The 144,179-nt window shown below is 43.5% G+C and overlaps 2 protein-coding genes across 4 annotated transcripts; both read left to right on the forward strand.

The window, feature by feature from the left end:
• The first annotated feature begins 1,122 nt into the window (after window positions 1-1,122).
• LOC128300578 (uncharacterized) lies at window positions 1,123-88,594 on the forward strand. Of its 3 annotated transcripts, none has more exons than XM_053036693.1 (8): window positions 1,123-1,224; window positions 14,378-14,947; window positions 75,126-75,331; window positions 77,021-77,156; window positions 77,971-78,104; window positions 85,922-86,044; window positions 86,131-86,335; window positions 86,472-88,594. In XM_053036693.1, exons 2-8 carry the CDS (start codon window positions 14,848-14,850, stop codon window positions 86,672-86,674), a joined length of 1,107 nt encoding a protein of 368 aa, XP_052892653.1. In that variant the 5' UTR covers window positions 1,123-1,224; window positions 14,378-14,847; the 3' UTR covers window positions 86,675-88,594. The 3 variants fall into 3 exon arrangements, with proteins under 3 accessions (XP_052892653.1, XP_052892651.1, XP_052892652.1); XM_053036691.1 differs by lacking the exon at window positions 1,123-1,224 and adding an exon at window positions 1,309-1,439 and having other exon boundaries at window positions 13,694-14,947; XM_053036692.1 differs by lacking the exon at window positions 1,123-1,224 and adding an exon at window positions 1,840-1,951 and having other exon boundaries at window positions 13,694-14,947.
• Window positions 88,595-124,898: 36,304 nt separating this feature from the next.
• Window positions 124,899-125,573, forward strand: LOC128304632 (low molecular weight phosphotyrosine protein phosphatase 1-like). Its single transcript, XM_053041839.1, has 3 exons — window positions 124,899-124,923; window positions 124,983-125,332; window positions 125,404-125,573. Exons 1-3 carry the CDS (start codon window positions 124,899-124,901, stop codon window positions 125,530-125,532), a joined length of 504 nt encoding a protein of 167 aa, XP_052897799.1. The 3' UTR covers window positions 125,533-125,573.
• The last annotated feature ends 18,606 nt before the right edge of the window (window positions 125,574-144,179 follow it).

The raw sequence follows: 144,179 nt of genomic DNA on the forward strand, positions 1-144,179 counted from the left end.
ATTGTATAAACCAGCACCAACCCATTTTTCACTTACAGGGTAAATACAAAATAATCCCGAAGCTTGTGGGCCATGAGTTTTTAGACAAATCAAATTGGATAAACAGCAAAGACATATTTGTGTTGCAAACTTCCACGATGATTATTCATATAGATTCATGAATATAAAATGGGTGATATAAAACTATACTAAAAACATGCTTGCAGGCTCTCCATGCTATATCTGCGAGGCTGGTGCATATACTAATACTTCTTTATGAGATTAGGATTGCAAACATCTCAGCTGTGCTTAATCAAGCTGTGTGTCATTCTTTCCCTCTTAAACCATTAGAATTTTGGAACGAAAAACAATTTTGCTGTGTAGTCTAGATCTAGTCGGGGCTCCCCGTGCCACTCAGTCCGCAGCGTGCTTTGTTTTTCACACAAAACATATTTCTAATAAATATCTTAAATAAATATGTTCTGGGGCTTTTCCAGTTGTTTGTCTAGTTTTACTCAGTTTAAAGAATATTTGGTAAAATGTTTTGAAAAATCTTTTAAACCGAAATATTGAACCTTTGAGGAGAATGAAGATAGTTAAAGAACATGTGCATACTTGTAAATGTGTTATCAAAAGATCTGAAAAAAGTTCTGAAAATTCTTTTAGTGTTTTGGGAAGTATTCGTCTAACGATTTGTTGTACAGGGTTTCGAATCATATAAGCGGAGCGTAGTAGTAACAAATCAGTTTCTGTAACTCGGTTGAAAGAATAACAACTTAGTACAATTGGTAGTATAACTTAGAATAATAAGTAGTTTTGCACATTTCCCCCACACGATTCAAATATTCCCTCATACGATACGGAGCCGTGTACAAACAATCTACGGAACCTGATTCTTCTTAGTCACAAAAGCGTCACCTAGCGTCAACCAGACGCAAACATTCGTGGTTCGTGTCTCGGCTACTCGTTTTCCCTCGGAAATCTGAATCCGTTTCATCCTGTCAACCCCTTATGCAGGACCACCCCAAGGGAAACAGTTCGGAAAAGCTTGTTCGTGCCAGCTTCGTGCCGGCTTCGGCTGCCACTCGCGAGCACGCGCCCGAGCTCGAAGTTTTCCACCGGCAGTTGCAATCGGGCATCCGTGGAAACCGGTAGCATCCGTCGCGGGTTGTGCTCGCACTTCCGGTTGTACCGTGGATTTGTTTACAAAAGAAATCGCAAAAAAGTGCGCTGATTGAGTGATTGGTTAGTTGCACGATAAGTAGCAGATGCGGAAGAGGCATAATCCTTGAAATGGGGAATTATTCTAAAAAAAATAATCTTATCCAGTTAGCGAGTGATCGACCAGTAACTGCATTGCTGGCAGCAAAATAAAACAGTTCAGTTGTCATCCTGCTCAGCTGCAAGTGCAAAAGGATGTGCTGCACAGTGCGGCCAGTGAAACCAGATCGAATGAAATGGTAAATGTGAAACTTTCATACCCTCCGCTGCACTCGGGCCAAGCGGATCGGGGTTGAACGGGTGCAGTAGGTGGAGTTCGGGTATGCAGCAGGAACGGGGTTCCGGACCTACCACCCGGCCAGAACCGGCCAGCAAGCGACTGGGGACGGAACGACCGTCCGGCATACCACAAAATCGTTAGTTGTGCGACAGCGGTCATAATTAATCATTATTATTGCCCGTGTTGGGTACCATTGCCGCGTGTACACCACATCGACAAACACACGGAGCGATGGTGAAAGTGTGAATTAAACTCCTGTTTTATGTTTGCGCTTCATGTGCTTTTGCTGACTTATTTCGTGCACGACACATTCAGCACACTGTGGAGAGTAAGGTAAAAAAAAAAACAAATGGAAACCCAGCGTGTCCTTCGATGCGCTTTGGACGGAAGGAAACCCGGCACCGGAAAATAGGCGGCTCCGGCCTTTTCCTTTTTGCTGACGGTTCGACGGGGAGCAAGAAGGCTAGAGCGGTAAAGTACTAATAATGAAAGAGACAAGCGAAGCAAATGAAAAGCTAACAGCCTTGGACGGGAAAATGGGATAATTGATGAGCTCAATGAGAAAGTTTAACGGATTGTGCTTTATCTCTCTACAGATTTTTCCTCCCTTCCCCTCCACCCCCCGGAGTGAGTAGAATCGTGGTCTAATTTCAGGGACATTTATTATGTTTGTCCCTTTAGTTTTGGTAGTGTTAATTACCCGCTCCTTAAATCACGCCCAATAAAATCCGTTTCACGCGACTACTGAGTGCGGATGTTTGTCAATCGCCATAGAAACATGCGTAATGCGATCATCAGAAAAACGGGCTCCTTTGTTTAACCAAGTGGAAAACCCTGTTTTGCAGTTTGCATTTTCTAACGAGTACGCCCGTCGGAAAATGGAATGAACTACAACGGAAGCTGACCTCAGTTTGTTAGCGGGGTAGTTCCTTTGATGCACTAGCATAAATTAAAATGGAAAGGTAAAAAAAAAATAGAACAAACTCACAATAACAAACTATAAAAAATGCTGTTCTCTGCTGTGTGTTAGAAAAAACGCAGAATAGAACGATAATGAATGGCAACTGTGCAGACTCGAAACACGGAAAAGTAGTCAAATGCTGCTATTTTGATGATACGTCACACTCTTTAAGCGCTGACTGATGAGGGGAACACATTTCTTCCACAGCTTGTCCACAGTTTTGTGAAAAGATTTCCTGTTTTGTTTTTTTGCTCCACTTACCTTAAACTCATCGTTTTGTGTCACAAAAAAGGGTTGTTGTTATGTCAGTTGTATGTTTTCTTTTTGTTCCCCTTCCTGCTTGTCCAGTGTCTGTTGTTATTTTGATATTTTCTTTACTGTCCACACTCGTTATACACTTTCTTTCATTCGTTCTTTTACGCTTTTTACAAGCTTTTACATTTACAAAAAAGCCCGATCGTCTTACTTTATTCTGGTTTTCCCTGTGTTTTTTTGTTACCCAATATGAAAAACGTTCTTGTTTTTTGTAAACTATACTTTCTACCTCAGCGTTCATTTCATTAGGTCACAAACGACCGGCTTATTTTCTTCTTCTCCATTCTGGCTGACGCTTTTCACTACAGGCAAAAGTTTACTTTTCTATCGAGCTATCTCGTTAGGGAGACTCATACTGTCGCCGGCGGCTAGCCAAGCCACTGACCGGTTCACAGTTCCCGTGATCATTTTCCGTCCTTTCTACTGGTTTTTCCTTCGTATATTTTTTTTGTTGTTGTAAATCCTTTCACTCCTGCGGCGAGTTTTGGCGTCTGTCCGTTTTTTCTCCTCTTTTCCATCTTTTAGCGTAAAAGGTTGCATTGTCGTTTTTTTATGGCCGTGTGTTTGCATCTCTGTTTACAATTTTGGATTTCCTTTTCGGTATTCTTTTTATCGCTGGTAAAGGTGTTTGGGATTTTTTAATCATTTCGTTCGTTAAAGGCGACTTCTGGGTTATTTTTTTTTTGTTGTTTTGTTCTCTCGAACTCCCACAAACTGACACGACTGTGTGGCTTTGTTTGAATTTCGGTCGCATAGCCGGAGTCAGCGGGTGGTTTTAATTAAATTTTTTAAAATATGCTAAAAATGTCCAGCTATTTGATAGATATTTGTGTGACTCCTGGAAAGAAGGGGTATGGTTTTGTTTTTAAACTTCGCAGAATGATTATGTTTTTAATTTGCATCAATACCAGGAAGGAATCATTCTATTACCTCCCTGCATTGGCTTGTAGGGCTATTAATTCACATACTGATGTAATAATTTCCCTGGTTGCCTTATAAAGTAAGCCCAATATTATTGGCCTCGTATGATCAATCAACCAAACCGAGTGAATCCTTCCAGCAAGCACATAATTGGCCTCGACTACCAAAGGCGGGTCAGCCGGTTCATCTCATTTTACGCCCATGTCCTTCTCGCTAGGGTTTCCGAAGCCGCCCCAGTGGGACAAGGCTTCATTCTACCAAGCTACCGAGAAGAGCGCTGAAACAGTTGAAGCTGATCTGAACTGGGTTTTCACATCACTTCACGTTTTCGGCGTGAATAATTAACCTTTTTGCCATCGGTGTTGCACCGGCACCGGCTGCACCCGTTCCCAGTGTGTACACCCGAATCAGGCTGTGAAGCGTTTGTCTTTTCGCTTCCCATGCCTATTCCTTTTCGAAAATAGGGGATGGATTACACCATCCAGCACGACCCACCAGCGGGCCAAGTGTTATAATCGGTGTCGAACGTCCACTCGGTTGTCAATTTTGATGTTATGCTTATGAAATGATGTTGCCACCTGTCGGGACCAGAACTGGGTTCCCGCTTTGCCCGTTCCTCTGACCATCCTCCGCTTCAAAGGCGCTTCGCTACCGATGAAGTCCTGCTTTCATCTTTGTAAATCACGAAGGGACTAATCTAATTTTCCTAGAGCAAATAAAAGAAATGGCTCATGAATTATTTACCAAAAAACACACAAACACACACAACGAGGGTCGAACGAGAGGAGCAAAGGGTTCGGTTGTGCTCGCATTTGCCCCAAATCACCCAAATCATGCTGCTGTCCACCGGTTGTCAATGTCAATGGGTTGGTTTGCGGACCCCGAAAGAGGGACCATCGAAAACGGTCCATTACACGTAACCCGGCACTCGCTTTACGATGGTACGGTAATTTTCGACCTCGGTGACGACAACGGTGGACGGTCTGAGCGGCTGGCGTGCCGTGATCCTATAAGCGAATGTTATTAGCCAAGCATCAGAATCGTCTACTTCCCAACAAACAATTCGAACTGGTTCGAGGCTCGAACAGGTCCGGTTCGAGCGTCGTTCGAGCCATTGTTCGAGCTCGCAAGGAAGACGCGTTCGAGCCTTTTCGATGAAAATCGAGCGGGACGTTTTACGAAAGCGCCATCTATTGTGCATTGCAGTAAACAATATTTAGGAAAAGATTTATAGATGCAAAATATTTGTAAAAATAATATTTATTTTATTATATGATGCTACCTACAACATAAAAGTATCTTTAGCATTTGGTCTGCTATTATTAAATTATTCGCTGCTCCATATATTGTGGTATTAATCTCCGATGTAGATATATGTGGTATTGTATCTTATGAATCCGCTATCCGGTCACCCTTCTTTGAACCATAATGCACTTGAACCATAATGGCGCACAGCTGAAGAAAACAACAAAACCATCGTTGCGCGTTGTCTGGAAAAATATGTCCTTAATTAATGGGCAAGTTGTAACGAATGTTGATATCACCCACCGTATCTTGTTTCTGGCCGCGTAGCAATGTCCTTCCAATACATTCGTCATATAATTGTTACGATGAAGATGAATCTAATATTACGGATCTTGTACACCGAACCAGTCGCACGGCTTCTTTTGGATTCCATGTTGCACCTATTAGCGGAAGATCCAAACAGAACACTGTTCTCAAAGAAACAACATTGGCACAAGTATTGTACGACATGCACACGTTATTTACTTACCAGAGTATTCAGAAACACCACAGATTGAATATATTAACACCAATGAAAGATTGTTGCAAAGATTTAACTAAAAGGATTACTTAAAGCAGAGGAGATGCTCTTTAATCACAGGACAGGCTTTGTTTACATTTCTATTTCATTCAATCTGTCAAAGCGGTAATCACCGCAGACAAAATGCAAACAAGCCATGGAAAAAGATGAAGAAGAACAATAGATCGCACCACTTCGATCTTTTCGTGCGGGAGGAAATCAAAGACGCAAACCTTCGACGCACATTTAGCCAAGATTCGGAACCAATCTTGCTGATTTAGCTGCGCGCAGAACCAAACGACGCTTGATTCGACCAAAAAGGCTCGGACAACGCTTAAAAACTTCGTCAAATTGTTTGTTGGGTTGCGAGTACGGTACGATTGCCATCTTAATGGTGCCGTGAGCACGTCCGGCCAAATCTGGGGGTGGCTTTTTTCTCGGTTCGGTGCGTTCGCGTCCTTTCGCGTCGATATGTGCAGTAATTGTGATAATTGGACCACATTTCGGTACCATTAGCGGCCCGTTCGGTTTGTGTTGTGCAATGTCCCAAAAACAGCGGAGTTGTTGTGCGGAGTTGTGGCTAGAAGAAGAAAACACGGGATGGGATCGATATAATGTTGGGTTAAGATGCTGATGAAGCACACTAAAGATGGGAATTAGCCCCCTCCGTTTTGCACTGCACTTGATTAGAAAGTAACGATTATCGGACCATTATCATTGATTTAATTGCTGGCGGTATTGGGGTTTCGGTGTAGGATTGTACGATCATCTTGCGGCATGAGAACGATCCTCTCGTTGGTTAATGTCTCGAAAGCCTGCTGCGAATTCGATGCAGCTTTCACTCCCTTCAAATCAACAACTTAACGTAGGCGCTAAAATGAATGCAGTCCCGTACCTCACCTTCACCGAAACAACCCACTTTAGCAAGGGTTGATTATCCTCATGAAATATTAGTACCATAAACTCCCACTGCTCCCCATAGACACCGCAAGAACCTGGCCAGCCAGGCCAGGCCCAGGACAAGAAACTACTCAATTATGTGCGCTCAGCTACGGCTAGTTAGGCTCGCTCGCCCGGCGACGTTGCGTGTAGCTCCATTTTCGTTCCGAAGGCACCCCCCAAAGCGCCTAACTGGCTTGCGGTTTTTCCACCCTCCCCGGCCATTCCAGGCCGTTTCGAGCGAATAATTCTTTAATTTTCCTATTACTTATTTATGCTCGAAATTACTTTCCCCCACGGTGGAAAGGGGGGCCACGAAGAATGCTTTGCTATCTTTGTGATGACCAGTGTATTCCCTGCGGTCCTTGGTGAGGTGTTCCACTGCTGTGTCGTTTGAGGTGTTTTTCCACGCTGTCTTTCTTTGCTCACTGCTGCATCTTACCTTGGCGCAAAGGGAAAGTTAAAGAAGTTTCGTGGTTTCCATACTTGAGCAAGGAGGGAAGCTGAACTTCATTTGGAATGCTATCCGGTTTGGTTTCAAGTAGTGGCCCTCCAGGCACATTCGACTGTTCTTGGAGCGTTTATTCCAGAGCGGTTATTGTTCGGGAAGTATACATACCGGGAACAGAAGCTCGAGAAACTGGCGGTTATTAGGCAACCAGGGTGTTATCTGTTTCATCCGCAACGGATTTACAAATGGGGGAGCCTTAAGGAAGGGAAAGCCATGCCCATTGTGTTTTTAGTTGGCGGAAAGAAAGCGAAATTCTATTCTGGGCGAGGAATGTTTTGAAATATCTCAAGTATTACGGGGAATTTTTCACAGCAAAACAGCCACACAAAGAGAGCCATGTTTGATTTGGTTTTTCTATCTTCTTATGAAGCCTTTACTGTAGAAGACTCTTAATTATTTAACAAACGCTCCAAATTTTACACAAAAATTGTACGCCTTTGAATCTACTTAATCAAGAGAATTAAATCATTTGAGAAATTACACAGAGGACAAAACAATGACATACACCAAATGCCGTACACTAGCGTCAAACCGTTCGACCGACTTGACTCAACCCCGGACAACTCATTTCATCGATGTTTAATCAAAACTTTTCCCCTTACGGCACACATTTACATCTCCTGATGTCTGATTATCCGTACGGAACGTGAACAGATGTTCCAAAACTAACAAAATTCAATTAACGCACTTGACCAAACTTTGCCGGCGTGGGTTGTGCGTGCAATGCTCGGGTCCACTTAGCCCGTTTTCCCATTGGTTTAGCGATTCAGTAGTCGTGTGCGGTCAGCGGTTTAGTTTTTTTCCTCCTCCCCCCCACTTCTCGTTATCCTTTCTTTTCTTCCAATCCCGATCGGCAGACGCTGTTGGTGAACTTTATCGTTTTCGATTGATGCCTGAAGGGATGGAAGTGTGGATGTTTCTGTGCGTCAGTAGCTCAGTTCGTATGTATTGCCGGAATTCAGCAACATGGTAGCAGTTTTTTGTTCGAATTAAGACAAGTGAAGCATCTGATCCACTTTGGTGCTCTGCTACAAAGAAGGACGATTTTCATTTGTGCGTGAAAAGAAGCTTTTTTGTGTAAACATCACCAAACGCTGATAACAGTTGTCGAGCTTGGCACAGGGCTGAAACGCTGATAAAGCTAGCTAAGTGCGCTTGATTTAATTAGAATGATAGGAATTCACTGTGCACTAAGCAAAATTTAAAATGTAAGACCGATTACAAGGAGAACGCCTGGAATATTTTAAAACAATTGGAAACATTGCAAAACCTTGACAGGAGATTTCTTCAGGGACAAACATGCAAAAGTTGACCAAAAAAGGCTCTCTTCCGGCCGCCTGTATTTCAATGTTTGATTTATAACCAGAGGAGAATAATGTACAATTTTTCAATTATTAAAATAAAATTACGGTGGAATGATAAACGCCTGTTTCCACCTACGTTCGAATCTCGTGCCGCTTGCTTCGATTCGCATGCCATTTCGTTCGGATGCGCGCAGCTACGTTCGAAGCGTGTGCTGCTACGATTGAATTTTTGACATGTCAGGCTGTTTGCTAAAATACACTTAAAATTTTCTTACGCTGTTGCCAGTTGGAAATCGTAAAATACAAAATTTTAAAATTTCAAAGTTAATTATCCCCTTCTCTTTAGTTGTTTGGCATTAGAAGAATTTGATAAAAACTATGATTGAAACTATGGAAATTTCTAGCTGTCAAATTTTCCAAAAAGGAATTGTCAACGTGATGGCATGCGAATCGAAGCAAGCGGCACGAGATTCGCACGTAGGTGGAAACGGTTGTAATTTCCGCTAATTGGAAGCATTAAATACAATAAATAATAAGATATAAAATAAGTAAACAAAATTAAGAAGATAAAGCAAATCAATTCACTAACCTTCACCCGGAAGTCGTTGCGTTGAGTAAAAAGTGATTTGACAGTTCTTGCTCGAAGCTCATTGATTGTGGACCGCCGTGCAAGTGAACCACAATCGAGCATTGGAATCTTTTATTCAAATGCTCATTCCACTGGTTTCATCACACATGATCGAGTAAGTTAGACTTGGTAGTTGCTCAGTGGCTCCGGCCGAATCTCCAAAGGGCCCAAAACAATGTTGTGCAACTTGCAGCAGGTAGTGTATTTCTCGTTCACCACTGTACCACATATGATCATTCTCCCCAATGGCCCGACATATGTGTTGTTTTGCGAAATTGTGCTGCCTCTTCTCACTTTGCCAGTTTTGGGGAATAGAAGCAAAAAAAAAAGCAGAACACAGAATGGAAAACGGAGTACCTTTATTGTAAAATTCTATCTCGATGCTCCATCTTCGTCCTTACGTAAATGTGACATTATGGATAGGATTTTGAGAAGCACGGAGAAGAAAGCTCATGTCTCCCTGCTTCACACCACATCCACCAGGAAAGCGTTCCAGCATGAGACGCAGGTTGTAGCTTTGTAGCTTTTGCGGAAGTTTGTGGAAGTTCTCCGTGCCGAAAGTAAACAGGCCTTGCCATTCGCCCGGGGTTTGCCCTTTGTGCAAACGAACTGTGTACGAGAGTCACAAACCTGAACTTTGTCGAACTACCGGACGGTCAAACAATCCGACGCCTGCCACCAAGGGATATTATCAAACAAAGCCGACAGCAACGGCACAACACGGCCCGGGAAGCGACGAAAGGCGACGCCATCCCGTGGGGCTTCTTGTTTGCATGCTGGCAATCTTCACCAAGCGAAGGACATCAACAAGATGTGAAGGTTCGAATGTGGAAAGTGAACCGGTGGGTAAGGATTATTTACATAGTGCCGGTTCCGTGCGGCAGGAGGGCATCCCTTGGCGAGGATATTCCTGTGCTGGCGGCAACACTTCAGGAATTGATGTATCCTTTGCTTAACCCCGTACGAGTATCGTTTACTTGCGGAGGGTAGGTAGAAGAAATATTGCGGAAGCTTTCCATCAGTGGAAAATGTCTGCCTCGCCTTCTGGTTAGCGTCTTGCTACGGTAAACCACATACCGACCGAGTGCCAGCGGTAGCAACCCCACAAGAACTGCCGAATGATGCGAAATCTGATTATTCAAATGACACTGACACGATGCTGTCTCACGGTTTTGCCAAACCTGCGGAGCAAACGTCTCGGTCTGCTCAGCTGACAATCGACACTTTGCTGTGCTGTGAAGGTGTCACTCAAGTCTGGCCGTAGGATAGCGGCAAAAGCGCGGGAAAAAAGAAGAAGTCGAAATCGTAAATTCTGATTTTCCGATGACATTGACACTAAGCGACTTGCGCTCCCAGAGCTGTGTGTAAAACGTAACCCACATGTTCAGCCAAGCAACTGGCTTCGGCGGAACTGGTGTTATAAGCAGTATTTTCTTACACAAGCGAAAAACGGACCAAAGAAAACCGTGCCGCACGTGAATGGTGTGTTTGTACGTGAAAGATGATATAAATTACATTTAATCCCTCGCAGCATGACACACGCCATACTAAAGCACCCCCACTGTAGCTGACATGCTGCTGTCATCGAGGCGATGTGTGTGTGTGTGTGTGTGTGTGTGTGCGTGTATATCAAACACGAGATGACATGAATGAGAAGCGATCATGCATTACGAAGCGATTCAATAAGACGCGAATGCTGTACAAATGCATTTGTGATATGGTTTTGCATAATTTTGAAATGTAAAAATGGCACCTGGCAATGGTACTCCATTTCAGATGGGTCGAAGACCGCACCGTTGTGGCTGATTGTGGCAGGCTATTTCTTGCGTTAAGCTAGCAGTTGTGGAATGCTGTAAATGTATGTAGTAGTATTTATTTATTTTCAGTGATCTGAATACTTGAAATTTAATTCTAACAAATAAAATTTATTAATAAGACAAGGAAAAGCTGAGAACAATTTAATCATGAATTATTATCTTTAGTAGGCTGTGAGTGAACCTTATTCAACTCTCTTGAGAATGGCATCACATCTAGTAGGCACCGTCAATAAATAACCCCATAATTATGCAATGTTGTAACAATCTTAAGGTCGATGAACTGAACAACTTGGTCTCGTTTACGCATTCATATCATTTCCGCAAATCATTTCACTGGTATCTAGATTTCAAAACTGTGCTTCAAACTCCAGAATAGAACAACGTATACGCCCAACGTCTGTGTAGGATACAGGTCGAGTAATATAGAGCAATTTGACAAGTAACCAAAAGTTCGTTACACGTGATTTGACGTTTGGACGCCCTTTTCCATTCAAATGTTTTGTGTGTAGGTTGTGTTGATTAAGCGGGCCGGTCATAGCAACAAGATTTTTATTGTTTTAGATTTGGTTGGAAATTTGTGTCGCTGTTTTTCGATTTTAGTCCGGAATAAGATCTGCAGATCTTATTGGCGATTGGTGTTAGGTATGATTGGTGTTCAAGGCAGGTGAAAAGGCAGAGAATCGGATTTAGAAATGCGATCATTTGGCAACGAGTAGGTGAGGCTCTTCACATATGAGGAAGAGAATGAGGCTCATCATATCTCCCGGTTCACAGTACGGCGTGAAAGTCCGGTACCGTGTGATCAACCCTTGGTTTCAGAACACTAATAGGTGATGACCACACACCACTTTATAAAACCATCAACACTTTTCTGTTTTAACTAAAGGCATTCAAAACGAAAAAAAACTTTAACGACCAAGCTAATTTTGAAACTTCGCGATATAGTAAACAAGTAGGCTAGAAGCAAGGAAGCTTACACGAGCGACTAAACGTCAAATGAAATTAAAAATGGCGAACCTCTATCTTAGCTATTACTCGACCTCTATCCTACACAGACCTTGGTATACGCCTGCAAGAGCAAGGGCATGGCTTGAACTGCGTTTACACGCACAAATTTTACTCAAACCAAGCCTCAACTCAAGCCAAATATCTGTCAGGTAAAGCACAAGCCAAATTTATTTTAAAAAAATTATTATTTTTTGAGCTTTATAATAGCACAATAATACATGTTGAAATCCTTGCAATTGAGTTCAAACATTGCTTATGGAATTTATAAATATTTTATGGAAATATCTATTTTGAAATTTTTAAAAAGTAAAAGTAAAAAAGTAAAAGTAAAAGTTTAAAATTTCTTCTATTTCTAGAGGAATCCTCGTCAAAACAAAAATCCTTTCTACAAGCATACACTTAATGCACTCATCCGTTTGGCGTACACGTGACCCATCAACTGTGACGATTTACTGCAACCAAAACTAACGCACGAATTACTTTGGAGTGATTGTTATCCAGTTTTGTTCCACTGCAGTTCCAACGCTGAGTGCTGCACTTTGCAAATGTTTTCCTAAGGGGTGCTAAGGGCTCCCTTAGCAAAGGGAGCGTGAGATATGTTGAAAAAATCTCCTTTTTTGCAACACAATAAATATAAATTCGAGTTTACCGATCAGTAGCTTTTGATCACTGGTGACTGCATCAGTTTGAGGGTAATAAAATTAAATAAGCAGAATCTGTTTCGATCGATCGATTGCTGAAAGTTCCATAATTATAAACTTATCAAACAACAACACTCATTTCGCATATCAAAAGTGAACAAGCGCAAAACATACTACCTCCCCATTCTAAAGCACTTCAACAAGCGCCTAATAAGCATCCGTGCAGTGTTCCGTTTCGTAGCATTCGGAATAAAAAGTTACAAAAAGCAAAACTGCATCCAACAAGTTTTAATTGCACTAGATTACGAGCGGGATTTGCATGTAACAGGTGAATACTTTGGCGAACACGATATACGCGTGCGAACCATATCGAAGTTACCAAAGTTACCTTTCGGTAATCCAACAGCGGCAAAGGAAAGCGAAAAAAAAAACGACATTATAATAATCGTAATGCGGGAAGCATCATCCACCGACAACATTCGAGTGGCTTCATTAATCACTGCAGCTTATAGGTAAGGGAGCACCCCCGAAACAACGCACGGGGACGATCCCGGTCCTGCAATTCCCTTAACTCTTTCATTGGTCAGCATGGTCCCAGGTCCTGGTGGCTCGGAGAGTAGATAACACGGCAGGATATATTTATTTATCGTGCACCAGCACTTTGCACTTTTACGCTCACAAACACACTTTTCCTCTGATCATCCTCGGCGTATCACTTTCCGTACGGAGCGAAACGGGCACGGTTGTTGTTTATATTCAATTTGGAGCGCTGAATTAAAGCAGACTGCAATTAGTGTGCAGTCGTGCCCGTGAGGGTGAGCTTGTGATGCAGTGGCGTTAGGATGCGGCTAGGCTAGCACCGGCGTATGGATGGATCACGTTAAATTGACTTGATGTTTGCGCCGTGTTGCGAGTCAACGAGCCAGATGCTGGAGAAACGGCGGATAGGAGGTCAGATTGGGCTGGCGGACTCGGTCAAATCCCTCGGCGCAATACGATAACGAGCCCGCGTGTAGTGCAGCGTGTGCTACGGGGTTTACAAAGTGCATAAGCAGCACAAAAGGGGAGATGCGACGAGGCAACAGACAGACGCAACATCCAATCATTAACCTTTAGCATCCTTCCCAGCATCGTTGGCATGTTGGGGCACTCTTCTTCTAGTTGGGGGTTCTAGCAGCACAGCATATCCGATCGAACCAAGGATCGTCACTCTTCCCACCCAACGATTCGAGCTTGTTTTATTGCTCGTTAATTAATTTGCTCACAGCAAACCTGTCCCGCCCATCCGTCCACAAAGCCTCGCTGCCAGCCCGGTTAATATTCTTCGTGTCTCATATTTTTTTCCGTGTCTCATCCCGCGACAGATCGCCCCTGTTCAGGGTTCAAAGTTCGGCCGGGATCAAACGTGCGTGAGTGTGCTAAAAGAAGCAATAAAACTGGCAAGTGGAAAGTCCATAACGAAGCGCACGTCTCGACAACCGATTTTTGCTCGCACGATTCAATTCGACCATAAAGGGAGCAACTTTTACTCCACCCCACCCGTCGCTGGTGAGTTCAACAAAGCAAGAATAAAAATAAAAACGAAAAATACAGAACGTGCGCTATGGCCGGGAACGGGTTTCGACCGTTGAACATACCGAAAATGAAAAACGTGGGATAGTGTAAATAATTAAAAACGATAAATGACAATTTGAAAATAATTACGTGCTGCATTACGTGGATGCAACCGGGTTCAAAGTGCTTCAGTGTGTGTTTGTGTGTGTGTCTGTGAACAAATTTGGAGTGTGGTTTAAAAGCTTAACTCGTGCAACAACGCATAAACGGTGGTAAATACTGTCCCGGTCGGAATCATCAAACAGTGGCTGGTGGAGCAGAAACGAAACACACAAAAAAAACCACACATATACGCACGAACAGATACTGCTTTGTACACGTGTATTAAACCATTAATCAACCGTAAATCTTTTACTACCACCAAATGTGGCAAGTGCATACGATCGATGGAAGTGTGGCAAAGGGTACAATTAAAAAATAATCTGTTAATGCAGAGCAAATATTTCGGGGGTTGATAAAATCATCATCATTACAAAAAAGGAAATATAATGAAGTGTTTCTGGATGTTATGAAAAGTGAAGCAAACAAAAGAGATGTGAGTAAAAAGTTGTTTGCAAAACCCAATAAAGCGTATAAGAAAACAAAAAAAAAAGGAGTGAAAAAAGTGAAACATACACAAAGGTGCCACAGAATATCAGAAAGCTAGTTAAACAATACCAAAGCAGTGCAGCAAAAAAAAAAATAAAACCAAAAAATGAATACAAAACACATCAAATAGTGTGCAAAAAGTGAAAAATAAGTGCAAGTGTATTAAACGTGAACAAAACAGAAGAGAAACCAACGAAACAAAGAAAAAATAAGCACATCAACGAAGGCACGCCAAAATTTACATCGAAAGGATTGCATCAACCCGGCACGTCAGGCGGTGCGCATTCGGCCGAACCTGATTGGTGGAGGCGCAAAAATGGATTCTCGGAAGCCCACAGGAAAACGCTCCACCGAGCGTTTTCTGCTGATTCGTGCGGGATCGATATTTTTAATCGGGATCATCATTTTCGTACCAGGTAGGTTGCATGAGTTAATGTGTGTGCTGCAAAAAAAAAAACGGCGGTATGTGGGGGGGCTGGAGTTCAGCCTACAGGCTGTAAATAAGCTTCAACTTTTGTTGTTACTGGCCTTCCGAGAGTTTCTGCCTGATGAGAAGATGCGGGAGCAGCATAATGATTAGTTGAAAGGATTGTTTTTGATGACGAGAGTGGCAGGGACGATTGGGGCAAGGAAAAAACTCGCTCTTCAAATGCAAATGAAAACTGACAGGTTGATAATGGATAACCATGTGTGCTGTGCTGTGGTTTGTTTTTCAATTAGCACATCCACCTTCCGAATGCTTCGAATATTTAAGTAATGGAGTGAATTATATTGGCTCTTGGAAAGCAATCAATGCAATGTTTCGATCTGGTATCCAGTAAAGCAATCTCCAATTACGGCCGAGCCGAGCAGTAAGTTCATTCTCGCTATCTTGTTAATAATTACGGTAAAACAATCAAAGCCTCATAAAATGGTAATCTTCTGCAGAACCCTCGGTCAGGTCAGGTTTCGATTTTGTTGAACATAAATTATTCCACCCTTCACTGCCGATCGCCGGGTTTTTGAGCCGGAGTGGGTCATCTTTGCTCGGAGCGTAACGAAGGTTTGCCTTCCGTAGACGTTTTAAATGATTTGCTTTCGTTTACATTCCGGATTGGCCGAGAACGAGCCACACCTCAGCGGGCAGGGTGGCAGGTAGACGAGACCTAGCTACAACAGGTATCTTGTCGTTCCGCACTAGAGAGTGAAAGAATCTGCCACGCTTCCTTGTTTTCCTGCCTTGCCGGTATGCTTTCCCAACCACCCCCGAACGGCCCCGTTAACAGACGTGAGGGATAACCGAGATAAGACACCGTCCAGCTGGCTGGTAGCAAGAATTCAAACATTCCTCCGCCAACCGCAATCCGGGGAAGGAAAACCCCTCACCCCCCGGGAAACTCCAGTCCAGCCATACTTACCACTTCATGGGGTGAAAGATTAGGATGAAGAAACGTGAGCCAGACACGATTCACAAGGACTGCTTCATTTTTCCTCTGCGAATGAAAAGCCAGGCAAAAGTCACGGAGTGTTTTAGAAGCAACCAGCAGCAGGGGGAATGCCGCAATCGTCTAGCGCAGGTCAAGGAATAACATCAGACAGCATCCTGGCAGCAAGAAAATCTGAATCAGTTTCCACCGACGGGTTTGCGTTGAACATGAGAAACAATCTCGTCTCGTCAAACCCAGCCGCTCTTGCCCATCCACCGTAGACGGTTCTGTGTGTAAATCAAATGTAAATAAAATTTTCAAAAGGATTCTGTTTGTTTCAAGTTTTATTTACTTTGCCAATTTCCCACTAGAGCCTGTGCGGTGGGGTAGAATCGTTGGCTGGTGGCAACACGGATGGAATGTTATTGCACAAATAGGAATGTTGTTCCGCTTGGGCGAGAGTTCGATTGCGACGGCAATTTTATAGCGTAGGGATATGGTTTCCTTCGTCTCGCATGGCATGGCGTGGCCAAACAGTTGCATTCATTCAGCTACTTGAATGCTTCTAATCAGGGTTGGGTTTGAAATGTTCATGTATTAAAGAAGTGAGTTTTCTAAGCACCAGAAAAAATCAATAACACTCACCTTAGCGTATTAGTTGTATGCTTTATGTGGATTGGACTAGTCCACTGTCAATCTCTAGCAGTATTGCAAAACGATTGCGTGAATATTTTGCTAGAAAACAGTTACAGAGTTACTTCAAGTTTTAACAGCCTAGAAAATTATTTTAATTAAAGTTAAAATTATTTTAAAATATTTTATTGATAATGACTTCCTTTTTTCCCAATAAAAAAAATAGTTACGACCGTGAATTTGATAATGAATTTGTACAGCCTTAAAGTATGCAATAGCCAAAGAAAAAAAAAGTTTCTATGGACAAAATGAACATTGTTTGCCTACCTTCAGGCGTTTATCTCAACCAGAAAAATATGATCATCAAAGCAAACCAATCTACGCACTTATACGATTTTTTTTAATTTCATTGTTTGTTCGATCTATTAAACTTAATTACCGTAATGGTGTTTGTACGCCTTAACGCGATACCTTTAAAAATACTCAGTAAGGAAAACATTAAGCTCCATTATTATTCATGTTTTCATCTATTGTCAAATTCCGATTACTAATTAGTGCCATGTAGCAATCAAGTTTGATGATATTAATATACGTATCATCGCTTGTTTTTCAAACCATACTTTATCAACAGTCAACTTCAACTTAAAGACATGATAAATCGCTAGCTTAGAAAACAAATCCGGCCCAAAAACCACCCACCAACAATCACGTTCTAGAATCTTCCAAGAATCGGCTTCAATCAGACGATGTTCAGCTTCAGTAAACAAGCCTACAAGAAAGCGTTTTAAACCTTCCTAATATCGCCCGGGTGGTGGTTCTCATCGTGTCCAAAAAGAGCATTATGCCGCCTTGGAAAAACTTTCCTTCAAACGAGCTGTGACGATTTTCACCCTCCAGGGCCATAACGAATTGCCAAACCAGTGACATCGCATCGTACCGAACGAGCGGCCACCATCGCTTCCTACCTTGCCATGTTCCCGGTGTACGGTAGTGTATGGCCAGCGCTGGGAAGCCTTGTTTCATTAGAGGCTTAATTTTAATCATGAACCATCAGTGGTGGTGGCCCTCGAAGCAGCTTACAGTCTTGGCTACCGTTGCGTTTTGGCCGTAGCTTTAAAGCGTCCTGCATCGCACTAACGGGTCTGCTAGAATCTGTTGCTATGTGTGCGGTTTTGTGCCGGCTTAGAACATTGCTTTAAACCAACCCCCAACCATCCAAAAGCTTACGGGGTTTGTTTTACGCTCCTGCACAGAGTAAGAAAGGATTCATTGACAGAATCACTCCGCACGCGCTCCCGGTCGCGTCTGGAGCGGAAAGTTTTCCGCAAAACACAAACGAATCGGAAAATTAAACCCATAGCTGGAAAAGCGGGAAGACACTGTGCGGAGGTTCGCTTCGCTCACATACGCCACCCGGGCCTCCCGGGTCCCCGCCCGAACCGTCCGGTGAAAGTTTGAAAGTTTTGTTGCATGAAAGCTCGCCCTCAGCTCGTTTTCCGCACCGAACACGTTTGTGGTGAACATTTCGACGCCATCCGAAAGCCTCGGAATGCGAATACGAACTACAGTGTGGCAAACCGAATTACGAATGACGGGAATCTTGTGGGTTTGGCAGACGGTTTGGAAGTTGAGCCGGTGGTTTCCCGTTGCCGCTCGGGCGAAGAAGTTGTGTTGACTGTGACTTTCGGTTTGCCTGAATTGGTTTCTGACTAACAAAAGATAGCACTGGAGTGATACATTTACACATCAGCAAATGACAATTGTAAAAGTTTCTAAACTTTTCACAGTTTGGAAAGAAATTAATAAAGACATATAAAAAATTAAGCAAACAACCAATATTAAATCCTTCATTAATCGACTACTAACCGACCTGAGACCCATTTAATGCTCATAATAGAGAAAGGAAACTTAAATAGTTCACCTCTGGTGGATAAAACAATAAACTCTACCGTCTTAAAGGATTATTTGCCACACCAACACGAAACCGACCACCCATTCATGTCAATAAGTAAACCGATTCCTTTTTATAGCAACACGCGTCACAAATAGCACCAGGAACTGACCTCGACTCTACCGCAACCCTCTATGGTTGCAATATTGCTCCGCTAGCAAACATTTGCCATTCCACCAACCCCAACTCCCAACTCACGACTCTCCGACTAATTTACGTCATAAAAACACATGTTCCGAAGGGGCGTGCAACACGGAACCCGATTGCCCTTAACGATTATCCTGAAACCCACGGCGTCCAGCGCCGCGTCGTGCTTCCTAACCTTCGCAAATCGTCCACAGTGGAGAAGGTTAAAATAAAGTGTTGTAACACGTCAAGACAAATTGAGTGGATGCGAAAGTGCACAACCACTAAGCCACCCGCATTGTGGTGCACGTCAAGATTGTGTTTTCGTTTACTATTACTTAGAGCTACATCTTTGCTTTAATTACTTCTAAAAACAAACAATCGCCATCGTTTTTTTTTTCGATAACAAAACAACTCTTAACATTCTTGAACTTTGCGCCAAAACTCCGCTTCACCACGATGCCGCATTACGGCCGGAACACTTTACCGAAGCGCCATCGATTTGTGACCGACATCGTGCCGATACGCTCCGTTTCGTGATTTTTGTCATAAACATAAAATTTTATGCTCTTCCTCCACTCCCACTCGGGCCAACGGCTACCAAACTGCGCCAAAAGTCAGGTGCAGTACGGCCATTTCACGGCACGCGCTTGCCCTTATGTTGAAGGTATCATTTGAGCGGACCGGAAATTACCAGAAACCACAACCAAAGCACCAAATGACATGAAAACATCGAAGCAACCGCCCCGAAATCCAAATCTCAGCGGACAACTCACCTTCAGCACCTGATTGTATTTTTTTTTTTGTTCTTGTACTCTTCCTTGCCAACACACGATCATGATCACGACCCCGAGTGTATCCCCTTCCCAGGCGCCAGGCAAGTGTGGATTGAACAACCCGAACGGAGGATACTTTTCCGCTTAAAACCAACCTACCGGAACTAGAGCCAACACCGGATGGTTGAGGTTTTCTGCCAGCCCTGTTCGTCCGGGCATACACCAGCGCGAAAGGAAAATGGGTGAAAATTAAAGAATATTTTCCAACCTATTTGATGCACTACGACCGGCACCGGGGTGAAGTTTGGTTTCGGGTTCCTGCAAGTCGGTTTGGATATTTAACTTTCGTTCTTTTTCTAGTCCTTTGGTTTTTTTTTTGTTGCTCAACTCATCCTCCTTTCTTTGTTTCCGGCATTTGCATCGCCGGCCACCTTGCGCCTTTGTTAATGCTGCTTCGGAGCGAATGTTCGCATCCTTGTGCGGCCGTACCCTTTTCGTAGAAATTTTATTATCTTCATTCCGCGGCGCGTGTTAAAACTTCGGACGCCGCGCAAAAGAGGCCATTTTTAATTAAATTTTCATTGTCCCAAACACATCCCGGTCGTACAAATAACTAACAATCCGCCAGAGCGGGAAGGATGGAGGAACAAAAGTCCTCGCCTAGTGGTGGTACCGATGGCGGGCAAACGACGTGGGTAACGATGGCCGAAAGCGGATGGCAAAGAATTTTCTTATCGTGCTGAACAAGCTGGCCGGGATGATCGAAGTAAAGGGAGTGGGAATGGAATGAAAAAAAGGGGACAAAAAATTTATTCACGCTCACGTCATCCGATGCACTCACGGACACTTACACGCCAATGAGCAAGCGGTTGATGAAGGTATGGAAGTCCCGAGCGAAAGAAACAGCTTGCGGTTCAGCTGAGCAGAAATAATGCAAACCGAAGTCGGATACCTGATTAATTTGGAGGTGATTGTAAATGGTGTACGACAAGGTGACCTCCACGGTGGCTAAGGCAATGAATTGTTAATTGATAACATTCTTTAAAGGATGTGTATCTTGGAGGAAAATATGTGAACTTGTTTCTTGAAACTGATTGCGACTGTTTTTGTTTTTAAGATAAAGCTGATATTTTCTGCTAAAGATTGATCTCTTACTAATCCTAACACGAACGATTGGTGTTGGCAGCGGCGGATCAAACGGTAGGCGGAGTAGGCCTCGCCCCAAAGCTTTTGTGCCGATTGTGCGATTTTTGACAATCTAACAGCAGAGTTATTTTATAGCAAAAAATTTGATTGAAAAAGTAAAAAAATGATCGTTACATTCGTTTCTATGTGATAAATTAAATGCGGAGAAGAATATCGACTCTGTGACTTAAAAGGATAAACGAAATTGCACCAGGATTTCCGAATGTATAGTACCAGGAGAGCATCCACGGAAGAGGTAGCACCTAGCACAGCAATTTTGGTCGAAAACCGCCGAAAGGTATGCAATGTTTAAACACTAGCTTTCCCGTTTTTCGTGAAAAATTTCTTCGAAAACTACCAGTTTTCGAATATATAGTACCAGGAGAGCATCTACGGAAGAGGTAGCTCCTGGTACTAGCGCCGTAAGGTATGCACTGTTTATACACTTACTTTGCAGCCAACTTGCAATGCAATGCGCCGTAAGGTATGCAAAGTTTAAATTCTAACTTTCCATACAAAACAGCTGTTTTCAGATTTCCGATACCAGGAGAGCATGTTTTTCAAGAGGTGACACCTGGTACCAGCCGAGCAAGCACAACTCACGAGCCTCCCGGTAGTTGCAATCCCAAGTTGTTGCATGTAAGATGTTGCATGCTAGATGTCGCGCAACATATGTTGCGCGACATATGTTACATGTCAGGTATTGTGCAACATATGTTGCGCAACATGTGTTGTGCAACATGTGTTGTGCAACATCCTGGTACTCGGCTGGTACCTCTTGTAAACCATGCTCTCCTGGTATCGGAAATCTGAAAACAGCTGGTTTGTATGGAAAGTTACTGTTTAAACATTGCATACCTTACGGCGAATTGCATTGCAAGTTGGTTGCAAAGTTAGTGTATAAATATTGCATACCTTACGGCGCTAGTACCAGGAGCTACCTCTTCCGTGGATGCTCTCCTGGTACTATACATTCAAAAACTGGTAGTTTTTACATTCGGAAACTGGTAGTTTTCGAAGAAATTTTTCACGACCTGAGGGAAAGTTAGTGTTTAAACATTGCATACCTTTCGGCGGTTTTCCGTGGATGCTTTCCTGGTATTGGCAATCTGAAAACAGCTGGTTTGTATGTTTGAAGTACACCTTCCTAACACCGATAATGCCGTAGCAAAATTATAGGTTCCCCTTTAAAAAATCCGCCCTGGGCCTCCAAGGGGATTGATCCTCCACTGAGCGTTGGAATTATATTGCATGAAAAGTTTCATGAAATGTTTCACGCACTAGACGATAGACAATTGGAGCATTTGTTACCGCTTATCAGGCGGTTGATGGATGGACCACGATGATGCAATTCATACACGAAAGCTACCGCAAGTAAGACACTAATTTGCAACTAGCAGCAGTAGGTATAAATGGACTTTTGAAGCTTCTATTCAAAACTATTCCGAAAGCAATTAAATGTTCGTAACGCTAAAATAAAAAAAAACCCTTTACTGTACATCAATTCGAACTTGAAACTAATTTACTAAAAACCTGAAACAGATTAGCAGACTGCTCTCATTGGACAGAAAAACAATACGCACAACTGCTGCAAGCAATCCATTTGTAAGCTTAAATTGATGGCATCTTCGATACACTCAACACACTCCAAAGCAACCCCCATTTAGCCCCCCCCTAAAGAGCCGCTCGCCATCATTATTCGGACTTAATCCTTCCGAAGCATGTGTTGAGCTGGCTGGCAGACAATGAACGGCTACCCACCGCTACGGTGGGAGTGGCCTCCCTTTTCTGGAGGGGATTTATCATAGCCATAAATTGTGTTTGATCCCTCTTAGCTTCACCGTTACGACTTACCAAAAAACCGTGCTCTGCCCTCAAAAGCCTCATCAGCATCGTCGTCTCCAAGCGGGGTCGCTCCACGCTCCTTGCCGGGTCGGGATAAAGTTGTAATTGGTTAAACAGCCCGAGTGGAGCAGCATAAGCGTTTCCTGCATTTAGCTGGCAGGAGTTGGTGGCGATGTGGCGCAAAAGGTAAAATCCCCCGAAGGCATCCGTTTTAAGAAGCTTACGCTTTTGCGCCGGGCATTGGGCACGGGAAACATGGGTGGCTCGGTGGCTAAAAGAAAACCCATTAACAATAATGAAAAACTCCCGCTGCAAGTTACGGGGCTCATTTTTGCATCCCAGGCAAGCGAGAGAATGGGGTAGTGTATTGCATTGACTGTGGGAAGTAACTGCTGCCTGCTTTTATTTACCTTGGCTAAATGGTCTCCCATTGGAGGAGGCCACCTTCCAGGTGCTAAGTTGTGTTAGAAAAAAAAAACACCAAGGAGGGTCGAACTTTCACAGTATTTTCATTTAACTTTACGATGATGGTTAAAGCTTTTTTTGGGATCGGGAGGGAGGGAGTCACGAGAGAGAAAACAAAATAACACACAGAACCACTATTCGTAAGTTAGAATTATCTCTAAATCCTTTCGTACATTCTGACCCCATTTGACTGCTACTAGAAACTGTCCAAGCAATCACGGAATTCCTTCCAGGTATTCTGCATCTCCTTCCTAATACGCCGACCGTCTATCTCAGTAGCCAATGCATTTCCATTACGGTGGGATGAAATGGTTGCAGTAATTCACAACTTCTCCATTTGTCCGATTGCGATGGAGATGGTAGACAGCAGAGATACGTCTGGTCATCCCTTGCAGCAAATAACCTTCACCCGTTTTATTTTTTTTTTGCTTCCAACGGAATGATTGCGAAACAGTTCCAGAAACAGCCTCAAATCCATGATCATCGAGATACAAGACCAAGTGCTGTGCTATTCCGGCCGAAAGTTATGACCTTCCGGGTAGTTCATCCTTACATCCTTTCCCATCCGCTTCGGCCCCGTAAGGCGAACTCCGTCGGCCAATCGGACTCGGGTGAATCGGTAAAAAACACCCCGAAGAGCAATTTGCATTATAATCACTCCGTACTACTTTTGCTGCATCCGGACCACGGGGTTTTGCAGTGCAGAAGGAAAATTGACGGAAAACTGTTCGGAAAACTGCGGGAAATACGGTAGTGGAGTGCAACTCGACGACGTGGTAGCACAAAACACAAGGTAACTGTTTTCCTGTTGCTGTTGAGGTTGATCTGCTTCTTCTCTCTCAGCCCGGGAACGCCACTGTGTGCCTGGGAAGTCAACGTCGGCGATGCGCGAATGACAGCTCAAGCTCCATCTCTTCACCTTTCTCTGCACCGCTAGATGTACCGAGTCGGAATATCTCCCGAAAACTGAAAACCCTTTTCTTCCTCCTTTCTACCGAACGGCCAAGCCATCCACGTGGAGTAGCCGCGTGTGTTTGTGTTTGTGCTTGTGTTAAGCTGCAAACCCACGTGCACAGAAGGTGAGAATGACAGCGTTTTGGCTTTTGCAAATGAAAATGCACCACCGGATTAAGTGCAACAGGCACCGACCGGGCTGGAGACCGTTGTTGCCATTGCCACCATCGTCCAAGAAAACGGTCGTACAGCCCTAGGAAGGATAAGCAACTGGATAAACGGATGATTATTGTCCCTTTCTCGAGTGGTCTCGTGCACTGAATAATGCGAACTACGGGTGAACAATATGCATGAATCCGGCTTCTAACTAAGCAATGGGCGGGCAGTGTGGCACGACCGCTCCCGTGGTTCCCGTGCGCACAAACACAAACATTGAGCATTATAAAACATGGCTGAGGGTTTTATGCAAAATCCTTGGGGCTCTTTAAAATGAAGAGGACCGGTTTAATTTGTCCTACATAAATTGACGAAGGTGACAGTGCGGCACATGGAAGGAAAGTGGACGGGTGTTTTGGGGGGAAAGACTATTTTCGTAGCCTTTGGGCAAGCTTAGCTACGAGCATAGTTTATTGAAATGAAGAAGTACAAGAAGTAGTTCTGCTACAAAAATTGTTAAAATATTATAGCAAACTAAAGAAGGATCAAACATACAATTTCAGTTGCATTAAACTTAATTCCCTTAGTGTATACTAAGCTTGACATTTTTAAAACTATTTCCGATTTACTTAAATAGGTCTTTGATTCACTTTTTCCATAATGTACAGGATAAAATTCAACTAAAATATATTCGATTAGTTCTGCTACAAAAATTGTTAAAATATTATGGCAAACTAAAGAAGGATCAAACATACAATTTCAGTTGCATTAAACTTAATTCCCTTAGTGTATACTAAGCTTGACATTTTTAAAACTATTTCCGATTTACTTAAATAGGTCTTTGATTCACTTTTTTCCATAATGTACAGGATAAAATTCTACTAAAACATATTCGATTACACGAAAAGAACTCGAATTCCCTTCATAATACCACCCATACCCGAGTTACGCGGTTCTCGACACACGCGGATTCGGAGATACGCAGATTTTTTTTAAATTGTCATTTCACACTCTTTTGTATACGGAAATCCAATTTTAAATTCTTAATGCAAAAATTTCATTACATTCAAGTATTGTAAACATTCACAGTATTTACCTGTCATTCTTAAAATAAACGCTTATGTGTTTATTGATATTTAAATATCATTTAATATTTATACATCAATTTTGAGTGGACTTCGCGGAAAAAGTATTCGATCACTTAATACGGCACATAAACGGTGTTTTAGAACAAACTCGAAATACGCTGATATTCGAGATACGCGGATTGTTCTGGAACATATCACGATCGATTTCTTATTTTCGCGTTATGAAGAAAATTAATGATAAATATTTTTACATTCACTACTTTCGCAATTGATTATTACAATTATTGAGCAATCTTATAAAAATAATTTTGAATAACCTCATAGTGAGAAATGCGTTCAAATTCAAAGTGAGAGCCTGTGTTTTCTCACTGATCTTTCAAATACAGTCTTTTCCCGAGTTATGCGAATAATGTGTGCCAGAGCGAATCGCGTAACTCGAATGTCCTTTATAATATCGTTTATATTTAGTATTCACTGATCGATTTCTTCTTTCCACGTTACAAAGCGCATTAATAATTGATATTTTTAAGGTTATTTTGACAATTAGGTTAATTAAAAATATAAGTTTAAAATATAAAAATGTAACGTAAATTTGGTAAAATTTAAAATTTGACACAAAAAAAATCAATTCCACATACAAAATTTCACAAACTATCAAAATTCGCGTAACTCGAGTGTCGCGTAGTTCGGGGAACTGACTGCAATGCCATTCATCATAAGTTACAGCATTGCACAATAAATGTCACCAGTGCAACGTTCTCGTACAGAAAACAATTTTAATAATTACTATAAATCATTGGCAACACAACCGCCGAAGAAAATGTAACAAAGGACAAATACAAGCGGGGCAGCACCGGAAATTCCACACTACCCGTTGCCAAGCGCTAGTGCGCAAACTGTGTAGCGCAATGTCGCTACAGAAATACCGTCAATCGAAAACTTAAAACAATCCTCGAGGAGCAAAACAAGAAAAAGCCAACCAAAGCGAGAACCATTTTGCGAACGCTTCGCTAAATCGCTAAAAATGTGCAAACTTTGCTTGGAATTTCGAGATGGGAACAAATTTTTGAAATGACTTTTGGTTGAGCTAGAATCGAAAAAGGAGAAGGACGCACAAACCAAAGCACAAATCAAAACGCTGGGAGAGAACTGGCAAAGAAAGGGACACCACGGTTAGAAAACGGTGGTGCTTGCTGCTTGTTGCTTGTATGATGTTTTTCGCTTTCCTTTTTGTTTAGTATTTGTTTGCTAATATTGTGTTATTTAATTAATTTTCTCATTTAGAAGTGTGGCTTACGCCTGCTTTCAACCGTCTTAAAGGGTAAGGATGGGGGGGGTTGTTATATTTACGCTTTTGTTTCGCTTTTTTTTGCATTCCTTAGCGCTCACTGTTGAACTTGGACGTCGAGTGGAAGGAAGAAAAAAAAAGAGCAAAAACCAACGCTGACAGAAAACACTTGTGACTAGAACTGAAGGTTGTTAGTTTCCTTTGGCTTTAAGTTTTAATTTGTTGTTGCTGTTGTTGTTGCTGTTGGTGCAATATTTATCATTGCCTTCGACATTTTCAACGAACATGGTTCGTGGCCTTCGTTAACAGCATTTTGCTGTGCTGTTTTAGTTTTACTACCATGAAGCACGATGGATTTTTCACTTCGCCCAGTGATTGAAGCAAAGCACGGCTCTCATGTCTCACTTTGTTGGGAGCGTGGGTTTTACGCTTGTTTTTAATTAAAATAATATTCTAATTAGATTTTTTTACCGCTCGACTTTCAAACATGTCGCTTGCTTGCAATGCAATCCTAAGCGAATAGGAAGTCCAATGGTTGCTAGATAAAATAGAACGATAGAAAACAGGACTATGTTGTACGTTGTTTTATGTAATGAAACATTTCATCCTTTTGAAATGCATTTCATAACAAAGGTTGCGTAGCGTCACATTAGCAAACGCTACTTGCTTAGTGGAAATAATTTCCAGATAAACCATTGTGCATCTTCAACAACACTGCCATGAAAATTTGCCAATGATTCGTCCAAAAGTTGTAACATTCCGTGAAAGACTGTTTAGGTCACGCAAAGGGCATGAAATAATCTTTTGCCCCAGGAAATTGCCACTAAGTCAATCCGTTAGTAACCCGCCATCGATACTTATTGACACGTTGCCTTAGCAAGTAATACCACGTGCTCTCACTAGCACATGGAGCTTACTGAAAGCAGTGCTGATGGATATTTAACCCACGTTCGGATTTACTGTACACTCATGCCACCGCTCGGCAAGCTCTTTTGCTGCAGCATCTCTGGTGGGTTGCTGTTTTCTTTCCCCCCTATAACTATAAATCGATGAATCATTTCATTTGCGCCCTCGAAACTGTATCTTTTCAGCCACATAATCGCATTAAATCGCGCCGAAAGCGGCGGTTATTATCGGAAAACCCGCCGACATCATCGTTATCCGCCGCCGTCACTAATGCGCCCGACTAACGCAAATGATTTGCGGAAAAATGTGGAATGCTGTCTTTCTGTCTCGGGCGCCGAGAATTCTACGAAACCACAAAGCTCAATCAGTCCGGTGTTTATTGCTTTGATGAAATATGAATAAATCTCGTTATACACTTTGACTAAATCAATCAATTCATCCTTTCACGGGGCCCTCGAGGCAAGGCGGCTGCCCTGTTTCGTGCCGTGTTGATTTCTTTTCCTAGCCGGGCGAGCAGAAGGGAAATCTCAGTGAATGGGAAACGATGCCGTACGCTGTGCTGGCCTTCATCGTCACGTGCACTCACGCCGGAAGCTTCGGGGCTTGCCAAAAGGACCTTTTGCGTTGCCTCGCCTTCGGAGCGATGACGGATGTGCACTGGGTCCAGGGTGTGGGCGCCAGGGTTTTGGGGAGACGCCGGGACAAAAGGTAGTACCGACATGATTCATTTGCTCGGCCTGTCTTGTATTTACATAAATATTCAATAAAGGCAACAGTAGTGGCACAGTAGTCCCCGATAAACAGCAGTGTTCCTGTGGCAGAGGCGAGGTTTGCCGCCATGGGTTCCATTAGACCGTACAAGAAAGGATGATTGAAAGATTGCATCTAAACTGAATGTGAAGCGGGAAGAGAAGAGAAGAAAAAATGTATCACATCTAGTACTGTTGTCCATTTGCGCTGAATATGAAAAGCATTGAAGTTTTCGGCAAGGATGCTACAGAAAGTGTATACTCACCACTCACTAAAGGGAAGCTTAAAATGGGCCAGGGTTCTAAGGACATAGAACATACAAAATATTGCACCAACTGGTTGTACGAATGCACAAAGCGTCATTTACTTGATAATAATATTATAAGCGAACAATATTAGCAAGTAGAAACCCCATTTTTTAAATTATATACTATTTTTATAATTGCTTGAAGTGTGACTCTATCCAGTCAAAACGCGTACTGCATAACTTATGTATTGTTAAAATAAATATGGTGCAAAATAGTTCAAAAATTAAATTAAATATATAAAAAAATGCCACTACTATAGCTTATACCAATACGTTGTTTTTTTTACTAAGAAATAACTTATAAAGTTTAAAAAGTATTTAAATAAAAATAAACCGAAATGATAATAGCATCACCACCATCAACGAGAGTCAACAACAACATAAAAGTAAAGCAAAAAACCATTTTAAATTTGCTGAACTGAAAATAACATTCAACCCCCACACATGAAACGAAACTTGGCGTCTCATCGCCCCCCCCCCCCCCCCCCCCCCCCCCCCGTGGAAGAAAATGCATAACACTAAATTGTATTGATTACATTTTCACCATCAAACATCACCGATGTGGCGCACTATAGCCTTGCCGTTTTGCTGGCAACTTCGTGCGCCCCATTACGGGCCCTGTGAAACCGCCCCAAGTTTCGGAAGCCTCACTGTTTTTCCCGTTGCATTGAGCCGAAAGTTGTTTATGTGGATAATTTATGCACCCAGCGTGCATCCTGCCTTTGCCCGTGCCTCTGTGTCTGTGTGTCTGTGTGTGTGTGATGTGAGAGTGATTCGCCTGCTAGGCATCTGAAGAAAAGCTCTCCAAAAGGGAAAATGATGGTAGGGAAGTTTTCTTGAACTAACATGACGCCCAACTAGCGGTGATGCTTTATCACCGCCCCAACGGGATTCGGGGAGCGCGGATGAAGGGCAATACGCAGGAAAAACCATTTGCAGTTTCCTGTGGCCCACCGTAGGCGAAAAGGATAATGCACAGCAAAGCAACCCCGGTACGTTCATGAATATGCTCGCACCATCCGCCTTGTATTCCAGGGCGGTTTGTGGAACCGCATTCGGCGCGAAGCTGGCGCAGGGGATGACGGCTCTCGGCACGGGTCCCCCGGCACGAATGCAGGGAAATCTTTTGTATGTGCTCACACATTCGGCGATTGCTCGCTTTTTTTTTGCCCCATGTGGGAGTGGGGGCCACACGATACATATGCAGGGCATGCCTACGATTGCTGAATTCATGATGCAGAAAATGATGCCACTGTAAGCGCTTCTGTCTGTCTGCCATTCTTTCTGCGCTCGGTCGGTGTCATCTTGCGGGGAAGGGGCGGTGAGGCAGCAGGAATGCCAGCAGCACACGTCCCCACCATTTCCAGCTGGCATGTAAATGTCCCGGAAGGGCAGAAAAGGAAGCGCATTTTTGGCGCTTACGGTCTATCGTGCACACGGAAGCAACCCGAACCATGGCTGCGGGGCGAGGTGTTGGCTGATGTTTCGGATTCCGGGGTTGCAGGTGGTGGTGCAAGTCAAAGCAAGAAATGTTTCTTTATCTGCATGTCAATTCTCACCCACTCAGGCACGCCATCTTCTTCGCTCCCTTGCCTATCGGCAAAGCAAAGCAAAACGCACAGATGAAAGGCTGATGATCTGCTTTTTCACTTTCACAAATCTTCAGAATTTTCCCCTGGCCGCTGGCAGCCAGCTTTTGAGGGTTTTTTTTTGTTTTGCTTCTATTGACTCACACTCAATTCGTCCAGCTCTTTCCACTGCTTCGGTGGGCACGTGGTGGTCGATATGAATATTTCATACACATCCCACCGTAGTACCACAAAAGTGGATCGCAAAATGGTAGATGGTGGCCCTTTTTACCTCGACAAGGGACGCTTGCGTCATACATACACACACACCACTCCGCACCCCAGTGTGAGACAGTGTGTCTTTTGACTTATCGGAATGCCCCGGATTCCATATCTAGCTCGGGCAAAATGGAAAAAAAGTCCCTCCAAAAGGAAACTCCTTCCCAAGCTGCAGTCAGTCACGTAAAGCAGATCCATGCAGAAAGCGAGCAAGGGAATAAGTAAGTTGTGCAGTTGTGTATTGCCACTGGGTACCGGTATGCAAACCCGGGAGCGCTTTGGGTTAAAGGAAAACACAACATCAAAACCCAGCAGCAACGGACAACGCATACGGAAGCAGCCTGGATCAATGCTGCTCATTTTCTCGGCAGGAGGAAAATTGATAAAGCTTGATACCGAAACGAAAAGGAGTCAACTTAAGTGTTTGATGTTTCGATGGGATTGAGGGGGGTGAGAGAGAGAAAAATGGGGAAAGAGATGTGGAATGGAATGATTTACAATCCAAATGGCTCTTCAGTATCTAGGATGTATTTTGTCTTTCAGTTTTTTTTTTGCTATTTCCTTTCGATTAGTATCGTTACTATAGACTTTTTAAAACGGAGAGAAAGTTTCACGTGACACATATTAGGGCTCATTCAATTATTACGTAACGCAAAAATAGTAAATTAAATTATTTTCGAAAAATGCCAAAAAACTGCCTGATAAATTTACCATTCTTCACAGGCTGATTTGCTAAATCGTTGCTAATATTTTGAAGCGGTTTTAGAAAATGCTTCAATCTATGTAGCCATGATACTGGTGTATCTGATCATTATTATTATTCATTCACTACATTTGTTGGTAAGTTGTTTTAGTGATTCAATTTTTGTCATTCTACTCCCAATGGAACATCAGGAATTTACAGCGTCTATAAAAAATAGCACTTTGTTCGGTCAAAAAGGATAGAATTTAATTGATAAGCATCGTGGAATACAGCACCATTAAAATCAACAATCAAAATCTGGCATGCTGAGCTTCAAACATGGCCATACTAGTACCGATCATGTCGCCGCACGTTTTAGTTGTCGAAAATTGTTCATTGAGAATAAGCTTCCGAGCACTGAATGTTATTGAATAATGATCCTAATGTAAGAGGAAAATTAAAGATCTTTGAGATAGCGTTTATCTTACATGCATCAAAAGTCAATGTTTTTGTAATTTTGAACAATAATTTAGATATATACCAGCGTATTAAAAAGTTTATATTGCATGTACTTAAACGCAAGAGGATTTTGAGTCTGATTAAAGCTCTTCAAGCTCAATACTTGTTTTACAAGTCGACGATGCTTGCTATGTGACAATGGATGGAAACTGAATCCACCACTACACACCTGAATCTAAATCTACCATCCTAGTAGGCATCGGAAGGTATCAATAGGTGGGTATCAGAAAATGCCTAGAATCTTATCCTTTAAATTTTGACAAACAGGTAAATATACATGAAATTTGTATAAAAAAAAACCCTTAAATGAGTTATTTTGTCATACATAGACTATGAAGCGGGAATCCAAGTAACATCTTATTGAATGTTACGTAACAAAAAGTAAAACCTCCCCTTCCCCTATGTAACAAATCGTAACGTTGGTAGTGATCCCCTCCTCCTTTCAGCGTTACGTAATAATTGGATGAGCCCTTACGGTAGAAATTTAGTAAGCGATTAGTGATTCAGAAAATGGCCTGCTTTGTTTACGATATTACGATATTATCAAAATCGTATTAAGTGAGTTATAAAGTTATAAAACGATAGTTATATAAGCATAATTCCTCATGTTTCAAATGTGGATAAGTTGAAACAGTGCAATAGATAGCTTATTCAATTCGAAGCGAACACTTAAATTACTAAGTAGGCTTTTTTCAATTCACCTACAACGTGCACTTTTATTGAAGACCTATCGCTTTACGCATCTATTTCACTTAAGATCGTAGATAAATCGTACGCAATACAAGACAAATCAATACCAATCATCAACTAGGGAGAAGGATAAAAAAAAACCTTTAATCTGCCTTCCAGCCCAAATCTGACCGAATCGCATCGGTACGTTCTCTATTTCCACAGCGGCTAGAGGTCCTCCGCCTTTCATCCCAGAATGTGTCTACTCAGCAACAGCAAGTCAGAAGTAGAAAAACGAACTTGTCAGTGTATCAATCCGACGTACGCATACGATCGATTTATTTTCCGTTTTTTTTTCCTCTTCTCTTTTGCAATAGCGTGCCTTCCACCACTGTCGCTCAACCTTGAATCCATGTTCCGCCATGGCTTCCGGCCGATTTTCGGTGGATTACATTCGAATTAGAACTTTGGTGAAACGAACTTCACCGTACCGGGGTGTTGTGTTGTGTGTTTCTCTCCGCCCACCCCGCTCGCCTTCCTTCCGTCAAACGTCATTTGATCCTGTTTTGAGATGTAAATTGTCCTTCCGGATGTTGTGAGTTTCACAAAACCGACCAATTTTGGGCCGGTTCTGTGAGCGTGCGTTCGGGTGAACGTTGGAAAATCAAATCAACGATAACACCCAAAAGCTACGGCTAAGCGCCGTTGTTCTCAAGTGCACACGCATCCTTTCGGGAAGACTTCTGCAGGGTGATTCGTACGGGACGAGGCAGCAGAAATGTGTGCTAAATGAAGTTGCTTTTGCCGACTCTAATTGATAGTTTTCCACCCTTCTTGTGCAAGCGGTCAGCCCGGAGCGAATCCGATGCGGAACCGGGAAACGGTCGACGACCGTCGTCCGGAATGGATTGAGCGATCTCCCCCTGTGGAGGCACCCTGTTTTTGCTCCGTAATCTGACTGCTCGTATTGATGTGCTATCGGTTCGAAAAGGACAAGGGTGCCGAATAGGGGGACACTGTACGACCGCCACCCCTTATCGGTGGTAAGGGACTGTTTGAATTGCAATGTCCGTTTCGTGTCCAATGGGCGTACACGGGTGCGTTGTTGGCTTGCGGTTGTTGAACTTCAATTGATGGTTGTTGATTCTATTGAACAGCAAAACGAACGGCCACGCGCATCCCTCCCAGGGGTTGAAAAGAAAACTGCCGTCCCCTTAGTGTCACTGGCACCGTGTGTGTGTGTGTATCTGTGTGACTTTATCAAGCAGTGCGCACACGATTGAAATCGGTCATCGTTCATCAGGTCGAAGATTGTGCGGTTCGGTTTCGGGTTGATGCTTCACAGCCAAAACATAAATTATCTGCTCTCCCTCCGCATTGGAAACCCACCCCCTCTGTGGCGATTTGGAAGGGATGGTTTTATGCTCACAATATTCGAACGTTAACACTCCGGCCTCGGCTCGGTGAAACGACCAATTGACCTCTCGTTTGTCGGGGGTGTTTTCCGGATGGTTTGTCCGTTATTTCTGTTTTTTTTTTCTTTCGCCCGTCCGTCCATCCGACCCAAAAAGGGAAAGAGCCAGATACAGTAGATAAAACTAATGACCATTCGAGCCGACGACAGATTGAATAAACAACGCCACATGGTCTCGTGCAGTTTTGGTTGATCGGGGCAAAGTGGACCCAAAATCATCGGAAAAACAAAATCAATACAAGCGTCCCGTTCTCATGGCCCGTGTCTGCCATGCTTTGTTCCCCTTTGTGCGAACGGATAATGTGATGAATTTTAATTTATTACCACACAAACTTTATGATGCCCTGGTCATGAGCAGTGTGTGTGTGTGTGTGTGTGTGTATGAGGGATTTTTTTTTTGTTGGGTTTTCTCCATCCGCTTGCGGGAAGGAGGGACATGTCATGTAAAAGCAAGCACTTTGGGAAACCCTTTCCCTAGCGGTGGAAACATTCATGACATCCTTGGTTGGTGTGTTAGAGTAAGTCGCATATTGTGTTGAAATCCATCACGGCCTACATGTGTTTTATGAGGTGTCACATTATCAGCAGGACAGGACATTTTAATGGATGTTTGGAAATGAAAATGGAAAGTTCTCGTCAATCTGGATTGCATGTTGGTGAAGTAATTGAGAGTTTAAAAAAAGAGATCAGGCTTTGGTAATGTTTTTCAATGATAAATTATTGTTAATTATTAATCTAACAATTAATTATCTTTTGTTAATTATGAATCTAACAAATCATCAACCTACCACACTTATAATATCAATTTTTTATTAATGCATTATTTTCCTCCTTTTTCAGGTGAGTTACTCAACCTCCAGCCAGATTACACAAGCAAGGCAAGGATAAACACATTTTCCATAATGATCGGTACAGAAAACTTCCAAAGTATTTTATTTCATATTGATTTAATCTTGTAACATAAAAAATCTCTACAATTATCTAATTTTGATGCATGGTTTTTAAGCTGGAAAATGATTTTTAAAGCAGAGCTGCTCCTAATCGCATACGCAAATGCCTTGCGTAATGTTGTAGGGCATTGAGGCATATAATAATTCATACGCATATAGTGGCAATGTCATATTTTACGCACTATCGATCCATGTTGGTAAATAAGCAAACCTCACACCATCCGACCAAACGAACTGCTATTTGTGTGGGATTTATTTGCGTTCGAAAGCCAATAGTGTCACTCTTGGTCCGTGATAAGGGATTTCCCAAGTAAACCGATATCCGATCACCGGAACCTTCCTTTACTGCAGACTTGTTGTTCTGCAAGTTTAACTTAAGATTTATCGTCATGAGCGAGTTATTGATTGAAAATAATGCAATACTGTCGACAAGTCCGTCTTCTCTAGCGTTCGATTGGTTGGTGGTATTGGCTCGAAAAGTTCCCTTTTCGCAAGAAAGCGCTCTTGCGAAAACCACGGAATATGATGGTGCTGGAAGAAGGAAATTCAATCGACGCTGAGCACCACTCAGAAGTCGGTTGTGAAGAGTCTTTCTGGAGAAGTGTCACTCCAATGTTGGAGTGTCTTCACTTTCGATACGAGTCGTTCAAAAGTATGGTTGTTGATTTTTGGGAAGGACGCTTTCGGAAACCAAAACAAGCAGCAGTTGAAGTAAAGCGTTAGGAAAGATTGGAAAATTGCTTAAGAGAGATTTTTTAATTTGAAAATTGGATCTCTAACAAAAATGAAACACAAAAAGAAAGAAACATGAACCAAACCTTTAAACCGTCGATACTTTAAGAAAGAAACTCAAAACAAAAAATCTCCACCAGCTGTCGCTAATAAAAAAAAAAAGTAATCCTCCCACGTCAATTGCACACTTACCGACAGATTTCCGTTTCCCGTTTCCGGTTCAGGAATTTTCTCAAAACTAAATCCATACCACTCCGCTCCGCTCCGGAGCATTTTGCAGCCCCGTAAGTCTTTCGTCCTTGTCGTAGTGTAAAAACGCCTGTAGTTTGGCATGTTATCGGCATAGTTTTCCACAACGTCAACCCATGGCATTGCAGCTTTACTTCAAACAACCACCACCACCGCCCACCATGCCCAGTTCACCTACCCCGGATTTGTCAACCGATTGGCTCGATGTTGGAGCATCGTGTCGGAATGTCAATGAAACGTGTTCGTGAACGTGCCGACAAAGCAAAATGCCACCGAGAAAGTGAGAAAGAAAAATCCGCCACCCAGCCGGGTTCCACCGGGTCGCTACAATCAGTGGCCCCATTTGTATCCTTTTAGCTTCGGAAGGATCCTTCCGCCGTACGGACGGAGCGATTGATAAGAAAGCGACGAACCAGCAAGTGTTGTCGCAGAAGCTGCCGGAATGTAGCAGGAGCCGCGATAAACCAGAAGCATCCATGGCAAATCCTTCTTGTCACAGGCGAGGGTTGCTGCCTGACCGTGCCGTGTATTCGACTGTTGCGAAACCGAAAACGTGGCACTGGTCGACCACGCCACCGGCATACGAATTCGTCTTCATTCCCACCCGGTCGGCATCGAGCCGGAAAGTGCACACAAACTGATCGACTTTCGATATTCGGGCTGTGAATGTCAATGAAATCGATGAGCAGGGGGATCAATGCACCATTTTTTTTTTCGGCTGTGCGGGGGCTTTGGTTGATTGATTTTCCAAACCAGTCGATGTAGAAAAAAAAAGCACACGATTCGGTAGCCCCTGGATAGCCCCATGGTTCCGGTGAATTATTTACTACCTGGCGTACGCGGTGTACTACGGATGGCTCATAAATAAACATGGCATGGAAATGAGCAGGAAATGATTCAATGCGATCGGGTTTGCCGTTTTAAACAATTTGTTGTATATCTTAAACCATAATCTGTACTGGGAGTTTTAAGAATTCGGGTACCTTTTGTTGGACAGGTGTATTGTTTGAGATTGAAAGATTCTTTTAAGCCACTTAACACCTCTCATCCTTTGTGTTTCCCCAATTTGAATTCGATTTGCTAATAGAAGAAATCGTTTGACAGAAGGACTCAATTCGCGATTCGTTTTTGCCATTCGAATTGCATACATTTGGGCGTTTTTATTGTCACCATGGGTTTACGCCCCAAAAGTATGCAATTCGTGCGATAATATCTCCCCGTAAGCACCTTTTAAGGCATCCTATTTCATAACGCGTTGTAAACAGCCGAGTTCCCTACTGCTACGTTGTGACCGGGCAAAAAGGTTCGCAATATTACCCTCAATTGGTGTAATCCTTTCCCGATCGGGCATTGCAACAAGTTAATCCCGGTGCCGATAAAATGAACAACCGTCTAAGCTTTCCACCAGGAAACCGGATCGCTACCAGTGACTCTCCACCGCCCTGACCCTCACCAATCCATCTTGCGGTTTTTCTTCTCACTTCACACAACGGAAAGCGACCCCTTAACCACTTGTTCCGTGCTTCCGGGCGTGCAGTACGATCGCAGCTGCTTCTTCGCTTCCACCCGGGTGTCAATGTGCAAACCGACCATTGAACCGGGTAGCCCGACACGTGGAGTAGCAAGAAACCGAGAATGGGGATTGTTTGGTTACTGGTTGGCTGGCGATTGCAGCCCGGGGAAAAGATCGAGAGTGGTGGAAATTTGCAGCGCGAAACGGAACTTTCATTCATGGCTCAACAGGGATCAAACCCTGTCGATGTCGGTTCGGCTTCCGTTGGGTCTGGAAGGAAGAGAAATTTCCTTTCCGATGGAAGCAACAATTGTGTCGGTGAGTGCTTTCTTCGTGGTTTACTTCCCCATCTGGTTCTCCTGGCCAGAGTTGTGCTCTTGTGCAGTTGTATATCAGTAGAACCGCTGTCAATAAACGGTTTGCGAACAAAATTTCTTCTAGCAGCCATGAGCTTTCTGCGGTCAGATTACAACTTACAGCTCTACTTGAAGCCTGAAATGTAAGGTGCAATTCCTTGGAGAACTCCATCCCTTGCACCATCTCTTAAATTAATGTTTTCTAAAAAATTTAGAAACGTTTCATTTACAGTTTTTCCCTTAATTCAAACTTCCAATGTTCAGAAACTCTGAAAGCCTATAGCTTTTCCTACACTTTAAAACTCATTTCTTTAGCAAACGTCACACAATTTGGATTAAACGATGTGCTAAGAAGCAGTTACCATTATTGCTAGCACACGGACACGATCCATCTTAATGCTATCGACTTAACTCATCACCAAAGCGCACCTGTTTCCGAAAAAAAAATCGATCTGTCACCTGACGGACCTGTCGAAAGGCCTGGCGGGAGTTAGCTTTCCCCTGGCCGCGATCCGATTTCAGTTTCCATTAAAAAAAAGGCGAGCAGAAACAGTCCGCACACCAGTCCCACTGTGCGTCATGTGGCGCTTTCGGGGCTTTCCGGAGGCCTTTCCTTGCGTAAGTTTATCAACCCAGCAGGGTGTCCGGCATCAATCCTGCTCGTAGAGTGTGGTTCCAACCCGTTCTTAGCTAGCCTTAGCTCTCTTTTCCACGCTTCGCTTGACTTCTGGTTACGTTCGCCAACAGATTCATTGAGTGCCTTCCATGCCTACATCGTCCTTTGCCGTCGGGAAGAATGATGTCATTGAATACCCTACCTTTGCCCGCATCGCCGTACAGGACGGACCTCACGACGGAAGGACGGTGGTGCGGTGGAACAAAAATTTAATAAATCATTTTGCCATCTTGGCAGAATGAAAATTCAGCATTATTAAATAACCGAACGCTTCGGGTGCGAGCGGTGTGCGGTAGAGCGCGCATTAATCATTTGCTGAGAATTTTATTTGAATTTCCATGGGCCCGTCCACGGTCCCCTTCACGCTCCTTCCCATTGCCGTGCGACGGCGAGGGATGATTTCTTCGCGGTTCGTTCTGATTTTCTTTTGCATACTTGCCACGCTGCTTCCATTGCACTACGGTGCAACTAACAGCCGTACGAAGCCGTTCGGGATCGGGTTCTTCAGGGCTTGTCTTTCATCAGCTCGACACTTCCGGGTGTAGCGAAATTGTTCGCCCAATGCCTGTTCTGTAGCGCTTTGCCTTGGCACGCTTAAAATGGCTTATGATTCGCTTTTCACATTCCGTGTAGCAAAAATAGAGCCGAAACGCTTTGCCCTTACGGAGCATGTGAAGCGGGAGAAGAGCGTGAAGCAACGAAAAAAAAGAAACTAGTAATGTCGACACGACAAAGGAATCTGTGTCCGCCTTGTCGTTTTGGCGTTGGCGAAGGAGTTCATATTTTCAGGCTCACAATCCCAAAACGACGAACAGCGGTCGGGATGAGATTTCCGGTGCCTAAGACAGGTTTTTCATTTTCCAACCATTTTCCACCACTACCACCGTATTACAGTTTGTTTTCTCCATCGTTTTTTTTTCGTTCTTCCCACGTGCCACATGGCTTTATCGTCGCGCACACTGCCTATTGTTTGGCACGAAGCGTCGCTTTTCAGCGCGATGAAACGGAAATAGCTGTGCAACATGAGCAAACCGGTTGGCGGACAAAAACAAACTTACTGCAAGGTCGGGGAAAATTTTTCCAGGAAATAAAAAAAAAAAACAACGCCGCAGCACAAAACTAACGAAAAGGCATCTAGTAACCAAGCGGTTGCTCTAAGCAACAAAATTATTTGTGGACAGTCTTTTTCTGTCTTCACGAGCATACGCTCTCATCCACCTACGAAAAAAAAAAAACGCCCGAGATGAAGTGATGCCGCTGGGAAAGAATTTCTACCCCGTCAGCAAAACAAAGGACTAAAAATACTCCCCGCGCTGGAATGAATCGCACGCGGCCGGGCGGTGAACGGTGCATTAAATGGATTGTTCATTTTCATAAATTTTTCGGTAGATATTAAGATTTTCCTAAGCCCGCTCATTTAACACCGCGATGCCATCAAGTAGCTCGTTTGCGGATCATGCCGATGGTTTTCGTGTGGTGGGGGGGTGGGAGTTTTTTTTTTCTCCCTCCCTGCAATCTCCGGAGGAAAAATAACGCCTTGCGGCGTGCAGTGCAATCGGAGTGTCGGTTAAGCGAGTGAAAGAAAGCAAGTACCACCGGCCCGGCGTATGAAAGTCAAGAAATTGTGCATAATTTATACCAATGATAAGGTATAGGATCAGTGGGATTACGTTCGGGGATTTCTCGTTTGATTACGTGCCGGTGCAAGGTGCTGGGATGTTGTTTTGTTTGGTTGAAAGAAGCAAGACACCATCATTGATATTTGGCAGCCATTTTTTTTTGTTTCCTCGGCGGATGCTTTGGAGCAGTGTGCCGTTCGTTGGCCACATTTTTAACCACACCGGTTCCGATGAAGAAATTGTTATTGCGGAGCAACGCGGCACGAGAGAAACCACCGCGCGATGAGCAGCACTTGACGGCGAAAGCAACACATTTTCCGGCAAAGCACGGCTACGATTTTGCTATGTTAAGACAGCTTAAACAATACTTAGCTGCTGCGCTTGACAGGCCGTTAGGAGCGTTTCCCTTTGTGCGGTAATTAAGCGAACGGGCGAGCAAATGGACGGTGAACGTGTGGGTGAAAACATTAGCAAAAATATTGACAAACCGCATTTAGGAAGGTAATTAATGAGGTTTCCGATTAAGGTGGGATGGTATTTAATGCAAAAAAAAGAACTGATAAAATAACAAGCAACTTCAAACAGAAGCACAAGCATAATTAATCCATTTGAATGGAATTCCCCTGTTAGAGCATGAGCTTACTTTCGATAACAACAAAAAATCTTTTTGTAGACTCCATTCCACGGGATTCCATTCCACTTGCGAAGCAATTTTTCCCCCGTACATGTTCATCCTCACATCGGCAACATGTCAGATTCGGTGGATAAGATTGCGATGGTTTGATTGCATTTGAATTTGAATTGAAGCCTTCCGAATCCGATGGGACGGCGCGTCAACAGATGGCATCTAGTTGGGAAGCGAAGATATATGTATGAAAAAGGGAGGACATAAACACACACACACCGCCGGTCGCGTTTATAATTTACGAACCGATTTACCCACCCCCGTTCGGGTGTCCTCCACGTGAGTGGAAAGCATCCCGCAAACCGCATGAGTCAGCAGACAAGCAAACAACCACCAAGCCAATGTGTCCCATCGAATCGATGTCCGTCAAACGCATCACGTCATGGACCGAAATGGGATGGAAATTATGATTGCGAGCGAGCGACGCCAGCGCCGAACCGCACGAATGGAAGGCGTCCTCCGAGACGCAGATGCCACTTTCACTCAGCGCTGGCGTGATGGCTTTTCTGCTGATTTCCCTCGCCGAAGGGAAAGCAAGAAAATAAAAGCCAGCCCCGAAACCAGTCGGGCATGCCCGTCAGGCTGCAGGCAGTCAACAGTTGGCATGTACAACGATTCAATTCAAGCTCCCGGGGCTCAAGGCCCCCGCTACGCCACGATTAAGATGTCTTTCTCTACCATTCTCTCCGTGTTGCGCTTTGGTTCTTTATGCTGATGGGCATCGTTATCCGCTTCTGAGGGGTGTGACGCACGTGAACGCCAGCATGAACAATCGACACACCGTTTTTTAGTGTTCCCGATTCGCATTGCCGTCACTATGCTGCGTCTCGCCAGCGGTCGCCCGATGTATTTGCATGTGCCCTCGTCTGAAGGCTTCCAAGAATTCATGAATCCTTGATCGGGTTACATGTGGGTGCGTGTGTCGCTTTGCATGGATTGTACTTACGCTTCGTTCATGGCGATGGACATTGAATGGAATAGAGATTGGGCTGCCAAAGCGTCCGATCATCGGCAGCGATACGTACGATACGAGCGAATCAACCGCTTGAGTATTTCTTTTTTCGGCTAAAAAATAGAACATTATTCCATACCAGCCATCTGAAGGGATCAGCACTTTCCTCTTCACGCATCGTAGAAAGAACGACCCCATGGACGTAGCCCGTGAAAAGAAAACCGAAGAGATTGACTTTCACTTTCACCCCAGGACACCCCAAGGTTCACTCGGCGAACGGTTGGGTGGGTCATTCCTGTGGAGACCGTAAATTGAATTCTCCTTCCTTTGGAGTGTGTTACCATACTCGTAGCTCAAAGGATGTCCGGAAATGCATTCATCAGCACAAAATGGAAGGATGTTTTGATGGCTTAGGCGTATCATTTCCTTAACTTGATTGATAAGATTACGGTTTAGGTGGGAGATGAAACGATGGCGTCGACGTTTTGGCAAATTTATGAGAACTAACTGCTATTCCTACGCTCTCCCGATTCATCTATCGAAAGCTGATCTATCGGCCAGGTTCAATAATATCTTATAAATAAATATCTTTAAACAATTATGTGTGTTTTCCTTTTTACGTCATTAAAATAATCTTTCGAGAAATCATTTCTCACGTGGATTAATCCTTTTTGGCCACTAAATAACCCCAATCCTCCGGAGAAATCAGCACACACGGGCACTCATTTCCCATCCTGTCAAGCTGAACCATTTTTTAATTTTAATTATCTCCACAAGCTGCACCATTGCGTCTCTTTACCATACAGCGCCTCGTACGCTAATGGCATGAACCTTCGTCTCCATGTCCGGTTTTTCCATTTTTTTGCGGAACGATTTACACATTCCGACACCATTAGGTGGCAAGTTTACCACAAAACCATCACCAACGGTGATACTCGTGTTCTAAATCACAGCCTTTTTTTTTGTTCTCGTCCTCCGTCGTACTGCTCCATTTTATCTGCACGCGGAAGCAAAAGCATCCCGATATTAATAATCTGCCACGGTCCACCACAAATGGCGTTGATAGCGGGGTTCAACCGCAGGCACCTTCCCGGCGGATGTGTAAGTGACATTGAAAAAACACAAAAGGTAACCTCGGCGGGAAGCGTTGACTTCGATGACACTGTCCGCGCGGTGTCCTGCTGGACTTTCAACCCATCGCCCAGTGGGGGGGGTTCTACCCTCCTGAGAAAAGTAATTTATGGTCATGCTTCTCGAATTTCCGGCAAATGCATATACACACTCCAACTCTGTGGGATGTCATGGGGGGGCAATCCGGAGGGAAAAGTGCCGGTCGTCTCGGTTGGTTAAGCTTGCGAAAGCGGAACGGATTGCGGTGTCCACACGCAGTACATACATCAACGGCACACCTTCCGTGGTAAATCATTCCCACTTGGGCCGGGTGTAAGCGAGCGTTGAAAAATGCGATAAGCATGTTTGGTTTCTGCAGATCCGCATTACCACCTTCCCGTCGTGGAATCGTCGTGCAATAGAGAGTTTCCCTCACTTTACACCAGATGTCTCCACCAGCCCATCATGGTCACTACACAAATGACAGATTCTAAACGTCAAAAACAATGTGACAGTTCGAAAGTTTGTTTATTTGACGTACATTACATAAGCGATGGATAAGCCAGTTTAAAATATCGTGTCACGTTAAATGTGATTTGTAAACTCCCGTGGGGTCAATTTAGCTTACAAAACAATACTTCCGCATGCAACAGCTTTGGTTGTGCGATTCCACCTTTCTGTTGGACGATAAAAATAAATGCAAAAGAAAAACGTCCACAAAACCTATGCAAAAAAAAAGAAAAGATACGATTCTCACACGCTCGTCCGTCCGAGAAGATTCCGCATTGTGAAACATCCGGGGACTGGGTCGTAAAACGATACGATGTAACCAGTTATGGTGTGTCTTCCTCGGTTATAGCTTGGGGACACATTCTACGCGCATTCCAGCTCACGACAGCTCACGTTCTCCCCTCAGCTTGGTGATGCAGTCTCCGTCACTTCGCAAAAGTGTCTCATACGTACACGTCGTGAGCCCTGCCAACCAGCCCCGGAAAACTGACGCCCCCATTCGCTGCGCACCATTTCCCAGCTCCCATTCGTCAGCGTTGCGGTACAAATTAGTCGCGAAACGTGCAACCGTCTCGCACACACCTGTAGCGCTGTGTGTAAAAAATGTGTAAAACCCGCAAGCAGTCTCCAGAATGTGCACGGTTCTTGGTGGGAACGGCGTTTCCCACAGGACGGCGTGTAACGAAGGATAAAGACCAGCCAGCCAACTGGTGTAATACGAGCCAATGCGACCAGCAGACGACGACCAACTGCTGTTCCTTTCGTTTGACGAACTCGACGGTGAGGACGGTCTGCTGACTGGTTGGTAATGAAAGATGATTACGCTCCCAGCTATCCGGAGGCGGACGCCAGTTCACGTCGGTGTTGTTTTGATGTTGTTGTGATAATTATAGCTTTCTAGCTGTAAATGAGTGCAATCATCGTTTCGGTGCTGGTGTCGCGCGCCTGTCGCGATGGCTGAAAGCTCAGCCCCCTTTTTCGGTATGGCGTCAGGATGTGATGACGTCCTTCCGCACTCCAACCAGCCACCATCATCCCGCAATGGTTCCTTGCGGGAACGAAAACCTGTAACCGAGGGTATGCAAAGAGAAGAGATTAAAGTAAAGGCCTCTGACGCTTGGGGACACTCTGCGGTTCTGGGATGGTGTTCAGATGATAGCTACTGTTTGAGGACATCCAACGTGTGTACCGTGTGTATAGACAGACGGGAATCTAAAAAAATCGAATGAAATGCACGATCGCATAGGAAATGTAGCAGTAGTAGTGGTATGTTAGTAACTACACACCGCACGGATCGCTCGTGATAGTAACGAAGGGATATGAAGCTTATGCATGATTAAAATTTTTAATTATCAGTTTTTGCTTTTCCTATCATTCTTCGGTCGGACATTGTGCTACATTTTGAAGGTTATGTTTTGGTACGCTTACCCGGTCCTTTAGTTTAAAGAAGGTGTGTCTGCCGTGTGACGGTGCTGTCTGTGTGGTTTAGCTATACTAAAACAAACTAAATTTATACGTACTTGTAATTTAACATGTTTGCCGTAAGCAAACCGGTCAAATTCATTCCTGGGACATGCCATTGTGTGTGAGGTGTAATTTACAAACAAAATTAAGTACACAAGTTAAAACACAATTACAAACAATTACAATTACTATTTGATTTGATGGTGTGATTCATAATCGACATCAACTGTGTCATATTTGTCTACATTTTTCATCCAAATTTCATTGATCATCTTTTCCTAACCAATCTATAGTTGGTCGGTCTTAAAGCTTACTGCAGTTGCTACGACGCGCAGTTCGTAACGCATTTGTTCTAATGTCCTTAAGGTAACGATTATCGATACGTTGTGACTGGGCGCGAGGATGGCAGAATTTTGACAATTATTTCTAACCCCGTCTGAAAAGCAACGTTTTTTTTTCACTTGTCGCAGTTATTCTAAGTTTTGCGACAAACAACGGCGTTTTTTTGAATACTTAAACAACTAATGCAGAACCACAATAAAACACACAAACAGGATTTATTTTCGCGCACTGTATTTGGTAAATTGATTGCCTTCGAAGACCATTTCTCCTGGTCGTTGATCCTCTTAGTTCGGACGTGCTCGGCTCGATCGGTGCTCGTTGTGGCGCCCTCTACAGCCAAACGGTCGAAACCAGCTGTCACATTCGAATCGACCTTTGGATCGACCTAAGCATTTTGACCCGAGTATCATTGGACCGAAAGGCAAATAAGCATTACAAAAAAGTATGAACCATTTAAATTGGAAAGCTTATAGGAAGTTTCATATGTCTAAATACTTTTTAGGAATGCCCGGCCAACAGCATCAAAAATTAGTTCTTCTATCAATACCTGTTCGAGAAATTTGTGCTGACCCCTGCTTTAAAGGAATGTAAGATCATCTGACATCAACGAAGGAAGATCATCGAATGGAGTGAAATGCTTTTGACTTAACATTGTGGTACATTCCTACTAGTTAAATTAAAAAAGCTTATCACATAGATAACTAACTTTGCTTCTGATTAATCACCATATTTATAAACATATTTTCAACTGAAAAAAAAACATCAACTAATGTCTCACCATCACCTTGATCCTGGCTGCTTTCCACATTAATCACTGCACGATCGTGTGCTCAACGTCGATTTTCACCATTAGTGGTGCAGCTATGGACTACACTGGCTAAAACCACGGTGCCTATTTCCTGCAGCTTAACGAAAGAAGCACACAAAAAAACACAAACTTATACCATTTCCGGACGGTTCGGACCGGAAACCAAACCGACAGCACGTCGTTCGTCTTCGATGGAACGTTTTACTTTAATGTGCGCCATCGATTAGCGACCACTCTGGCGGCCCTTCTGCAAATGGTAAGAAATTTACCGAAGGACCGTTCGCGTTGGTGCTCATAGGCAGGGAAAGGAAAGCAGAACAGAACACTGAACATGCCTTCGTTGGCTTTTGTTTTTTCTCTCCAGTTTCCCTTCCATCGATGGCCCAAAACATCCACGGGGCCGTGCAGCGGCGAACGAACAATCGATCGGCTTGATCTTGTTGAAGTGTGTACGGTGCCGATTAGTAAATGTACCATAATCAACTGTTCACTTTAGATTAACAAATAGATTTAATCTACCATTTCCAGTGGGCTGGAAGGTTGGCATTCGGGTGGATTTAGCGGGAAAGTGGCCAATGAGAAATGCGTATGCAGATCCAAAATTCCATTCCGTTTCACTACCACCAATGCTTCCCCCAAAAGGGACACAGGTAAAATTATGCACCATCGGATTCCCTCGGACGAGTGCGGGTTGGAGGGGTTCGGCTGTGCGGGTCATGCGGTTGCCATGCGAGTGGCTCAGCATAATTAGCACGAAAATAAACAGTCCCATTCATTTATTCAGCACATTTATTTATTTATTTAATTCTACTTTTTTCTCTCCACTCTCTCCCTCCTCCGTCCGCCATATTTAGGACTGACCTTTCCGCGAACCGTGGGCTACTTCCGCTCCGTGTGTGTGTTTGTTTATTTTTTTTTGCTAGCTATAAATGAACGGAAAAGCTCACAGCAGCGCTGCTTTTGGGATATTCAATAGCCTCAAGGTAGAACCTTTTTTTTCCTCCCACTGGGTGGGTGACGTTGGAGGATGTCATGTTGGCCAGTTTGTCGTTGTTTGTACGGGCACCTGCTTTTTTTCTCCTTCCTGCGCCTGCTTGCGCTTTGCTCGAGTCCGGCATCGGTTGTTTGTTCTGTCGATTTGCTGATTTCATTTCTTATTCATTCGGCTAATCTATGCTGAAAATCGGTAAATTAGAATGAGCTGCGCTGCGTACGAACTGGGTGGGCACGGGTGGGAGCACGAGAGCATGATGGCCGCTGATGTTGTGCATGTTTATGCGATGATCGGTTTGCACGCGTGTCTAACCCCGTTGTCGATCCGGCCGGCAACATTTGGTGATGAAAATGGCAAATAAATGCATTCGAATGGGTTAGCTTTGCAGTGGAAGTGAATCGTGCCCAATGCACTATGATAATTTTCAGATAAGCTGTGGGTTTTGAACAATTATTGCTAAAGAAGGGACAGTTATTAATTACTTGCCATTAATTTTTTAACCTTAAAGAACTTTCTTCTCGACATTTATGGTATTATTTTTAGTGGAAGCATTTCCAACTGAAATAACATTTTTACGTATTTAATGTATCAATAAACAATTTTTTAAATTTCATTTCACCCTGCTTGCTTACCTGCAATGTGTGCATGGCAACGGTTGCTACGCGAAATTAGTGTCCCATTCCCTGGGTTGCTGCGTTATTGTGCAGCAATTTTTATCCAATCATCGTCCTTTCACATCGACAGCTCACGAGCGTGCGAGCGATAGTGAGATTAGCAACGGGATTTAGCTTGTTAATCTCATTAGCACATCAATGAGCCGGCTGATGATCCCCGGCCGGCGGCTGATGGCGGGGTTGAAGCCAGGTGGCTAAGCGCTGGGTGGCAGAACGTGCAGATCCAAGCTGACAATCGTCGGTTCATTTGTTAATCGAAATAACTCGTGAGTTATCGACCCAGTGTGCAGAAACGTGGAAATACGGTGCACACAGAGTTCGAGCACTGCCAAATTAAGTTGCAGCATTGTAGTGTAGTGTGTGCCGGTTGCTACCAAACCAAACACATTGCTGCAGGTATGCACACATTACTGCCATGATTGCCACACGGTGATGCAAAACCAAATTGGATGCAGTTGTTCTTTCTTGTCCAGGCAATCGCCCAGGAATATTGTTCTGGCACCGGACCGGCGTGCCGGGCTGTCTGTTTTGCAAGCATTCGATTCGATCCCACCGGTCATCGGTATGCATGGGTTGGTGAGTGCATATGCCAAAACAACGCCTCGATCGATCGTACCGAATGGGAAAAATGGGGAGCGTGTTGGTTAACGGAAACAAAAAGAGAGCGAAACAAAAAAAAAATTAGCATAGAAATCATTTTATTACCGAGTGAAATTGAACAGAAACATGGTCCCACTGTGTTCCCTCCCATTCGTTTAACCGGCTAACACCTTCCAGCTATGCTCGGAAGCATACTGACGCAGAGGCAAATTGTGTTGTTTCAAACTTGTTCACGGACCGCTGGAGACGATCATGTTCCCGAGGGAGTGTGATGCAACTAGCTCGGCAGTGCACCTGCAAATCGCATGTTTGATCAGATATCGGGTATTAGATTTTTTGTCCGATTCCATTCGTTGCATCGGCAGCATTCCTGTGAGGATTAGGCGTTGTGTTATGCAGCCGATACAAACAGACAGTATTCTAGATGCTATAAGACTTGTAAAACTATTTATCATGTTCGTCATTTTGTTTAGGTATTGAGAATTCTGAATAAAAAAATAAATAAAACTAATCTGTAGAAAACATACATTTTAGAATATCATAATATATTTTCGACGCATTTACCAGGAAATATACACTCTGTGTCTAATAATGTACTATAAACTAATAAACTCAACTACAAATGATTAAACTTTGACCAAAACTAAACGTTTAATACATTGCATACATTGCAACAATTCAAAATACATTGCATACCTTCTGGCTGAGTAGACTGACACCGTGTATAAGTGAAATACGCTATTAATTAAGGTTTCGTTGTTGCGAACCGTTCGCTCACCCTCAAAATGATTAATCAAACATAGCACTACCTGTCTAGAATGTCACTTGCACGTGAGTGTTGTGGGGACAGCACAACACAAGCAACTGCTGGTAATGAAACGCAGCAATATGGCATTTCCACCACCTTGTGCTACAACAATCGCACATGTTTGCAAGCAGATAGGCGAAGAAGAGCACGCGTATTACTTCTATTCTTATTTTCATGAAAAACAGTACACATTGTAACACTAGTTACCATAGCAACGAGTATCACAATGCATCAAACGAACATACTGTATACACTGCATCTGTAGCTGTACGTGAATGAAAAACTCCCAAGCAGCAAAATACGGTTCGCTCGTCACCAAAGAGAGTGCGACATGATGAAACTATTTTCACCATCAAAATGGCCTCATTATCCGTGCAATGGAGCTACGTCTGGTTGAAACTTCACTTCATCACCTGACTGTACCGTAGAATAAGCTTCCATTACACTGCGTGCCAGTGTGTCTTGTTGGAATTATGAAATTGGATTTTTTGTTGCAAGCAAATAAGACTTTATGGCAAAAAACAAAGTCGAAATTTGAAATTTATTTTCCGAAAATGTAATGAAAAACGATCTTTACAATTCATTCGAATTCATCAATAGTTCTATAAAGCTCGATCGGCGATGGAACATACTGCAATGTTAGATGTAGCCTTAATTACTACACTTTTAATTGCATACCTCCCGGGGGCAAATATTCGATTTCATCCCGAATGCAAACCATGCCTTTGTCCAGCACCGGAATGGGACATTAAACAAAGTAAGCAATCAAACAAACAAAAAAAGACGAATCCAACCATGCCAATCGTAAGCTAAAATCATCATGGCTCATTAGGTTTTGTCTCGTCGCGCTTTAATCACGCCCTTTATTGCAGAATGCAAATGCCACCCCCCGGCATGTTTTACCATTAGGTAATTAGTTCAGCAAGCTGTTCGATCCCGTTCCCGTCCGTGCAATAAACACTTGCTGGACTGTGAAATGAATCTTCGGCACAGCTTTTCCGAGTGGATTCGAACGGCATATCTGAAGCGCTTTTCCCTGGTTTTTGCCTTTGCCTTGGTGTGCGGTGGAAGATATAGCAATCAGTTTTAAGATATTAAGAAGCGATAACAAAAAAATACAACTCAACCATGCCGCGCAAAACGGAAACGCATCCATTTCAAATGGAATACATAACGAACGACGGGAAGATGTTTCGCCATTCCATCGATTCCATCATCTGGTCATCTTATCTTTAGCCATCCGGAACAGAAGCTTTTGCTTGCACTTCTAGCGCGCAGTAAGTGAGTGGAAAAGTTTTTCATTAAGAAATATAAAAAATCTCAAGGGATGAATTTATTTTAGTATTATCACAAGTAGTTTTTCAACGCTTCAAAGACTTAATGGTGAAGGAAAATATTGGTGTGCTTTGCTTAATAAGCTTCAATCTACAGTACTTTAACATTGTACTTCTTTCTCTTGTATTTCTTTCCAAAATGAAAGCGTATGCTAAACTAGAGATCGTTTTTGTTTAAACAAATCAGACAAAAAAAATCATATCTTATTTTCTTCTCACCAAACCAATGCCTTCCGATCTCTTCCGCACGCTTTTAGATGTCGCTTTAATTTAACTTTCGCTCGCAAAATCGTTAATTTGCAGTTCTCAACTACTTTGTACCACATTCCCAGCAGGAGTTTAGCTTCAATTTTTTCGCCTTTTTCGTTTTTGTGTTTTTTACGTCGCTTGCATTCTTGTGCTTTTCTTTTTCTTTCCATCGAAGAAAAGTAGTTTGAAAACCGGGTATGGTAACCGGCGCGACGTTATCATTGCATGTCGCTTCATGCTACAGCAAGCAAAAACTTGGTGGTGTTGATGGAATGGTTATTTTGCTGCTATTTTGTCGCGTTGAGGAAATGAGTTTTTCCTATGCTTTCGTTCGTTGATGCTGTTGTGTTTGTTTCTTTGGAGAATGGAAAGGATCTTACACTTTACACACGCTGAATGACCTTCTGTACAGTAAATAAACCATTTCACTGTAATGCCTTTCATTCAATTCAAAGAAAGCATTTCTGAGCTGTTACCTTCGCGTAGGAAAAGTTTGAACAGTTTCATGTGCCATGTTTCATACACGTCACTTTATTGTTATTCTTATAAAAGCTCTTACTTCAGCAATGAAAACATTTTTGGACAGATTAATTTGAAACAAAGATCAGAAACAGAAGTCCATATTTGAAATTTTATTAACCATAGTTTCAAAGAAAGAATATACTTTTGTGCTGCAAAGTATTCTACAAAGGTTGTGGATCCTTTTGCTAATGGCTAATTGAGTTTCAATTACGTAATTTCACATTAAATTTAGGTAACCTCACAAGTCCACCATCTCGCCCAGACATCAAGCACCTGTTGTGCAGCGTACAACGCTCCATCGTGAAATTATCCATTAATTTGTCCAAAATTTAAAAACCAAATTATCTCATCAGCCCTTGAAACAAAGACCAAACCACAACCTTTGACTCCAAAATTTGACCTTCCCCCTGGAGGGAACCGCCTGTGCGCACAATTTGCGATCGTTCGGTGCAGTAAATTTCTGCCGTATTGTTTTCGCATTTGGTGTACAGTGTTTGGTGTTTTTTTTTTCGTCGGTAACATTCCCAAAAGGTCGACAAAAAAGTTTGCACAGACCTCAGACGGTGTAACGCTGAACGACAGCTGGTGCTACTGTACGCGCAGCGCTGGCCACCAGATGAAGATGAACCGGACATAAGTTTTCGTCCGACTGGAAGCGGCACTAATTAATCACATTACCAAGAAGTGCGGTCACGAAGTATGAAGTTCTGCTCTGCGTTAGACGCAGCGTTCGGATGGTCTAGTGCTGTCCAGGCCCGCAACGGAATATTGACGTCTTTAATTTGATGAGACCATCAGCTCTGGTCTGGTCTGGTGTGTGTTGCGCTGTTAAACCATAGACCATTCGGATTTACGTAATTTTTGTCCACTCACTTTCCTAGGAAACGAACGAAACGGCATTATTAGATCAGAAGGAACATTTACTATCCCTGCAAACAATACACCCATTATTGTTGCTCCATAAGCGCTGCGTTCAAAAGTGTTCGAGTTCAAAGCAAGCGAAAACACCTTCCCAGAGAAAACATCACCTCCACTGCAGGCAACTCCCGCCAGGATTCTCAGCTGCCAGACAGCACGTCAACAACTCACTCCGAACAACGCCAACAACAAGTTGACGAAAGTTTTCCAAACCCCCGGGGTGCATGCTGTGGTCCAGCTTACAAGGGTTGAGCGTAATTTGATTTATGAGATTAATAATAAATGCATTAGCCCCGAGGAGATCGTGTCTCCGTGTCCTGGGAACGCAACCGAGCGCCCGGCAACAAGCTTCTTAAAGTTTCGAGCAGCCTCAACGGCAGGAGGAGGTTGTGGTTGAGCTCGCACAGCGGCTCCTTTTTGGGGGCAAGCCGTTTGGAGGAAACACGATACACTCATGTTTATCTGTCGCCCGTACAGACACACCCGGTCATAATTAATTAACGTAAAATCGAGTCGGTGCTAGTGCGTGAAGCGATGAGAAAACATTTCGTTATTGTTTTTGCCTAGATCGTGAAACTTTGGCTGAATGTGTTTGCATGAAGCAAGTCTAATGCAAACCTTTCCGAATATTATCCTTTCCAGCTAGGCATTTAAGTGCGCATTTAAGTACACCTGAGGCTGATCAATGATCAATATGGGCATCAAGAATATTCATAAAAATTCCTTTACGGATTCCCATGGAGAGATATTTGAATTTAACGGGCGACATACTGTTCACCTTTTCATTTTACTTAATCTGGTAAACAACCCAACTTTGACAGTTGGCAATGGGTTTTTTTTCTCCAAAATGTCACAATGCGGACACTTTATGCTACTACTGTCAAACCTTTGTGGGTGACGGCCCACATGAGAACAATAATTAACGCCTTAACAGCTCGGTCCTTACAAGGATATCAGATTTATATATCTTTTAATATAAATCTAAAATATTTGAAAATAGTATTTTATACCTTAACAACAGTTATTGTACATTTATTCTGCTAAATGAAATGCTAAGTCCTGCAACTTTAAAAGCTTTGAGAAAACTGAACTACCCAAAAATGGCAAGCTTGTTAATAAAATAGTTTAATGACTTACATCTACCCAATCCAACGGTCGTACTTGAAGAGTAAACTCATCAGTTCAGCCTCGCCTCGTCGGAGTCGAAGCTCAATAGTTCAAATTAAAATTGAAACCCTCATCCAAGCAACCCACCTTACACCGAAGCTCATTGAATAAAAGCAATCCGCTGCTCAACTACCGCTGGGCTGTGTTCGCCATTCCGGTTCACCGTCACAAAAATGAATAGCTTTGCCTGCTAGACCAAAAACTACCGTGCACGTAAAACCCCCCTCTTTTGCAGGAAATGAAACTAACGATTCCGGAAAATCGAAACCCTGCCGAAAGTGAATCGATCCTTAATCAACCGAAATTCCACCACAGAAGGATCGATGCTTCATATTCGCACAAACCGTCCTCACAGCATAGGCACGCATACTGGCGCATAGTAACATAATTGTGGTTTACTGATGCTGTGAAAATTGAACTTTCCCCGGGAGCAGATAGGCAGCTCGCCCGGTTCCCCGGCGTCCTGTTTGGCCACATAACCGCAGCTTCCAATTCCCACCTATCGCTGCCTTGCCAACATGTAAGAGTGTGTTACACTCGGCAGGGAACTCATGGGAAACGCGCACTTACACAAATTCATTCATTGGTTTGCTGGTGCTTTCATACCTCCTTCATCATGGTTGGCTACCTTTCGAAAGCCATTCGTACAACGTATCATACCACCATGTACCGCCACGTGGAACCACCAGCCACCATCGGAAGGAGCTGAAACTGGTCAGAGTGTATTTACCTTCCGGTGAACCGCATCTCAACGCCCGCCACTCGAGCACTTCCAACCAATTTGCACTTGACACCGAACTGGTCCTTTTTTCCGTTCGATTGCGAATTTCCTATCCAACGGACTAGTTCCTTTTTGTACGGCAGATCGTTAGCGCCACCAAGCGGGAATCACTCTTCACCGATAGGAAGGCCAGTTTGTTTAGTGACCCTGACTGAAGGGATGAAAATATGCTTTCTCGCCTTTCCCGTGCTGGCCAACCACAATGGTTGAGACGAGGTCTCAACTTCCTTCCTCCGATATTTAATCACACCTTTCTGGAAGGGTTTCCAGTTTTACTCCATTTTCATTTCCTATCGGAGAAAAGGACAAAACGAAGGACTTAGCAGGGCAACAAATGAAAGAGCAACATTCCTTTGCTGAGCTGAGTGTAACCCAAATGGCACATGGAACCTCACCGAAGCTTTCTTCCCAGGCTGCTCAACCGAAGAAAGGGTCATCATTTTTATCCTTGTTGAGTTTGTTCCTTTTCGGTCCACTTCAATGAAGAATGGCATTGTCATTTTGATGTTTCATTGCGTTTTAATATCTGTGAAGGTTGTTGATAGGTCTCATTTACGGCGATACTTAACATTCCATTTCAAGCTCGAGCTTTTAAGGGATATGTATTCCATTTAAAATCAATAAACGAGGAGAAATACTGTTGCAGTGTGCTTTTATTGGACACAATTTTCATGCCACTAACTGTTTCCCAACCATTCAACATCATTATTTCTTCTTCTTCTTCTTCTTCTTCTTCTTCTTCTTCTTCTTCTTCTTCTTGTTCTTCTTGTATTCGTCTTTTTTTTCTTTTACTTCTTTTTTTCTTCTTCTTCTATTCGTGTGGGAACTGTATCCTCCTATGGCTGGCAGCACTTTGCTCATCCATTCATACTCAGAGGCTTACCTAGTTTTGCGCAAACTTTCGCCTAATTTGGATTTCGATTGGGATGTGAATTTTTAGAAGTCGAACTTATTTTTCTTTACAAAATTTACTATTTCCTTAACATCGTTCCCATCTTCGTCTTTTTATTAGCTTTTATATTATTATATTTATTTTCAAAAGTCATGTGTCTAGCTTTTTCTGCTACTTCGCCTCGTTAACAGTTTTAATTTCTGCAAGCCAAAGGTCGTTTCGTGATATGATGCGATTCATTTTCCTTATTTCTGAAGCCGTTCGGTATTTATACCTTCTATTGCTACAATATCGACTTTCTCGTTACCTGTCATGTCTTGGTGACCCGTGATCCATCTAATTTCTACGTTCGTTATCTCCGCCGTTTTTAGTAAGTTGTATATTCATTTTGCCATTTGTGATTGTTTTTGCACTTTTTCAACTATTTCACATACTGTTTATGATAGGTCCATTCATCCTATTTTTTCGTGCTACTTCTAATAACTTATCTTTTGCAGATATTTCGATGCAAATAGTGTTTTTGTTTAGATTTAATTTATCTCTTTCTCTTTTTCTTTTCTTCCTTTATCTCTTTATTGTATTCCATTTTTATAATGTGAATGTCATTTGTATTGTTTTTGGAAACATTTTTATCCACTTTGACTCTAACCGCCACTGTATGATGTACTTTATTTAGTTGTATGCCTTTGACGTGCAACTCGCGCATAGCTTGCTTTGATGGATTTTCTTTTTTTTTTCATTTCTGCATCTTGCTAGTCGTAGGACGATCTTTGACTCACAAAACTCAACAGCGTCTCACAATCCCCTGAGACGAATCTGAATCATCCTCCTCTTGTTCTTCTCCTTTATCGGCATTGAAACCTCAGGAGGTCTGGGCAAGTCATTTATTACTTTTTTTGACATTCACCCTAAGCCGGATCTGCGTACGACAAATTGGTCCGGATGAGATTTTTAACCGGTCTTGTCGTGTGAAGACCAGAGCCGCTACCAATACACCACCGGGCCACCCTCATCCTTCTCTTACCAATATCGAAAAACCAAACAAAGCATTAAATACTTACACAAAAGCTTCAACTTGGAAAGTTATGCTGTTATGCTACATACTGCAAATTATAATATTTCCCAGCTACGCTCTACGCTCTACAATCGTGACCCACACCAGTTAACCTATTTTAGTCGAATGTGCCCCCATTTTCATCATTATTATGAATACATTTATGCAAACATTCAATCGTTTATTCATATCGTCCCGATGCTTTTCGGAACCTCCTTCAAACATCACTCACACTAACGCACACCCGTGTACTGAGTAGATTAACTCCTGCCCACCTCCCACCATTTTATGGGTCTCCGTAGAACCGTTTCGATGGACTTCAATTATCATTAAATCATGTCATCTTCATGTCGCCGTTAGCAGCTATAATAGGCAAATGGTTCCCCAAACAAAACAACACTGCAGCGAGCGCGTTTGGTTTGGTGTGAAGTGCACAGTGTTCGAGAGGGTGGAAAAATAGATAGCCGGGTACGAAAAGGGCAAACTAAAGCCACGGTATCAACATTCCTGCCCAAAAGAAAAAAAAAAAAGCTGCTCGCCAGTATTGTAGCGGTAGCCGACTGGGATCCAAACATTCCTTCCAAATTTAATCATTTGGGGAAGGAAAAATATTGAGAAACATGAGGAGGAATTCTTCGCACAGCGCTGCCATAGCCGCCTCGCTTTCCCGCCTACTACGGGGAATTTTTGCCTACTTTGGCTACAATTCTCGATTTTATGGCCAATGGCGTCTCGATTGGAGCAGTGCTTCATCTCCATAAAAATGCGACCAAGCGGTGGAGCGGTACAGCGTTTTGCCTTGGCTCGCCGTGAAGGAAGGTTAAACAGAGCAAATAAAGCCACCCATTTACTTTCGCATAAATCATACGCCGGCAATAAACACGAGAAAGCGACGAATCCCGTAGTCCGCCTTTCGCTACGGGCGAAACTGTGCTGAGTGTGGCCGAGTTCATCCAGCGCCTGTAGTTAGTGGCGGGGAACCGTATCTTATCTGGCTTAAGTTAAGCCATGAGCCTCGCGATTGTTGAGCCGAATGAAGGAAGCAGCTTCACCCGATCCTGATCGGGTTCACCAAAGGAAAGGGAGGCTACTTTATGCTTGTTGTTGCGTTTTATAACAATGCCATCAATAAATATGTCGTTATATCGTTACGCGTACCGTTTATCCTTCCTTCCTGTTTTTGGGGTCGAGTGGGGGGGGGGGGGGGGGGAGATATTTCCAAGATGCGGTTGGGAACGTCATCGGCCGATCCTTCCGGATGGACTTTCTCCTGATCAACTGAGATTCAGAGATTCGGAACCATTTTTAAAACCATCACTTGTTGCCAACCAACCAAGTTGTTCTCCAGTGATTATTTCAGCCTACTCGATTCGACCTTCTAACCTTGTGGTATATACAGAAGTAAACTACACTACATAGTGGAGTGCAATCGAATGACATGTCCTTTCCCAACGATTTGTGTCAAATCGTGAAAGGGTCGTCCAAAGTAAAAGGTCCCCGCTCATTTGCCGTACGACCGTGCCACTGATGATGATCGTGACGTTGTTGATGATTGGCATTATTTATTCATACGCCTTTTACGATTCGCCTGTACACATTCCACCTTTGCATGTGCTTTGTCTTCGATGTGGCATTTATTTTGCGCTCGACTTCATTCGAGTTCGAGCTGGTCCGCCGGGCTCGACCACTGTACCGTTCGGTACACGTCATTTTAGTCATCATAATTTTCCGCTCCACCGCTACTTTAGTTTTCGAACGGCCCATTTTCCGGCCCATTGGTGAGCCTCACTCTGGGGCCGTTCTGGGCGTCGTGCTGTATTAAAGGTGGAAGGTTCTCAGTTAGAGGTCGGTAGCTCGTAAATTTATCATCGTAAACGTTATTATGTTAGTATGTCAATAGTCAATAAAATACGGCACAAGATTTTGATACATTCGATCGCCGGGATTACCGGGCAAACGTAGCCGCTAACCATGCGCCTTGGAAGGGATTTTAGGAGGGAAGGGAAACCTTTTGGTGTGGCGTGAGGACAAAATGAATGATGGCAAACAAAACACGATTCACCGACCCGGACAGAACGATCAAACGGACCGAAAATTCACCCCGGCCCCTTGCGACACATCGACACGTGTCTTCGTGCATCGTTCAAATGGTTCGTGGGGCTGCACACAAGCCGCACGAAGAAGCAAACCGCATCGCGCTCGTTGACGAGCGTGCCCTCTCGAGACTGGAAGGTACGACATCGAACAGCCAGAGGTCGGTGGTAAATTTGGTCAAATTTTCTAGCTCACGTCAGCGTTAACGGGGCGTTGTTATTGAGTTGTGGGTCGCTGTGGTAGCGAAGTTCTGGCCACTGCCACTGCCTGTCTGTCTGTAGCTGCCGGGTGCCGGGATCGTTATGCAAATCGGTACCAACTTCAAATTGCAGCGGTGACACTGATCACCCACAATTGGGTACCCCCACGGGGTGAATGGTGGTTCGCTGGCGCAAGCATGATGATGACGATGATGGTCCGAACAACACGTACAGTACGGCGCTCCTTCACAGGAGTGAAGCCGCGTCATGAGCAGCGTTGAGCAGCAGGAAGTTTTTGTGGGCGATAGATACGTTTGAGAAATTCATAGCAGTACAGCGGCGAACCTGCTGCACTTCGTTGTTTACCGTCCGGTGGATGCACTATGGCCTAGGAAATAAATTTTGTGAAAAAAGTAATCTATAAATATTTTTAACTGAATAGCCAAAGTTCGCTTTAAACTTTAAACATTATATAGTTTATGTTTTCTTTTTTCCAATCGTTATTGTCTTGTTAAAGAATTGAGAAAACCACCTTAATGGTACAATTAATTTAAGCAAAATTGTTTTTCAAATTTCGCCTGTGATTATGCAATTCGCAAGGCATAGTTATCTTGAGTGGAGTATTCATGGGTTGAAAAAATGCATGGAAATCCGAAAGGTGCCTTTCTTTTCCATCTTAAAATGATTTTGAAAATGAAGTATACAGTATTGATTAAAAAGTTATTTTTGAACAAATAAAAGTCTTTTTTTAATTAGGTGGTCAAAATTGTGTCCCTGTTTTATCAAACTGTTAAAATAATGTTCCTAAACTGTTGCGAAATTGTTCAACTTTAATAATCATCGCCTACTCAAAATCACATCGCACCCATAGTCCCCATCCATGGCCTCCATGGATGGCTTCCACGGCCAGTGACAATCGAACGCTCACGTGTGATTTTCCTTCGTACCATTCGTGTGGTAATGATGATACAAAAAAAAAATAATCATAAAAGTAATCACATTACATAATTTATGCACCGTAATATGTCTATTTGCATGGAACGGTGGCACGGTCCCCAATGATGATCCCGGTAGCATGTGTTGTGTGTTTTGCCGCCGTTTCATGCGCAGCTCCAAAAGGACACACATAAATAATAACGAACGGTTTTATTTACCGGGCGCAATTTAAAGCTCTTAGCAAACCAGTAAACCCGTGTAACCACTGCATTGTGCAGTGATTTGCTACCATTTGCTGTACGAGCGTGTACAGTGAAAGTGTAAGCAGCACAATATTAGACAATTCGTTTACTGACGACAAAAGTAGACGCACAACATAAGGGCACGGGTTTCGTATTTACCGTAACACCGGAAGTGCAGTCGTACACGGTACGGTGTCTTGCTTGGGCTCGAGATACGTACGCACTTTGCTGCCAGTAACGAATAGTTCGCGCTAACCACACGCACCGATGTGTCTGGATGCCATCAATCGCCAACCATCGAGCAACATTATTGATCGCCTTCCGGGGAAGTAAATCTTGCCCCAGTCAATCCATGCACCGGCAGCGGGAAGATTGATGCCGATGGTATGGCCACTTTTCGTTCCGTCCCGGTGTGGGTTAGTGTGGTGGTTGAAATTTATGATCACCCCTCTTTTCAACGGTTAATTGAAATAATTGGCTACGGTGTTATGGTGTGTAACATGTGCGTCAATGATTACCATACGATGGGGTCGTTAAAATATGGGTTCATAAATCGTGCCCATGCGGTGTCGTGTGCTTGTGTGTGTGTATGTGTGAGTGGAACTGAATGTATATAGTGTTGAATTAAAAGGGTTGGCGACATACATTATGGAGCTTTAAAAGATCGGACGTACTGTACTTTTCTGTCAGATGGCGCTAGTAGTAAACGTCAAACTCGAACTGACTGAAGCAGTGCAAAGGTACCGAAAAGTAGGCTTGAACTGTAATGGTTGATAGATTAAACTGTTTAATTTAATTAGTAATTGTTAGTTTATCATTCATTTAATTAAAAAAAAAACGTTACAACTCCCACATTATATGCACCACCACGTGGTTGAGTAATTCATTAATAATAAAAAAAAAACATTTGGACAAAAATCATCCAGCTACCACTCCTGCAGTTAGTATCCTGACGGGCTCATCTTACCTTCCCAGACGGCAACTTATCGTGCTTCACTTTTCATCTCCGGCCATCCGGTGACCAATTCAATTTGCACCGAAAACTTTCCCACCGAAGGTGGACGAGTTCTTCAGCGAAAGTTTTCCTTCCCACTTCCTTCCGGTGCCATGAAATTCCTTCGAATCGTTGGTGGAAGTGTCCCGGTACCGCAAACTGCATCAAATTATCATTCGTACCACATCTTTCCACGGTCGCTTGGTACAGTGTGAGGGATGGTGTGGTAGTAGCAGATGCCAAACACCGGTACGATACTTCCGTTTTAGGGACGATTGCTGGAATTCGAGCACACTTCAAGCATTTCCTCGTTCACCATCGCCACCCAACCAAACACCTGCAAACATCTCGGTTATGCCCCGACACGGATGGTAGAACTCGGCCGTTGTTTTTATTAACTGTGGCTTTGTTATTTCCAATTAGCGTTCATCTTTTCTTTTGCTCGTCCAGTACGAACGCCAGCAACAAGACGTCTGTACCCATTTGCTTCACCGTACGAAAGAGGAAATACCTCAGCGGACTCAGCGGAGAAAATGAGAAGACAGCTTAACAGACGGAAACACCCTCCAACACCCTCATGGCCCATCCTCGGGTGTGTGTGTGTGGGGTGAAGTTTTTCGGGACGTGAGATAATTTTCTTCTCCCGGCGTCCAACTTCTTCAGCTGACCCGTAAAGACTTCACTTCATTACGGCGACCACTCAATTGCGATGCCATTCCCGCTCGGTAGGCGCCACGCCGCTTTCGACACTTCCACACACCTCGTCGGGCGATTTTACCTGCTTTCCGGCGAAGGGGCTCAGTGCACCATTTGGTGGCCGGTTTTATTACGATCCGCTACGCCCGAAGGAACAACAACGAAACGGAAAGAAATTTGGCACGAGAAAGTTCATCAAGCGTGGGAAAAGGATGCTCACAGTCGGGAAATACCGACGGAAGGCACGCTTCGTTGCCATCTTCCAGGGCAAAGGGCTGCTGCCACGGAATATTGTACGGTTCGTTTGTGTTTGTTTTGTCGTGAGCTCTCCGGTCTTGGTCGCGTCGATGAAGGGAACAATTTTCGCCTTCAAGATTTTCCCGGCGGTCTACAAATGTGTTGTCGTTGTCCCCGTGCTCGAGAGCAGCAGCAGACAGATAGATACGCCGAGATGGGCCGGAAGGATCGTGTTCGGGTTGGATGCTCAACAACTAGCCAACTAGTTTGTCTCCTCATGCGTCAAACTTCATCATTGCTTTACTGGCACGACGTCAGGAATTTGAGACGCCGTGTCTTCAAATGTACTCCAACAGCAAACTTATACATACCACAAACAGCATCCTGCCACGCTGAAGGACCTGTTCAAAGTTCACACGCATTGTGGATGTTACAAATCCACTCGAAACGGTATGACGTTCCGGTTTATGTCTTGCACACTGACGCCAACAGCGTACGTGAATTTAATTAATAAAAGTAAGTGTAGTGTATAAACTTACTACCTTTGCTGGTGCAAGGCGATATCGTTGCTGACTGATAACGTGCCGTGAGTGTGCTTCGTTATTCAAACTACTACCGTGGGATGGTGGCACATTACAGCCCTACAGACTTGTTGGCACGGGCGCTTCATTATGCTGCACGCGCCATAATTAATCAATTCACCATTACAAGTGAAAAACGAGACCTGTATCGTAGGTGAGCTACACGTTGATGTGTTTCTAGATGGAAACTAACAGAAAATGCTGGTGATACGATCTCCTGTTGTCTATTTCGTAATGGGAAATCGTTCATTTACCGAAAGACTTACGAGGAGCCTCTCGTCACCGCAGAAGACAATTTTTGGAAATAAGCTCCTATAAATAGTGTGTATTGATGTTTTTTTGAGAATTGTATTTTTGGAAAACAAATTACTGTAACTTCATGGATGAAAAGAAAATGATAAAAAATGCCAAGACTACAAATGTATCACTCTAATTTATGTGTCATACAAAGGTAACTCCTTGGTTTAACCAGATGTTACAAGTATTGCCTAAAGGTATGTAAACCGCACTACAAATATTGAGCTATTAGACACGTTCACTTTATTTAATTAGCTCCCTCGAGTCTATGATAGTCTCGACTTAAAAATAATATATTTTATGCAGAAACTATTCAGATGTGAAGAACAAAATATTAGTCCACCAACAAAACAGCAACATGCGTCTGATTTGGGCGATGGAAACAACTGCATTCCTTTTGTGCTGTGGTTCAAAATCACCGCCCCATCGATCCGTTGTTACCGGATTAATCAGATTTCCTCGCTTGCGCACTCTCCATCCTTCCAAACAATTCCACAGCGTTATTGAACGTTAAGCAACCGTATACAAATCCACTATCACCTCTCGGTCGGTCGGCGTCGATGGTTCTGTACTCAGCCGAGTTACTAGGCGTCTGCCTAATAATGCCCCGGTGAGGTGAAGGCTTGTGTATCCAGCTCACGTCCTGGCGCCAACCACCCGACATCCGGTGCACGATTTGTTGTGCTGCTGTTGCTGCTGCTGTGTTTACGCCAAAATGAAAAACGAATCCCCGATTCCAACACATCGGTCGATATGTGTCATGTACGACCATCAACGCTCCTCCTGCACTACCGTTCATGCACTGGCGAAAAAAAAGCGACCGAAACCTTGCTACGCCGCTACTAAATCCTGTACGCGTTTCATTCATCGAACATCCGGGAGTGTTCTTCCTTCTGGTTAGTGGAGGTATAGCACGCATCACAAGAAAAAAAAACGCGAACAATAATCAGTTCCCCACAGCTTTGGCCACAACTCGAGATGGCAGCGAAAGAAGCAGCTTGATAAGCAAACTGCCGATACATACGCATGTATCGACCGAACAAAAAAAAACACCTGCTCCAGCAACAGCAACACCGTGAAGTCATCCGTAGTGCTAACCGGAAACCCCAAACGCAACCAGGAAGAACGACGGAAAAAAGTTTCACCTCACCACCGGCGGTGCGTAAAATCGGGCAAAAGGTACAGAAACCCGGGAAGGAATAGCGGCTTTGTTGATGTTGGTCTTTGAAATTTGATCCTTTTGCCACCTCGATGCTGCCATGTTGGGCACGAGCTTCGACCTTACCCCATTCCCCCGGCTGTCGACACGTGCGCTGCCCATCCTCCAGAAAACCGTTGTACCGTTTTCGAGCAACACCTAACAAGTGAGCAGCTTTCGGATGAAAACACTGCTGTCGATTTCGGTGCCTTTTGTGCGATTTCTAAAGCGTGGAAACTGTTTACTGGGTTGGCTTCCTGGGCACCGAATGTTCCATCGTTTTGGGGCAGGTTAGTGTCGTACGTTCGTTTCACGTTTGCCTCGTTCGGTGCTTATAATTTTGGCCACACAACACCGAGTGGGTGATTTACTTGGCTGCTTTAGTACTAGTGCTGCCATAATCACGGGACAAATATTTACCGAGGGCAAACATTTACTGCCGAATCATTGTCAACTTTCGTTGGGCTGATGTGTTTAGCTTTGGACAATTTAATTCGCGATGCTAACCCACATTTTGCCAGTTATAAGTGGCAAGTCAACCGTTTGATAGTATTTAAGCTGTTTTCAGACATTAATTACCCCTGAATGTATGCAATGTGTACTCATTTTACTCTAATTAATCTTTTGGGAAGCAATACAAGAACATTCTATCACGTTTTGATGTGTTTAATTCGGCCAAAATAACAAATAAGATTATAAGGTAATATTTACTTTAGGCCAAGCCTACTTTCCCTTTAGAAACATTCAACCCTATAATTTTCCCCAACTAAGCAATCCGCAAAACTACTAAAACAAACAAAACGAAACTGTAGAATGCGGGCCGCATTGATATGACAGCTAGCCATAGCTTGATGGGTGACATCCGGTAACCTTTCTCCTGTCATAATATGTGACCTTTGTGCTTTCAACACAGCAACCCACATCCACACCGACGACATACTGCTGTCACATGCCTTTCAATCGGGAGGGCGTTCATCATCCAAAAATGAGGCTTCAGCACGACTCGAATGTGACAGGTCCGTTGGCGTGAGACTATCCAACAACACCCATGGTGTGAATTTGAATGATAGAGTAGGGAGAAATTAAAACACCCCCGCCTCTAGACGGTGCGTGAATGATTTATCAGAAGTGATGCATATGCTAACCGTACCACGCTAACAACAGGTTGTTCCCATTTTCCGAACGCAAGTTTCACCGCCCGTTTCTCAATCTCAACCTTTTGCAGTGTCTACCGTCCTCAGTGGAAGAGGGTTGTCGAAAAATTACACCTCAAGTCAAGGTGACGGTTTTGCGGATCACTTTCAACGAGTTAAAAGTTGCTAATTTTATAGTGTCGTTGTAATAACACAACCGATTAAAAAGGTGCTAAGGAGGGGAGCGTCGATGGGTAGGACGAGATTCTTTACCAACAGTTTGCGGTAGTTTGGCGAAAGTTAAGCTATCGATTAAGCGAATACAGGTATCTTGCCCCTTCGGGAATGAGCGTTGATGAGACTGTGCTCATAAACTATTAACGCTGGTTTGATGATTGTTTTACAGTGCTTTTATAAACGGTGAACTTTTTCGACTGGTAGCGAAGTGATGATTTTAATTAGGTGAATCCTGTAGGTGAGAAACCCTGTATTCTCTAGGGATGCGTGCATGTCATGCGGGAAGTCGCTTGCAACCGACACTTCTAAAGAAGTAGGCTCTGTCGCAAAGATTTCATAACTAAATAAATGGATGTCAGTCAAATTTATTTGTAAGGTCTTTTCGTTTTTCAATGTACACATAGACGGCATAAGATAGTCACAGTTTTAAATTTATAAAAGAACTTCTTCACCAGATCAATCTTATATGGCGGTTTTAACGATTGATCAATAAAGAAGGAAATATTGGAAAATTTTTGTGAAGATCTTTCCATCCATTTTACGTTTATTGTATCAACCATTTGCATTCTTCTGTTAGTTCTAGATCTAGTACCGCTAAAGCGCCATCCTTCAGCTTTAAATAAAGCTTACAAAGTAGCTCTTAACAAAGCAAATCCAGCTGTCGCTGACCAAGATGAACACCGCTAAGACTTTTTAATCCTCTTGTTCACCAGCTTGTTCGCGCCGTTCTTATCGCTAACCTCAGCTAACTTCATCGCGGAGTTTTCATCCCCAAAACGCCGCAACTCCCCAAAGTCCAGTCCCAATTACCAAAACCAAAATCACATCATTTGCCAAAGTCCATGAATAAATAAGTGTCAACTCATTGCGTCCCAGGCACATGCTCGTTCAGTCTGCAGTCTGCTTGGCCCTTGGGAGGGTGGTTGGAGCATTGGAACATCCGATGGTGAAGGGACGACACAGCTTAATGACCTGCTAGGGATAAGCGCGAGTGGAAACACGCGCACACACAAATCACAAATCGCTTGCCTTCCGCCAGTTCCTTCGTGGTGCGAATAAAAATCTCATAATCCAAGCGCTTCGCTTTTAAATCTAGCAATTATCATTCTCCTTGTCCCTTGTTTTGGTCCGGGTATCGGATAGCACGGTACCGGAACGGTTCAAAGCCGAAAATGTGAAGCAAATACACCAAAGACCCGATGTCATTTATTGGACAAACTTTTACCATATAAAGGCAGGACATTGCTGTACGCGCGCGTTCGGGCAGACCGTGTGCTTCCGTCCGGATCGAGCCACGAAGAGAATCGACCGCACCACACTCCGGTAGCAGCACGATAGGAAGATGATCTTCCACGCTCTAACGACAGCCAATTAAATTCTTATGATTTCACATTAAAATTATATTACAACCTAATTAGTAATTTACGAGTTGAAAAATGACGGTTTTCGGGGGGGGGGGGGGGGGGGGGGGGAAGTGCTGCAACACTAGAGTCATGGCTGAACTCTGGAGCTGCTGTGAACGAAGGACGAAGGACGTTATCATGGCCGGCTTGTCGTCGAGGTTGTCCTATCTTGTTTAAGGATCTGCTTCACTTTCTTCCGAGAAGGAAAGCTCGGCTTGCGCTTTCTCTCTTTGCGAGAATTATACTGTTCTCATCCCTTTCACCCAACGCCATTGAGTGTTCCGGCGTGCCTCACAGAGCATTTCATTTCGCTTTTCTTTTTTTGCGCGCGGGAAAGCAGTTAACAGAATTAAAAACAATAATGAAGGAGCGACGGACGTGTAAATCCTTTCGCCCCGTTACTGTCACGCCCGTCGGACGGATAGCGCATTTGGACAACTTCTCTGGCGGAACAATCGTACCGCTTGCCGGCATGGCATGCTTGTCTATCCTTTAAGCTGGCTGGAAAACGAATGGCACGAAACGGCACAGCAACAAAAAAAAAACCGAAACTTTTCCCAACCCACCACACGGGCCGGGCACGGGCGGATCAAAACAAGCTGCTCGACAAGAATGGGATAAGCTTGCGCGTGTGTACGAGAAGCACGTAACTGTTTGCACGAACGAAACGTTTGGAGTTGGTTCCGGTTCCGAGTAGCTGCACACACACCGTAGACAGACGAACAAATAGCGGCAAGCGAAAGAAATTGTCATCTCAATTGGTTCGCAAACTTTCGCGCGCCCGCGTTTTTCGTTTTTCCCTCCAAGCGCGGCCGGGCCCGGTGTGTGTGTGACGGTTATTTACGGGCCCCGTCAGAAAATGAGGCAGATTATAACTTTGGTCGTCGGGCGCCGGGCCGGGTGACAACTTTTCAATTGGTTTCCGGCTTTTCAATTACGCGCTGATGAGGGTGGTGGCGCGCGTGGGGCAGTTTAAGTGAAGTGAGGATGCTGCCGGCAGAAGAAAGATGGCCCGCTTTCTTTCCGGGTTTTGGGTTTTGCGTTTTGTGGGTGTCAACAGGCCCTGGGTGTTGGCTTGTAAATGAGCAAATTGGAAAACAACAAAAATTAGTCGCCACCGGGGCGACTTTATTGTCGGGGAAAAGGACACAAAATTGGGTGTGATTTTTTACTTCTCGGAAGGTATTTAATATACACTGGGTAAGATTGATGATGGATTAACGCTATTATGCAATTAGCGTGTAGTTGCAGTTGCGTTAAAGATGTAACGATTATTAATACCAAGTAAAGTAGGCAATTTTGGAACGAATTAGTCCATAACTGTGTCTTAAGTGAGATGTCTGTCCCTATACCTGTTGAACACTGCGTTACAAAAAATTTTCTCAATCAGAAGTTCAACGAAACAGAAAAAATATTATCGAAGTGAAAGATCTCCACGATCATCTCTGTAAGTCACGATCACTATCATTATCTCCGTAAGCAAGGTGGTTGAACTAAAAAATACTAATATTGAAAATTACTAATTCGTCTACCAGCAGATGTTGTTGTTGTTTTTATTGTTAAAGATATTTTGGGCCGATTGGCCACCTTCATCTCTTAGAATAAATGGAATAAGGCTATGGAATAGTAGGGAAGGGGGTATTGTGAATAAGGATAATTTAGGGTATTTGAGTTGTTGAAGGTAACTCAAACCTATATACCTCAGGGTCATCGTACCGAACAGGAGAGAAGAACTAAACCTCCCTTGCGGTCGATTATGTCCTTCGAAGAATTGTGATGTAACTCAAACCTTTTAACCACATAAATCAGTAGACTATATATAATGTAGTCAATACATGGATATTTTTAAATTACTCCTCTCTTTTTATTTGGTTCTAGTAGTGTTTTGAAGTTTTTATATTTCTTTGTATAATTGCGTCTTACTGAGAAACTTCAGAATTTTCCTTTGGTAATTTTCGTCATTTGGGTCAAAATGGTATCTAAGTTGTCATCTAACTCACATAATATCTTTATATTATTGTATCCATAGCATCCCGTCACAATGTGTCGGATTGTGTTTTGTGGCAGGTTGATGGAGGATCTCTTGAGAATAAATAACTATGGGTTAATTTGGTATGTCCGATTCGTAGCCCTGATCAAACCTGTTGGTTGGGTAATATGGAAATTTTGATGGATCTAAGTTTATTCTCGATGTCTTTTTGCCATGTTTTTTGCCAAGCTTGTCTAATGTCTTTTGTTTGCATTTGTTTATTGTGTCTGTCTACCAGCAGATGGCGCTACTATTTTCAGCCGTTGCTCAGCAATTGGACTATAAATATTTACATGTCCTCATGATCGCCATGAACTTTTGTGTCTTATCACCATAAAAGATACAAAAACACGGGCTAACTTTGTTATCCGTTTAATGATGTTTGAAGAGGCAATTAAATAAAACCCAGCGTGAAGCATTATTTGTGTAAGCAATTGGGAAGTGATTTAAACATTGGCATGATTTTAAACACATGCCCATTAAATTCCATCGAAACAAAAAACAGACAAACCCGGTCGCCCGTCGCGGGAATCGAATTATGTTAATGCAATTTCGTACCGAACGAGTACAATGCTACAAGCTATCGGTTGTGCTGAATGCGCCCTGCAACTTGTGGCAGGGTTTTGCAGCACAGTGCTTATGTTCTTACCGACTCGATTGCATCCTTTCCCAACCGTAACCCGAAGCGAATGTAACTCAATCAACGCTCGTTACAGTCTCTGCCCCCCATCCGAACCGTCCCCTTTTCCCTTCGAAGGATGAGCAGTTGTTTTAGGAAAAGCTTACCAGCAGGGCTCACAACGTCAGAGCCAAGCCCTGCCAGAAGTGTGTGAACCACCGACACCGATCGAAGTGAAGGATGCGGGCGCGAAGAAAGCAAATAAGATTATCACCCTAAAAACAATTCGGTGGTGAAAATTAAATCGCCCGAATCTTGCGAGGATGGGTGGCGCACAGTGAGTACACACACACACACACACACCCACACACTGGTTCGCAGAAAGAAGGCAGATTTACCGTCCAGGAGCATTCCATAGTCGGAGTATCGAAATGAATTGGCATCGAAGACGGAGGGCATTCGGCACACTATGCGAGGAATGTGGTTGGCGTGGAAGATTTGCGTAAATAATGATCCAACCTTTCCCGGTACAAATCATTTGCACTTGCACGACGGCTCAAGCGAGAAGTGGGAAACATCCATTTGGATAATCCACAAATTTGTGCAAATCAAATCACATTCACCGATGGCGACGGGCTGTGCTGCCATTTGCCTGTCTGTTTTTCCTCGTTCGTCATTCCGGTGTTCCGAAAAAACAGCGCCTTCTTGCCGAGCGAATGCTAATCGTATAATTGGAACCCACGGTGAGTGGGTGGGATGTTTTTCCCCGATGTTCGAATTGACAGGGAGCGATAGCAAGGAAGAGCGTGTTGGGTTGAAATATTCCTACTTATTGCAAAGTCTATTTCAAGCATTTCGTCTTTGGGCTTCGCTGTTAACGGAATGCAAACGAAGAAACCTTTCATTTTTCGAGAATGACAGAAGAAATTCTGACATAAAGTTTGGAAAAGCGTATAAAAATGTTGTTTATTTTAATTTAAGTGTCAAATCGAAACATTTGATTTTGACATCTTGAAATATTTCAAGGATTTTCATTGTCGTTCACTGCAGCCTACTTAGAAGAACTTCTTGTGCTTCATCCTTTTGTTCTTGCGAGTACTTTGATTGTGATTGCGAGTACTTTCCCTCCGCGATGTTTACAACTTCCCCGAATCATTTCCACCACATTTCCGGTAGTTGTCAAAGCATGCATCCACCGGAAGGAAGGTGAAATGTCAATGAATTATTTCACATTAGTTCGGCCTGAGCCATGTACAACTCACACCAAATCCGCATAGTCTCACGCTTACATTCCGGTGGTTGAGAAAATTTCCCATTCCCTCCATTCCCTCGCAGTGAACATCGTAAACGGGAAACGGTGTACGGTTTCGCTGCTAATTCCACTTTAATTGAATTATTAATGTTTTCCTCGGTCACTTGCCGAGTTGACGACGTTCAACGCGGCCCTGGTTTGCACCGTCGGTCAATAGGAAAATCGGTTACAGCGCGTGCGGGAAGATCAACTTCCCGCACGCTAGCGACAATTCCCGTAGACAATTTGCTTCATTGTGCCCCAAAAATAGATCACCAGGCACCGGGCCGAAGGAAGGCTCGTCTAAGACGTACCGGAGCCAAACATTAGTATCGCTTGTACCGAGGAGTTGTCTTACGTGCTTCGTAACTACTTGTAATGTGAACTGACTTGCATAAATTATTCACCGCACAACAATGCCACCAGGACGCTGGTTTCTCTGTTTGCCTTCACGCTTCTGGTTGGTAGCAGCAGGTTACGTTTGAGCACGCTAACGCTCCAGGAGAAGAATCTTGTTGGATCGGTTGCTCGAAACTCAAACACACCGTGCGATGGGGGAAATGTGCGGCGCAAGATTGAGTACCCGTGGAAAGATAGCATAAGTAGGCGACTGTATAAATCTTGTCACATGGACCGGCGAGTGGCATGAAATTAATCAAAAGCACTAGCTCGGTGTGGCAAGCCGTGATGAGCGTGAGCTTATTGCCGGACGTATTGGGAAGAATCCGTCTGAAGGTAGTGAGGTGCTTGAGGTAAAGATTTGTGTCATAGGAAGGGTTTTGTCCGTAATTACTCACTTCCGAAAGAATTTCATCACCAATACATGAATGATGTAATAAAATTAGAGTTTAAATCATGGGTTTAGTAAAATAACCTCGAAGATAATGGATTTAATGGCGTTGTTGGATATCACCAAATACACGATCAATATAGTATTGCTAAAAAAGCATTCATTTATTCCAGGTTAATTTAAAACCAGAACAAAATTGCACAATAAATGCATATAGAAACACATTTTTTATGAGAAAGTATACTTCCAAACAATGAATTTTATTCCTCTACAATTTCGTAATTAGTAATTAGTAATAATGGGAAAAAATGAAAGCAATGATGACTAGATTCGTCACTATGAAGATGCGCTACGAAGAGGAAACGCCTAAAGATATGCAATACGCATTGCATGAAGTTCTGTATATCTTCTTTTTACATCCTTTTCAGCAATAACGTTGCACCCCGTACTAACAAAACGTAAAACTGAAATGTTAAGGTACAATTTATTCACCAATTACGCAAAGTTATCGCAACATGTACCAGAAACCTCATCCTGCCAAAAGTCTATCCTTTTGTGCAAATACTATACCCAGCCAAAGCATAAAGCTCTAGCCACGAACATTTCGCCGCAATTGTCTCCTTTAGGACAATGAACACATCTCAGCACATTATTCCACTTCAGATAAACTCAAACACGCCACATTACGAGTCATACATTTTTAGGGGTGCTTTTTTTTGTATCTCTTACTCAAGGCTACAGCAAGGGGGGAAAAAAACGACACCACCTCCACCACAAACACACGACTGCACGACATGGTAAGGGCTTTCTAATTTCCTTACCAACAGCCACGGCCACAACCATGCTGCGGTACAGCGGATTCTATGCCACACGGTGCGGCACGGTTTGACTTGACTTTTCACATCATTACAGTCACTTGAATAGCACACACCTAGCAGCATGACGGTTGAAAGGCTTTCAAGTTGTTGAAACATATTTGTAAATGAAGAATAACATCCTTTCGGGTTATGGTTATGATAACGCCATCGCTCTCATTGCAGCAACAGCTCCAACTCGGGGGCGTTTTTTTTTTTCTTGTTGTACCCCGTTTGGGTATGTGGATGAAGGTTTCATCATAGACGGCCGGATTACATACCAGAACAATGATAAGAACACAAAACCATCGAGCCATCGGCCACGGGGACGTGGTGGATGGTTTTTGGCGGAAGGCGGACATGTTCTTTCTTTCGCATGCCTTTTACAAACATTAGCAGTCGAACAAAGCGGAAAGCGACGATACTGCCGTTTGCCGCCCTAATGCGGCCTGCAACAATTGAGCGTTACGCCTTTGCCTGCTGCCCTCTTTAACTGCCCCTCACCCCGTGCCCCCCACCACATGGTTGTTGACATGATGAGCCGGAAAGGTCGGCACTGAAGATGAGCCACCCGTTTTGTGCGATGGTTGCTGCCGGTCGCCTTTCTGTGTTCTTTGCTGCTTCTACAAAGGGCGCACCAAGGGGGTGAGTGTATTATGACGACCTCTTTGACGGTCATTAAAAGCCATCAGACAGACGGCAGCAAGCAGTACCGTAACTTATCTAAGTCGATCTTTTGGTCTTCTCTGGTGGGCCTTTTTGCATCACCGGCACTACCAGCGCACGGCTTCACACATCCATCCAGTAGCAGGAAATGGAGCAAACGGTTCCTTGCCGATGCCACAGCTGCCATTGTGTGTTGATGATGATTTGCCAGCCGTGGTACCTATGTAGTACCACGTCACCTTCACACAAACCCGGGGATGCCGGGAATGAAAAGAGCATTATGTTTCCATTCCAAACGCTTCCGTGTGGAGGGTTCTTTACATACTCCTGACGTTTCGTCGTCATCGTTTGCCAACCCGAAGCCAAACGGTAGACCACCAACCATTAATAGTGGGCGAACGTACCAGGTAAACCTTTGCTGGGTGCTTTTGGTCGCTTGTGCAAACACGTTCCCTGTATCGTCCCCGACTGGTGGACATTTTAGTAAATGAATTTGCATCCGTTCCTGCGTTGCCATCTATCATCGATGTGCAACCGGGGCCGTAGACCGTAGATGGTCTTTCTTTTCTTGCACTCCGAAACTAAACAAACAGGCCAAACACATCACACCGCCAGCGTATTCTTTTGATTCATTCGTAGCGGGACTCCAACGGGACTGGAAACAATCACACAAAATGGCAGTGGCTGAATGTGAAGAAAACACAAGAAACCACCAGCCAAATGGTGTACCGCAAGGCAAACGTTATTGCTATTATGTTGTTTCATGCTCCACGGTGTTCCATTGTTCTTAGTCTGTTTGATTCTGGTTTAGGATCCGTCTGTGTGTGTTTTTTTCCCCCGCAATCGTTCAGTGCACTTTGATACTTTTTAGCTTTGGAGTTTCGTATGGAACCAACCATCACAATGGTTGGTGCGTTGGTGCAACACAATAACAGTGTTTGACAATGCAATGAGACAAGAAGCAGCAGAGAAATGCAAATGAAAGAAGTGATCCTAATGCAGTGAAGTTTCCGTGTGGTTCCGCACTTTTTACGACAAAAATGTTGTACTTTTGCGTGCATTTAGGCGTCGACAATACACACAATTGTCTTTTAAACAAACATTTTCCGTCAACGTTGCTTTCAAACTGAGCTACTTTTTAGGTAAATTTATCAATTATTCATTGTTCCCTACTCGTGTAGCAAGCAGTTTAAAAATCACCACAAAAAAATGGAACAATGTTTTTTTCTCCAACCAATCTGGACCCTATCGCACGTGATGTTACCTTCATTAAGGCGTCGCTTGAACACGGCGGGTTAATGAAATTACCGGAGCCAAGCCAATCCTTTCATCGACCATGCGATGCACCTTGCCTGCGATGCTGGCTGCGATGAGGCTCGAACCAAACCTTCATCGAATCTGTCACCACCGATGGTTTCCGAAGGACTGGACTGGAATGAAAATTGGCGAACACCCCCTGGTCACCTTCCCGTCCCGATGCGCCACCGATGAAAACGATCCCATCCCCTGACAGCAGAAGATTAGCAAACCAACGCAGACGGCAAACACAGCCCCAAACCGTCGAACCACTGTCCACGGCAGTGTTGGGCAAAAGCATTTCGAACGCGCACGTGACGGAAATGTTAATGTCAAACCTCTGACGCAAGTGCCAAATCCATTCTTCAAAAGGTGGAATTTTGTGGATTTAACTCTTCTTCTTGTTTTTTTTTGTTTGCCGTTGGCATTTCCACCTTTTTTTTCCCCCCCGGTCGGTTCCAACTGCGTACAAAATCAATCGGACCTTTGTTCATTGTTCCTTGCGCTGAATTTTCCAACCGAACGCGATACCCCCATTATGCACGGTACAGCCTGTCCCGGGGTTTTCGAAAGATATCTGTGAAAGGAAATGAGATTTTATGAACGCACTGCCTCATGAACCAGCCACTGATTAGCTCCTTCGTTTTGGCGTGCAAGCTCGGGTTTCGGGTTTTTTGGGGGATTTTCTGTCCACTTTTTATCCTTCCGTTCTGTTTAGAAACCCCGTCCATTTTGACATAGGGATTCAAGGAATAAGGTGATTATAATGACCAAGGCACGGAACTGACGTTTGGAATATTTAATTACAGCGCTGCTGATCAAAGGTCTGCGACGTCTGCAACCAATCCGTAAAACGGCAGGTTAAATCGTTTTTATGAAGCCGGCGCTCATATTCCAAGTGAAAACTCGCGCAAACTGGACAGTTCTTTAAAAATAATGTACAAAACAACAAATAATCTTTATTTGCTGCTGTTGTTTAAAAGTTTCATTGAAAGCCACACAAATTGCCCAATCAACCATCAAGAGTGCAAGAGCAGGTGTTTTAATAGACTTTCGTATCATTCCTTGCGCAATGAAGTCTCACGCTGCACAGCGGTATGCATAACTTTAGGCGCCGGGGTGATCCAAGTAGCTCATGCTTTTTTGTGTTCGCTCTTCCTCCCTTTGCTTGGCCGAAGCTATGCTGTGCTCTGTGCTACTTACCGCAAGTAAGCTCCCCATTGAGACTGGAGTGCCGAGTGGAGAAAGTTTGGTTGATTATAAAATACTTTGAGCAAGCTACTTATCAACAGCATCCCTGCGTGCCCACACGCCTGTTTCCTTTGCTTACTATCGATGACTAACTTTTTGACATGTTTGCTGTTACTAGGGCTGTGCAACAGGGTAAGCTATTCACCAGCAACAGAGGATGTTTCGCCTACTGAGGTGATGCAAATTTGTGCCTTGTGGGAAAACAGGAGCAAGAATCGAAAGCTTTTGTTTTTCTAGTAAGTGGTGAGAACAGCTGAAGTAGTAAAGATGATTTACTCAGAATAAAAGTCAATGAAAAATTGAGCGTTTTTATCAAATATTTTACTAGTTGCAAATAAAGCCTTAAGCACTTATTTAAGGAACAAAGTTCTAACAGCACAATATTACCAACTTGCTCTCTAAAAATATGTCTTTCTTCGCACGGCTTCTTGGCCCACTAACACCTTACGAATCTGCCCCATCTTCACCCCGAATGGCAACACCATCCAACCGTTCTAATTAACGATTTTTCAGTTAACTAATTATCGTCTTCGTTCGTGCGTCTTTTTTTCCCATTCCCCACAGTGATAGCAGCCCTGCGAGACGTCCAGGTACAGGTGCCACCCGCTGTGCGGCGGGGAGACACAGCCACCCTGCACTGCTACTACGACATGGACGGGGAAAGTTTGTACTCGGTTAAATGGTACAAGGGACGGCGAGAGTTCTATCGCTACACACCGAAGGAAAGCCCACCGATGAAAATATTTGCCGCCCAGGGTGTTCAAGTAAAGGTAAGTTGCGGGCTGGCGCTGGCGGTTTACGAACGAGTAAAGCAGTAGCAGCAATTTATTTTCAAACGATTTATTTATCTTTAATTAGTTCGCAAAAAAAAAACGATGCCCAATCATTATGCAATATCATATCTGCGGCACCGTTTGTAAAGATCAAAGGCTTGCAGACTTGTGGGAATAACACGATGCTTGTGGTCATGTTTCAGACATGGCATGGTGTACATACCACGTCTGGAGGAGCAAACTTCATGCCCAAACTCTTTCATTCAAGACCATTTTTCAATTTCCAAATTCTAACCAGATCGATTATTAAAACTTCGCTTCTTCAACGGATGGCCCTGCTTCCCTGTCCGGGGGGGTAGCAGCTAACATGATAGTGTAGTGTTCATAGCCGAAACAAGATAAATGTTGAAAATTCAGTAAAATCACATGATAAAAGGGCTTTCTCGTTCGTACAAGATCCCTGCTTCCAGTGGAACAGATTTATCTTCCCTTCAAAGTCCCTCGATAATTCATCTAATATTCGCACCGGGAACATAAGAAATGGTACCGTACATCCCTTGCACCGAGCGGCACAATAAACACACATGCCCGTCGCACAGACACACTAATACACTGTAAACTTTTGGGGTAAAAGAGAACGGAACCGCTTTGGTCAGCTCCGTATCGGGTAAAACCGGAACCTCCAGCCAACGCCACGTCGGTGAAGCTTCGGTTCGGGGCACTGAAACCACAATGAATTTATGCTGTTAGAAAATAGTCCCCACACACCTTGTCCCTTCTTTCGTACAATCTACCCAGCCATTGGAAATCTGGCAACAAGCCACTCAATGCCCGCCTGCTGAAGGAGTATAAATGTATTTGACTAAGAAAATCAACTAAAAAATAACACCGTAGTAAAGGTTGCCCGCATGAAGAGCTCGGTTCAGGATTTTTCAACTAAGCAGGCGTTTGTTTTTTTTTTATTTTGCTCTTTCTGTCTGCCAACACAGCCACACATTTCTTTCGCCCACCCCCCACTATCTGCTCGTTTTTTCATGTTTCGTTTGTAGCTTCCCCCCCGTTTTTAAGCCAACGCTACTACTCCGGAACAAATTATAAAACTGACAAAACTGTGCGGCTTCTGCTGCTTTTGAAAACTGAAGATCAAGCCAAACTGTTGCCGGTGGTTTTGGATAGTTTTTAGTTGCTCCAAAAATTGCTCCAAAAAGATCCCACGCGCTGTAACGTGTGGTTTATGGTACGATAAATTACGGCGTCGCTGGAAGTTGCTGTTTCGAAACAGTGTTTTTCCTTTCGTACGGAAGATCTCTTCTGTTCGGCATATGTTTGAAAAAAGTAGCAAGCGTCATAATTTTCATATTCTTGTATGCATGCTGAGAAATTATTTAAATATTTATAAATGTGAGAAATTATTTAAAATAATATTTAAATATTTAAATATATAAATTTATTTTTACCGTATTGAATGTGAAGAAAATAAAATGACACATTTAATAATTGCTAATTCACTCAAATCATTAGAAATTAATTATAATTATAATTTAAGCAATAATGTTGATGCCTTAAATTGAAAACTAAACATAAACACAATAATATAGATTCAGGAGTACCCAAATGCTAATGTAATGCTTGAGTTCGATTTAATTTTATTTATTCTATTTTTTTTTTCAAATTAATCTTTCACAGCGTTCCGCCTCCAACGAAAGTCAGCTCACGCTGCTTGGACTGTCGCTCGCATCGTCCGGCAAGTATAGCTGTGAAGTGTCAGCCGATGCACCTTCCTTTCACACCATGATCGTGACCGGTGATCTGGAAGTATGCGGTAAGTAGCAACCCATGACAGCTAGCAATACTTTAATAGCAAAACGTCATCAAATTAAATGACGCCCGGCACAACCCCACGGCGCAGGTGGTACGAGCTTTGAAGCAGCAAATTATGAGACCAAAATCGTCATTTCATCAGCAGAAAATCACACACACACACACACACACACATCCCTTTAATGTCCATTGAACCATCGTCCATAATTAATTCCCTCGTTTTTTTAACTTCAATTGTCCATTCGAACCTTTACGCTTTTGATGCTTTTTTTATTCCTTCACCACCCCCTTCGCGTTCGTTCAAGCACCGCGGAATTAATTATGTCCCTCCCCACCCCCATTTAACCGGCCATCGAACGTTCACCAATAAAGCGGTTTATCATAAATTAAAAACCAATATTTGCACCAAACACAGACCAAACGGACCAGCCAACGGGTGGGAAAGTTGGGGGGGGGTGTCGGGCGCAAATGTACACACACACACACACAGAAAATCGTTGAATTGTGATCAACCCGTCTGATAAATATCACCCACCAAGCACGGACACAGAGAATCCATCATTAACTTTGTCTAGATTGCTAATTAATGAACATTTCACCTGACCAGTGCTGCAACAATTGTATCACCACAAAATGGTTCCTCTCCATTCCCTTTTTCTCCCTGCCTTTTTTCCTGCTTTCCGATTCATTTATTCTTCCCAATTGAGTTCTCGATGTAACCGTGCAGTGTTGTGCACGCGAAACGGATGCCCTTTTACCTGTGTCAATGAACTGCGGTCTTGTTTTTCCCGTGCTTTCCATGCTTTCCAACACAGAGGTCCCGAAGCATGTGCCCTCGATACATGGTATGCGGACGCGGTACCGGATCGGGGACATCGTACGCGGAAACTGCACGTCCCACAACTCGCGCCCACCGGCCAACCTAACCTGGTACATCAACGAGGCACAGGTACGTAAGCGATATCACCACCAAAGGGGACCCACCGGAAAATGGGGAATAAATTTCAATTATTGATGAGCGGCAACATTGCGGCTCATTAGTTTGCCGAAAAGAGATCGCTTTTGAAAATCAAAGGCTTATGAAATCATGCCCATCCGTGCCAAACATAATAGATCACTTATTGCGTTACGACGAGGTAATCATGTGCATATGGCATGCATTAAGCTCGGGGCCACGGGCCATTAATGTGTGCCATTTGTGTTTGTTCGGAAGTGTTTGTTCGGTGAAACTGAAAATGAGTGACCGGAGTGTAAGTAATGGCGTTAGCACGTGTTCTCATCAATTCCCCAAAGTCGTACTTCAATATTCCGCATTGAAATAGAGCGCAAGGACACAAAAATCGACGTACCCTTACGAAATCTCAGCTTTTCTTGAAGAAGCTCCAGCGTGCAGGCCAGCTCGGTAGTAAGCACATCGTGCCCTACGACGTGTAATAATAACAACTGCATGAATATTTTAACAACCAAGAAGACACTGCCCGTAGATTCCGGCACACATACGGGGCCCCGGCAAGCTTCCCGATGATTGATTGGTCCCCGGAGGACAGTTTGTTACATGATAAGGGTTCTTGCGCGCTTGCCGCTGTGTTATGAACGGTTAGCTCTCTTCTCCGGCTAGCACGGTACATGCACGTGCCTGGTTGCATAAAGTCCTGGCGCACAGTGAAATGGGGAAATGTTAGTGCTAGCCGCGTCACTGCCATATATTTCTGAAAGGTGAAACATTCGATCCATGGTTTAAGGTAGTTTTACAAGGTTTGAAGGTGAAATATATGCGATTACTGCGTAAACATGTAGATGTTCTACGAAGAAGCTACGTCTTGCGTCCCGTTTTGTAACTCATGGTATGGAGAATGTTTTGATGGATTTGATTTGATGGCTAGGTTGATCTCATGTCTTGTAAGTTTTTTTTTTCATTTCATTTATTACATAAATTTGGCTTTCACTAAACTAGGTGTCTTAATTATAATCTTCCAATAATTTTTAAGGCTTAAACTATCTATATCATATAATATTTATATTATATAACTTAAACTATATTTGAAGCTTAAACTAACTTAACTTAAGGCAGAGCAGAAGAAAGTAACAGAAAAAATAGGTGAGAGAAGGTAGATTAGGAAGTGGATGATAGACGGGTTCGAAAAGAAAGCAAGGGTTTGTCAAAATCAAAATGATTAGACGAGGAATTAAACATTTCGATCGCCAAAAGGAGGAGATCTTTACGGTCCACCGATGAGCGACGTATGGCTACTTAGATTGAGGGATAGTTACGAAGGGAGTAGGAAGCTAACTTTTGTGTTTAAGTGTCACTTTCGTTTACTTAAGTAAAACTGAGACGGTCGAATTTTAAAAACACTTAATACCACACACTTTATTTTAAGACTTTTTTTTATTTAACGGAAGAACGGCCAGGCCGTATATCTTATAGACTACGCTTAATATCTAGTAGTTCACAAATAAGGGTGGGACATTTACTTCTCTCACCATTGCGATGCACCTTATCCCGGGTGAACTCGGTAGGAATATCGGTTATTTTGGAGTCCCTCTTGTCCTCCGTTTTCGGTGGGCTTTCGTATTACTCCGACATTCAGACAGGCCGTCTGCGGCGTCCTTTAGTCGGAGGTGAGTTTGATGATCGGCATCGTGACCATCTTGCCAGTCTTTGGGGCCTTTGATTCGCTGTCGTCCGTGTGGGCTGTCGTCTCGGACGTTTTTGGCATACCAGACTGCGTCATGGTAGCGTCTGTCCCAACCTACATAGGTGCGACTGTCCAAGCTTCCCCAATGTATCCTCGACAACAGCAATAGAACATATAACAGTAAGGACAACAGAAACGAGGGACAAACATCTGTAACAAGGACTAAACAAAAGGAAGAACAAATAAGAACAAACGATAGTGCGTACTACCTACAGGATGGGGAAGGGGAGGGAATCATAGGGTGATTCCGATCTCTTTGGCGAAGTCGAACAAAATCCGTGCGTACTCGTAGTCCTTCTGACCCAGAATGTCGCGAATTGGCACAGCAACGGATCTTCCTGATGCCCGAACGGCTGCTAGAAGACCGGGTCTTGCGGCATCGAATTCACCACATGACCAGAGGATGTGGTCGATGTCATGGAATCCAACACTACAGCTACAAACCTTGGAGTCGGACATACCTATACGTTGAAGGTGCGCATTCATTGCATAATGGTTAGACATAAGTCTAGACATCATACGAATGAACGCACGACCTACCGGGAGCCTGTGAAACCAAGGACGCAGGGATACCTGAGGTGAGATTGAATACAAGAACCTCCCGAGCTCATCGTCATCCCACATGCTCTGCCAGCGAGCCATGCAAAGCTGTTGTGGGGTGCGAAGAAACTCGTGAGGGGGAATCGACCTCTCAAAAAAGTTGCCCTCAGAGGCATTATTTTAAGACTTAAGAAACACAAATATAAAAATAAGCCGGACCGCTACAGAACACGTCCTTTCGCTTGGGCAGTTGCGTTGGAAGAGAGCAAGACGATGGCCGCGCGCACAGCCGAAGATAGCCGAACGACGTACGTCGATCGCTGTCGCACGACGACAGGATCGAGCAAAGCCGTAACGCTGCACGACCGAGGTGTATACACAACACTACCATAAGGTGAGATCGTCATGAGTAGAGCTGAGACATCAAAGCAATGAAGCAGAAGTGTAGCAACCAATGAGGATTGGGGAACGACGATCTCTGAAGTGACGCTAGACCAAGCAACCGACATCTGTCTTCGTAACAGAGCAGAGTAGAGTGAAATCTAGTGAAGGCCCTCTGCATCGACTCCATTCGATCGATGTGGATTTTTGCCGACGGGGACAAGATCAATGGGGACCAGATCATAGACCTAACAGAGGAAAGTCTCTCATAACAGGCACGTATCGAGCCAAATACCCATGTCTTTAATTACCGAAATATGCTTAACCAGAACCTAGTCAAGGGAATAACATTTATTTACAATTTTTAAATATAAATGTGTTTTAGAGTAATCGGTACCTCTGGAGAGGGTTATTTCCTTCATAAAATATTATTACCCTCTCTCGTTTATCAAACAGGTTTAACACATTAAGCAATAATGTCAGAATCACATCATAAACATTGATAACAGTTCCATCACTGTTATGAGCTAACTAATATATAATAACGCTTTGTCCGCCATCTTTTTAATTTGTGTTCACGCCAAAACGAGCAAACAAATTTAAATAACAAAAAAAAAAACAAAAGATTTTTCTTGTGTTTTTGTTCCTCCTCTCACTGTCATCAGTGGCAAAAAATTTCTTCCCGCTATGTTCCGCTTTCTCGCGCAAAAACTACTACTGTTTACCAACTTTTCACCGACAGCGCATTGAAGTTAATATTCAACCGAAAGTTTGTTATCATATCCCCATTCAAACACTCGCCGGACACAGTTGACGACAATGTGGTGGTAGCATCCAGCTTCAGTGTCGAGACTCAATTTCCATCGCAAGAACTTGTTATCGGTGCTTACGCTCCACACAATTTCCTACCCAAATCCTACCGCTTTTTAAAACGCATCGAACGAAAAAGTTGAAGACAAAACTCAGCTTTTTTAACCCTCTTCCACTCATTTGCGATTGGGAGGAGGAAAAACGAAGCTCCCCGGCTTCAGCTCACCATTGAAACAATCCAACCAATCGAACCAAATCTTATTTCACCCTTCAGTGGCTTCACCGATCAGATTTTTCGGACGAATCTCCCTCGGCCATCAACGAGGGAGAGCACGTTTGGGTTTGTTTTTTTGGTTTGCTTTTTCGGGGTGGGAATATAAACCACCACCATCCTGCCCGGACGCAACTTTGCAAGCCACCGGTGTTTTGTTTGCCTTGTCGGATGTGAGGGTCTGTGGCCTTGTGATGTTTGATGCATAATCTATTCACGGTAAGCAGTGAGGCGTGAGTGAAAATTATACAGGCTAAACTTTCCATCCCCCGTGAAATGGAAATCCATCGTTCGATGGCTGTTTCTTGACGTTTCCAACAAAAAACCCCGTTGTTGTAGATACAACTTCTCCCGTACGATGATGATTGTTGTTTGCTATTATAAGTTCCAGGGAGATCTGTTTATTTTTTCGTCATTGTTTTGAAACAAAAGCCCTTAGCGCTTATCAACCATTACGAAGCTTTCATGCATTTGACCGTGTTAACGCTCGTGCTAAACTCTCCATCTCAAAAAAAAATCTGGGTTTATATTCGTTCAAAACGTGAAGTGAAGAACAAAGGAAAAGCAATCATAAAAACTAGATTTAATGAAACTTATTCAAATTCCGATATGAAACTATTGCTAAGATACGCACGACAAGTCTCAAAACAACAACACCAGTCGGAATGAGAAACTTGTTTTTACTCGGAAACACTCGGAAAATCCTTCCCGAAGGGAATTTACCTAAACCCGACCGGCCACACCGGCATCACACGGCCGTTCTTCGAATGATAGCACAATTTCCCAATAACCAGCATTTTTGTCAAACACACAAAAATGTATTTTTGGAAAAGTTTTGTTTCTTTCCTATCCAATCGTGCGGCCTGAGTCCCCTGAGGGGTCCACGCAGCGTCACAGGTAGCAGAGCTAAATAAAAAAACACATAGCAAGGCATCTCAACATCAGAGGGAACGCAAATGATCGGTAGCAAATTTGGGTGACCACAGCCTTTTCGGTAAAAGTTTTACCCTTTCCGGGCGAGGGGGAGCTGGGGTTCTAATCCGGTGGGAAATGTTTTCCAAAACCCCAGGGATGGAATTCTGTAACTTTCCTTTGATTTTTGCACCGAACCGACCGGCCATCCGGTTGTGTAGTGGAGTTTAATCGTAAGTTTTATTAGTTTACCGGTAACAGTGGTTGACGCTGGTTGATGCTTGAGGTGGTTGGAGTGGTTTCAAAGATTTGGATAAGGATTTCATAATTTTTGGGCTCAGAACTTTCACCTGAATGTTTTTGTTTCCTGGTTTTACTTTTTTTGTGTAAGGTGCCGTGAGGTATCGTACCGTTTCCGAAAGGGTTGTCTTGATGGAGTTATGGTCAAGTGATACTCGTCCCCGTTTGGATCTGGACACAGATGGAATTCATATTTATCTATTATCAAATCGAATTGCCAGGAAGAGCGCTCCAAAGCTGCTCCTAAATCAGGAATGGTTTCATTCCCGCCTTGTTCTGCAGGTAAAAGTGTGTGTGTCGAACGAAGTTTAGCATAAAAGTTAAATTGTTTTCCAAGCAATTGGAAAACGACCTTTCACTGCCGTAATCTTATAGCCCGGAGCGTCGGATAGGCACGTCGGTTCACTGAACGCTGCTTGTTGGGGAAATATTTTCTTAACTAACCACTTGCCATCATCCCAAACCATCCAAGACGACCTGAACACAAAACATTGCCGTATACAGCACACCTTGTTACCCTTTTCTGTCTGTCGCACAAAAAGGGCCACGGTTGGGCCACGCATGACTTCCTTCCGGGAGTCCGTGTCCTTCCCGCAGCGTATTTGCATGCGAACGCATTGCTAAACAGTAGCCACAATGGCAAAAACACACAAAGAAAACACCCACACACTTTCGGTTCCAAACCGGTCGGGTGACAGTTTTCAAAGACAATCTCCGGCTGGTTAAACTTTCGCACAAGTTTCCCCTCCACAGCACAAAAGCACAACACGTCCACTGCACAGCACCTGGAACACGTGCTCAGCAACACCGCACGCTACCTTTACGAGGGCGCCTGTGGATGCAGTCGTGCGAACGAAACAAAGGCACAACACTTTTCCAACAACTCCAAGGCCGAGTGTGTGCGAGACCGCTGGTCAGTTTTCAAATTTGCCCAGCCCAATCACACACACACAAAACAGCCCACCGGACCATTCCTTTTCCATCAAAAGGATCTCGGATTACACTACTCGAGGGGAGAAACCCTGCCCTCTCTGGGGGGAAAGCTGGTTCCCGCAAACAGAGGCGCAGGCAGCATGAAACTTTTCCAACGCCTTACTGCCCTCCGGGAAATGTGGAAACGGGAGGGGGGGGGGGGGGGGGGGATAGCGGAAGGATCCCGTTTCTCTTTTCAACAATTTGTTAATAGGATCAAATATGTTTTTGGATATCACTTCGGGGCTAATGGGAGAGTTTTGTGTTGTCTTTCTGGTGGCGGAATTTGGATGGCAGAGAAAACAAAAGTAATGAATAAAATGAGACTAGCGCCGCCATGGCAAAAAGTTTCTTTATTTCACCATGTTTGAATGAATTCTCGGTAGACTTGGTTACTTTCCGGTAAAGTTGTGTGACGCTTTCGTTAAAAAAATATGTGACTTATGATTCTGTAAATAATTGTCACGTTTTTTCAAACCTTTCCATTTCGCTTCCGGAAACCATAACCTCCCTGAAGCACTATTTACAAAAGCTTTACTACAGGCTAAAGACTTCGCCCGACCCTAATTGCTCTAATGCCAGTGAATCAGCATTAAAATGTAAGCTGCATTTTATTGCCATCCGCTACAAACGCAGCAACGCATCCATCCAAATAAAACTTCACTGCACGTTCCTCGTAAGCCTGTCCCAGCCCTGTACAACGCGATCTATTTTAATTTGTTGCTTCTAATAAGATTATTCCGCTCACATCCACATGAACATGAATGTGCACGCGCACACATCCGCTTTATCCGTCGCCATTTGCACGTGAGTGCGAGCAATTAGACAAATGCGGTTATTTCGTTCGTAATCACAGCCGAAGAAGAGGCCAAATGGAAGACACAAAGCGAAAACAAAAAAAAAACAAGGAAGGAAAAACAGAACAGTAACACATGAAAATCCGGCTGGTTTAAATGTGGGCTGCGTTAGGGTGGGGGAGGAGGAAAACTTTTACACCTACAAAAGCCATGCCATGCTTCCATTCACAGCGATGGTTGCTATGTTAGTTTTGATTTTTTTTTCCTGCTAGCCCAGCACGTTACCGGGGCCGGAAGTTGTGTTGCTTTGAGTGTCCGACCGGGGATGGCTGCCGCCGACTGCAACAAATCATGTTTGCCCTAATCCTTAATTTTCCTAATGCACCATGAAACGGAAACACGTTACACGGATCGGAAAAGCCGCCAACTTGGATCGCATTGCTGGGTTGGTGCGGCGGAAGCGTGGTTGGGTGGTTGGGTAATCCATCTGAAGCAGTTGTTGCTTGGGCAGACACGGGTTGCTGGAGGCATTTAGAGACGATCGAATACGCTACACTAGCGAATTGGAAACGACTTAAGTAGTTTGCTGATTTGAAGTAAGCTGTAAGCTTTGCAATGTTTCACATTTCAAGCAAAAACTATTCATCTGGATAGCACCCAATTTAATATTGATAACAAAAGAGGGAGATGAGGTCAAAAATCGTGCCATCCTTTATAGCATAAATATGAGCGATTTTAACTTCAATTTATAAAGTATTTGAATAATATCTAACAGATAAATTGTACGGATTAAATAAATCACTAATCATCATCGTTTTTACCAAGTTCTATCAACTAAAAGAAGAACAAAAACCAATCATTTTCTTAAATTATTTTAAAATTTAATTCAAAATAGAAAAATTGTTTCATAAGACTATTTCTAAGAACAATACATGAGGAGTTCGATTAACAAATGAACATCATTATTACATTTAAAACAGTGACCATGTTGTACCCTACTCATTTTTTTTTTGTAAACATTTACACATTCGTGGTTTACCACCACCAGATAATCCATGCTCTCCATCCTTTAATCCGCTTACAGGCTAATCCATCCTATATCCGCACACACAAACCGTTCCGGGAGCGAAAGAACGAGTTCGAGACGTCACTTGCCGGCATACACTTCGTGGTGGGCAGCCACCATTTCGTGAACGGCAAGCTAAAGGTAGGCATAATCGCGCCGTGTCAAATCGGTTACGCTCAAAACAATCGCATCCGTGATCATTGCGTTTTCCTTTTCCTTGCTTACAGATCCGATGTACGGCTAGAATACACGACATCTATCTACAGTCTACGGAACGTTCGATCGATGAGGATCGACCACGCGTTATTCCGGCTGCTTCGTCGGCGAACAGCAATGGAAATGGTGCCAATGGCAATGCGGTTCCATACGACCATTTTCCACCGTACGCTGAGAATGAACTCGACCGGAAGGACTACATGACTCATCTTCAGGGTAAGTAGTCGCACAGTGGTGATTTTTTAAGATATAACATACTTAACAAATCATTATCAAAATCCATCAACAAAAAAAAGCATCATTCAATAAAATGTGTCCCTATCGTTCCCTCTTTCTGCTTCCCATCTTGCAGGAGACATGGCGTCTTCGGGGAGTGCTCCTTCGGCTCGCTCAGCTCTTCCCACGGTATCGCTTAACAGTATCGATCATTTCCGGCTGACATCCATCAATCAACTCAGCTGGACGTTCGGCCCACTCACGGTACTGTTGCTGCCCCTTGCACACCCACTGCTCTGTTCGCTCGTCAGCCGCCTATCTGCGTGCCTGCGGGCATGATTTCGGGTGGACAACGAATCACAACCGCGCGCGTGGCCGGTTCAGTGATTTCCGCATTATCGAGCGTCCATAATTAGCAGCTCCGACCACCGTTCGGACCACTGTGCGAAGGAGAGGAGTTTCGAAGTCAGTTCGAAGTGCCGTGTTTCGGTGTAGCTTAATTCACACTTAATTCAACGTCGTGTCGCAACCTGCCGGGAGAGACACTACGGATGCATCCCTTCATACAGGTATAATAGATTTAATGTGGCTGATATGGTGGAAGTGAACTAAAAAATACCCAAAAAGAAAAACGGTAACCGGATGTAGGCTGCGCGCTCTTGTATTGTAAAACAAAGCAAAACAAAACCAAAAATGATATATTTAAAAGACTTTGCTAAAGCAAACGCAATGAGCCTCAACGAATAACGAGTAGAAAGTCGAACGGCCATGGGCCGTAGGGAATGGTGCGGAAAGGGAAGCAAATTAACAATGGGTAAGTATTGTGGTGTAATGTGTATTAGCATGTTAAGGTAATGGTCGTTGCTATTGATCGAAAACGGAGTCTAGCTAGTGTTATTGCATTGCTCAATGATGCAATTGCGACAGATGATTGGTAGCCGATGCGGTGGGCGTTGCATTTTGAAGGGATTTCTATTAGAGTTACTAAAATAGAAGGTGAAACCTTGAGAACAATCTTCGCGATCGCAAGAGATCTAGTTCTAAGCTCAGTAGTGCTCACAAATAGGCCATACTATGAAGCAAATACGGGGTGAAGACGGTTATAGGTGTACGTGTTTGTGTAAATTGTCCAACAGCGTAACAGTATCTGTATTTTTTCGTTCCTTTGGCTTTGGCCGATTGTTTATTTATCCATGTATTTATTAATTTCCTGTACTTTACTATGAGCGCTATACTCGTTTGATATTCTCATTGCATAACTTTAGGCGCGCTAGTGCAACCTTGTTTCATGCTCTGACGTAATACAATGGATAATGGACTTTTCATTACTACGTCACAATTACCCAGTGTGTTGGCGAGATTTTCTTTTATTTCACCGGAAATGGAGAAAAAAAATTTAAAACACCCATTGCACATTACTGCCGTTGACTTTTTGAAGTTAATGAGAACCCTTCGTAGAAAAGCTTCCGCCGAAACAACCTTCCCCGTGGGCGAACGCAATCCGGTCAAACACTGTTGACGTCAAACAAATTTTGACGAATTTGTTCAGTTTAAATGCCTTCGTAAAAACCCCTTTGTTTTCCATTCATTATGCATCATGTTGTTAGACGATTTTCATTGTGTAAATAATTAGTGAATATAACAACTTAATGCTAAGTGGGACAGCGTTTCTAAGGATTATGATAACGTAACACTGTCGAGCGATACAGCACACTGAAGAAAAAACAGTCATTTAAGAAAATCTAACGAGCACGGACAGCAGCAGTATTGGGCAGCGAAAGAATACACTTCCGAGTGGTTATTCAGGAGGAAAAAAAGTAAAACAGAAAATGTTTCACTTCAGAACATGATTGTACGATAGACATGCACATGTAACATGCGTGAAGCTGTTATAATAAGGCACCAGGAGATTTGACAATCAACTGTCGCTCTTGGGTCAGTTATTGCAAACCATTTTAAGTGTGATAAGCGATAAGTTGGTGAGCCAGAGGAAAAGCGCGAATGGAACCATTACGTAAAAAACACAGACAAAAAATGATTCCAAATGACGAAAGCCAGACGAAAGTTTGATCCACATTATTCAGCTTTAGTAAGTTCCGCAGGGAAAATATCTTCATCCGTGCACTACTACAAACGCATCCTTTAGCAGTCTGAGGGTGTTTGCAAGTGGTCAGAAATATTAACTCGAACGAGCTGAGATGTAAATTGTGCTGACTAATTGAATTGTGTACCGTTCGGAATGGGACAGGCAGCAGCAGCAGCTGGTGAAGAATAAAATCTTGAAGAAACGGAAAATAATCCATTTTTTTATCTCTTTTTTTTTCTATCCGAGCGGCACCATTTGGGAAAGAAAACGAAAACAAAGCCCTATTGAAGAACGGTTTGAAAGCAAATAAAGTCTAAAGCAGTCGGGTGGAGAATAATAAATTTGATTGGTTTCATCGAGTGTCTTTCCGTGCCGCAAGTAACACTTCCACCCAAGTAGTTGTCGTACGAAAATAATGAAGTCATCGAGGTAAGTAAAAACGAACCCCCGGGGGGACCACATTGCAGTGAGAAAAACTACAGAAAATGCTCGACTCACTGTAATATCTACCGAATGCAAACCGCACACTCACACACATACACACTTCTTTCACATCCGGATTTTCTTATCCGAATAGTAAAAGCGGGGAAAAAAACCGCACAAATAATGCTCCTACTGTGGAACATAATTATGAGACACTGGTTCGTGGAAAATGCGTTATTCGTTTGTTTGCGCAAAGAGAACAGTGTGGGAGTGAAATCGAAAGGAAAATACCCAGCGCCGTTTTTTTTATGCTCGCTGACGAGGAAACTATCCTGGAATTGAGCACGTACCAAAGGCAATGGTTGAACGGTGCTTAAAACGTGACAGAAATAAGCACGCTGTGGATTAACACTGTTAGCTCACACGCTGCATGGTATGAGGGGCAACATTGCTTGTTAGTTTTTAATTGAAAAATATTATCATTTTATTGAAAAATGTACTGAAACATTTCACGCATTTGCAAAACGTTTATCACTTCTACTATAATCCAAGCAACAAACACCCGAAAAGGTACCATACCGCATTTCTTCTATGACATTTTCTGCAGTAAGCTACGGAGCACCGAAAAAATTCACCGAACCGGAAGGAATCAACAACCCACACAACATCTATGCAAAGGAGAAAAAAAAACCACCCGACCATTCTCTCCAGCACGGGGGTGTTTGAATGCCCCCGGTGGCTTTTCACCGTTCATCTCCTTATCCTTTTCGCACACACCCGCACACGCGGATGCTGCGGTTTGTGTTGCCTGCTTGGATGCAAAACCCGCAACAAAAGGAAAATAATAAAAATTAATTATTTATAAGCTTGGATTATTAAACAAGATATTAATTATGAGGATGGAAATTAATGAGTCAGTGAAGCACCTCCAGGGCAGGTTGCTTTCCATGTTTGTGTGTTTATGCTTGTTTCTCACCGGTTGATCTCATCCGGATCTCGCCCAGATGTGTGTGTGTGTGTGGGTTGTGGTAAGCTTGTGGGTTTTATCTGTTTTTTTTTGTTGTTGTTTGTCTTTTTTCTGCCCCCCGACACGCTCATCAGCCGCGAACGGTTGCCTTCGGGGAGATGAATGTGCCTACTTTGTTGGGCGATAATGACACGCATTGACACGCTGTAATATGACAACAGTGTCAGTTTGAATCAAACTTCCATCCGACCGTTTGTTTATCCATTACGATCAGTATCGATGGCAGGAAAAGCAGCTTTTTTTGTTTCGCATGAAATGCCATCATATTCTGCAGAAGCGTATTTAAGTCTCATCCAATTATTTGTGATGTTGTTCTCCCGAGTAACAAATTTCCAATTGTTCATAAATGAAATTCAGAGTTCATGTCAATTCTGAGTAAATAGAGGGTTTGGACCTATTGTCTGACATTTGCCCCTTTACTTTAACGTACATTGCATTATAGATTCCTTGAAATTCTTATTCTTTAAGTGGTACAATTGTTGTTCTATTCAATTTCTTCGTTCATATTCGTAGATTTTAAGATTTCCAAAACATTTCGTTCTCTTTGTTCGTTTTTCGCTAGGATTTCATCGATTTTATTCCCTATTTTGATTAATATTCTTTCCTCATTGTAGCTATCACAGTCTGCTAGGAAATGCCTAATTGTTATTATTGTGAACTGGTTTGTGAATTGCAGACTTTTACAATATATTTTCTTCAACCCTTGAATCTATGCAATCCGCACTACATTTGACGTTTAATAAATAGTTCCACATTTAACAACATCAAAACCTTTGCATCTATTATGAGAACTTTAAAGACTATTTGGAATGAACTAAATAGGAACTGAATCCTGACACAAAGACATTTTTTGAATTGTAAATTAATCCAAAATGAAGATATTCATACCAAACGGCACAGCTTTAATTAAACGCATTTGTCTGCTACATAATTTCTTTATTGAGGCATAAATAATCCCCACTCGTGGTCATTCAATGCTCTGGTCCACCATCTGAATTGCAATCATGCGAATTGATTTATTGCTTTAGCCACACTTCTGGGGAGTGGGAGTGCCATGGCTACATGGTACGAACAAAACATAATACCCACCGTGTGCACCATAAGTCATCATCACCACAGCAAGACGACTTTCACCTTTAAACCGCCCATTCCTACGTGGTTTGTGCTGCTCTGCTCGCCCCACCCGCCAATACGGTCAGTACAGAACCTTTCGAACCTATCAAAGCGACAATCAAACAAAGCTCCTCAGTTCCCATGGTCCCAATCGACCCAATAAGCTGTAAGCCAAAGGTCCCAATTACAGTCAAGTTCAAATGATTTCAATGGTTCTGTTCTCTGTTTGCTGTTTCTTATTTTTCTCACCCACTGGGAACTTTTTGCACATTTCCCGATGGAAGGTCGTCGATCAAGAGTATCATTTTGGTGGACATTTTCCTTCCTTCAAACATGGGTTTCACAGACGACACTGTCCTTTACAACGGAAAAAAAGTGTAACATTGTGGGGAACTTTGTTGTCCCTGGCAAAGAATAGAAATATCTCCTTGAAATGACGCACACACAGCGATGAGACGAACCGTAAGAATAAAACCACCAGTACACGCTGGTACTGCTAAACTTCTGAGTGAGAGATAGGAACAGCGACTCAGTATCGTCCCACACGCTTCATCCTCCCACATTCGACCAAATTCGCTAAAAGCCATCATCGATGAACGGAAAATAAAATCGAAGATGGAAATTTTCCAAACGATTTGTTCGTTATTTGGAAGCTTCTGTCTGCGCTTTGGGGTCGTCTTTGACCCGGATGCTGGGTTTCGGGGTTTTTGTTTTCTCTCCTTTGCTCTAGGGACAAAAATCACCGACAGCGGCTGTACGTGCCACCGACTCCAACAGTCTCTAGCCAGCAATTCTGATGAGCGATTCAGAGCGTTTGTTCCGCAGTTCCGTCCCCTTTTAACCACCGCCTTCTGATCTGATGCGGTGATGCCTTCGGGTGAAACCGGTTTGCCTGATCTACCTTCTATTTTATTTCCTTTGATTGAATCACTTATCTAATCAAACGCCCTACTACGCCGGGAACGCCGTCTGTTCGAGTAACCGTTTCCATTCACGGCGAACAAAAAATAAACAGGCAAGCAAGGTGAGTTCTGCAACAACCTCAAGAATCGTGAAAACGAAAAAGGAACCAGAATCGAATCGGTTCGGAAGCAAAGCACTGCCGGAAACGCGAAAATGAAGGGTGTGATGTTGGAATAAAAAGCGAAAGAACAAAAAACTACCATTACATGAGATGAAAAATCAAATTGCACAGAAGAAGTCGTTATTTACCCAATCGATTATGGAGTAATACGGTAAATACCGATTTGTTTTACGGAAGGGCGTATATTTTGCTCCCTTGTTTTGATGTTTTCCTGCTTCCTGCTTCTTTTTCCGCTCCCTTTTCCTCCAATCCAGCTACTACAGCAAGAGGAAAACTCCTTCTTGAAGTTATTTGCTTGCCTGAGGCAATGCAAAACAAAAACGACGAGCATCATCCGAAAAAAAAGAATTCGCAAAACGTTCTGCGATCGTTAAAAGGCGGAAAAACGCGCGAAACGAAGGACAAAAAAAATGCATAAACGAGCGCCGGAACAGTAACAAAAAACGGTATACGAACCGTCGCTCAAGGAACGACAAAAATCGTTTGCAAAATTCATCAAACCGTTAAACAAATCGACACCGGCGTCGAAACAGGAACACTGGGATGATGTTGCAGTACAAAAAGTGCTGAAATCAAGTCGAGTTGAAAAACAAAACAACCAAACCGTGGCACATCCACCATTCAATTCCTCGTACCGGGTCCGAAGCCGGATCGACAGGATGTGGCCCCGCTTTTGTTCGTTTATTCGGACGCTTTGTGATTGTTATTTCCTTGGCAAAGAGAAAGTGTCACTCGTTTTTACTGTTTGGAGTTTTGTTTTGTTACTTACTTTCAACTGAGCAAACTTTCTTCTTGGCATGGTCCTGATGTATTTGTTTTTACTATTTCTACTTGGGGACACATTTAACAAACGATACATTTCAATCGCACAGCCTTTTGAAAGAGTTGACATATTTCAACATAGAGAGAGAGAGAGAGAGAGAGAGAGAGAGAAAGATAGAAAGAAAGAGAGAAGATTTTGACAGGCTTTCTGAAGAAAGATTTACAACATTTGTTACCATTTAGGGAGAACTGTTGCGTAAAAAGCATTTCCGCACTTCTGATCACTTGCTCTCCAATACATAATTCCAATTCAATCAAGCTTAGCACGAATGTATGGCCATGTTTCATAAGCATATCAATCAATAAAACCCCACAACTAACGCACACACCTTAACGCTTTCGCCCTCTTACCGGAAGAGAAACCCATCACAGCAGTAAAACAATACTTATCACTTTCATCTAAAGGCAAGCTGATTTGCTCGAGCATAAGTTGCTCTTTATTGGGGATCGAATTGCTCGCTTCACACCCGGGAAACCTACCCAGTACCGGGATTTCGGTGCGCCGTGTTCAATTAGCATCCGGCCTAACTTATTCCCTCCCGGTGTATCACACCTCGATAAATTGACTCTGCTGCCCGAAGTGGAATAATAAGCAACCACTAAAGCTCGGATGCTAAATAACATTCCTTTCTGCTACTTGGATCCTTCTCAGCGAACTTGACACGTTTTCTTTTGTACCACAATTCCCGTGAAATAACATAATCTCAGTGTGCAATGCATGCTGGAACGCCACGCACAGGGTTTTTTCCCAGCGAAGGAAAATCGGAACGAAAATATCTCAATTTGATCAAGCGACCAGGCGTCTCCATCGCTCCGGTTAGAAAAGCTACCATTGGATAAAGCTCCCTAACTTCATCATCATTATTGAATGTGTGTGTGTGTATGTGTGTGTGTGTGTGTGTGTGTGAGAGTGTGCGTGTGTTCGAATACGGCTTCGGGAGGAGGGAAAAGGAAGGTTAGCCTTTTTCTCCTCGGTACCATGTCCCCGAAATCGATTGACCCTCAATCGACCCCTCCGATGGCAAAAGGTTGACCGAACAGCTTGACAGCGTTATGCCGTCCCGAGCCATACTTGTACCCATTCGCTTCGTGTGACCTTTTTGATCATTCGATCCTGTCGAGTGATATCTTATGGAAATCATAATCGTAACATCGGTGAACATATCGGCTACACTGCCAGCAGCTTGTGACGGTAGCCAGCCGTGAGGAACACAGCGGGAACCACTAGCAACGTGGTAAAGGAATTCGGGATTTCGCTCTTTTTCCTGCTGATACGATTTCCCTCACGTTATCCAAGCACACCAGGAATCACTCCTCGCTAGGAACGATAAACGGGCCATCCTAACGGAGGGGAAAACAAAAGGAAAGCGCAACACACACACCACACCAGGAAAGGAACTTTGTCGAATTTTCACTGGAAGCACATGCCCTTGCTCAACCAGGTAGCACAGTTTCGTTGACATTTATTGTTAATAAAAATCATAACTTTATTCCGCTTCGGTGTCCTCCTTCCGGTTCAGCCCGTTATGCGGATGGGCAGGTCCGTATCCGTGAATGAATGCGCTGGCATGTGGCTGATTTTTCATTCGCTTTCAATTCGAACCTGGCGGAGCACCTTTATCTTCCATCCCGGTCCATGTTTAACTTCCCCAAAAACCATCCATTCACCGGTGACAAGAAAGTATCCGGAAGTACAATTGTGTTCCAGTGGAACTAGACCGTACCCAAGGTCGCCTCGCGTCGCCGCCACGACGCTGGCGAAAGACCGATGAACCTGAACAAAGCCTGAACGAAACCATCGCTTCGACGCGCTTGCTAATGATCCGGCGGGTGCTTTCGTGCTTCCCGCTCAAGTGTTTCCGCTTCTTTCCGCGGCCCACTTGCTGATGAGTGGCTCCGGCATGACGATCTTTTGTTAATTTGAAGCATGTACCAACTCTGGGGGCACTATAATGAAACGCTCTCTTAGAATGAAAGCTCTTCAAAAGCCAACGGACCAACACACACACACAAAAAAACTCCCCGAAGAAAGAAGAAAGCTCAGGAAACATTAAGCTCGTTTGAAAAGGAGACACCGTAGAAATGCAAACATTACTACCGCTCGAGTGCGGTTTTCAAACGGTAGCAAAGCGAAAAAGTAAATAAATCAGGTGAGTAATAACGTGCCCTTTGCGCAAGAGGAAAAATGTTGCGCGAGGAGAGATGAATTGTGGACCGTCCTCAGTAGTGTACGGATATAAATAAAGTGCTTCCTGGTGGTTCCTAGAATAAGAAAAGATATAATACAAGGCAAATAGTGCAGATGGGTATTAAATTACTTAAATGTTTAGTCAAAAGGCTGGTGCAACTATACGGTTTTCTCAAGGGAATGAAACTAAAGTAGATCCTATACCGAAAAGGAAATCATTACACTGAATACTTTTGTTATCATTGCTTGGAAGACAAATGAAATGTTCAAGCATAAGTGGGAATAAGTTGAAAAAAGATGAAACACATGAGCTCAGACAGAAAATCAATCATACGTTGCATTCATTTTCCATAAAGATCCCCAATGGGAAATCAACCACTGATGAGACATTGAAGAAAAATGTGCTAAATCGAAAAAAATACTTCCTACTATCTTTGCCAATGAAGCTGCGAGGAACACCTGAGCAGCTGGATCCTTAAAATCAAGATTAAAAAACAATAGTTAACTTATTGTTCGATCCCGATTAATCAGACGTTTGGGTAAGCGTCTGACGTGAGAAAGTTAATTGGGTCATGAGCGAACGTGACATTGCAAGTGTCCAGTGAGATCCCCAAAAGCACATGGAAATAAAAATGAGATCCTCACCAGAGGATATTAAAGGAGCCTAAATTTGTGGATCGAACTCTTTTTTTGTTCTTACACCTTTTAGTCTGCAGACAAGACAAGTGAACCCCACTTGTGAACCCCAACGGCTCTTATCAGAGCCAATAATATTTTAAAGGATATAAAATTCGACAAACGCCAAAAATCACAACGTAGGACAACCCCCGGACGGAACACTTATAAAAGACAAATGGACGAACCAGTTATTCGTTTCCGGAGCACTGGTTATCATTTCCTACAAACATTAGTTATTGTTGCAATACTAACTTCTCTAAATAAATTGAAATTTCTTTCATTACTTATCATAAATTGCATTCCAATCCTAAATCAGCCAATCACTCGTATCCGTCTTCTGCTGCTTCTTGCATATGGAGCTCTACACTTCACCCTCACAAGTCGTTTCAATTTCCCTCATTTACTTATTTATTTCTCGTTTCACTTTCATTTACTTTACACCGCTTCAATATAAAGCTTTCCTGTAAGCCGTTTCCATAACCATTGCAGCTTCATTATATTCCCCCATCCTTCCGTTTTTGAGCTAATCGAACAAAATTGTCTTCTCGATAAAGTCCCGATCCTGAAGTACGGCAGTCGGAAAACGATGCAGACAGACCACTGTAACTTGCTGCATCAGTTCATATCAGGATATTCGTTCATTCCTCGATCGAAGCAATCGAAGCAAGCAGAAACGGACCGTTCCACTGTGGGAAGGTCGGTCCGTGTGTATGTGCGGATGCGTGTTATTTTTTCATTATGTTATCACATCGTTGGCTAATGCTGGCCTCACCACAATTGGCTTTCCAGATCTCCTGTGGCGTCCTGTGGCGTTACTTCGCCTTCGGGAATCAATCGTAAGTGTTCCTCGACCAAACAGGATAACACACTACTACCAGCACTATCAAATGGTAGGAAGCTTCCGTAGCTAATCTTACTTTTTCTTCGTGTGGAACCAGAGGCCAACCAGAGTGTTTTCATACCGATATTTGTGTTTGCCCAGTGATCCCCTTTTGGCTTCTTCACGGGGGTTCAGCACTGGCAGACGTTACATCTTGTGCACGGCAATGGAAAATGTCGTGCTTGGAAAACTGCATGCTCCCAGCCAGAACCCCGTTCCGTTTCTTGCTAAACGAACTGCATTGAACGTCGACAGTGCGGGATCATCTTCATGCTGCTGCAGGGCTCACTACCTGGCTTTGGGATGCGAAAGGATCAAATGGATTGGTCCCGTTTGCAATCGAATCTAGTGAAGTGCATCCAGCTATATCACTCAGTTTGAAGCCGGCGGGGCTTTAGTTTAAATTAAAGGAAATGAAATGTAGGACCTGCTTGAGGACCACAACTGAACCGCCAGCCAGCTGGGCTGGCAGGATTATCTTGGACAACACCGGCGGCTACTGTTTAGATCTGATTGTTTTCCCGTAAGCTTTTGTTAGCCGGCACAGCAGCTGAGTTGGACGAGATGCCAACCAACAAATCTCTTATCCCCGGAGGGCATACAAAGGGGCAGGAATGCAACAAGATCTGCTTCTTCACATTCAGATTGAAGCGCTAGGGTGGGTTTGTTTCTCCTGCTAAATCATCTTCATCGTCTTACCAGCAGAAGGTGCTTCACTGTGCGCAGAAGTATTACAAAGCTGTTGTGAAATAAGCTTCTTACCTGATATTAATTCGTCGTCGTACAACACAGCTTCGTTAGAAACGAAAGCATTTAATTAAATACATTCAGCGAAGTGACCGATATTGTTTGTTTTCTGTGAAATCCTGACGTATGCTTAAAATGAAACGTAACAGAAAATTAAATTCCAATCATAAAAAGATGCATCGTCAGCCCCAAACCAACTCCAACTTATAATGATCATGACACTATGCATAAGCCGCAACTTATCCTTTCAAATGCAATCAATCAAAGGAACTCCAACGGACTGGTGCAAAGCGGAAAACTCACTGCTGTTCCAAATTGCTGGTACTCAACATAACGCTTAAACCAGCAAATTACTTCAAAAGTGCGCAGTGAATCAAAAACAAAAAGAAACTTTTGAGCAAATTATGCAGCCAGCCAGCACCATGACATATCATCCCCCGATCCAGTTGATGTCCCTTTTTTTGCTCCAAGAAAAAATCAGTCTTCAACACTAATTCGCCTACAAAACGAGTGAGTCCACAGCACGGACACTACTTTCCACTTCCGTCACATGTCGAAAGCTGGTGGTGCACGCAAATAACATACAACGGTTGTCTTCGGTGTGGCACTGCACGATAAATCACCCACGGAACTCGGTCGCTGGCGAGAAAGCGCTTCCCAAAAAAGCACCGGACCGTCACTCGAAAGCGAGCGACAATTATTCGCTTAGCATTCCGTATTGTCCGGCCCTTCCAGCAACCAGTCGTCCGATATGACGTTTTACCAGAGAAGGGGCGAAAGAAGGGCGGGAGAAAAGGAACACACTGACGCTGCTAATCTCATCGGTTCCCCGGAATCGTCTTCTTCATCACCATCATCATCATCATCATCATCATCATCATCATCATTATTATCAAGCGGTCGCTAATATGAACCACAGCAACGGGTAATATGGGCAACAGTGTTGAAGTGAGCTGCAAACATTAAACTATCGGGCAAATGCGGAGGAAAAGGAGGAAAGAAAAAAAAGACAGACCAGGACACTTTTCCCCGGGTCCGGGTAGTCACAAAGCGGTAGGAAAAATAACCGTTCCCGATGCAAAAGCGGACGGATCAGCATTATGATGTTCGCCGTTCGCGGTTCTCGCTGGAACCACCGGCCACCGACAGCACACATGCCGGTTTTTGGTGAAGTGAAACTAAAGCTGTCGCTTGACTTTGGCCCTGACCGTGGGGAGATGTCGTGCATGTGGAAGCTTTTTCTTCCCGCCCAGCCCTGGGAGACAAAAGCGCTTCCGTTTTCCTCCGCATTCTGTTGCGACGCGGCGCGTGTTCTAGTTTTTGCTCTCTGGATGTTCCCTCCTGCCATCACTTCGTGTGCGCATTTTCCGTGGAAAATTTGTTCCCAGTTTTCCCCCCGGTTTGCTGGGTGGGTAACGAGTCGATTGTCTTCCAACTGTCCGGAAATATGCGCCGTAGATGTGTTCGGGGTTTGATGTTTTCGTTTTTAGGAACTTTCGCACAGTCTCCACTCGGATACGCTTATTTATTTAGCCGTGCTAGCTCTGGCGCCATCGTGTCGCGCGGTGACCTTAAATGTAAAGGAAAGAGGAGGAGGAGGAGGAGCAGTGTGAGGTGTCAAGAGGGCGAGTGGGCGACGAAACGAAGCAGGGCTGAGAGCAGGAAAAATCCATTCCCACACAGTTATGCTCACGGAAAACTGTCCTAACACAGGCGGAATCCAGGAACTGGGAAGGAATCGCTGCACCACGGTTTGATGGTTCATGTTTGAGAGATGGTTTGGAGAGAAAACAAACACTACTTTCCTTACGCTATTATTCTTACTAATAATGCCATTATTTGCTACGGAATAATTTTACGTACACGAAATTATTTACAATACATTAGCGCATGTGATTTACGGTACGAATTATTTCATACATTCTGCCACTCGAGCATGAATTTCTATTAGTTTACCCTGTTGGTTTGGAACCTAAATTAGTTAGTTAGTTAAAGTATATCTTTATTGTTTATAATTTCTAGATGTGACGTCACAAAGGTAATTTGGAGTAGTGGGTTCGATTAATAATCTTTCCACAATGATATATGCTTTTCTAAAGCGTAACCAGTGTTGAATATCTACACTGGTCGTTGGAGTTAATGATGTGAGAAAAATTATTTTCCAAAAAAAAAACTCACGTGTAGAAGTTTGTAAAATAAAAATGAGATAGCATTCCACGGCTTCTGCTTGAGTTTAATATTTGTCTTTTAAACTATAATAAAATAATATTAACGATTAATTTTGGCTTAAACTTCGTCGACATATGGTCGACATAACACTGGAAATTTTTGGTCGAAAAAAGGTCAGAACTTCGATCAATAGAGGGGACGAAAGTACATGAGGCAGAATGCTGAATTTTACTTTTAAAAAATCTATTGTACCATCGTGAAGTAGCTCATACTAAAGAACGCGTCCCACTTTTATATTACCTCTCACGAACTCCACGAAATAGCCAAATCATCGCCCAAATTTCCACTTTTCCTCGCGTTAAAAAGGGAACCACCTTGCCCATGCATGCAATTTCGAGCATTATAACGTTGCCCTCTTGTAGCGCGACATGTATGCGTCTTTATTGCCAGTTTCCTAGCGATAGTTTCCTCCAGTGCTGTTTTGGAGCTTCGAACCGAAACACAAAACACTCCACACTCCACCGCCGTACGATCAATTGCCTGGACCATGCCGCATTATCCCGTGCCAGGTTAGGTTGGAACCGGCTGCCAAATGGAGGAAACTCGCATAAAGTGCTTGCCATGAGCCAAACGGAACCATCAACGCTGTTCCGTGTTTCCCCGCACAGCGAGTGCCGCAGAAAGCCATCAATGTAGAACAACTTGCTCTAGACAAGACAGCGCCAACCGGCCCATACCCGAACGCGCCACCACCGCCAGTCTAGACGTTGTAGACGAACGATAAATTTATAGATTTTGTTTATTTCACTTCCACGCCGTACCACCGGGAAGGATCGTCCACTTGGGATGCGAGTATCCACCATTCCAGCATCCCTTCCCGATGGGTGGACCGGACAAAAACAACGGCCACGATATCGATTGAGCACGGGACTTCGTTTTCGCCTCGCATTGGCAACGAACCGATAGTTGCTGCGGGGTGGGGGGGAACAAAACTTTTGAAGAAGAAAAAAACCACATCAACCCCTCGTTCAGCTTGTCCAATTCCCCCAGAAGACGCGGCACATAAACACGCATGAATCGCGACACAGCGCCTCAGCAATTGTCCCAACGGGCCTGCGGATGTGCTGTAGGTTGCTGTGATTATGTGGGCAGGATGGAATTTATTATTGTACATAACAGGCGTGGCGATGGTGGCTAGATCATTCATACAGCTTTCCAATTTTCCAACGCGCGTGGCTGAATAAAAATCCACCATCGCGCGTGGTGCGTTGTTTTGCGTTTTGTGAAACGGAATCGGAAATGGAATTTTATAGTTTTTCACACTGGTAACGGTGACAGCATCGCTTTCATAACGATTTTATGACACTGGGTATGAAGTGCCGTTGTTTGAAGCATTGTTCGTAAACAACTGACGATGCATATCTGTGGTAAAGTACAATTTAATTTCTTTTCGCCCCGGCATGACTAAGAAAGGAGAAAAGGATGAATTATTTTTCAGATGAGTTGTAGATTTTTATTCAAGATTTGTATGGAAAATGTAGTTGAAGCTGAGTCTTTGAAACGAGCTTAACAGTAAACATTCATTTAACCAAACGAAGATAAATCGTCAAGGAGATTTGGCCTACTGTTCTGATTTGTAACGTTCTCGAGTAATCAATTATCCCGGTTACTTATGCCTCGATATTGAGTTATCCTTCCCAACTGGAACTTACGATGAATTCATTCATTTATTTCAATCCAGCTGCCGTCAGTATAGACGAATAGTACTATAGAATAGACGAATCTTGCAATGTGAAAAACTTCAATCAAAGCCAATTACTTTATTACTCTGGGACTGGTATTCAAATACTTCTTGAGTAAATCTTTTGAACTAGTTTCTGTACCTGTGTGTCTTCTGGTGATTTCTTAGCTTAGTAAAAGCAGCAATACAAACGATCGTTATCGTATTCTAAAGGGTACTATGCTTTTAATACTTCTACGCGTATTAGTTCGCGTATATATGTTCATTAAGGTCTCTTAAAGGTCGCTCATTTGCAGTACAATCAATACGATTCCATACATTTTTAGAGTTTTGAAATAAACTTGCAATTTTAAAACATGACTGACAACACAAAAAGGCAAAAACCTTGTCATTAAAATTGTAGAAAGAGGTCGATTATGTTAAACCTTGTCCTTGTATAAACGAAAACATATTGATTGACTCTACCGAAAACTCAAACTGATAAGTCTTCTTTTACTATACTAACCCCATCAGGAAAGAGTCACTCTGACAAATTAAAATCACGACAACATCTCAATCTGTCCGCTATCGTATGTTCGCCTTTACCAATTTATCGTCAAATATAACCGACAATCCTTCATTCACACGATAAACATACGGTACAGAGGCTGACGATCGCCACACCAACGGCAGCTTGATGGCCGTTATGAAATACGGAAAAATCAAACCCAGTCAATCATCGCTCAAGCTAACGTCCAACGTCATCACACGGTGTCCCTGTCCGTGAGTGGACAGTATCATTACACGGCCGTAACTTTTACCCGTGGATTAAGCATTCTATTTTTGCGCTACCAACATACGCCCCGTGCGTCAAATTTGTTACGTTTTTTATATTTTTACTCTTCCCCCCCCCCCCCCCCACACACACACACACACATACAAAACGCGGCGCCTAAGCTTTGCTTAGATCCTATTGCTTCGAGGGCTTCGTGTGCTCATCGAGGTGGTCGAAGGCAAACCTTTTTTGTTCATGTACCATGTCCCTCCCAGAACCATCCATATCAGTCCGGGACTGACAACGAATGACAGCAATTTATTCGCAACCATCCATCTCTAACCTTCGGTGAAAGGCAGCGCCAGCATCACTGACATTGCCATCTATTGCCTGCATTCTTCCAGCATTCCTTCGCTTGGGTACCACCCGTAGCTTTGGGAGTCTCTTTTTTTTTCTATCACAAAACCCTAACGTGCTGCTGTAATTTCAACAAGGAGGCTCAATTTTCCCACCAACACATATGTACCGGGCGTCTCCATCGTCTTTGATGGATTTAAACAACAACAAAAAAATACGCAGCGGCAACATTCGCCCACTTCGAATGTCGCGCAATTTCACTAAATGGAGCATGAAACAGTGTTGAACTCGGGGTGCATCAAGCGAAAAGTCACGCTTTGACAACCGTGTAAATGTTGTCCCCCATTCTCGCTTTCCATTTCCATTTCGGCCCCGTGCTTCACCGTGGGTACAGTTTCAACCCGGGCAGCGCCAAACACGGGATGCCCGCTCGCTCGAACAAACGCCATGTCAACGTGTTCGTATTGCAATACAATTGCCATGTTCTTATCGGCGTGGCTGCTGGTACCGGGCCCGGCGTTGGTCAACAGTTCGAAACGAAACGAACCGGCATACACACGGCGGCAAAACACCACCAAACAACTAGAATTTTTAACCAAAAAACCAAAAAAAGAACCCCATTCACTTCAACAAAAAACCGGTAAAGCTTCCAAAATGCGAGCATGAAAAAAGCAGCACAACAACAAAACATACAATTACATTGCAACCCTAGTAAGCCCACGACCAAAATATGCCCGGTTTGAAATGAAACATGGTGGAGGATCGCAAAAAATCGCATGAAACTCTTTGAAATAAGATCAACACAACCGAACCGAACGCTAGGATGCATTGAGAAATGAAGCTAAAATTGTTCACCACTACCACCAAGCACGAGTGTTAAAGGAGGGATAAAGGGAGGGCAATGGGTAAACATGACACTAGAAACAGAGGGGAAAAAAAAGGTGAGCAAATAAAAACATGATCCCGATTACACAGTCAACAGAACCGGCAACGTGTTCGTATCGGATGTTCTGACAAACTAAATGCAAGCAGCAAGGATAATTAAAGTTTGTTAGATATATGCGCAGAGAAATGTACAGCGATACATCAAAATTGACATCATGGGGCCTGATCAAGTAACATGTATAAAAATCTATATTAAAAATATAACAAAAAAAAGTTATTGTAAACTGTTAATCAATATTTCTGCAGTTCACAGCTCCAGTGGGATCTTCATCCTTTTTTAAATACTGAAAAAGGTACCTTATTCCGGAGGTACTTGGTATTCTCGAATAAACAATGTAATACTTCCAAACAAAACGTTCCGTTTATTTTTTTCGAAGGCAAATGAATTTGAACCTCAAACCCGATAGTGCCTGCAATTCTTCAACTAAACCATGCAGTGCTACAATCTATATTTGCCACTCAGAAAGTTAATAAAAATGCATGTGCACGGGGAAAATAAATGTACCCAACCGTTGGCGCTATCCATTTTTAAACCCGACCGGACTTATTTTATTTACGCACTTGTTATACAAGCGGACGAATAAAATAAATTCAATAGTGTACACCCCCAAAAAAAGAAAACAGCGCTACGCAACACCAAACTCCTCACTCCCGATGCAAATAAAACAAGTCATTGTTTTTTTGTCGATGCTCCAGCGCAAAACCCCCATCGGTTGTTCCATCGGTTACCCAGCGCTTCTTTTTTGGTTTGGTTTTGGGCCATTGTCGAGGCAAAGGATGGTAATACAAGCGAAAGAATCGGAAGGACACTGGTTTCCGCTTCACCGAACGTCACGAAATAAACCAAATTCGTACCATCAGCGGAACGAGACGTGAGTGTGTTTTTGTTTCACTCTCTCTCTCTCTCGACCGGATACCCGCAGTTCTAAAAAAACCATTCGGCGAATCGAACTCGGAACACAATGTCAGCTCACCGACGCACAAAACCTTAATTGGATATTCAAATTATTGTATTGACAAATTAACAAACTACTTCACCGCGGACCGGATGCATACGATGAGCAGATGCATTGTTTCAAGCAATTGTACTTAAATGGAGGCAGTTGCACTGTTTTTGTGTGTGTGTGTGTGCTGCAGTGCACAAAATGGAGTTGAAATGTGAGTGTTCTTGCCGAAAAAAAATCCAATACGACAGCGTGATATTCTTCACGAGAAATAGGTCCAACAATGATGTCTATCTATAGCCCAGAAATATCACAACTCACTACTCACAGCTCACTCCTCACAACTCACAACTCTGCCTATAGAATCGGAAAATGATGAGACGCTAAACAAAAGATCATTTCCTCTTCAAAGACCCGTCGCTTTAGCGACACCATCAAAAGCGGCAGATTATCCACAGGCCATTTTCTTACTTTATGTGAACATTTCTTTAAATTATCCTCCTTTCAACCTCAGCACGAAACGATTGATCTACCTTCGGTCGGTGGCTACGTTGGCTTTCGTCATCACCATTGGCTTATGCATCCCAGCGCAATGGAGGATTATGTTGCAGTAAAACTTTTCCAACTAACGTAACTTCCCAAGTGCGATGCCATGCCCAGCCACTGCCTCTAGCGCACTGAGTCATGCCGACCAATTTTGGGATGCTCGATCGAATGCTTTCAGTTCCACCGGCTTAACCTCAGCCGCCCAGCCCGGGAACGGTTTCGGAAGACAACCGAACCTTTACCTCGCAGCATCGCATTCAGTACCGGCGGCATCAATTGGCTGGCTTTTCCGGGGCGAACAGACAAACTTGCAAACAACGAAGAATAATGGGGCGTACAAAGAGGGAGAGCGAGGATGGGTAAAACGGTTCTGTTTCCAACTCTCGGCGCCATAACCATCGAAGGTGGTAGTGATGGTGGCTGATGATGATGATGATGCTGATGATGTTGCCGACAGGATGGCGCCACTCTTCGTCACCGGTAAGGGTTTTCCATTGAACGGAAATCTCGCTGCACACTGTGCGAGGGTAAAAGCGCCATCGGAACAGTCATGGTTGTCACCCAGTTTGTCGACCGTTAAAAAATTGTGGGACGCACCGGACCGGCGCTGCCTAATGCTGCCTCACTGCCCGTCCCGTCCCGTTGTAAGGAAGAATCCGTGAGCGAGATGACAAACAAACGCAAAAACGCAACCAACGCTCGGGCGAATGTGTGTGGGCGAATCGTTTGGCTGTGTGCGTTGAAGAATGAAGAATGGGCACCGGGTTTCTTAGTGGTGCAGACGAGCGGTGGAACGAAAAAACAATCCAGACATCTCTACGCATCCGTCCTACGGCAGGGAGAAGTCCCCTAAATAATGGGCAAAAATTGGGGTGGAAAATTCGCTTGCTAATCCTCGAACGCGTTCCACACTCAATTCGGTCACACACACACACGCACACACCGGACGAAATATTCCTTAGTTTCATCATCACTTAGTCATCGACAAAAGTCAGCCACGCGTTAGTGCCCTATTGCGCTCGAAACAAACACCAGCCACCGACGGGGATCTTAATGTTTCGTTGTGTTTTGATGTCGCGCACTATAGCCAAGAAGGATGAGTAGTGGATGATAAAAAGTAGCATCGTGGAATGAAACATGATCCACTACTCACGCACCGTGTCGTATCTAACGATATGGAGTTTTTTTTTTTTTTGGAGTCAGAGCATCCTAGATTGACCTCGTTTTTGGCAACTTGATTGAAGGCACTGCAATGATGACCGTGACAGTTAATGGTTGACGGTGGTGGGGGATTTTTGTAAGATTGAATTTTGAGTTACTAAAACTAGAAATTTCCTCGGAATTTTAGCTTTTCTATGGTTTATACTTATTATTTCTATTTATTTATTTATTATTTCATTTTGACGGCTCTTTGCCGTATTGTCAACCATTTATTGGCTGAGGAGAGTACAAATTTTCTCAAGGTATTTCCTCCTTGTCTTTTGCCTTATCCTGGGCATGTTATGCTGTGATTGTGATAGTGTGATGGATTTGTTGGTGAAGGTGTAGATTTTGTAGAAGTTTACTATTGTTTGCTGTGGATCGTCCGTGTCGGTGTTTCATCAACTTGGCTACTTGGATTTGGTTCTATTGATGTGTTTATTGGTGTGTGCGGTGGAATTTATTTTCCTTGGCAGTTCTATTACTTTCCGCTGGTGATGAGCTTCCGACCGCGATCTTTTTTTTGGGCTTGGACTACAACAAAACAGAGTACAAATAGATGCAGACTGGACAAAACCGAGCGCCCTGTCTAGTCTGCTTCCCTATTGCGGCTGTGGTGCTTTGGACGAATATCAAAGGATGGGGAGTGAAAGGCTACACGTGGGAATAAAGATGGGATTCAAAGGAGAAGACCGTTGTTCCTGGCGAAGCAGAAGATATGCCCCATGTATTTCATTCCACCCATTTTGACTATGGCATCTCCCTGTCTTCATTTCGCTCCCATATGTTATCCTCTGTTTCTAATTAGCTATCTTCCTGTTTTCTTTTCGCCTTCTCTTTTTCTTCCCACTCGATTTACTCTGTTTTGTGAATTGTCCATTTCCTCTTCTATTTGTTTCTTTCCTTTTTGTCTTTCCGGTTTAGTTGTACTCGCTTGTTCCAGCAGTTTTCTTAATTTCTTCTTTTCGTTGTAGGGTTTATTTTAGGGCCACTTTAGATTAAATTTTTTTTAATCTAATGTACAGCCCGCGAGGCAAACGATTTGATTAAATAAATAATAATAATAATAATTTCAGGTCCATGCCAGCCAAAACATCTCGGCACACTTGTGACTTTTGACTCAGCCAGATTGATACGCTATAGATGTGCTTCCAATGCGAAATGATGCGACATGAGACGAGACATCATCGATCTACAGAGTGCCCACCGAAACAAGGCTGCAGGAACACTTGCGGAGAGATCGAGAAAAGGAATCACCCGAGTTCATCCGTCTCCCACATGATCTGTTATTGAGAAAAGTTGCTGTGAAGAGCGTAGAACGTCTTGGTAAAAGATGGATCGGTCGTAAAAAAAAACGCCTACTATGATGCCTGATTTGATCAGTAAATCTGCTTGAATAGTTTCATATTATTTGTATTCATTGGGCTTAGTGATACTCAATCGGTTAATAAGTGGTTAAAATTAATTTAGGAATCATACTTCAAATCACATACTTCTCCGTGATGTATCATACTATTAATCAACCTGCTCCCACAATTATGGGAGCTAAATAAATGTGATTCATAAAACCATCCATAAATTGAATGTTTCCATGTAACATCATTATGGGACACCAATTATTTCCTGCAAACACATCACGATTAACCTTCATCAACTTTGGTTTTGGGGCGCATATTCAACAGCTTTAACCGGGACGTTTACTGACCCGGCTGAAAATCAGGATGCATTAACCTTTTATTACAAAACCACAAACCATGCATCCGTGAACATGAACTCACCCCACCAAAAGGCAAACCGGATGAAAAAGGGCTTTTCTTTCTTTCTCCACCAAAATCCCAACCTCCACTGGATCCCCGGCTTGACTGTGTGGAGCCGAAACGAATCGATCGTTTTAAAAAGCAGTAATGGCTGTTGTAGTTCCACCGTACGCAAAAATATATTTATACACAAAACATATTCAAACACAGACACACACACACACCCACGTATTTACCCGTACATGCTTTCAAGTTCATGCATGAAACTTTGAGCGGAATAAAACCACAGTGCACAGAGTTTTGAACTCTGTTTTTTTGTTTTGTTTTGTTTTTGTTTTTTTGCATGCAGATCATCCTCTTTTTCTCTACCATTATCAACATATTTCTATCGAAGCGGAAAAACCTCCATAAGCATATGTATATGAGGCCGGCACACTGCTACCTACTGCTGCCGTCTGCTGGTTCGATGTGCGTTATCCTTTCCACCCCCATCCTGCTCCGTTTGTTTCGTCTACCATCCCTTGATGGTATTTGTGGCTTTGGGTCAAAACTGTGCTATTATACCGAAATATTTTTCGGATCAGAGTGCGAGAGACGGGCAACAACAAAAAAACTCCATCTGATGAAAACTATATCCTTCGGATGTTCGGTACACACTATTGTGTGTGCCTGTTCGATACAGATCGCCGGCATAGAAAATGGCGCTAGATTGGGACATAGTTTGGGCTGCATAGCTCAATCCATCGCAAGCTAACGATTCGGGCACGCTGGATGGAATTTGGAACAGCAACACATATCCAAACAAATACTACTGCTCGCACCGATAAGCCGTGCTGGTGTCGTTTTGGTTCGTCGAAGCGATAGTATCGATAAAGGCAAGTACCAACACCGAGCCAACTCATTCCCATGCCCGGGTGAGGGTTTTTTGATTGAAACGGACCCACACATTCCGGGCGACGTAAACATTTTTTGGCCTTGGTACGCGAACGTGTGTGACGTCAAAGCTAGCCGATTAAGGAAGCTTAGCATAGACAACACGCATGATTGTATGGAATTCTATTTTAAAATATTTCACATAAATCAAAATATATTTAAATATTTTGCCCCGAACAGAAATGTGTCGGCCATGTGTTTAGAGCGAAGCTGTCAGCGCCATCTGCAGGGAAATTTCCTAAATCGCACTGATGCTACCGATCAAATGCCACGTGTTTCCATTAGGTTAGTGTATTGTTTTGAATTTTCTAAGCTACATTTATATTACTGCACAGCGAAAAATAATCCAATTTCCACCAAACAACATAAAATTACCCTACAATCATACTACCCAAGACTACCCGCTGCTAATGGGTCTTTGTTTGTGGTACCGTTTATCATTCATCTTATGATTAAGCATCGCCGCAACCATCGTGCCGCGGTCGTGCGATGAGACACCCCGGGGATGAAATGTCTCACACTGGCAAGGATGATCAAATTTATGAACACGATTCGTAAGCGCTCAGCAAATATACATTCCATATCGTCAATACACAACCACCGATATAGCCGGTTGTTTGCACACTAAATGGAAACTATACCGAACGGGACCACCGAGCAACAAGGACACCCTTCGGTGGGAGCTTTTTCTGGCTAATCCATTTACGTTTACGAAGGAGGTAAACGGGCAAAGTTTAATCAAATTAATGATTTGTGCTAATGCACCACAGCATCACAGTGTGGGAAGGATTAAAATAAAATGTTTACAAATGCTAATGCCCTTCGGTGCCCGCACTCTAGCAGTTTTGGGATGCAATTAAATATATGTTTGGCGGATAATGTTGGAAATTATATTGGAATTCCCGCTAATATTTAACAGATTCAATGTAAAAAAACGTAAAGTTCAATTAACAACATACATAACAAATAACAAATAATAGAAAAAGACATAACTCTGTTTGATTTATATCTTCATCTTAGCAACCACAGACCCTGATCTGTGTCGCAGGGCTCGTAGCGAAAGAAGAATTGATAGGTTAACTCACAGCAAAAGAACGAACAGTACGATGAGTCATCGTAGCCACCGTCAAATCTACACCTTCTTTATCACCCGACTCAGTTAGCCTTTGCGCTTGATTTCCCAACCGTAGCGGTTTCGATTGTTCGATTTTCTTCAACCATTTCACCCCGGCCCCGCTTCAAAACGTGCTCCCGATGAAGACACATCCCCTGTTGCCGGCGGTTGCTTCCGAGCACGAGCGCCGTTTTGCGTCTTTATCACACTCCCTGCACACAAAAGACATCTGCATGCGTTCCGCTGCGGTAGATTTTCTCCAGCGTGAATCCCTCCTACGACACATCGCACGTTCTTTCGTTTCCCAAGCCAAGTTTCATCTCGATCGTTCCGCATTTATATCTTCATACAGCAATAAATATCGTCTTTTATGATTTTCATCTTTATTGTTATGATTCTGTGTGTTTTTTTTTTATCTTCTTCTCTTTTCTTTCGTTCCACTCTCTTTCCATTCGCTCTGTAAACAACATCCTTGCTTGGTGGTAAGTAAAAGGATGGAATTTCGACGCTTCCAGTGGGATTGCGCTGTCTCGAAAGTCACCACCGTATATATAGCTTGTTTCGGTAAAAATTAATCGATGGCAAGGGATTGCAATTTATTTCGTGCCGTTGAAGGGGCGAAATCACAATTTTTCGCTCGAACGGTGGCACACAAAATACGTTAGGGATGAACAAACACGCTCTTGTACTTGTGGATAGTATTTATGCTACACCATTTGGGAGAACGGCATCACAAATAGACTCGCGGCCTGTCATACGGCCGCATGAACCAACCATTCAAGTGGGAGAAAAAGCAACCGATTGCATTCGTGTGATAAAAGTAGTGCCGGATCAATTATGCTTGTGGGTTGGTTCGGTTCCCCTTTTTTATTGGTACAACAATGGAGCCGAGGAAGTTAAGTGATTCAAATGAAACCCAAAAGAACCGCGTTATTTTAAAATATGTTTCACGATGAGTAACGGGAAAACCAACCACACTCTGAATGACATTTAAATAAAACGCCTGAAGTTATACTATTTGCAATACATTGTCAAATTTTTAAATGACCTTAGCGTTATCCACTGTTATGTAGAATGGTGTGCGTAGTTTATTGTTTCATTTGCAACAAACAAGCGACAGCCACATCATGTTTTTCGTGTGGAACTAAAGAACATGAAATTAAAGAAAAAATAGGAGTAAATACACAGATAGTTGAGTATTTAAATATACACACCAACATAAACAATTTTGTAAAAACAAGCAAAAATGCCCACAAACATAAACAAAACAACCAAACAAACTCACACACACACATAGAGGAGTTTCACAACCATCCAACGATGGCACTTTTCAAATAAACAACTGAATTGTTAGTCCAATTTGTCATTTATTTTTGGGGCAAACACAAGCATCCTCCAGCACGTTGACGTTGGCGTCATGTTAAGCAAATTGTTTTCACTCGTAACCGTTTGCCGAATGCGCCCGCACAACACAACGCCCGTACCAACGCATGACACAACGTCAGAGAAGCTAATGTTGCACACAGCACACGACAAATGTTTACATTTATGATTACGGCAGCATTTCAACCATTCCGGGTCATGTGCTGTGCAACGGTTCACACCTTCAAAGGCGCTAATCCTTCGATGCACCCGGCCAAAGAAGCAATAAGAAATATTCGAGTTGCATTGCAAACAAAACAAGTGTATTGTTTCCTGGTTTTGGGGATCCGATCGTCATCGTTGCCGTTTGGCTTTCAGCTTCACGACAGCATCCTCTTTCGAAAGCTCTTCCATGGGACAGGGCATTAAAGTGATTTGCCACTGCTCTTTTCATCGACCAGTGACATTGTGTGCCATAATTGAAGTACAAACATGCGTATGGTCACCATCAGCTGCAGCCAAGTAGTGTTCGTTGGGTATGTACGATCGGAAGCCTGGCTTTGATTCGGGTTTCGGGTGTACAAATTTCATCATGAAGCGGACAGGATGCGTTGGTCCGGTGGTGAGTTTATTTATTTATGCAATGTCAAAATGTCACACTGCCAAATTCATAATTCAACATTTGAGCAAGCCATCGAAGCCAACTGCCGGCGTGCTCAATACACAAGGGCTGATCCGACTCGGCAGCTCGGCAAGGTCCTTTCAAAACATCCTTCCAACATCCGCAAACGACAGAACGTGTGTTGCAAATCGCGATACCACAGCACAGCTAACCGTAGCAGTGTGTGTATTTGCGGCCACGATCCGCAGTGGGGAAATAAATAAGATCCGAACAGCAATCTCGTGCGTGGTACCATTTGCTTCCGGTGCGGCTGCACGAGTGTCGCACGCTCGTGAAGGATTGTGGTGAAAATGTTGTGCATTTCGCGCCTCTAACCGAAAGGAAATATTTGTTTGCGGTACGAAAGCGCTCCGGAGAAATTGCACCGGGAGTGTGTTGATACAGGCACGCGAATTCCAGTCGCGAAGGGAGACACCAGGATGATAAATCATGGAAGCGTATAATGAGCACAGCTGACAAATGCAAATCATAAGTTTGTTCCTCAGTTTACAAGCGTTTTCGTGTATTATGTACGTTGCGAGTCGCTTTTTAGCACTTCTGAACTAATGATTTTGTTTTGTGAATATAAAAAAGTGTCAATATAACCATTTATTACTTGGAAATCTAAAAGAATGGTAACTACAGCTATGCAATTGCAAACAATTAGGAATTATAAATAATTATTTCGAATTGTCTGTTGAATAGTCAATCAAATTTAGCAAGAAATAGCTTTATGCTTCCCAATGTACTTCATGCTTTATACATTTTAACAATTAAACTGCTCTCCCAATCGGTCTCGTCCATCAAATACAAATAATGCCCAATTCATGTTACTAAGGGTAATCCTATTGAAGCTTCGCACACAGACGCTTTAACACATTCTGTGTGCATTTTACGGATCAATCGCATCCCGTTTCACGGCAACATGCAATATGAGCCGTTTCCGAGTACCAACATGCAGCTGTGCTTCGTGAGCTTTTAACTCTTTGAACCGATTTCATTGACGCACGGTTAACGATAGGTTGATCAACAGAGTGATTATAATTTCTATCGAAGCTTCGATAGAAATTTGAAGCTCGTGTAAGCAGATTAGCAGGACGCATGGATTGTTACGGAGATCAAACTAGCTGTTTCTACGGAACTGCTTCGATAAGGTTGCATCATGTTGCACTGAATCGATGCTGTACCACGCATGGGAAATGTCAATTCAGGGATAAAGCTGCAAGTCGATTGCTTGAAGCAGGTTAAAGGTTCGGTATGATCGGTATAGAAGACATTTGTCTCATATTGAATATTCAATTATAATACTCATTTAGTTGTTTTCCGACTTTAAGATATCGTCTAAAATGTCATGTATGGTTTAGAGCTTGAAATTACATGAAATAATTCATGTACGAAAGCCAATTCATTCGCTGATAGCGTGGTCCTTTTTCTATGAAATTAAAAATTCGCAACCCAACACTTACTACAAATAAACAACGCTACCCACAACAAAACAGTAAGCAAAACAAATTCACCCCGTATCTAGCTAACAAATCTCGTTTCTATTCCACCACATCCATGTTTAAAATCTCTCTCCCATTGACAACAATCTCGGATTCTTTTGTGCTACTGCAAAAAAAAAGCATGAGCTACACTCGTACGAGACGATTATCACGAACCAAACAAAGGCTGATGTTGCCGCTTTCCAATAATTTTCCACCATACTGCACCACCAATTTCCGGCGAAAGCAACATGCACGTTCGTTAAATTGCACACGTCGAGATTCTTTATCGCCTTTGCGCTGGTGCATACGCGAAGTTTGCATTCCAATTAGAGCCACACTGTCCTGAGCTTGGGTGGGTGTGTGTTTGAATACACTATTTGTATCACACTACAAATGACACACACACACACAATTTCCTTCCCCGCGGAGTGTGGAAAATGTAAGTGAACCTATCCGCAAGATGACTTTCGTATGACAACACACCTACCGATGCGTTTTCCACCGGGAAAAGCGCACTCGCTTGCATACAGGTAATTGAGAGCATCCGAGCGATATGGAAACCACCAAATGGAAGCTGTGCAGCAAAACTGCATAATAATAACAGCAAACTTCTTCTCGCGCTTACCACGCTCTTCTTGAAGCTGTTGGTGTTACAGGATTTTGATTATACGGGTTTTGTTAATGGACTGCTGCTTGTTTGCTGCTTTAAATACGATCAACTGGATTAACGACGATATATTCAAGCCCATTGAGGTAGAAATAATGGCTGTGAGAGTTTGAGAATATTTTATTTAATTGAAAAGATTTGATGAGGTGACAAGGTTCTCCAAATGTCACAACCTCCAATAGCATACCTTCAGGCGTATTGGTAAATTAATGAAAACGCCTAAAATTATGCAAAATTATCGCAATACTGTTTATTCGTGCGTTTTCGACTTCGGCTGTAAATAGTGATTCTTCACAATTTGTCTTTTAGTCTGTTTCGAACAATATTAAGTTGCTAGCCATTTTTAAATGCTTTAAAGGTTACTCTTTACAATCGATTTTCCGAACATTGGATGCTATCGCATACAAAGTTCTCCATTACCATTACAACCTGAACCCTCATCACCATACCAACGACGTTGCTAGAAAATTAATTTAAAATTGAATATCTAAATTTCGTATTAAACTTGCCAGTACCGTGCAAAGAAAGTGGACATATTTCTCCCCGACTTCCCATTATCCACTATCCCTCTACCGGGTTTTCTCCCGATCCGACCCGATCGGCAAAGTTGCTCATCTTCATTCGAAAAATGCACTCACCGCGCTCTCACAACAATGTTGCACCAGGGCAGCCGTAGGGCAGCATCGTTTCACGCCCCATTTCAAGTGTCTTTCCCCACGCCCGCCCTTTCACACTCCAGCCCGCCCTCGTACATCGCTAAACGCGACCGCACATCGTCGGCTGCACATTCAAACGACCACTTCTAGGACAAACAATGGTAATAAAAGCGTGCAACTAAGCGCACGTCCTTCCCAAGGCTCCCCGGAACCACCCTGCCCGAAACAGTTGACCGCAACAGCTACAAGCAACCTTAGCACCACTGGGAGAGTAAAAAAAAAGGACAACTTTATCCCTTTTTTGTGTTCCCGCTTCTCTCTTGTTTTCCTTACCATTTTCACATAGTTCTTTGTTTGTCTTTTTTCTGCTTTCGCCACTGTGCAGTTGCCTGCTAGATGTGAAAAGTAGAATCAAAGAGAAAATGTGAACAAACGCCGAAGAAAAGGTGACTTCTTCCCATTGGAAATGATACCGTGGCGGTGGCGACAGCGCATAACGCACCGGATAAATGCAGTGGCAAATGGCAAACCGTTGCTAGCAAACTTTTCAAATAAATGAATGCATAAATAAGCGTTAGGGTGGGATGAATAACTTCTGCACTGGTATGTGCTGGTGTGTATGTCCCACGCCAGCGCCAGTCCACTCTAACGCCCTGTCTTACGAACGGCACGGCATTCGGGTGGGTTTTTGTGTGGAAAATGCTTGAGTGGGAGGAAAAACGTCGTTGCACAAAAACCGGGACACACGGCTCAAACCCGTGGGTACAGTTGTTGGCCGCTTCGTAGTTACAAAAACTAGGAAGAAAAGCAATGAACTCCATCCGCGCGTCGTCCGCGCGTCTTCAACGAGAAAACAGCTTCAATAGATATGACAACGTTGGGACGAAGGAATGAAGCAGAGTAGCAGAAAAAAAAACATTACCAAGAGAATGTTAAGTGAATCGTCTGTCAGTTTGAAACTTCCTGCCCGACGGGAAGCAAAGGAACAGGCTCCGTCCCAAACGATTCTTGAACCGTTCGCGTGAGTCTAAATCCTTGTAACAACTGAAAGACGGAACAGTGCAAAGATGCCTCGACGTGTGCATTCAACAAATAGATGATCTCATCCTTTACCGTATCCCGACGGCGATTTTCTTCCGATGCAAACGGGGCCCGGCATCATCGTGAAGGTTGGACCCGGTATGTCGCACCGCGGCTCGCAAGCTGAACGAAAGCGAAGGGTCACAAGGTCGGTATATCGGAAGGAGATCCGGCGATAACCGTTCTGCCGAGTCACTCCTACTCCGTTACGCTACAACGATGCCAACAGCAACGTCGACGACGACGACGACGACGACGGCGACGACTGACAATCGTACATCCTCCCGCACGAAGCACTCCGGAACTCGAGCATCCCCGGGCACCGGTGGAACTCGCTCGCTAAACCGGAGGGCCGAGATTTATGTGCTGTTTTAGCATAAAATTGTTTTATGGCTTTGGCAGTGCAAATGTTTAGAGGTTATTGACACCGGTGCTGCTATGGGACGCAGGATTCCGCTGCGTGTGTACGGCTAGCGCATTCTGTCTGTACGCGTGTTTCTACCCTACTCTGCCGGTTCTGTGAAACACCCTAACCAGTCGGCGACTTCTTTTCCTCTGACACTGACGCTGACAGGGGGGAGGTTGGTTTCTTTTTTTCACAATGCAATCTCCTCAGGAAAACACAAATCCGATGCTTCGAGAAACGAGAATATTGAACACACAAAATACAGTTGAAAAACTTTCAATAGAATTGATTATTTTTGACAATATGGCGCAGAGAAACGACCAAGAATTAAAAGGAGTAATTGAATTGACTTCCAGAGAGCGATTTCATTGCGGGGCGCCAATTGGTCTTCAGAGATAAGTTCCTAAATGTATGTAACCCGCACTACATGGTTGCCATTTTACACGTTTGACGTTTTACGTTACTTAATATCTGCATTTTCGATTTATTGATATACGTCTTTAAATTCTACTCTATCTTCTTTTCCCTTTTTCCCTTCTTTTCCCCCCTGTAGCGTCTAAGGATAAATGAAAAGACAAAAAAGCAGTTTATTTCCTACAAAAACGCTCATTTGCCTTTCACATTGCATACCTGTTGGAGTATTATTTTAAAATAAACTAAAAGAATCCAACATTCTTGGCCATTCTTCTAGCAGTGCCATTAAACTGATGCTAAATTATTGCTTTGTTTTCATGCTTACAACCTTGAACTAAATTTGCATAACTCAAATGATAATATCCTTCCGCCCTACCCAACTTTCATAGCGATTTTTTTTTTGCCACAAATATACCGATCAACTGTTTCTATGCATATTGCGGTTCCTGTTGTGTTTGTTTTTATTGCCCATGTTTCCTCGATGCGCAAAACAACTTCTTTACGTACATAAAACTCCCATTTAATCTCTCTACTCCGGTGGAAAATTCCAATTTTACCTTTAGCTGGCTGGTTGTTTTTTGTTCCCAAAACCCCCATCCGACAACGAACCAACAACAACAGCGACGACGACAAAAAAAGAGATAATAATTCTTTCCTGCTCACCGGGACACAACCACTTCCGCTAAGTTGTTGTGCCGTTTGCCGATAACTGGCCGAACCAATGCGCAACAGCAACATATCGAATCGAAACCCCGCCAAACCCGGCACGGGGCGCGCTGCATAAAGCAAAACGGTTTATGATCCAATTGTGCCATGTGCATGGGGCCAAAAACCCATAACGAACTCACAAGTGCCGGAATAGGTCACCGGGAGTCACATAATATGGGGAAGTTATTTTACTGCTTAGCGTGTTTTTCATCGTACCAACAACCAAAAAAAGTGACACCTGTGCAAAAGAAAAGGAGTAAAACAACGAACCTATCGTGCGAAAGTGAACGCAAAGTGAACGCAGTGCCCAAGGAGGAAAGTACGCGATGGAGTAAAAATAATATTAACGATTCGTTTCGGATAACAAACAACTTTCATCTCGAATCCTGCTCACCGGCGCCCGAGTGGCGCTGCGTGACGGCGAAATTCCGGAACCACATCCGGCGCTGTAAGTGCCACTCCACCAAACCACCTCCGGGGGCTGCGTGTTAAGAGGGTAAAGTTTATGGAGATAAAGGAAGGAAAAATAACTCGACTCAGATATGATGATGATAACATTCGAATGAAAGGATCGAAAGTGCTATCGGGAGGATCGAAGCAACCGCAGAATGTGTTTTCTTATCTGCTCGCTACACCTCTTTCGCGCCCAGGACCCACTGGTCTATCAGGACTTTGTTTGCCAGCACGTGCGCAAAGTGTATTAGTGGTACGCATAAAGCTCATGTTTACATCCCTGTTTTCACACCATATTGCCGCGCGTCGATTGGCGTCACTTGGCGAACCGACCTTTAACTACGATGTGGTTTCGTACGTCAAAAAAAAAACGGATGAGATATACTTGAGAAACATCTAAGCCCATCTACACTCAAGGGCCATCACAGCATTGCCAGAGTGTCGTACCAAATAATAAGCCACAGCATCACTGCATGCATCTCTACAGGGATGTTGAGAAAGCAATAAAACCATTTAGCAGAAAGATTTGTGCATTGCACTCACGAAACACGAAATAATGTCGAATCAAACGACAGGGCAAAAAATATGTTCACTGAGCTCAACTTTGAAATTTAAAAATTTTATCATTTACCGATAAATTCTTATTTACTAAACTATTTAATGCCTAAGGAAAGTTTTCCAAGTGGTTCAGCTATAAAAATTTCATCACACCTCGTTTGCAAGGACAAAATCATGTTATCAAATCTCCCCTTTTTTTCTGAATGTCCAATACTAACTTTCAATCTATTAACTCTGCAGCTAAAAAAAAAGAAGCAACCCTTCGGCAACCTTCTTACACCGTAAACATATCTAAATTAAATTACTTTATAGTTCACCATAAATCTGCTTCGAAATGGCACATAACTCTGCGCTACAAAATGATCTATTCCCACAGGACAATGGGCAAAGCAAACCCCCTGCCGAAAATAAAACGGCTGAACGGCCTCGCCCACGGAGGGGGAAAATGTTAATCTTCTAAATCGAAACCACATCACATCTAATGGGCTCAATGGTGCTCTCCAGCGAACAAAACACCCAATGCATGTTGGTGTTGATTTTGATACAACCGATGAAAACGAAATGGTCCCCAAATGGATGACTTTTCTTGTGTCTTTTTTTTTTTGTTGTTGTTGTTTTCTCTTTAGCACCTCAGCAACCAAGATATAAACACTTGCTAAACCCCGCACACCGTTCAACCGTATCCTCCCTGAAGGTGCTAGCCTAACCTGACAAATGGAAAATGAGATGGAAAATTTGCACACACGAAGCCAAACAATCAAGGTTGCCGTTACCTTTTTTGTCACATTATTTGCTTCGGTGTTTTGTCTGTCCCAGCAAACAAACACAAAAGCGCCCCGCCGGTGTGAGCCTATAAATTATTTGTGTCGAAAGGAGGAAGGCTAAAAAGTTTCTGCCCTAAACGGTGAAGAAGGTTTGACATTGAATTGGAAGGATGGGTTGAAGGAAGCAAAAGCATATCACACACACACAATGCTGGTGTTAAATAAAAGGGAATGTCGACATGCGTCGGATGTGGCGGGAAGCCGTGGGACATCCCCATTCACGACAGCATTTTTATTTCAAAACCCGTCTTTCATCGGAAGTCTTCACATGGCCACAACAATGGCCACCGCATGCAGTGACATCATTTCATTACGCACATGTGGCTGTACTTTTGATTAATGAAAATGGGAACATTAAGCAAGCACGCGGAATGTGTTCGAATTTCATTTGTGTTCATATCAATGACCGAGATTGCTTCATCAATGTTGGAGAGATTTTTGTTTCTACACTCATTCACCACTCATTCAAGAAATTGCACATACGATATAAGTTATAAAGGAATATATTTTCCTCTTACATTAATAAAGTCGATTTCAACTTTTATAAATTCTCTTTTCATTATATAACTTATTATTTAATTGTAACAATTGTGTTTAACGTAAAAGCATATTTGACTTCAGAACAAAACATACACGAGAAAATTGAATTGCATAACTTGAGGCGCTTTGTTTCAATTTAGCTTTCCTACCAGTGAATAATTTTACAATTAAATGTTGAACTGTAAATAGGAAATGAGTTATAACTATTTAAATACTATTTCATCTCGAAAGTCTTCAACTATAGCTTTCTGTTTCATTTCAAGCAACCGGAATGCACCTTTGGTCAGAAAAAGTTCTTTCAAACATACGACGCTGCTATCGAACGGTCTAACACATCCCCCCCTCTTTTGACAGTCCTTACACTGAAAAGAGGCAAAATAAAACCCTTTAAATGTATCCCACCAAGAATATCCACCATTTAGAAGGTTTCAATTCCATTTAGAGCTGGCATTTCGCAAAGCTGACACTCGAAGGTGGCCAGGAAGGATCGGCACACAAGCAGACGGTACAAAACTTTTCCCATTATCTGGCGGATATCGGGAACATCTCTCGCTCGCTCTCTCTCTCTCTCTCTCTCTTCCCTCGATATCATTCGCTGCCGTACATTCGGTGCTGGGTGTATCGATTACCGAACCGTGCCAAACCTAAAAACTACTACTGTGGCAAAGTAAACGACCGGCTTCCCGAGTGCCATTGAAAACTGGTTTTGCTGCATCGAAAGCTTCCACACGACGAACCATAATGCCGCATCATAGTTAGCGTTGAAGTCGTGTCGTGCTGCGTGCACCGTGCTCGAATGTGCACTTTCCCGAAATGGTGGCGGGGGTTAGTTTTTGCTGCTCGGTGAGAGCTATATTTTACCACTTTAATGAGTTTCTAATAATATAATTGACTTTTATTTCGCCATTTTTTTTTCTACGCCCCCGTTCGACCGGTTGGTGATTTCTTTCTCGTCCGAGATTTTCTCTTCCTTCATGGTTAACGGTTCCGCTTTGTGCGCTATAAATTAAGACATTTCACTGGTCAAACACAACGTTGATGATGGGTGAAGGAAGCACAAAAGCTCAGTAAAAATGTGGTGTACTTTTGAAAGCAGAAAACAGCATTTTTTTTCCCAGCGAGATCTTAAGAATACCGCTTCTTCCTTATTTTATCCCCACAACAATTCTTACCGGCCACCATAAAACGAAAGATACTTAAACGAAGAATTACACACAATTCTGCTGGTAAGAGGGTATTTGGAAAAGCTTTTTCCTGTACTACTTCTACTCCAAAAAGAGAACGGTTCGGTGTTAGCTTCGTTAAAACATCTCCACAAAACTCTTCCGGAACAACGATGCACCATTGGGGGGAGCAAAAACCTTGGATTATACAATTATACCATAAAATCGTGAGCAGTTGGCTTTAGCAAAGCTTCAAACGAAGGTTTACACCTAAAAAGCAACACACCTTCGAGGTGATAAAGGTGTATATTGTAACTTTTTTTTTATTATATAAGGAAAAATTTAACCGCTGATTCCAACGTTCCATCATACCATGTACAGCTTCTAGATTATTTTTTTAAGATTCCTTAAAGCCTTTCCCACGATGTTCCCACTGCACTAAGCTTTACGAATGCTTCACGTCAGACAAATATGACTCTCGGGATTCATGTCCTACAAAACCCCATCGACCGAACGCAACGCCCAACCAACCAACCGTTTGCAAAACAAAACTCATTTAAGAATCACATGGATAATACATCAAAACTATGAACAAAAGTTGCCATTCCTAACCCGCCCGGTCCCGGTCCGAGCCTCAGCCAACAAGCAGAAAGTAATGACAGCGATGAAGAAACGCATTTGTTCTTTCCCGCCCGTTTTTCGAGATTGGTCCCATAGGAGCATTCCCCTAATAGAAGCATCCATTTGTGCACGAACGAGAACAGTGCAGCTGGTGGCTGCACTGGCAAAAGTTCCGAGACCACGGCGTGGTCCGCCGCCAAGTGCATCAGTCGTACTACTGCCGGTGCTTGTGTCATCGGTGAAGACGTTTGCAGTTGCTTTTTCTTTTGCTCCTTTCCGCCGTACTTTTACAATTCTTCATCATTTCTGGCCAACCTGCCACGCTGCGCACCCTGCTCTGTTGCCCATTCCACCGCGAGCACGAATATATATTATTGCAGTAGAACAAATTTATGGAAAAACTTTCCCACCGTGACACTGCACGTATGTTTTGTACAGATGTTTTATTTTTTTGCATTCCCTCCTTAACCCTGCTCCAATTTGTGGCAGACGAATAGGACGCAGCTCAGCTGTCTGACGGCGAATTTGCCTCGCTTTCCCTTGGACGGTGCATTAGGGATCCTCTTCCTAACTTTCTAAGCCTGCGTTCCTATTGTTCCATTGCTCGCTTGTAGCCTCGTGGCAACCGATTCCAGTGTTCCATTGTCGGGGCCAGCTTTACAATGATGAAAATGGGGGTTTTGCTTAAAAATGTGAGTCAGAAATGTCTAGCTTCTTACACGGAAGGTTACACTAAAAGTATTGAAGGTTCAACCATTGGTAGAAAAAGTTTTCCATAATAGCGCTGTTAATAGCACACAATAGAATAGTTAATTTAATTTCATTTTTTCTACTTCAAAAAACTGTCACTAACGAGCAGATTGACAACCGCTAGCAGCGCCCTCTGCCACAAAATAATGGAAACGATTCTGTCAAACTAAAGATCGTGCTCGAATGCGGCGCATCCTTTTTGATTCACCCTCAAGCAATTTCACTTTGCAGTGTGACATGAAAGAGAGATGCCCATCACTGGTGGCATGGGGAAAAAAAACACCCTCGCCAGCTACTTTACACTCCCATTTAAGAAGCGAAAAATAGCAACCATCATCCACGTGCAGCGTCACCCATCCATCGCCATCCGAAAGTGTGCAGCGTTCCCCAACGCTCATTGCAACGCTTGCCGGTTTACGGTGGCAAGGAAGTGAACGAGTCAGTGAGCGAGTGAGTTAGGGCGGAAAACTGTTCAAAAACTTACTTATAAAAGTGCGCTGAATGGTAGCAGAAGAAAGCAAACCTGGCAGCGTATGGTGCAAAGTGTAAAGAAACGGTCTCTCTCTCTCCCTCCTTAGATTCTTCAACGAAATGCCAATTTATCTTAGTTTCGCTTCCGGTGGCAAAGCGGAAAACGTAAACTATCGACAGCGCGGCAAAATGAAAGTGGAAAAATTGTACCATCCCATCCCCCAGGAAGCGGCGAATTCTGTGCGTTAACTTCTTGAAAAGTTTGTTAAAATACGCCTGGCATTATGCAATTCCATGGCGCCTCCGGAAGGACCATTTTGTGTGTGTTTATCTGTTTCTTTCACTGCGAGCGAACACATTCAAATTGGATATCGTTTCGCTAGCTGTTCCGGCAAAACCGTGCACACTCCTTATGTTCCTGATCTATCGGCACAATCTACCGGGGGCTCCGTCGCTCGATGACGACGACTCTCGAACACATAACAACCGCAAACGCGCACAAGGACACGCACTTGAGCGTATTGTAGTAAACATAATTTTATTAGCATTATTGCTAAACGAAATTTTATTTACCTGCCCACAATTTACCGACGAACACGAGCAGCAGCAGCAGCAGGCACGTTCCAATTTTCTGTGACAATTCCCTATGTTTCGTTTTTTTTACAACTGCACCCCCATAAGCGCATGGCGCTTGCCGTTTCGTAACATTTGCAAATCCATCACCGACATTTGGTTCCGAATATTCATGACTTTCATGGGCGCGTGACGTTCTCCGTGCGAGGTTCGTCATCACGGGTTTGCACGGGTCGAATCATCGTTTTTACACTGTCGGTAAGCAAAACCACTCCGCCCGCAGGATCCCATCGGCATAACGAGGACACACGACCCGCACATCCCACTCCCCGCAGCGTACGGTAAGTGATCCCCATGCCCGGTCCTCCATCAAAGCCAATCAAAACCAAACATAACCGACCGTCCAAATATAAAACAACCACTTTTACGATCCGGCCCCGGTTCCTAAAAATCTGTAATCGCTAAAAATTGATCACCTTCGTACCGTGCCACTACTGTCCGTTAGCGCTTTTCGTCAAATTGAAGGTCGGTAGACGACGGCACGGTTCAGCGTCGTTCACGCTAGTTGTACTATTCGCAACCGTAAAGTGTACGAACACGGTACGATATTCTTTGTTTTTGTCCTCCACTTCCCCGGCTGCGAACGACAAATATCCTTTCCCGTATAGTCAGTTGATTGACAAAACCCGAACCCCTTACTGCTCACCAACCAACCAACCAACGCTGCTCGTACGGTGCCGAGTCTTTGGCTCGAACATTACTCCGCCCGATCGTAAACCGAAACGAAAGGATTATTATTTATCGATACACAAACCACAACTGGCTGGCCTAGCTGCCCATGCCCGCTTGGGACCGCATCTCGAACGAAAAGACCATTCGTCCTCACCTGTCACGAACGGCAGCGAGTGAAATCGCGATCACCCGGGTCATGTTTTAGGTTCGTTGTATAATTTTTCGATTTCCAACCATTTGATGAAATTGATATTCGATTTACTAAGGGCGAAATAATGGCCCGGATAATGAAAGTTTGTGTTCACCTAGGAGTACTGTTGTGCTGTCGGGGATTTACTGCAGTTTAATGAACGCACAGGGTAAAGAAATATAATTGCTTGCATTAATGTCCTCGTTGGCTGTTGGTGTGTGTAATAAATGTTTATGGACAATTTTTGCAAATATTAAAATATACCACGAGCACTGCTGAGTGTGTCGTAATGCATTAAATAAATGTTCCCGTTTACGTTGTGCTGCAAAAATACAATTTGCATAATAATTGCATACCTTAAGGCGTTTTAAACCAATAACCTACAAGATAATCCAATATTGAAAAAAACGAAACGCAGTGATATAAACAAACATATTTATTTGATTATTTTTAAAACAATTTACTATAGTTCATTTGAACCCATTTTTAAATAAATTAATCTAACATGGTTTGACACATCTGCATGAAACTTAAACGCCTGCATGGTATGCAATTGAGCTACCCACCAAGCTCCCCATAGGAAGCGATTTTAAACCTCATTGCGCAGCCGCCTACGATGATTCTGCGTCAAAACGAACTGTTTGCCAACAAACAGTCGTTTCCCTAAAAATAAAGTCCCTTCTCAGCTGATAGCAAACTCAGTTGTCTGTCAGCTGTGTCTGCTATACGTTTCTCAACGATGAAGATCCTCTTCGTTTGCATCGGTAAGCAACGGTATGCGGTCCATTCGCGATCACTGGATCAGTTTCCTTCTAACCCACAGGCAACTCGTGCCGTTCACCGATGGCCGAAAGTGTCATGAAAAGTGTCGCCGCACGGCATAACCTCACCGACTGGTACGTTGACAGTGCCGCATTGCGCGAGTGGAACGTTGGCCGACGGCCGGAAGAGCGGGCAATCGCCGTGCTGGCGGAACACGAGCTCACCTCCGATCACGTCACGCGGCTGGTTTGCTCGGATGATTTCCGTCAGTTTGATTATGTGTTCGGTATGGATGAGTCAAATGTGGCCGATCTGCTGCATCTGGCGCCCATTGACGGTAGGGCGAAAATTGAGCTGCTCGGTAACTACCGTGGCAGGGAGCTGGATAGGATTATCATCGATCCGTACTTTGTGAGTAGTAGTGGAAGTCCTGAGTGCTGCGGTTGATTACATTATAACTGGCATTGTTAACGTTTTCTCAGGAACACGGCATACTTGGGTTTCGACGTTGTTACGAACAGATAGTGCTGTGCTGCGAAAATTTCGTCAAAACTCACGGTCGACCGACGACACGAGAGGAGCTAAGTTTGGAGTATACTTTCCTGGAATAGAGTGTGGGCATAAAGTTGTTTTGTATGGTATTTTAGTAATATATTTCCGGAAACTATTACAAGCTTGTGTTGGTAGTTTATTTCTCTATTTTAAGTAACAAACCCCTAGCGAAACAATTGTCACAATTGAAAGTTCGGTTCGAAAATCACTGGAAACACACTTCCATTGAACTGTTTCACCCCCAATTGGCCCAATTGTGGTACCAGCAGCTCCATTCAGGCAGTATTTCTTTGTTATTTCATTAGTCAATTAGGTAATAGCGCTTTTGCAATAAATGCAGTGCTTAGCAAGCAATTTGCATTCGCAAAACCATCGATCGGCGGTGGTCAACACCGTTTGCCGTTCGGGCACCGTGCCGTGCGAAATGCAGGTATTTAGTGTACAATATCTAGCCAATATTAAATTATTTACCCAATCCGGATGTGCCATTTGGGCCGGCCAGCTCGTACACACATAAATTGCTTCCATTTAAAATCAATTTGCACGCCGCTCGCACACTCTCACACAGTTGCCACCCTGGGCAAACCCCTCGTGTTCTAGCTTCGGTGCTGCAACATTCAAATCGAACTAAATTTGACCATAACACATCCGACACACACCCATAAAAGGGTGTCCAATTCCCAGCCCCAGCCTCAGCCTGTAGCCACAAAAGTTGTTTGTTGCCAAAATCAAGTTTTCTCACGTTTGGAATTTCAGATTTCCGAAGGTTTCCATTTTGCGGGGGCGCTCCGGAACCATTGCCTTTGTGCAGAAGCGTCAAGCGATAACTCTACCGGTTCGTATAAAAAGAAGCACCAAGATGGGAGCATTCTGCGCCCGACTTCTTCCCGTCCTTCCGGATGGTCCGATCATCCGGGCTTTTCGGGGCGCACTTGCTATGCAACGCCACGGCAAAGCATCGGATTCCGGTCGTAACTTCCTGTTATTGCCACGGGAAGTGCCACTGCGGGTGTTATGTGTGAGAATCACAAATCCTAATGAAATCTTTTGTTTTGCACCGGAAAGCTGCCGGAAACCCCCTTGCGCCGCTGGACGGAAAGGATGTTACCGTTAGTGTCCTTAAAGCATCGAACGTGCTCTTATTCCGGCGCCTGTCACACGGTTGTGTGTGTGTGTGTGGCCGTACTTAGAAAGTTTCCTTCGAACGATCGGTTCCATCGAACCGTGTCAGTGGACGACGTGCTCCAATTCTTGCCCGGGTTCGGGGAATCTCCGGGTGCACGGGAATGGCAATCCAAGCGCCGGGTAATATTCGATTATGAGCCATTCAAGATTTGTTGGGAAAGTTTGCCATCAAGGCCTAGCCTCTCGTCAAAACGAGCTACCGGAGCAACCGCACCGAAGCGGTTAGAGCACTTCTGGCTCACATTGTGGCAGATAACGATAAATGGAGCGTCAGACATAACACTTCCCGGACTGTGCAAAACCCCACCGGTCAGTGTGCCATTATTTTATTGTCGAAACAATTTCAAAGCAACAATATGCATGGGACGCAGAGGTGACCACAGAAGAATGTTTGAAGATCCTTCCCGAAAAGTTTGCCCTTGCCCAGCAACAAAACGAAAACCTGCCAGACGCTCTACCTGTACAGCCCACCCTGGGATGCAAAACTTCGTCGTTATTTGATTATGATTTCCCATCCGGTCCACTTCACAATTGCAAATGTAGTCCGTCGATGGCCGCGTCTTATTCTCTCCCATTCCCCGTTCCGGCCAGGGCAGCTTGAAGCACCGAATTTGCTTCACAAATTTTCATCCCAAAGTTCTTCACTCCTTGAAAATTCGAACCCAGCAGAACGGAGACTACCCGAAATTCGGAAAAAAACACCCATCCATGCTCGGTCAGGTTCTTGAACCTTTGGCGAATGGACAACCCCTGTACATCAGGTTGGTCCAGGCTAAGGTGTGCGCACAGGTTCCATGGTCGTCGTCCAAAGCCAGGCTCTTCCCCGAACTCTCCAAGGTGGTTTGGAAATTATAATGAGAAAATCATTTCCAACTTCCGAAATTGAATTTTATCTTTGGTCAATTTTGGGGCGGATACGGAACGGCTGGTGGAACGGAACGGTTTTGCCGCCGTGTTTCTGTGAGCGTAAGGGATAAGATTTGGGGGGGGGGGGGGGAACAACATAAGGCCTGCCAGGGTGCATAATTGATGTATCAATGTTTGAGGACAGTTTCACAATCAAATTTACCTTATTTATCATATGCTAAGCAGGAACATATTTTACGACCATCGTCCAAAGACGAGCCTTTACACTTGAAAGTGAAAAAAAGCAATCTGGTCTTGAACTTTCTTGTGCTGCACGAAAGCCAGTCCAAAGACGAGCTATTAAACGGCAGCTAATGATCCTCGCGATCGTAACGCACATGCGATCGCAACCGAGCCAACGTTATCCTTCATCCACGAAACACGTCGGCGACGGCGGTTCGCTCTAAATCATAATCCACCTCTACAAAATGGCAGTTCCGTTAGATTCTGCTTCGGCAAGCTCAAATCATATAAATGCAACCTCACCAAATAAAAAATCCACCGCGCAAGATATAAATCCATAATCCTTACGTTCCATACGTTATAAATTTGACAAACGATATTTTATCCATGCAACGATTACACCAGTGTGCGTCGTCTTGCAACATAAAAATAATTCGCTCTAGTCTATCCGCCTGCGTGAGGCTGAAATGGCTGAAATGCCCCACAAAAATCATATAACACTACCGATAAAACATCCGATGAAGATGTCCCGGTCGGATTTTCGCACCGACAGCAAAAACCAAAAACTCGACGAGAGAGAAAGCAAGAATAAAAACCCTACTCGGAAAACCATCTCAGTAATAATTCAAATCACTTTCCTACTCCACAACGCCAGCATCACTCCTTACCCACATCTTCAGCAGCCCACTTTGGTCCTTACATTTCTGAATTTCTGAACAGCCTCACGCAACAACCACGCAACAGCCCCCGAAATGTGCAACAATCGTTACCCTGTCACCCCACTAACCCAATCCCACCCCCTTCTTTCCGGTTCGGGGTGGGGGTTTCGAGTGAAACCGGGAAGGACAAAGAACGAGAAGGACGAGAAGATACGCGCGTCCGATGCTCTTCTACGGTGGTAATGCTTGTCGTAAAAAAAGGATTTTACATTCACAGGCCTCCTCCGTGATTTCGGTTACTGCTGTCGACGCACTCGAGACAGGCGGATAGCATATTTTTAGGCGCTTTCGCTGAACGATTCGAATTGGATTTGTACGAGCGCTCTCGGAAAGCAAATTGAGTTGAAGCTGTCTTCGAGATGTTGGTTGCTGTGATTTCTTTCTTTTTTTCGGGTGCAAATGGGTACGTGTGTTTGAATGTATTTGTGTGTGTACGTTTCTTGCCTTTCTCAAGACGCTTTTGGGGTGCTTTTTCCCCTACTCTACTCATCTCACGGTTCTCTGTTGCTCTACCAATAAACGCATGCCAACGTGAAATGTACACGGTAGGGCCCACGCCGCACAGCCTTAAGGGCCGTTACGTCACGGCACAAGGTTGTCATTAAGTGATTTAAATTTTAATTCCACTTTTCATTCAAATCATTCTGATCCGGGGTTGCTTCTTTCGGGTGCCTCTGCTTTTTTGCTTGCACATTTACCCAATTTTATTTTGCTGCCCACACTCATTCCTTTCCCATCCCTTTGCTCAAGCTCCGTCAATAAATGTGTCTGCTTTTTATTCTTTTAGCCTCAAAAGCCTCGCCTCAAAGCAGCAAAAACTCGCACCAACTGCGATTTTATAAGCGTTCGGTGCCTGTGTCCAACCTACCGGCAGCGGGTAACTCTGGTGGAAAATTAAGCTCGCAAGCGAAATCCTTCCCAGCGGAATTGCATCTTCACGATAGTGAGTGAGACGTTGTGCGACATTGGCGCTAATGCACGCAGAGCAAGGTTTGTTTTTTTTTTTTGCTTCGGACGGTTAAGGAATTGGGCGCGGAAGAAAATCAAAGAAAGCACCATAAAATGATGACTATTTGGAGAGTTTTTTTATTGCTCTGTTTCGCACTTTTATGGGATGGTTTTTTTGTGTGTGTGCGAGCGGACCTAAGCGAAAGCAACCTCCCGACAGTGAATGTGTTTCGGTGCGAGAACGAACGGCAAACAAATGAGAACAAAAAAATCAAACAAACGAGTGGCCCCATCTCCCCATTTTTGGCCTTTTACCTTTACTTCAAAAAAGCACCCACCGTTGGCATAAAGTCACTTTATATCTCGCTGCGTGCATAACCACCGGACGATGAGGAAGAAGGGCAAAATGCCCCCAAGACCGGTGTCCTGCCTTAATGCTGCCCGACTGGAAAGTTCGCTTCAGCTGCCGTGATTCCATCCCGGCATATCTTCGACGACCCGCACCTGATGTCGCTTCACGGACTCCACGCGGACAAAGATTTTTCCCACGCGTGAAGATAAATGGTTCCCACGGTGGGATTTAGTCTGCTTGGATCATCGCATCCATTCGCCAGCACCATGGTGACTGTGAGCGCGCGAGTCCGTGCGTGCGTGTGTTCGATCGGGGCAAAGGGCAACCCGAGTGAACCGAACGCTCGGTGACGAAAGTATTTCATGAAATATTTAATTTTATTCGATTATCAGCATCATTAAAACTTCGATCACTTCGTCGAGTGCACCCCCGGGGCGCTGGTTCATGCTGTGCGGATGAGATGGCGATTTTGGGACGTCTTGCATCGAGTTCGGCGGAGTTTCTGCTGCGTTTCTGCTGCGGAGTTAGGCGTAAGGATTTAGGGTTTTATGAGGATAACGAAAGTTTCATGAGTAAGGAAACCGTTCATACCGTGCATGAAGTTGTAGGTGAATTATTTTCTTTCGCGAGAAACATAACCATGTCTCATTGAATGTGTTCGGTACTGCTAAAGTTTTATACTTCTTTTAGCAAACTATTATTGTCAACATTTAATTCAAGGTGAATCGCTAATGCTGTGTCAAAAATATCCGAAAAATAAGTTCAAGGATAGCACATAACCTCAAAAGCGCTCGCGACATCTGGACATCATCATCAATCCCCAAAACCCAACCCCAGCCCGACGAATGGTAGCTAGAAAACGAACCATGGTTCACGATTTGGGTTGAAAATAAACAACAACACAAAACCACTCATCTCAATCACCCAAAAACCGATGGCTGCGGAACGAACGCTAACATCGTCATCTCCCAAAATGGTCTCAACTCCTCCTATTTTTTTGCTTCCTTTGCCGAATCACTCAACATTCCGCCCGAAAGAACTGTATCTGCGCGGTACGTGTGTGTGTCAAGATGCCAAAATGTATTTCACTCTCAACGACACTTCGGAAGCGGAAATCGAACCGACGCCCACTAACAATCGAGCCAGGGCCGGGAATGTGATTCGGGAGCATATGACGAAACAGAGAACAGAGAGCAACGGAAGGGAAACACCCCGGGAATCTTCTACGCGAGCTCCCACACAGCTCGACCGGTCACATTTTGGGAATGCTTATCATTAATTCAACCGGGTGGCTAATAGAATCTGATTTCATCAATAAATATTTATCAATCGAATGGTGCCCGCCGGATGAAATATTAATTGAACTGTCATTGTCTCCGGGGACGAATTATCCAACAGAACGTTCACCGGGTCGGTTCCATATCACCTACCGCAACGGAACCACTTCCCTTCCAGCAAAGGAAGTTGCTTCCGAGGAACCGCGTGTATGTGTGTGTGTGTGTTTGTGTGGTCGTTCTGATGACCGCTTTTATTATGCGACTCATTTATTTTTCGGACTAATTGGATTAGCCACCATTGGTCACTGGAGCGTATGGATCAAATACCCGGGATGGAAGCTGCTGGCGGTAAACATTCCGACCAGTTTCGGTGGTCTGGCATCAGTGAAGCAATCTGTTCCACAATCAAGCGGATCACGGCGAGTGATCAGATTCTAAATGAGGGAACTGTTTTTCTTACGGTCTTGTCTTACAGCTTGCCATTCACGGTCCGTTGTTGTGTGTCTGCGGATCAATAATCGTTACATATAATGCTGTGGAAGAAGAAATTAACGAAAGTCTTTTGCTTTTCTAAACATAATCTTCCATCAAAACAGACTCTTTTCCACGCATCAACAACTAAAAATAACGTTGTTATTGATAATACGCAGCTCCCATTTTTATGCGCCTTAAATTATGCAAACCGCATAACAAAATCGTTCTAATACCATTTTCAGAACGTAGCAAGCATCTCAACTTGTGTCATTTGTAACGTTTACGATACATTAAAGATAATCTAACGTTTTGTACTGTTGTTTGTCCAGCTTCCTTCACGGGCCTCATTCTCACTCCAGTTAAAAGTTTGCCATCCCACAAAACGGCCGTCAACGAAAGGTGCCAAATCCGTTCGCAGCACTACCGTTTCGAAAACCGCAGCCCGTCCTCGATGGTGTACCATTCCCATCGATCCATCGTCGCCTGTCAGGACGACCCGGTACCGAGCGTCGCCCGCTAACCACAAATCCATAAATTCCATTCCTGGTCCAGCTAGTGTCAGATAATCCGGGCTGCTTGGACCGCTCGCCTTGCATGCGCTGCGAGAGTTGACAAACGATACCCGGACGTAACCGCATACCGAAACACACGCGAAACACAGGCAGGCCGATGCATTACAAATGCTGCCAGCGTTGCCTGTCTCCTCAGCGTGCCTGCCATTTCTTGGGGCAGCCTTTGACGCTGGCACTCCCCCCGGCGCCTAATCACGACGGAAAGCTGCGTCGAGGTGAATACGATAGAATCTATCAAAGGTGTGATAACTACTGATAAAACCATTACGCTGCGCTACAGCCTCACCGACGGTGCTTTGTGGCCTCCTTTCGGGATGCGAGAGAAATGTATTTTTGATGAGGACGTAGTGTAGCGCTTCGTAATGTACTACATGGACCTCGGGGGGTGCGCCACCCAAGAACGAAAGCAATCAGCGTTTGCAATTACTTCAGCGAATGACCTCGGGCGAGCGGGCCGTAAGACGTTTCCAGCCCGAACCCCCCCCCGCTCGATGTTATCAAAAATGCATGACCGTGAAACGTTCTGACCTGTCCGCAATTTCCGCTCCCAGATTTAATATCCACACCACTCAGCGGCCACCAGTTAGGATGCACAAATGTTGCTGTACACCGAACAATTCCATTATCCCAGTTTTACGCCAACTCACTCACTCGTCTGTCACGTGCCACCATTGCGATCCTGCGATCCTGGTGCTGGCTTTTCTCCCGTGACATTTGGTGGTGGTGGTGTGCTTTAATGGGACACTTGATAAGTTGGTTAGCGGCGTGCCTCGCTCGCTTCCCAATGCTAGCTATGCAACACACATCAGACACGTCGAGCAGCACCGAAGCCACCCACAGCGGGTGGGGTGTGTGTTGTATTACTTTCAAACTAACGCTCCCTTTCCTGTGCGCGGCCAGCGATCCACACGTCCGATCCATTGGAGTGGAGTTGTGCAAGCTGGAAAATGGATACCGAAAACTTTGGCCACCTTCACTGCCACTGCACACCGGCGCCGAGTCAAGTCAGTCAAAGTTGGTGCCGAAAGTTATGCTTGTAGCTGGTAAGAGTTTTCCCCCCAGCGGAGAGCCGGGCCCGCTGTACAGATGGTGCTGTAAAGTTTGCAGCTAAACCAGTGGCAGTCGGAAAGTAAGTCCCCAACTGCCAGCAGACGTGAAGTGAAAAATAGTTTCCCTAACAATGTCATACATTGTACATTGAATTAAAGTTGACAAATCTAAGGCTAGCCAGTACTCAGTCCGCAGTGCAAACTGCTGCTGTCGGTTACAATTGATATCTGCTTTTCTGACGTTTCCCTAGTTTTGCGCTGTGCCGCCGTTGTGAAACGGAGCGTCTTAAAGTGCCATTTCATGGAGGTGAATTGATTTAATGCTAACCATACACAGCTGCTCACCTTGCGCTCTTGACTGTGAAATCATCATTCCGCTGGGACGCTCCTTCCTGCAAGCGAATCGTTCTCGTGGGATTAAACTCGCGCAAAACGATACATGTGAAGCAACGCGTTGAAGAAAAATCCTTCCCCTGTACAATGTCACCGCATAATCAATATTCCTCGATGGCAGAGATAACTCCCTACGTGACCTGCTTTTCCTTCGCAAAAAAACGTCTCACATACCGTCTAGAGGATCCTAGCAGAGAAACGGTGTGTTGATAGTTGAGGAAATCAAAACTCTTCTCAGTGATAAATCGGGAAATGCCTTGCCTTGCCCGTACCCCAACTCAACGGTTGCTTTGGTAAGAAGCACAAATGCGTACGACTACGACTGTGAAGCAAGGCAATGAGCAACGCATACGGCATGGCAATTGCAAAAAAGGCAACAGCCAAAAAAAAAACGCACACGTAACCTGGTTCGACCTGATTGTTCGATTGGCTTTTGCGATGGTGAGCGCCACCATCGTTATGAAGTTCGCAAGTGAAGCATTCGGGGCGGGATTGTGAATCACGATCTACAATCGGAAATTGATTTAAATGGCTGAACGCAGCCGAATGCTTCCGTTTCTGTTGACAAACGTAACCCCGGGTGCACACGGACGCCGGACGGGAAGCACTGATTTATTCGCATCCATTTGCCGTGACCCGGAATGACATGAAATAAATGATTTTAAAGCATCTGTAAGAAGGGTAATCAAGATTGATCGATGGGCACCAGGCTGGAAACCCGGGGGCGTGAACGATGTATGCGAGCGTGGATGATGTATGCGATGGGAGTTCTCTAGCGTTGGGCTACCGAAAGGCAGCATAAGTCACACACAAAAATGGCTGAAACGATGAAGCGATGAAGATAATTAATGCTTACGTAAAATTAAGTCATTTCGATGTCGAATGGGTGCACGCTTGTTTAACCATATTTGCTTACAAAACTGCAACAATTGTTGATTAATTTACAACATTGAAAAATACGTTAGAATTATTGAAGAATAGTGAAGCATTAATAATAATATGATTTTTTAAGGGTTTTTACAGGAATAACAAATACAATACAATGGTTGTTTATCCTATCTTATTTTTTTATTTTTTATTTAATTCCATTATGACGGCCGAGGGCCGTATGATCGACATAGTTTGTCGAAATTGAATGACTGTGGGCATTTCCTTCCAGGAATGTGCCTTATCCCGGGCTTGCTGGGTTGTATGCTATCTTAGTTCTAGAATTTATATTTCTTTTAAATTTGTCTATTTTTGTTTTTAATCAGTGCTCTATGAGGTAATCTGAAATATTTCTAAGTAAATCTCATGTTCATTGTTGTAGTTAGCAAATAATTTTGACAACTTTTCCCGTTTCCATAGGCATTGGTTTGATTTAGTTCAGGAAAATGCAAACCATCAAAGGAAAAGCTACTGCCTGGCGTTATTTATCATTATCTTTTAAGCGCCTGGTAGCCTTTCATCTATTAATTTGCTTATCTTTTTTGAAGGTGGACTCTTTTTAATTATCAGCGAAGTATAGGCAAGTTGCAATGGAACTGAATGTAAACAATGATGTATTGATGGTATTGAGGTAATATCAGGAGGGTTACTCGAGTTTCAAATATATTCGGAACTTACCTTCAGGCATTGTAGCTCCGCCAGATACCTATTTGTTAGAAGTGCTTGAGTTTTTATGGCTGGAATGTGTAAATTTAGCCCTCCCCGAACTTTTGAAAGAGCAAATTGTAAAGTTTAAAAACGTGTTCAATAGGAGAACTTTTTGTATGATATTTAGGTCTCTCATTCTATGTTGTTTCACCAGATAGTGATAATTCTGTAAGATTATATTCCAGTTTTAAGAAATAGATTCTCTAATGTTATTTGAAAACAGTATTCCGAACAGCCCTAATCTTTTTTTCTGTTTTTAGCCACTGCACGTTGAATTTGGTTAGACGACGTACACACTTCTAGGCTAAAGCGATCGTCTTTTCCACGTTTAACTTCACATTTGAACAGATCTTTTTCACCGTTTCTATTTTAGTTATCACCGTTGAAGAAGTAGTTATCACCGAGATATCAACAGCATAAGCAATGAACAGATCATCGGAATCACAGCCTATATTTTCCAATATGACGATGAGTGGAAGGATATAAAGGACAAATAGGTGCATTGAAAGTGGGTCGCCCTGGTGGACAGACCTTTGGATGGAAAGAGCACCATTTAACAGGATTCGAGAACAAGACTGTTCACCAACTATCTGCAAAAGTCTTACTAATCTCGAATTGAAACCCAACGAATCCTTAGTCGATTACATGAACTTTCTGTCAACGCGATCAAAGAGAGGGAGGTCAAATGAAACAAGCTTGGCTCCTTTTTTCTCCAACTTTGGATCAATAATTCTCTCCTTAACAGAGAGCACAGCATGAAATACATTTCTAGGCTTTGTTGTTGCATTTTTGCGGTGGTGATAATAGTTAGCACAACAGTCAGCACAACACATATTCAACACAAAGGCAGCATAATGCATACTCAGCATAAAACATAGCGCAACGTATATTCCTACAGCCATGATCGCACTTCATAAACAGATCGCGTTTCGTAAACAGATTGCGCCGCAGCGTAAACAAATTCCCGTGCAGCGTTACATCGAACAAAGAGCATAATCGCGTTGACACCAAGAGAGCTGACAACGCGCATGCAACATAAACATCCGTTCCCAAGATCAACCGGCATCCACGCAAAACAAAACAAAGGCAACATAGTTCCAGTTGAGCATTCAGACGAAGAAGTTCTAGTTAAGCAGCCAACCAGTGCAGGTCTGGTTAGGAACTCAATAGTGTTAAGACTTAGTTTTAAGTTTTAGTTAATAAAAACATATTTTTTTATGGCCAAACCGGCCATGTAAAAATTAACTTAATACTATCCAAACGCAACTTTAACGCATTCCTAAACATATCTTGTTGTCTGTGTTCAGGAGAAATGTGGGCCGAAAGCTGAAATCCCATCCGGACCCGGAGACTTTCGACATGCCGTGATTCGGAAACACAAAATTAAACTCAATTTTATTATCCTTTTCAACAAGGTACAATACTCGTAAAGGTACGGAATGAGTAATTTTTGAAATTAACTTAATGCGATCATTTAACGATCATACTTTCCTGATCTGTCATGTAAATAAATACATTAGTTCCTAGCTACATATTCTCAAATAGTTCAGTTTCCTTCCATAAGCAGAAATTTGAAATGTTTTGCATTAAAACAGAATAGTTCAGGAACCATTTCTACATTTCCTGTCTATTTTACTTACTTACTTACCTTATTACAGCATAACAAATATGGCATACGCCAATAACGGTTTTAGCAACATTCAGCGCTAGAGTAAACTGATTGAAATTTTTATCCACCATCATAACGGCTATAATCTCGACGGGCAATGAGAATTCTTGCAATTTTTCACTTACATCCCGCCAACAAACGGGTTTGCCCGTCTGGCACATGCTGACCATACATTCACCGTTAACAAGAAACACAAAAGCACGTACCATGCATCAAGCTTTGAATACCATCAACAAGCACCGTTAAACAGCTTGGAAAACCGATCCCACCCAGCCAACCTCGCCAACCTCCTCACCCCATCCGGGGGTTTGTTGTGAACATAATTTTCTTTTTATTATACCATGCCGGTGGTGGCGTTCAGTACCGTGGAACATCCGGAACGTGCAGCACGCATACACACATGCATGCTGCATGCCATAATGTATTCATGATCGCTTAAGCGCGTAGAATAATTGGCCTATTGTTTTTCGTTCAATCGGTGCTTTGATTGAACATTATTTGAATATCCTTCCATTTGGCGCGCACAGCCGCGGGTCGGCGTGATTTGCTCCCGAACAGCACAACCGATGAACAATCGGTGCATTTTCGTCAAGATGACGGTCTGTTTCGCTTCTTCTATATTATACAACAGGTTTCATCACGGACCATAAATAGCGCGACTGAACCGAGGTGTACCAACAGTTTTCATAATGATTACGACCAATATTTGACCAAAAAGGTCCAACCTTTTTCCACAACACCTTGCTTAATGAACCGTGGCGCAATGGTGCGCAATAATTCGCACACATTTATAATCGCACCCGTATCGTGGAAAAGGGGAGACGGTGAGCCAGCAAAGCTCTCAACACACAGTGGGCCTTTGATTGGCTACCATGGGCTTCTTAAGGCCTATGGTGGTGTTGATGATGATGATGATGATGACGAAATGGCGGTTTGGTTCATTAATATACGCACCCTTAATTGATAACGTGAGCGGCAACCACTTTTGCGATAGGGAACACGTGCGCAAAATGGGCTCTACAGTCGCAATGTGAATTAAAATGGCACACATAAAAAAAATACAATTTTCCTGGTGTTATATCAATTATTCTTACAGTCATTACACTATAACCATTTAGCTTAAATATTCGAATACACAATAAAATAAAAACCGTCGGAAATATGGCACGCGAAAGTTGCTTTTAGCAAGTGCAAGTTTTAGCAAGTTTTTAAGTGCTTTTTTAACGTTAACAATTGCGCTCAGTTTCCTGGTTATGCGGTAATCATGTCAAGGAAGTTTTAATTTATCCATTCAGCACACTTTATCATGTTCTGGTTAAAACATTCCGTGACATTATTGTACGAATTCCATTTCCAATTACCTGACATCCGTTGCAGTGATTTTTTTTTCTTCTGGATAAGAACATTCTACTGAACAAAGCCAAAGGGAACGCCAAGCCATCCAAGTGGATCTGAAATTGACCATTTCCAACTGTAACTGCTCATTTTGCTGTCCAAGCCATGCATGTTGGAACATTCTTGCTTTGTACTCTTTCAAATTTTCATACTTAGAACTGTTCCAATATTTATTAGATTCTCCTCAACTCTACAGCTAAATTATTCGGAATTTCAACGGAATTAGAATTAAATCTTCATTGCCCTAGTAAGTATAGAGTTTAAGCCTATTTTTCCTTATAATTTCATTACATTCCTGTAAAACTATTGCGAATGTAGCAACAATAATCGCCATTGGAATTCACCAAACAAAACACACATCACAAAACCCAGTACGGGTTTATTGCAATCTCACAAAAAAGTACACCACTACAGCAAACAACACAACAATCTCCACATAGGAACCGTTCGACTGCAAACACGATTACTGCCATGTAAAACACAATCATCTAAAATACAAATCGCTTTGTACTTCGTCGATTGCCTCGCACGTGCACCACCAAAGAGGGAGTCCGTATCCAAACTCTCACCTCCCTCCCCCCCCAGTGAGTGGCTGAAAATTACCATTCATTAAACACCGTGTAACATCCTTGATGCACAACCTGTAATGAATCCATAAACCCTCACGTGGCTCGCTAAACCCCCCAGTCACTCGGCCGGAGAGTGTACTGGAACCGGCGCCAACTTTTTGCCCCTCCCAAACAGATGGGAGGTTGACTCCCTCTTCATCTCACCTCCGACTCCCCGACCTGCTTTGTCGTGGGTTTCCGATAGGTAGAGTGTGGAAAGCTGTTGCAAACATGCCGTTCATGTTGCAAATTAATATGTCATGCAACACACTAGCCCCCCGTTCCGGTGTGGCGGGTAACCTGGGATCGCGGAAAAGCTGTACTGTTGTGCACCCTTTCCATGCAACGAACGTTTTTCAAGGGTGGAGAAAATTTTCCTACCCCGCTACTAAAACGCTTAATCCGTGTAAAACCACCATCGCATTAGCACTGAGAAGCACGCGGTTGCGAGAAAACGTACCAGGCACATACCACCAAAGCACACCCTTAAAGTGAGCTAAAAGCTTCCACGAATCCGGCACTGGGACTGGCTAATGTGACGTGGTACTGTTTTGTTTTTCACTTACCGTTTAGCAGAAGCTGCACCAAACCGGTGTGACTATATTGACGTTTGGAAAAACGGCCTCCTTGTATGTGTGTTCGGAAAGCAATGGAGGGTTGGTTGCTAGCGTAACAGTAACTCTGCAGCGGCGAACCCTGCAAGTGTGAATATGGAAAGGGGTTTGCAGTCGCGAAAGAAAAACTTCCCTTCTTTATAATATCAATGCAAATTTTTCGCATGTGCAACACGCATTCCGGGTGGTCAGAGCCCTCCCTCTTTTGCCGTTATCTTTCTGTTTTTGCCTCCCATAAATTGGCACATTAATGTGAACCGTGTTTACGTCGATCCATACAGCACGGTCGGTCTTCGGTCGGTCGTGGTATAATATTTTCTATATGGTGGTTGAAAGCTATATAGAGCTTAAAAAAAACATCACTCAGGTTCACTTTCAAACAGTAAAGCTAAAAGCTCGATACAACCAAACAACCATCACATCCGATAGAAAAACGCTATTGCATGCGTAATCAATGTACTCATGCTTGGTGTATGGTGTTCACGGAGACCTTTCCCTCAACAGCAATATCTGGCACAGGAAACAAAAAGCATTCATATTCATACATCTTCAAAACCAGTAAAATGGCCACGTGCATTATATTTTGCACCGATCCGTTGCCTTCATATCCTTCGTGCCGCCTGCCATGCTACCCCCACCTTCGCTGCTGCTTTCTCCTGTGGTGTGATGTTTTATGGCGTGCATTCGCCCATCAAGTGCCGTGCTTCGCAGAGACACACGGTACGGTAAAAGAATTCATTTCCGAAATCATTTCATGCACGACCGGCACACGGAATGGAAAATCAATTCACAAAGCGGGTTTGCTGTTTTTTTTTCTCCCACACCCTTCGCCAGTTTCAGCTTTCACGCTTACAACCGAACCGCAGCGTATGCAAATGTGCAACAAATGTACACATAGCCTGGGGAAACGGATTTGATTTTAGCTCTTGACGTTTTTTTCATTCCCTGCATCAGTGCATCATTTTATGTGCCTAACAGAGCTGCTAACGAAAAAAGGGATGTAAGCAATTAAAATATCCTATTTACAAAATGCAACAATTGCATTACGAGTGTCCCCAGTCTCGCCAAAGAAATGGACACCAATCGAATAAATTTTTCATTTCCCGGTGCGTTTACTCCGTTCGGAATTTACCGAACAAGCCCCGCTGATGGTGTATTAGGTGAGTTGTTTTTACTACTATTGTCCCTGCCTTTTTACAGTAAATTGTGTAAATAATCTAACGCGCTATAGATTGCAATCATTCACACCCGCCCTCGTGTGCCTCGAGCGATCTCATGCAGCAAACACAGTGGAGCAATAATAAATTAAACACACTTTATTGCTTAATGCAAACATAGTGGGGACGAAAAATACCGTTTGCATCTGATTGCCCAACGCTTCCAAATGAAAACAAACGAGGTGTGAAGTTAACTTTTATTTCCAGTCGATTGAGCAAAACAGTATGGTGTTTACAGGGGCATTTTACTAAAACAAAAAAATTCATCAAGCTCTACCCCAGCATACATTTGTAGTGCTGATTACTTTATTGAACTGCCTTTGGCCACCCTTCTTGAATATTTCTGACCCATTTTTATTTTCATTCTGAAGGTATGTACTCTGCTTGAGAATTTGCAAGTTATTCGATATCATCGATTCCTTTTTTTTAGTATTCATCAATTAACGATGGTTTTTGAAAATAATCCAATTTTACAGTTTTTTTATTATAAACAACCAAATCGGCTCCTGTCTACCATAAGGCTACCAAATTACATAGCAAAACATTTATCACCATTCCCGCCATCATGCTAATAGCTCACTAATTCGTCAACACTACAATTAGTTTGTGTATAATGAATACATGACATATCATCACATCTTCACTGAAAAAAGATAACGCTGGCTGTGGTATCTTCTCTGCCACATAACAATGTTCTATCAAACTTCCCAATCACACTTCAATCTGCGCTGCTGTAGCTACTGCCATTCTCATTGCAGCTGAAGAAGATACAAATCCTGCCAAATCAAACAAGATTTTCATCGACAGAGTCTGAAATCTCAAAGCAGGACATGATAAATTGGGCTACAACTACAATTAAAAATCCCTAGAATTAGCATTAGCACCTCTAACAACACAATTTCTTTAGACAGATCAAACAATGAACCACAGGGTAGATGAGGAATCCTACCAAGATCAGAGAATCTTCTCGCGTCTATGCATAGGACACACTAATATGACACCCAGCTATGGACTGAATAGACCAGACCCTCCACTTTGTTGCTATTGAGGATTAACTATCACAATACATCATATATTAAAATAATGCTACGTCTACATTACCCATACAATATTTCTAATAACATTGATTTTGTTCTATCCAACAACCCTACATGTCAAACTAATCTATTAAAATTCCTTGTAAGTAGAACTTTGAAAGAAGAAGAAACTGATCTCTACTAACAATTTTTTTTCACAGTAAGAGACAAATGTAGTCGTAAGCCGACTAAACAACAATACCATAAGGCTAGGATAGTGGAAAAACACTGAACATTGAATGTTCACATAAATAGCATACTTTTAGGCGTTTTGCCGTTTGAAGTTTCGTTTTTCGTTTACATTACACTTCACCAATGTCATCCTTCTCTTCTTCAATGTTTGCAATGACGCAATGCAGATATCACGATGCATGCATCCCCATTTCACCTTCTTCTCCGTTTACCTTCAAGTGCTAGGCTACCGGTCAATATTCGGTGAAATTAAATTTCGCTCCCTTAAGTTATCGCCAACGAACACCCGAAGACGGAAGCTGATATTGGCTATAATTGTCCAGTGTAAATTGATCGTACGGATTGGCCCTAAACCACAATTTGGATTGAATTATAAATTTCACTTTCCCATCGAGGGTAACCGCAAACGAGGGGTTCCACAGGGTGTGATGATATGGGAATGGTGCAAATAACACTCATTAACATAGCGTCCATTTGTCCATGTGCGGGGTGTACAGCAATCGATTGATGCGTTTGATTGCCGCACCAAGGAATGCCGCATCCGATGCGTGAGCTTAAGTTTTCATTACCTCGTCATAACACTAATTTGGGTGGCAATACCACCATGATCAACAATGTTAATGTGTATTTCCGGCGCTGGAATACGTCCTTTGTGAGGACAAGCCATACTTGCAGGCGTGATGCACTGGGCCGGGTGGTTCTTTTCAGCGGGAAGCTGCCGGACAGGTCCCCGGGACGGAAGGGATAATTATGCACTATAATTAGTATGAAAAGAAAATGCTGCTGTATCGGGTGAAAGTGCTACATTTCAAAGGGTTCTATCTGCGGCAACATTTTCCCGCCGCACGCTATCAGCCCGCTGCGAGGCGCACCGCCACAAAACGGCGCCCAGCCGGATTGTTCCATTGAAACCGGGCAAACCCTGGATGCCTGGTGGCGTTCAACAGGATAATCGATAACCCATGTCCAAAACCGACGTTTATATCGCATTAATTGAACCCATTAATTACGCGTACCCGTGCCGGTTCGGGTTGCGCGATAGTCTAATCGCGGTACACAACCGCGAGATAATGATTTGAGGTTATGTTGGGCCACAATAATGCATTCCACACCACAATGGCGTACCGTGCGCCCGTTGATTGATCGATCCTGGCGGGTGGATTGCAGGAAGGAAGAGCGTCGGAAGGGTGATGGACAAGAAAACTCAATTGATTCGATTGTACTTGTTTTGGTACCGAGTTCGGTTGCCGATGCGTACGTGTAAAGCACGTGGTGGCATTTTGAATGATGCAATCATGTTTGTGGAGTACTGTTAATTAGCTATGACAGCTGAACAATGGGAACAACAAGAATTTGAGTGAATTTATAGATCAATTTATCCAGTAGTGGAGAGTGTTTCAGCGAAGAATTTAAATCTGACTCTAGCTGAGACTCAAGTAGGCATTGCATAATTAAACTGCACCCAATGCCTGAATCTATGGAAACATAATTGTCAAGTCTTCAAATTGCTCTAGTAAAAATGATATTGCATACATTTAGGAGTAGCAATGGTAATTATTGTTGCATACCATCAGGCGTGACAATATCTGTAACATCATTTCTTTCAAGCAACAACATGAAGGGATTTATATCCGGCAATCCTTGTAACACAAAACTGATACACACGGTTTGAATATTCATTGTATGAATGCAGCAATTATTACCATTTATTCGAAACGTGAAGAAAATCTCCAATTCCAACACACCAACATTCACTCTCGCCAATGTATTTTGTTCTCGCCCTATCAACGCGTCGGATACTGCCAACAAACCCATCATCCCGATCCACCTTTTCCACCGTTTTCCCTTTTTCACATTACCAGGAACATGAACTTCTCGACTAATTTTATTTCTCCTTACCCTAAAAATCACACACAATCCAACCACCAGCAACAGCAACCACCATTAGCTGCTGCGTTTCGGTAGGTCCAATCAGGTCAGTGGCTTTAAATTTTGCACGCCCAGCTCCGTGCACCCAAAACCCGCACGATGGTGGTCATTTACGTTTATGGTTTGGAATAAACAATCAATGGATGGTTCTAACCGGCGGCAAAGCGGAAAACGGCTCCCAACTGCCTAGATTGGTTGAGTGAATTAAAGTGAATGTGCTGCAAATTACGGTTTCACCAGGCCGCACTGATTACGATTCCGATCGCGTCCGGTACGCGGGCACAACCGGACGTGCTCACACGTGGTGTGGAGT

Source organism: Anopheles moucheti, chromosome 3, assembly GCF_943734755.1.
Source record: "Anopheles moucheti chromosome 3, idAnoMoucSN_F20_07, whole genome shotgun sequence".
Taxonomy (NCBI): Eukaryota; Metazoa; Arthropoda; class Insecta; order Diptera; family Culicidae; genus Anopheles; species Anopheles moucheti.

Coding starts and splice junctions, on each gene's coding strand:
- LOC128304632 (XM_053041839.1), top strand. CDS start 124,899: ATGAAGATCCTCTTCGTTTGCATCG. Junction 124,924..124,982: donor GATCCTCTTCGTTTGCATCG/GTAAGCAACGGT, acceptor TCTAACCCACAG/GCAACTCGTGCCGTTCACCG. Junction 125,333..125,403: donor TTATCATCGATCCGTACTTT/GTGAGTAGTAGT, acceptor ACGTTTTCTCAG/GAACACGGCATACTTGGGTT.
- LOC128300578 (XM_053036693.1), top strand. CDS start 14,848: ATGGATTCTCGGAAGCCCACAGGAAAACGCTCCACCGAGCGTTTTCTG. Junction 77,157..77,970: donor CGGTGATCTGGAAGTATGCG/GTAAGTAGCAAC, acceptor TTTCCAACACAG/AGGTCCCGAAGCATGTGCCC. Junction 86,045..86,130: donor TCGTGAACGGCAAGCTAAAG/GTAGGCATAATC, acceptor CCTTGCTTACAG/ATCCGATGTACGGCTAGAAT.